General features: G+C 37.2%; 8 protein-coding genes and 2 pseudogenes across 16 annotated transcripts; 4 read left to right on the forward strand and 6 right to left on the reverse strand.

Moving 5' to 3' along the window:
• Window positions 1–3627: 3627 nt before the first annotated feature.
• On the reverse strand, window positions 3628–23304 carry LOC121959590 (annotated as a pseudogene).
• Window positions 23305–28045: 4741 nt separating this feature from the next.
• LOC121960141 (aryl hydrocarbon receptor-like) lies at window positions 28046–33215 on the forward strand. The gene is made up of 3 exons (XM_042509744.1): window positions 28046–28342; window positions 30959–31137; window positions 33082–33215. Exons 1-3 carry the CDS (start codon window positions 28284–28286, stop codon window positions 33213–33215), a joined length of 372 nt encoding a protein of 123 aa, XP_042365678.1. The 5' UTR covers window positions 28046–28283.
• Window positions 33216–34983: 1768 nt separating this feature from the next.
• si:ch73-234b20.5 (uncharacterized protein LOC449923 homolog) lies at window positions 34984–39006 on the forward strand. Of its 2 annotated transcripts, none has more exons than XM_042508908.1 (3): window positions 34984–35083; window positions 36722–36892; window positions 38422–39006. In XM_042508908.1, the coding sequence occupies exons 1-3, from the start codon at window positions 35081–35083 to the stop codon at window positions 38557–38559; spliced, it is 312 nt and encodes a 103-aa protein (XP_042364842.1). In that variant the 5' UTR covers window positions 34984–35080; the 3' UTR covers window positions 38560–39006. The 2 variants fall into 2 exon arrangements, with proteins under 2 accessions (XP_042364842.1, XP_042364841.1); XM_042508907.1 differs by lacking the exon at window positions 34984–35083 and adding an exon at window positions 35097–35478.
• Window positions 38859–48126, reverse strand: LOC121959540 (heterogeneous nuclear ribonucleoprotein D0-like). Of its 6 annotated transcripts, none has more exons than XR_006106925.1 (8): window positions 47675–48126; window positions 46355–46523; window positions 45965–46126; window positions 44911–45042; window positions 44687–44786; window positions 42633–42788; window positions 40095–40630; window positions 38859–39338 (listed from the first exon to the last, which is right to left on the reverse strand). XR_006106925.1 is itself a non-coding variant. In XM_042508903.1 (8 exons), exons 1-7 carry the CDS (start codon window positions 47839–47841, stop codon window positions 40566–40568), a joined length of 951 nt encoding a protein of 316 aa, XP_042364837.1. In that variant the 5' UTR covers window positions 47842–48126; the 3' UTR covers window positions 38859–39338; window positions 40542–40565. The 6 variants fall into 6 exon arrangements, 5 of the variants coding, with proteins under 5 accessions (XP_042364837.1, XP_042364838.1, XP_042364839.1 ...); XM_042508903.1 differs by having other exon boundaries at window positions 40542–40630; XM_042508904.1 differs by having other exon boundaries at window positions 38859–40196; window positions 40542–40630.
• Window positions 48127–48811: 685 nt separating this feature from the next.
• On the forward strand, window positions 48812–55659 carry enoph1 (enolase-phosphatase 1). Its single transcript, XM_042509888.1, is given in 9 exon segments — window positions 48812–49149; window positions 51024–51125; window positions 52342–52428; window positions 52431–52487; window positions 52489–52547; window positions 53484–53553; window positions 53555–53617; window positions 53803–53926; window positions 54822–55659. Coding segments are annotated over 9 exon segments (786 nt in total). The 5' UTR covers window positions 48812–49065; the 3' UTR covers window positions 54962–55659.
• Window positions 55660–56607: 948 nt separating this feature from the next.
• Window positions 56608–62077, reverse strand: tmem150c (transmembrane protein 150C). Its single transcript, XM_042509889.1, is given in 9 exon segments — window positions 56608–57131; window positions 57134–57186; window positions 58005–58182; window positions 58254–58381; window positions 59667–59734; window positions 59836–59868; window positions 59949–60002; window positions 61380–61463; window positions 61785–62077. Coding segments are annotated over 8 exon segments (744 nt in total). The 5' UTR covers window positions 61454–61463; window positions 61785–62077; the 3' UTR covers window positions 56608–56975.
• A 2406-nt stretch (window positions 62078–64483) lies between these two features.
• Window positions 64484–90235, reverse strand: sec31a (SEC31 homolog A, COPII coat complex component). Its single transcript, XM_042508967.1, is given in 31 exon segments — window positions 64484–66671; window positions 67262–67333; window positions 67644–67763; window positions 67876–68163; window positions 69283–69338; window positions 70635–70994; window positions 72065–72164; window positions 72836–72925; window positions 73864–73992; window positions 73994–74119; window positions 74954–75127; window positions 75956–76101; window positions 76670–76796; window positions 76873–77051; window positions 77556–77636; window positions 77639–77735; window positions 78570–79130; window positions 80969–81010; window positions 81126–81200; window positions 81290–81520; window positions 81608–81760; window positions 82745–82906; window positions 83612–83711; window positions 85196–85338; window positions 85441–85581; window positions 86240–86286; window positions 86289–86334; window positions 86426–86624; window positions 86713–86836; window positions 87271–87350; window positions 90176–90235. Coding segments are annotated over 30 exon segments (4428 nt in total). The 5' UTR covers window position 87350; window positions 90176–90235; the 3' UTR covers window positions 64484–66491.
• A 3302-nt stretch (window positions 90236–93537) lies between these two features.
• Window positions 93538–104613, reverse strand: LOC121960086 (annotated as a pseudogene).
• A 2117-nt stretch (window positions 104614–106730) lies between these two features.
• On the forward strand, window positions 106731–114494 carry cops4 (COP9 constitutive photomorphogenic homolog subunit 4 (Arabidopsis)). Its single transcript, XM_042509141.1, has 10 exons — window positions 106731–106838; window positions 109612–109691; window positions 109794–109945; window positions 110054–110157; window positions 110250–110403; window positions 111143–111293; window positions 111392–111562; window positions 112066–112181; window positions 112510–112594; window positions 113847–114494. Exons 1-10 carry the CDS (start codon window positions 106765–106767, stop codon window positions 113978–113980), a joined length of 1221 nt encoding a protein of 406 aa, XP_042365075.1. The 5' UTR covers window positions 106731–106764; the 3' UTR covers window positions 113981–114494.
• Window positions 114495–115580: 1086 nt separating this feature from the next.
• On the reverse strand, window positions 115581–119086 carry LOC121959690 (placenta-specific gene 8 protein-like). Of its 3 annotated transcripts, none has more exons than XM_042509145.1 (4): window positions 118828–119086; window positions 118543–118637; window positions 118314–118438; window positions 115581–116011 (listed from the first exon to the last, which is right to left on the reverse strand). In XM_042509145.1, exons 2-4 carry the CDS (start codon window positions 118625–118627, stop codon window positions 115907–115909), a joined length of 315 nt encoding a protein of 104 aa, XP_042365079.1. In that variant the 5' UTR covers window positions 118628–118637; window positions 118828–119086; the 3' UTR covers window positions 115581–115906. The 3 variants fall into 3 exon arrangements, with proteins under 3 accessions (XP_042365079.1, XP_042365077.1, XP_042365076.1); XM_042509143.1 differs by lacking the exon at window positions 118828–119086 and having other exon boundaries at window positions 115581–115794; window positions 115904–116011; window positions 118543–118780; XM_042509142.1 differs by lacking the exon at window positions 118828–119086 and having other exon boundaries at window positions 118543–118780.
• Between the last annotated feature and the right edge of the window lie 3317 nt (window positions 119087–122403).

Genomic DNA, 122403 nt, shown 5'->3' on the forward strand with positions numbered 1-122403 from the left:
TTAAAGCATCACTGTGACTACCTGAGCTGTTTGCATGGCTGCAGAGACTCTCGTTTGTCCTCTGCCAGCAGCACAGGAGACGCTGCAGAGACGGAGAATCTGCTGTGTAAGGGCAGACAGAGGACGGAGGCTGCTGCTGGCTGTTACATAATGATTTGTGGGAACACATATCTCTGAGGAGGGATGATGTGGGAGCAGGAAGACTGGAACAAAAACATAAGATGTGCCGTCACAGATACTCCGCAGACAACGCTGCAAGTTGGCACTGGAGCTGCAGACAGAGCACACGATCATAATGGGCCTGACATGATACCTGATCATATGTCAGAGGGTGACCCAGTTTGAATCCATTGCACAGTGTCCTCACATGAACTCTTCCACAGACCATGGAGAATAATACATGAGGGGTTAAAGTTCTTTAATGGCAAAATAAATTAGTCCCCAAAGGTAATATTGTGTACACACGGAATACAAAGCAGCTACGGAGTACATAATTATACATAAATATGGCAATCTCCTGCAGGCAACGAAGCATAAATGCGTACTTTATTGTGAATAAAAGTTCTTCTTTGATACAGCTGAGATGGATTTAAACTGGAAATATGCAGCGTGTTTACATAGTTCAGAGTCCTTAACATTAGAGCTGCCGTCTCTCCCACATCATGTGTATGAGTAAATAAACATGTAAAACACTTTACAAATAATGAATTTATTTAAACTTGTTGCAACATTTAAGTGCAAGGAATCTATTTTCCTCATGATGTCTGATAACTGAATATTTAGTTTAAATATAATTAGCATTTTTAAGCAGTAAATGTTTTATAACTCACTATAATGAAGTTGTAAGCAGAAATAAAGGTGTTTATTAATGTATTTGCACTCAAGAAAATTATTTGGTGTATTTTGTCAAGTTTCTGTTTTTCAGTTACATATAAAATTTGCATAATATTGAGTCAAGTAATTACAAAATAAACAATAACAAAAAAGTAAAATTAAATTAAATAAAACTGAGATGAATACTTGAATGTAATTCATGCTCATGGAATTCACCTAACTGAAATATTTTATTTACAGTAATTAGGTACATTAACTTTATTAAAGTTAATTTAACAAATTTCAAATACAGATATTTTATTAACAGTAACTACAGTGATTTAAAAAAAAACCAAATTCAGTAAATTTTATAAATATTTTGTTACATAATTCATCAATTCATCTTAGTTCTATTTTTTTAATTACATAAACTACACTTTTTCCGTTTACATTAGAACTACTTGACTCAATCAGGAAAATGTTATATGTAACAAAAATAAATAAACCTGACAAAAAAGACCAAATCATTTCTTTGGGTGTGTCAACAACGAAAACTATAACTGGAGGGTAAACAGTTAAAATATAACAACTGTCATCAAGTAAAATATGTCCACATATGTTTGTTTTTTTTAATATGAAATAATTTTTCGTTATATATTTAGAAATACTTCACTCTCCATGACAACTGAGCAAATCCACGTGCTGGTTAAGACCATGACATGCAGCTGAAAGCTCCAGAGAGAAATTTAGTAAGAGGACCTTGAGCTTCAAACTTTTTTAAGATCAAAAATGAACCTTGAAGTCGTAATTTTTGACAAATATTTTACATAAAAAAACACTTGAATACTAATACCTGCCATGTATTTAGTATTTATACAGGGCTAATATATGTTAAATATCGGGGTGAAAATGTAAACGTTGGGATTTAAGCATCTTGCTCACATCAACGGTGGACAGTGAGGAAGGGCAAAGGTTCATTTTAAATAGATTTTACAGTATCTTAATACTGTATTGTGTGCATTTCATGTCTAACATGCTTCTATCTGTGCAGATTTTCTTTAATAATTGCCAGATAATTGGCAAATCTAAATGTAAGTCTAACTCTGCAATGAGGAACATCAGTCAGAGTCACAATTCTTTCCAACGTAAGCTGCGTCAGTGTCGGGAACAGACTCGTTTCTACATTTCACTCTTTAGTTTCACAGTTAAAGGAAGTCCATTTTTGGAGACAAAAACAACCTAAATGAAAGGATGGGTTCACAATATTTAAAATATGCTTTTAAAGCTTTTATCAGGTGTTCTTACGTCGGCCCGGTCGTCAGGAGAAAATGTTGGCGCTGCGCGTTTCTGCAAACCATAGATACTTTTCAACTTATCAATGTTTCTAAAGTGAAACAGTATTCCAGCAGACTGTTTCCATCAGGAAGTGGATGAGAGATTATTACTTTTATTTGTTTTACTACTTTCATGTCTTAATTATTTATTTACTTGGTAAGTTATTTTTATCTATTTAAGTTTTTTTAAAAATCACATTTATTTATTTCGGTTAACCCACTGAGAGCTGGTTGAGACGCCTTTCACAAGTTATTTAACCCTTGAAACCCGAGCACATCGGTTTGATTTATCTCAAAAACAACGCAATGAGAAACTTGGCAACTCCAGCAAATTGCAAGATGTTAGGACTTAAAAATGACCAGAAAACTAGTTTAAAAAAAGAGGAAACTTTGGAAATTCTATAGAAAAATCTCCAGGAGACTATATTTATAATTATCACAACTATATAATTCACATAACATAACATAACAAACAACAAAACAGATTTTTTCTCAACTTTTTTAGGATTTTTTTGGGGGGGTGGTCATTTGCTTTTTTGCTTTTGTTATTTATTTCTCTTTTTTGCTTATTTTCAGGTCATTTTCTCATTAAAAAAAACTAATTTCCTGCAAATTTTTGGGCCATGTCTTGTTTAGTTGTTTATTGCTTTCTACCAATGTTTCTGAGAGAAGTCAAACCAATTTCCTTTTAAAGGGTTAATTTATAATATAAATACTATTGTTATTGTCATTGTTCTTTTTCGCGTCTGTGGGAACGTGCGACTGTATGAGGGCAGACACATCTGTGAAATGATGGACATGTTTTTACATACAGTTAATATTTCAATAAAAATATTAAATTAATCAACTGCACAATAACATGCAAATGTAACATTTTTGGGAATAGCAGAAATGCACAATGCCAAAATGTATTCTGGCAACTGGATTATGTTTGCGTATCTTTGTCCCTCATGGCAATCAGAGGATGAATGAAACTCCCGAATCTGGCCAAAAAACTCCAAATATGGCCACTTCTGGCTCCAACACTACGTCTATTATTTATAGCGTCTCTGGATGTGTCCATAAATGCAGCTGCAGACGAACTGGATCCCAACAGATTCACAGTGTGAAGAACAGAAGGAAACCTGCTGGGAAATGATCGTCCGTATGTAGAATCTTTTTTTTTCTCACATTTCATGTGATACAAAAGTCACGATTTCTTCCAAGTCCACTTGCAACAGCTCCGGTCGGGTCCAGCTTCTGTCCAGCTGACAGGACGCGTCACAACTTTGTTGGTTACTTGCAGCACGAATACGTGTAAAATCATCAGATAAGGTAGCTTGGTAAATGTTTGGAGCGTCCGTCTAAATGCCCGGAGTCTGCAGACACTCAGCGCTGCATCGTCGGCATAGAGACGGATGTAGCAGAGCTGTTCTGAAATGAGAGGGCTCACATTTCTTGGTGATCCACAGCAGACGCAACATTTAGAAAACACCGTGAGAATTTTAGAAACTCCTCATCATGCTCGTGTGTATCTCTGAGTCCGGTCAGAGTTTGCGTGTGCTGCGCAGAGACGGCTACGAGCCGGTGTTTTGGGAAAGGTTGATGCTCCCAGCGGAGAGGACGGGGAAGGCAAACGGGTCGACGGCTCCGTTCAGGGGGACTTTGGGGATCTGTGGAAGAAGAGAAGGAAACACTGATTATCCTGAGAATGGAAACCTTCAGATGGATCAGATATAGAAGGTCAGGGACACTTTATCACTCGTCATCTCTCCTGACAACTGAAGAGTTTGCAGATAAAACTAAATTGCTGGCTGACTTCTCAAAGTCTGCACATTTTCATGTTGCTCTAGTCGACCTCCTACATCTCCTATAAGGGTCGCCCTGGACAGCATATTTCCTCCTTGTTCACTGATGATCTAAATAAGTCGCTAAATGTTTCTCCTGTTGCGTTTTTTAAACATCGCCGCTGAGAGGGTCAATAAAGTCGGCACGTTAGTAGTCCTCTCCTCAGTCACCCTGTGACCTTAGATCGTCTTGTTTGTTTGTTTTTGGACGTGGAAATGTTGTTTTATTGCATAACATCCGTAACAGTGTCCCCTAAACTACAGTGAAAACACCGACAGACGGGAAATCTCGTCAATAGCAGGGAAAGAGTTAAAAAAAGAAAGACAATGGGTTAAACGCTGCTGCTGACTGATGACATGCTGTGGACAGATCCAGCAGTTTGACACGCAGCATGATGCAGTGTGTGTAGTACCGATGGAGCGAAACCATGGCAACACGGGCGAAACCAAAGCAATTTCTGCTTTTTATTATCGGCTCTATTTATCTGCCAAAAATTTTAACATCATATAATTCCAAGATTTAACAAAAATACATATTCTTGTCGAAATTTATGCCGTATGCATGAAAACGTAGAAAATGACGTCTGAAATAAATCTTCTCATTTCACAAGCGTGTGTGTGTTGGAGGAGGCTCATCAAAACAGAGCAAACACTGCCCGAAGGCCTGTATAATGTTTTCAAGACAAATTGCTACCACCTGGACAAAGACTCCACCTGAAATCTGAGCCACTTCTTCACAAATGAGTTGCTAATGTCGGCTTTTTTTACCTGAGCTTCAGTGCTCCAACAAAAGAACGACGACTGCAACGATCCGTTTTCAGGAGGATACTCGGACTGAACCGCTCCCAGTCCGGACCGCTCTCCGCTCAAATGAACCAAACTGATGTTGCCCAAATCTGTGCGGCCAGCTGCTGATGGCTGCGTCATCCCGTGGTTGATGAACGCCATGCCTGGACGCGGCGGGGCGAAGGAAGCGTTTGTGGTCGACCCTGCAGCAGCGTGCGCGGCTCCTCTGGAGCGTGAAGGTCCCAAAGGAGGCCCGTTCTGTCGGGCGGGAACGGCAGCAGCGCTCGGTATGCGACCTCTTTTTTCATACATGCAGCTGCCGGACAAGCGCTGCGTCTGCGGCTGGAACGGCTGAGCTGTGGAGTTCACGCCGCCTGGTGCGTGTGAGGAATGTGTCAGGGTGTGATGGTGAAAACTTGGTGGCAGCTGCTGTTGTCGCCACGCCGAAGGGCCCTGAAACTGTGAGCCTGTCGGCGGATACTGTGCACTTTTGTCCGTCACATTCGAGCCGAACTGCCGGCTGCTGTTGAGGATGTCGTTGGTGTTTTGAACTGATGGAAAATGTTGTGTCACTTGAGTTGAAATGATTTGTTCGCTACAGTGGTGATTGTTGTTGCTGCTGCTCGGCGGCCACAGCGAAGAGGCGTGTCCCTGCTGAGTGTTATGACAACGAGCGAGCGCCACATTGTGAGACACAACTTGAGAGTCGCCGTTTAGTCCGCTCGAACTCCCAACACCTCCAAGAGCAACTCCCAACTGAGTCTGCTCTGCGAAGCCAGGTTTCATGTCCGTCACTGGCTGCCACACGGTTGAAAACCTGTGATTCTGACCTTGGATGGACGGACCCGACCCCGCAACGTGATCGGAGCCGTGCACGCCCCCCCCAGTCTCCCTCCGCAGAGCCTCCTCCACATACGTGAACACGTCGTTGGCCAGGATGTGATTAAGTTCCCTCGATGCATCTTCCTTCTCTTCCGTCATCCTGGCGAGCGTGTTCTCCCAGTCCCGTAACTCCATCTCCTCCACTTCGAGCCCCTCTATCTCACCGATATCCCCCAAAATCTCCTCCAAAGAGTCAATTATGTCCGATGTGAGGTCGCCAGTGATCGACCTCTTCTGCGAGGCCTGGGTCTGTCCCGGCACGCTGAGCAGAGCGTGGCTGTCCATGAAGGCCTGCTCCAGAGACGCCTGGCGTTGTTCTTCGGGGTCGTCTGTTTGGGAGAAGATCTGGAGCGGGGGACTGGGTTTCAGAGGCTGCGTGTACACAGAGTGGTCCTGCCGACGGAGGGATCCCAGCAGGGAGGCGGGGTCCAGGGGTTTCTCCGTCGTGGGCGCCGTGGAGCTTGGTGCAGCGGAGTCAGGAGGACCTGGGATGGACTCCAGAGAAATGTCGTACAGGACGCCTTCACCGGTGGCGAGGTTGAAGGGGAGCTGCTGCCTCCTCTGCTGCAGGTGCTCCTCTCCTTCTTCGTTTCTGCAGAAAAACAGGAGCAACAAAAGGTTTATAATGACGCCAAAACTGTTTGTATTGTATTTAAATAAAGGTTTGGCGGCTAATGAATGAGTACATAAATGTACTCATAAAATCTCAAAAAAAACCTCAGTGCATATGAAAATTCAACACACTGTTTTGAAAAGTGGTAAGGAAGTTTATTTTATTTACCAGAGTAGGGGGCGGCTGAGGAAAAACGCATATAAACGGTGTTAGTTTGGAAATTTTTAAAGACAATATACCTTTAAAACGCAGTTGTGAGTTTTGAATACAAAATATAACCACTTCAAAACATTAACTGTCCCTCCAAAAATCCAAATTAAAAGACAAGACTAGCTGCCAAATCAAGTAACTGCCATGAAGTCGGGACGGTCCACCATCACAGGCGCTGCAGCCTGTCTTAACTGCCTCATGCCACTGGATCAGGGTTTTATGTGTATGCAAATTATTTTTATCTGGCATTTCTGCACCATTTAATAACAAAGATTTGTTTCCAAAAACCCTCCAATAATAAGATAAAATGTAACCTGGTGCAAAAAAAAGTTAGTGTTTTCCCTCCCTCAAAAGATCTGAACAAAAAGAGGGAATTTCGTACTAAAAAACATTGTGACTTTAGAGTAAATCAACTTGAGTTCTCCGAATCAGCTACTGAGGTCTCATAAAAATAAGATACATTTAAACAGAAGAAAGTCTGTGGATTTTCCTTCATAACTTACATCAGAAGCAAATCTGAGAGGGCTCTCTGAGACAGCGATCAGCTGTTTTTACGCTCATGTGGGTACCGGATTATTGTTCATGTAGATTTGGAAATAGCAAAGCTTTTAAGAGGACAACGTACAGAGAGGAAGTGGAAATGACACCCTTTAACAGTAAAAGCTGATGCTTACGTGAGAGCTTTCTGCCGAGCGATGATGAAGTCCGGTCTCCCTCCCTTGAAGACGACTCTGGCGTTGGCCTGAACCCACAGCCAGTGTCCTGTTTTGGTGAGCAGCCTGAAGAACGTGAAGCCGCTGTCTCCGGTCTTGATCACTGAGGACACAGATACGCAGTTTAAAGATGGCGGTTTAATTTATGTAATTGTACTGCAGTTTTTTTTTGTTTTTTTTAACAGTTATTCATTCATAAATCGCCTTTTGCATGTAAATTTGTGTTTAACTTCCTGTCCTTTTTTAAAAAAAATCATTTCATCAACGTTATTATTATTATTTCTATTATTTTTTGTCACTGCCATATATTTCTTTTGGAGAAAGTTCAGTTGTTTGTACATTGTATTGTATGTTTAAATATATAACTGCTCAAAACTAATAAATACATGTTTAAAAACGTTTTAAAAACAGCACAGAGGAGCAGAAAGTGTGATGCACGTGTGTCTTGCAGGAAAACTCACTGCGGAGGTGATTGTCGGCGCAGTACATCATGTCAGCGGCGTGGATGAACTGATAGCCGGAGCCTGTTGTGACCAACTCGATCTCCGAATATCCTAAAACCAGCTTCCCTCTAACAACAAACACACAAACATAAAGAGTTAAAGAGGCCGAGAATCCTCAGTCTTACGCTGAGAGAATAATCCGAGATGCCGACCTGGTGTCGATGCCCACAGGAGCGAAGTCCATCCTGTGTTTGGTCTGGAAGATGAGGGTCTTGGTGCGGATCTCCATGACTGAAGGAGGCTGAACAGGAGTGGCGATGGCGAACAGAGCCAGCTGAGGAGGAGCGGCGGTCCCGTCAGGCGCCGAGTTCCCCTGCAAGTGCAGATACTTCAGACGTCCGGTGAAGTTCAGAGCCTGAAAGCAGAAGAGAAACACTTTTAAATTTAAAATATCAATGAACTCTTTAAAACCTGGAGCAACATCACTTGTGCTGCTTTCAGACGCCTTTTATTTAAAGCTTTGAACCCTGAGCAAATTAATTTTAAATTTTAAAATTAAAAAATGAATTTTAAAAAAGGCAATGAGCAACTTGGCTGCAAGAAATTAGTAGATTTGTCAAATTATTCTTAAAAAGCTAAGGAAAAATATAAACGAGAAAACTATATTTATAGTCATAATTACATATTTATGTTAAAAATACATATTTTCAGGTAATTTCTGTGTGTTAAAAAAAAAAAAACATTTTTAGGAAATGAAGGTAATGGGCAACTTGACAAGAGATGTGCACAAATTTTAAGAAATTAGTAGATTTAGAAAAAAAAAGGAAAATATTTTGGGAAAAACAGAAAAAAGATGGAGAATTTATTAGAACTAAACCTATACTTATAATTAACATAATTACATATTTTAAATTAACAGGAAATATTATAATTTTAAAGATTTTTTTGGGGTCATTTTTTTACTATTATCTTTTTCTCCATGTTTCTGAAAGACATTGAGCCAGTCTGCCAGGTTTCAAAGGGTTAACAAAAGGCTTTTTCTATTTTGTTGATCATAAATGAGTGAAGTATCAGCTTTTCATTGTAGTTTTAGCAGCTTGTTTTCCAAACTATTTTACCAGGAATCCAGAGGTGTTGTCCAGCAGGCAGCGGAGGCGACAGCAGAAGCTTCTCTCGAGGAACAAAGAGTTTTCTGGAGGGACGTACTGAGGCAGCAAACTCACGGAGCTGCTTCCAGCTTTACCGCTCGCCGGCTCGTCTGCAGAGAAACGACATTCAGCTCAAACTGCTTCGTTTGTCGAATCTCTCAACTGACAAACAGACAGAGAGCAATATTTGGCTTTTTCTATTGATTTAATCCATCAAAGTAGTTGCCAGTTAATTTTCATTATGTCTTATCAGAGCACACTTTTTGTTTTTAATTTATAAAACTTTTATTTTTTTTATTTAGAGACTTTACAATGTACATGTAAAACAAATATTTATCCTCTGGCAACTGTAACAAGTGTCAAATCAAACCATTATTAATGATTATAAAAATAAATAATAATAATAATAACAATAATAATAATAATATAACAACAATAATAATAATAATAAATAATAAAAAATAATAATAAAATAATAATAATAAAAATAAGAGATTTTTGTTTTAATTTTCTTTCCATTATTTTAATTATTTCTTTGTTGTATTGTGTTCAATTTTATTTATTCAATTTTATTATCTTTTTTCTGCTGTTTTTTTCTGTAAAGTAACAAAAAATTGTAAAAAAAAAATGTTACAAAAATGTAACAGAAGAAATAACTGATGCCAACTGTAAAAAACAAAATAAGAATGTGTGAATATATATATATATATACACATATATACATGTATAAGTCAAAAGAAATATATATCTGGATAAGATAATAATACTTAAAATAGCATGACTTTATAGGATTAAAAAAAGAATTGTTAAAGGCTAAATAAGTTTTTTTTAAAAAAATATTAATAACAGCTAAAGAATGAACGAAAAAAGGAGGGCGATGCTTGAATGTCAGTTATCAGGTTAAACAGTTACAGGGTTAATGTAAAGAAGGGTACACTTCCTTTAGAGTACAACCTGAATGAAACAGCTTTCATATTTGTGACGGGTGGATTTCGATGAGTTAAATTCGTACCTTCTGCTCTCAGGTGTGAGCGCGAGTCGCCGGGGTTGAGGGCGAAGTGGAGCTGACATTTGAACATCTCTCTGTCGTCCATGTGAACGAGATCGAGCACGCTCTGCTGCACCACGTCAGACTGGTGACAGACGGGAGGAGGAGCTTACGTTTACTGCAAATACTCTACCCAAGTACTATTATGAAGTACTTTGCTTCTATTTTATGCTACTTTATACGTCTACTCGACCACATTTGATTAATTTCAAACGTGTAAAAAAAAGAAAATAGAGAAATGATTTTACAAAGAAGCCGACAAACAAAAAAAGTAATATATGCAGACACTGAAAAAAATTTATAAAAAATTTTTACTCCGTTACAGTTTTTTGAGAATTTATGATCAGAAACTGCTTTATTTAGGGTTTTAATTAGGGTTACACGTACAAGCCTCGTTTTTTTTTGGTGCATAACACAAAACAAGTGAAGCAAAAAAAAAAAAAAAAAAAAAAACAATATAAAAAACACATGAAAGATGTTTTTAAAATGAAAAAAGCTGCACAGTTTAAAAACTATATTTTTTTGTTAATACTTCTGTACTTTTACTGCCATATTTTGAATGATTTTAAATTCCTTTTAAATGATGTAAAAAAAAAAAACTTTAAAAAATGTGTGTTCATAAATACAGAAAGTTTCCACATTATTTAGAAGAAATTCTAAAGTGTAAATGTACTTAATTACCATATTTATGAACACACGTTTTAAGTTAATGACTCGTGAAAATAAAGTTGTTTGAATTTTTTTCACATTATTTAAAAGGAATTTGTTAAACTGTAGTATTGACACTTTTTCAACCCTTTAATTTTTCCTACATTTCAATTTATTTCTATTTTTTTTTACGTACCATGGTTTTTATTCACTGGTTTTATATTCGTTTTTTTTTTCTGAATTTTATTTTGCTTTTACTTTCTTTTTACTGACTCATGGTTTACTCTTATTTTTATTTTGCTTTTACTTGTCTTGTTTTAATTCCTTTTTTTTCGTGCTGAGCACCGTTGTCACTTTATCGTGATAATTCCCGTCCTGTGCTGTCGATTATAAGTGCAAAAAAAGGAGTCCGACTCATTCACTGTAAACTTAATCTACATACAGGTATAAATAAAGTTCCCTTACTTTAAAACTCTGTTAAAAAGAAAAAAATATTCACTCTGTTTTACCTGATGGAAGCCCAGGAAGTCCTGGATGGTCGGAGACGTGTAAAAAAGACGGTTCCATCAGTCGTCACCACCAACACAAAAAACCATTTAAAGCCTGCGGAAATAACAGAAACACAAAAATGACAAACATCCGAACGGAAAAAAACATATATATACATATAGAAATAAAAACACGTGTAATCCCGGTGTCGAGTTGTCGTACCTGCAGGAGGAGTTCCCCCTCCGAAAAACTGACTCCGTCCAGAGACGGCGTGTGTCCATTTCTGCCGTTTGCAGAAACGAGAGGAGCCGACCTCACGTGCCTCTGGAGCGCCGCTGCAACACGCAAAACAAAATCAGTCAAAAGAAAACTTCAGAAGTTCATTTTTGTTGTCCAGTAAAAAAACTATTGCTAAAAGGAAAAAAACTGAACTCATATCATGGTGTCTTTAAAGTGGTCTGAGCTTATGACGAGCTCTGAAATAATTTCAGTTCATCCAAAAAAAAACGTTTTCTCACTGTTACATATTTTATGTTTAAGAAATATAACATCCTGCATCTTATATAGGGTCGATTTTTATCCCTGTTTTTTAACCTTTGGCCTTTTTTTCTGTCTTATATTCTCATTTTTTAGATGCAAAACTTTCTTTTAAAACACACATTTGTTGTGTGTTGCATAAAGAAACCTGAAAACTAAAACTAATGAAAGGATGGATTTAAGGATGTCCTTCAGATTTTAAGACATTTCTAGGATTTTAGAAGGTTCACTGGATTTCAGAACATTTCTAGTATTTTAGGACATTTTGAGGATTTTAGGACGTTTTTAGGATTTTTGGGACATGGCTCTAATTTTAGGCCGTTACCAGAATTTAAGGTCATTTCAATGATTTTAGGACTTTTTTTTAAGAATTCAGGACATTTTAGGATTTCCAGACATTTTGTAGCATTTCTAAACATTTCTAGGATTTTAGGACATTTCTAGGATTTTAGGACACGAGGGCTTGAATTGCTGCATCCTTGCGAATGTGTCACTGGTTTATTTGTGGAACAAAAGATGAGCGAAGATGCCAAACGCAGACAGCTTTCACCTGCACGTGCAGAAATGATGAGTGTGCTTTCATGTGTAAAAATCTGCAGTTTTCGTGTGTTTGTGCAAGAAAAAAAGGCAGATTTTACACATAATTTGCAAATTAAATAAGCATGAATTACTGTCCAGAAATTCTTTCAACATGAGTCCGTTTTTATTTAGGTCAAACAGGACGGAGCAGCTTTTTTTTTTTCTGTTGTGTTAAAAAATAAGTGAATCTAAAGCAAAATGTTGTGTAATCTAATCTGCGATCGTTGGCTTCCAGTCAGCTCAGCAATACCTCCTTTCCTCTCCGTACAGTAATGACTGTGTGGCACGCTAAACAAAATCTTCCCCCTCGCCCTCCCACCACCCCTCCACCCCCTTTTTCAAACAAACCCGCTGGATCTGCAGGAATTCGCCCTGTCATCTCGGTCAAGAGCTGCTTTCTGCACAACTCCCAAAGAATCTGCAGTTTGTTATTACAGCGTGAAGCGAGAGCGACTCAGGGGGTCCGCTCAGACCGCTGCGGTGCATCAACACGTCGTCAAGTGTTAAACTCGGCGTGACGTCGAGGGGTTGGACACAACGTGCAACACAGAAAAGTGATGTTTAAACACTGAACAAATTCGACAGTTTTACCAAAAAGGTCTAATTTAACCTGAATGTGTAATCTGACCTCCCCTCCTCCCTTCACTTCCATCCTTTCCTTTCCTGCCTCCCTTCCTCTTCTCTCCCCCTCTCCTCTCCCCTCTCCCCGGCTCCTGCTCGGCGCTGTGCAGCTTTAAAGGAAGAGGGTTCACACGCAGAGTCAGTGCACCTCCACAAAGACGAGGAGGAAACCTGCATCGCCCACACCATCACACACACATCAAACTGTGTCTACAGAGTTCATACACACTTTTACCATCTTCTATGACTTTCTCATGATTTTGACACTAATGTTGTACCCTTGGTGTTGTTTTTTTTTTTAAAATTTTGGCCGTCTTTTATAAAAGATTTTGCAGATTTTTTCTTTTCTTTGAATGTTTCTTTTTCTTCTTTTAAATCTTAGGTTTTTTTGCCATGTTTAAGGAAAAAAAAAATGCAGATTTTGTTTTTCTTTAAAAAGTTTTTTAGGTGTATTTTTTTCTTTAAAAAATTGATCAATTTCTTAAAAGTGATTTTTAAAGAATAAAAAAAGTGTGTGTTTTTTTTGTAATTTTAAAGATTTTTCAAGGGTTTGGAAGGAATGTTTTGTTAAAAAAAAAAAAAAAAAAATAATAATTTAAAAAAAAAAAAAACAATTTTTGGCGATTTTAAAAACGAAAAAAAAACATTTGTAATTTTGTTTTTTTAAATGTTGGTGATTTTTTAGAAAAAACAAAAACTGAAACAATGTTAAGATAAAAGTCAGAATCACATAAAAAAAAACCAAATCCGACCAGTTAACTCGTTTTTTTTTGATTTTGAAGCGCTCATGTCTCACTAAATATAGACCATACCATGCCTAAACTGCTAATACTTTGTAAATTGCAGCTAATAAATCTGTGCAGATTTACTGCAGCGATATCAGCAGCTCTCAGTTTACAGCAGCCGACAGGCTCATTTCTGCGTATCTTGCACCCAGACTGCTCACATTCGTCACTTCCTTCCTGCGCTCGGAGGTGTCAGACTGCACTAACCGACTGTCTGCGGAGGAGACGAAATGCTCTGTCTGGTTTGGGGTTCGGTTAGGGTGAAGCTGTTGGTTAGGAGCAGGCAGCCTGGTCGGGTAAATAGAGGTTTATAGGTTAGAGGTTGCTGTGGTACGTTGTTTTTTTTTGTGGTTCTGGTATCAAAGATGTGACTGTGATCTCATTTGAGATATCGGAGACAGAAAAAGTTGAAAAGCAACAACATCAGCCTCCACGAACAAGCCAGCAAGCATGTGATGCAGAGGAATTTACAAGTGTCACGCAATAATCTGCTTTTTCACACAAAACTGCCCGCCAGCAGAGTGAGGAGAAGCAGTGCAATTCTGAGCTAGAAAACCAAAAACAATGACCTGAACTTGGCTATAAAAGGCTCAACGGAGCTTCAGAGTCAGGCAGTGGTGGGACATAATAATGGATATAGACCAGGGATGCTAAACTTGCCTTGTTTGGGGGGCCACTTTTCAAGCCAGGGGCCAGACGCAGCAGCCCCATACGTGTTTCTAAGATTTAAGACATTTCTATGAATTTAGGATTTTTTTTTCGGATTTTAGAACATTTTATTCAAGGATTTTAGGATGTTTTCCAGGATTTCAGGACATTTTCTCTGATTTTTGGACATTTCTAGGATTTTAGGATATTTCTATGATCTTAGGAAGTTTCTCACATCTTAGGGCATCTCTCAGATTTTTAGGGCATTTCTATGATTTTAGGATGTTTCTCGGATTTTAGAAAATTTCTAAGATTTTAGGACATTTCTTGAATTTCAGGACATTTCTGTGGTTTTAGGACATTTCCAGGAACTTCGGACATTCCTAGGATTTTAGGACATTTCTCAGATTTTAGGACATTACTAGGACTTAAGGACATTTCTATGATTTTACAAGACTTCTAATATCTTAGAAAGTTTCTCAGATTTCAGGACATTTTCTGTGATTTTAGGAGATTTCTGGAACTGCAGTAAATTTCTAGGACTCTAGGATTTCAGAACGTTTCGAGAATTTTAAGATGTTTCTGGGATTTTCGGACATTTCTCGGACATTAGGACATTAGGGGCTCAGCTAGGTCCTGATATGTACTACAAGTAAAAAAATAATTCCCAGTGTGAATCACTGTATTTTTGTTGTGAACTAAAAAAGGGTTATGGGGCCCACCAGGCACTCTATCAGCGATCCGTTTCGGCCCGAGTGCCGTACGTTGATTATCACCGACCTAAAATATCAAACAAAGAGAAATTGCGCTGCATTTCCTGTTTCTTGATGAATAATTTGAATTTCTGCATCTTGAATCTCTATCAGGTTACGATTATTTTCTGACATTGAATGCACAAAAGCATCAGCAGCGTCTCTGTCGCGTTCATGACTCAGCAGAGCAGATCCGACTCGCAGCAAAGTGCAGCTGGAGGCCGAGTTAATGACGGCGCTGACCTCGCTCTAACCTCGTTATCCACAAACACAGGAAGCAGACACGAACTGCCAGCTCTCCGACCCCTCCCCGTCGCTCCCTGTGGTGTTAGACTTCCTGAGTGGTTCAGACTCTGGACTCTGTTGCTACGGTGACATGGGTTCACCATGGTAACCCCCGGTGATGGCAGCAGCAGCAGCATCACCTGGGACTCATTCACCGGAGGAAACAACAGACGAGTCTCAACCTTCCTGCACTCACACACCTTAGTTTTCTTTTACTTTACACTCATTTTCTCCTCATTTCGTTTGCAGATCTGTTGACTTTATGCACATTCACCCGCAAACAGATAAATAACCATGCAATTTTTCAGTTTCATGCACTATACTCGTTGTTGATTTAGCATTTTTGGCAGGACTTTATTGGCCACGTCTTTAACTTTTGTAACAAATTATCTTGAGATGTGCTTTGTGTATCGGCCGTTTGTTTGCAAAAATTTGAAATCAAACTTAAATCAAACAATCAAAGGGCCACTGATGCACCATATTTTTGCTCTTGACGGTGCTTCAGTTGTGTTTTGCATCTTGATTTGGACAGAGATTTTATATTTTTTAGCTGTGTGGGTTAGGGGTTGCTTTGTGGACAGATTTTTTTTGAAAATGAAGGAGTAAAAACCTGGACTCAGCTTTTAAGAGCTTTAAGACAGCTCAGTCTTGTTTTATTTTTAACTTGCTTTTTCTTTTTTTTTTTTAAAACTAATTTTCAGGTAATTTTTCTTGTACTTTTTATTCATTTCTTGATGAATAAATTTCCTTCATCCCATGTTTTTGAAAGCCACTTTGCCCTCGTTTCAAATCCTTATTTAAATTTTATTTATTCTATTGACTATTATTTTTTACATTTAAGTCTGTTTCACAGTTTTACTACTTCCTGTCATTTTATTATTTTATTTTTTTTTTTTTTATTTTATTATATTATTATTATTATTATTATTATTATTAATTATTTATAATTTACTTTGTGCTAATAACCTTTCATTTACTTACTTTACTTTGCTTTAATTTACTTTTATTTACAGGTTGAGTATTTTATTTTATTTATATTTATTATTATTAGTATTAGCATTTTCCTCAGTTCCTGGTTTTAATGAGTACTAATGAGTGCACTTTTTTACCAATTTCTTGCTAATTTTTGGGTCATTTCTTCTTTTGTTGCTCTTTAAGTCTCAAAGGGGTTAAGCAGCCCAAGAAGAAAGTCTTGTTTGCGTGAATCCATATAAACTTAACCAAACAACGTATCACATAAACCGCACGTCCCTGTTTTTGTTTCCTAACAAAAGACCTCGGAGATCGCGTGAGGAGCGTATGAAAGTTTGGTGTTTATTTTTAAGGCTTTGTTCGGCATCGACCATAATGGGCCTAAAACATCAGGCCCTGAACAAACATCCTCCACAATCAGAGGAAGCTGCTGAGGAAGATTAGATGGAGAATTCAGAATCCAGGAGCCACGGAGAGGTCTTTTCTCGAAAAAACAATGAAAACTGAGACGCTTTCATTCTGGGGAATTTCGTGATCGACTGTGTTTTTAGCCACGTTTGGTCCGAGCTGAAATATCTCTGCAACTATTAGACGGACTGACATGAAATTTTGTGCAGAAATTCGTTTTACCAAGAGGATGAATCCCTCTGACTGCGACTATATCCTGACTTTTTTCCTCGGGCTCCACCGTGAGGTTGACATTTATACCAACTTTGTTAATCCTTAGACTTTTTATCTGGTGCCATCTGGTCAAAGTTTGACTTATTAAGCTTTGGGCAGTATCACAGTATCACAGTATCACAGTAATCCAGGGTATTTAAAAAACCTGAAGGTATATTTTTCAATACAGGGAGCTCTTTCAATTAAAACTCATTTTATGTAGTGCACAGCACGCACCGCCAGTTTAGTCTCCGGTCTCTAATAGTAGAACAGGCAACTGTGTTGAAAGACGCTGCAACACTACCTTGAAAAGCAAGCAATGCAAAAATGTCTAGGGAAAAAAAAAAAAAAAATCGGGAAAAATTGTATTTTTAATTATTAAGTACAAAATTAAAAAATAACGTTACAGAGTTATATAATTTTTTAAGCCTTTATTATTATCTTTTCAACATCTTGTTTACTTTGTTTTTAACATTTTCATGTAATTTATAAAAAATATATATCTAAGGACCAAAAAAGAAAAACGCTAGGAAAAACTATATTTATAATTATAATTATAAATTATAATAATTATGAAGTTTTTAAACTTATGTAACAAGTTATTTTTTTTTTGAGGCACTAAGGCAATAAGCAACTTGGTAATAAATGTTCCACAAATTAATAAATTTTAGAAATATTTTTAAGCAAGCTCAGGAAAATATTGAGGTAAAAAACCTTAATATAAATAATTAAGATTTTTTAAATGATTTTACGAAATTATACTATTTTTAAGGGACTATTTTTCTTGTTTTTTTACTAATTTCGCTTTGTTTTATTACCTTCTTTCAATATTTTTATTTTTTTTTTTTTTTTTTACAAAATTATCAGGTAAGTTTCTTGTAAAAACAGCGATTCTGCAAAAACCATCTTCCCTGTATTTTTTACGTAGTGTCATATGAGACGGATTTATTGTCAAAAACAGCGATTCAGCAAACAGCCTTTGTCTGTGATTTTGACGAATCAAAGTTTAGGAGGAGATAACGATGCGATGCACGGCGGGACGGGGACAGAGCGCGCCGATGCAGATATAAACCTCCATCTGATGGGCTTCGTCTCGTTATACTTCACCTCTCAGCTCTCTTTCTGTTTGGAGCTCACTCACTTTTCTGTAAACACTGTATTAAGTTTGATAAGTATAAATAAAAACATATCTAAAACCACATATCTATTATGGGTGGTTATATAATAAATAAAAAACAGCGTGAAGCTGCATTCACAAACACTCTGCATCTGCGTCGCCTTGTCAAGCAGCCCTCATGTCATGCCGGCGTGCCGCAGAGCCTCCAGCCCTCCTCTTCCTCCCTCTGCAACCCCCTCTGCTCCGTCAACAGCAGCGATCAGCCGGCCGATAGCAGCCAAGAGAGGCACAAACAGAGGAAAGACCAGCTGGACTCCTTTGGTGCAAAATTAGTTTCAGCGATGGCACCAGTAAGCGTGTAATTTCATGTAACTATAGGGACTCTTTTTACGTGCTTTTCATTCTTCATTCTTTGATCATTTTGGCTGTGTTCGTGCAGATGGCATACATTTTGGCAAGATTGTGTATTTTTGTTTAATTTTTGAAGTTTTAGCTCAGCTCCTACAATAAGTTTGAAAACACACTGGAAACTAAAAAAAAAGTTTAAAAAACCTTAAAAAAAAATGTAAAAAGTGCCATTCAAAGTGCAGTTTTTGATCCCACAGGATTGGGCATATTTTATTTGGCACATGAAGAAAATGCATTCATTTCCAATTGGTGCACTGTCACAATTAATGTTGCTGCTAATCACTGACATATCCCAGACTGTCATCATCAAAAAAAAAAACTTTTTGCATGTAGTATATCTAAAAAACAGTGGCATCATGACAAAAACCTGGCATTTACAGGGTTAAAATTCTGAATATTAATGAATATTTGATATTTATGATTAGGACTGATGATAGTTTAAAAAAAAACTCAAGAAAGGAGAAAATAATATTATTAATAAGCGCATTTTGAGTGCAGAGTGATGCAAGTGTGGGACCTTACGGTTAAAGGGATAGTTTGGATTATTTGAAATTGGTGTGTATGAGGTATTTAGTGTTTTACACGTCGGTTTTAAGCCACAAACTGCCATCTTTGAGTCTGTGTGTGTGTGTGTGTGTGTGTGTGTGTGTGTGTGTGTGATCAGCGTCAGAATAAGGGCCTACTGTTCTCTGTCCGCCTGTCTCGTGTTTCTTTACGTAGAGTCCGATCTGCGCCTGCAGCACACTCTCCTGTTTCCCTCCCAGCAGGGACACTATTCATTATTCACAGTGTCAGGTTCCCTCTCCGACACCACACACACTCACGGCGGGGCCGCCACAAAAATGTCCACAGCTGCATATTTGCACACCCACACACACACTCTGATCCCACATATGTTGTCTTCTCACTTTCAATATTTTCAGTCACCACCAGCAGTGCAGCAAGTATTTCGATCACTTTCTTAGGTAAAAGTACTAATACCACACGGTCCAAACTGAAAAAACCCTAATATTCTCGAGCGATTTCAACAATGTTTTTAAACCTTTAACACCTGGGTAAACATCTGTTTTTTGTGCAACATTCAGATGCTTTAACCAGCGTTTTAATCTCTGAAACCAGAGAAAAATTGTTTTTATTTCTTTCAAAAACCACAGAAAAAAAAAACCATAACCAGCTACTTGGCGATAAATATCCCGCAAACTGCTTAAAAAAAAAATTAAATTAAAATTTTTTTAAAAAGTAAAGAGGAGACAGTGATATAATCTGAAAAATTTGCTTGGGGGATTATTATTTATCCAAAAAAAAAAAAAAAAAGTGGGAAAAAATGTCCAGAAAAACCTTATTTGCAGTTCTCTCTTAATCATTTATTTAAAATTATGCTACAGAAAAAAATTAATTTTTTAAACATTTTCTTGAGGTCATTTTCTTGCATTTTGATTGTTTCTTTTTTTTTTTTCCTTTTGCTTATTTTCAGGTAATTTTCCTGTAAGTTTTTATGAATTACTGTCTAATTTTTGGGCATTTTTTTTGTAAGTTGTTACCTTATATTTTTAAAAATATTAAACAGGAAAAGCAGCAGATCTGCACATTTGTGAGGCCTGAACCATTAAATCTTTTTTGCATGAAAAAACAAAACGAATATAAAAAATATTTACCATTTAATTTCCTGTTTATAGACTCCAATTGTTTCACTTCAACATTTTCACTTTTGTACGGAAAAATCTTAATTTTTAAAATAACTGTCAGATAAATGTAGTGCGACAGAGGTATGAGATGGCATACGAGGAAAATACTCAAGTACAAGTACATCAAATTTGTACTGAAGTGCAGTACTTGAGTAAATGAGTTACTGTATAAACCCATGTGGCGGAGGTCACTGACCGTGGAAGTAACTCTTGACCTTGAGGTATCCCACACTGAGCCGGAGCACTGACAGTTTGTCCAGGCGACCTCTGACCTCCTGGGAGAACGGCAGCATGTCGGTGAGTCGGTCCAGTTCGCCGTTCAGACGGTCCCGGTGGCGTTTGGACGGATTGGTCTTCACAGGCGGAGGCTTCACGCTGAAACAACACAAAGAGTTGTTGAGTGATTTTTTTTTTCCTGCTAAAACACTTTTTCGCTTCTCGAAAATCGACGAGTGTGGGAGTTTTTTTGGTACCAGGTAGGTTTTCATATCCTGTACGTGGATGTAAGAGATACTGATGCTCTGACTGTTCCTGCTCATGAAAACAATATGCCTGTTTGAAAAAATTCCACTGTTTGAATTTCTGAGAGACGCTGCTGCGGGTTGCTGCCCAAATAAACTGAGAACCACATCAAACGAAGCGTCGAGAGGCCGAGAGCGTGGCTCATACTTCTGTTATTACACGACTGGAAAACACTCCGAGTTTCAGCATTTAGCACGCTCACTCACGTTTAGTCTGTGTGTACAAGAAACACCCGAAATATTAGATTTACTCATTATTGAAAACCACAAAGTTAAGTGGAAGAAGCGGAAAATTTTATGTACTTGCCGCCACTTTTTACTCCACTGCTAACAGAGACGGAGTTCATTAAATGTGATGTTTTTCGTGGAGATTGGATACATTTTGGCAAGATTGTGTATTTTTGTTAATATTTGAATTTCAGCTCCTACAATAAGTCTAAAATACACTGTGGAAACTAAATAGTTACATTCAGACTGTTCAGGTCAAAAAAATGCTCCATTGAAAAAAAACCCATTCAAACTGACATTTTTGATCCCACAGCCATCAGAGCAGAAAAACAGGACTTGTATTATTTCTGGGTGTCATTTTGTCATTTTGACTATTTTCCACCTGATGAGGTCATTTTGACCATATTTGGCATATGGAGGAAATACATGCTGTTTCCACGAGGAGACCTGTGACAATATCACAGTTCATCCGACAGCCGTTTAAAATATTTCAGTCTGGATTAAAAATGTTGGAGCGACGCCTGCTGAAGCTAACACGGCTAAAAACAGAACAAACATATTCGGAGCAGAGCAGCCAAAAACAGAGTTACGTCATGATTTTGAGATGACTGTTGATCTTCCACCTGGCCTGCACCGTTATTACTACAAATTACCACAATGTAATTCCTCTCCGACGTGTCGGGACACGCAGCGGCCCCGTGAGCCATTCCTGCCTGACTGAACGCAGATCTGAGGGCAGAGATGGAGGGAAGAGGAGAGGCAACGAGGCAGGCGAGAGAAAACACCAGAGACGAAAAACATCAGAGCGGAGAGAAAAATTTAGATCTGAGAAATGTTATGATTTTATATTTAAAAATACCCACACGTATATATTTTACTCTGTTGGAAACACTTTGTTGCAGCTCAAAGTTTGGACCTTGCAGAAACATGTTTTTAGAGACAGAAACAAGTCACAAGTCATAAGTAAGTCTCAAAATTTTGCACTCAAAAAGAAAAAAATCTGAGTTTTAAACTATGAATTTGGGTCCTAAACAAGTCACAATGCACCAAATGTTATGCCATTTTAAAACAAAGTATTTTTTCTAGACTACCACAGAGTTTTTGTGCCAAAACAAAATAATCTTTAAAAGTATTTTTTTCCAACTGGCGCTCAGTAATGTAATTTTAATTCTTCATGGTTCTCACCTGCGACTTGACTGGATGCTGTCATTTCGGGACAATTAGTGTTCAAGTCCGAGTCAAGCTTTTTGATTTCTTTTTTTAAAAATGTATAAAAATGCAATTAGCATGTTAGCAAGGGATGTCCCATAAATTAAGAGAAATGAGGACAAGGTGACAAGATTTTTTTTTTTTTTTTTTTTTTTTAAATCTTGAAAAAAATCTTGAAAAAAAATTAAATAAATATGCATATATATATAGTTTACCTTTTTTTGCTTAATTTCAGTAAATTTTCTCATATTTCATTACACATGTTACAAAAATGTCAAGAAAACTATATTTACATTTACATATTTATAATTTTAAATACTTACAAATATAATTTATATAATTATAAATATTACAATAATACAACAATATAAAATATATTATAGTAGTAATTATTAACTTTTTATAAACATTTTTTTGTTTGTTTACCTTTTTTTTGGCCAAAATTTCAGTTAATTTTCTCCTAATTTGTAAACCATGTTACTGTCACAAATCAAGCCAATTTGCTCAAGTTTCAAAGGGTTAAAAAACAGAACTTCCAGCACTGCCACAAAAGTACACAAAATATCTCAAATTGGCAACTCCTCAATGAGTAATGTTGCAGTATATTTTTGCATACTTGTATGGCCTGTAAGTGTGATTCTGAATACAGGACTTCACCTGTAAGAGTACTTATACACTATGGTATCGATGTGTTTTGAGTAAGTAAAAGTATTTCTCCCACCATCACCTGCTTGACCTTATCTGGCCTTGACGTCATCACCTTCGCGTGACACTTGCTGCAGGTAGACTACCTGTCCCCCCGTCCCGGAAATCATAAATCACCAAAATAAAACGACCTGAATGACTGCTGTCTCGGTGGATACACGAGGTGAGTGTAAAATTGGCATAATAATTATAATTACGCGGTAATTATGACAGTGGTGATGGCTTATTGATCAAACCGCAATGACCCGTAATAACCCCGCCAACGGTGCACAGTTCAGGCCTGTTTCATAGCCCGAGGAGACACAAAAACAACATTTTTAATGTCCAAAACTGACCTTTTCTGAACGGGTTTCTTCCTCCTCTTCACCGCGTACACCCCTCTGTCCCCCGGCATGGTGCTGCTCCGGTTTCCTCCTCAATTTTCTCCTGACATTCACTTCAAAATTTTAAAAAAAGGCATAAAAAGTTTGGTTTTCTTTAGCGTCCAGACACACCCTGTATGTTTACCTCCACCAAAGCTCCTTTAAAAAACAGGTGATTTCACTAAAACGCGGCTCAGTCGGACACGGGACTGAAATAATCCAGATTCATGGAGTCTGGCAGCATTTTTTGGAGACGCTGTGTCTGTCGGAGACTCGTTTGAAGAGTCACAAACTTTTCAAAGGAAGTTCAGAAACACACACACCAGACAGTCCTCCTGTGTGTCTGCCCCCGCTGCAGCCAATCAGAGCCTCCGTAACATCCGCGCAGCTTTGCGTCGACGCCTCTGATTGGTCAAAACTTCTCCTTTGTTTCTCAACTGTAAAAACACAAAAACTGTACATGAAAAAGTACTTTTTTTTAATTGTGGGTTGTTAAAAAAAAGTTGTTTCTTTCAAGTTCAGATTTAAAGTTATAGTGGCAGCAGCAGCAACACTTTCCATCGACATAGTCTTGTTTTTCAAGGTTAAGATTTTTTTTTTTTTTACCTGAAATCGTGACTCCATCCTGTGGAGGTTAAAGTCATCACAGGTTAACTGCTGGTAAATAAAATAAAATACAATTCTGGCATTTTTAGACCTTGTGTATCTATTAATTTGCACTGCTCCTTTTTTAAATAAACTGAACCTAAACCTAAACCTAATAAAATAAAATAAAACAAAACAAAATAAAAATATAATATAATGTTAAAAATAAAAAAATTCTGGCATTTTTATACCTTGTGTATTTTCTAATTTGTACTATCCCCTTTTAAATACACTTAATCTATTCCTTAAAAAAAAAAATTAGAAAGAATAACAATAATAAGATTAGGCAACAATAAAATAACATGATATTTAAACAAAAACATAACAAAGTAAAATAAAATCTAATAAAGCAAAATCAATTAAACACAAAAAATAAAGATTATATAATAAAATAAGACAAGATAACATAAAACAAAACAAACTGAGGCAAAATAAAATAAAAAAAAAAAACCGCAGGGAAAAAAAAAACAAAATAACAAACTAAAATCAAAGTAAAACAAAACAAAATAAAAAAAAACAGTAAAATAAATTAAAGCAAAATGAAAAAAAAAAAAAATTAAATACAATAAAGCAAAGAAAAGTCACATAAAGCAATACGAAGTAAAGTAAAATAATACAAATTACAAAACCCCCAAAGTGAAGTAAAATAAAAATAAAGTAGAAAAATATAACTAAATATCATAAAACAAATTTTAAAAAAGCAAGTCTTATGCAGATTTTTAATCACCAAATATTATTAAAAATGCCCGAAATACATAATTTTTTATAAATCTGAATCAGTAATCTAAAATAAAAAATAAAGAGACCAGATTTATTGCATAATACATTTTGTACTACAGAACTACAGATTCTCATACAGAAAGTACCTCAATCATGATTCAAAAAAAAAAAAAAAAAAAATCAACAAAGGTAATAACCACTGCTTTTACAGTTTAGGGTCAGAAAAAAGACATTTATGTTCACAGCTACACCGTTGTATTAAGATATGATTGATTGTTTTATGATTGATTATAAAAAACATAACTGGAATGTGATCAAAAATCAAAACAGCAGAGACTTTGGTTTCTCCCAGGGGAACTCCTCTCGGCCAAAGTGACCGTAGCAGGCGGTGGCTTGGTAAATCGGCCGCTTCAGACCCAGCTCTCTGCAAAATAAATCAACATTACACTGGTATTATTATTCTTTAATTATTTATTTAATGTTCATTTAAAAGGGACATAGCACATTAATGCTTATCTGTAAAAAATAGTAATGTAAATATGCTGAAGGTGGCAGGATTGGTAATTTACATCCCTATGGATGGCAGGTAACAGACAATAAAAAATGAATTAATTAAAAAATAAATTAATAAATAAAAAACAAAACAATTCATTCAATAGATGATTTATTTTATTCATACAAAAAATAATGCAACAATACATACATATATTTACATAAAAACACTAGAAATATGATGAGCTGATAAAAAAACTCCACATACTTGACGATGACTCCAGGTCTCAGGTCAAAGTTCTTCTGGACGATCTGCAGCAGCTCGTCTTCGTCCCTGTTCGACGAGCCGTAGTGAAACACTGAGACGGAGAGCGGGTGGCTCACTCCGATCGCGTAGGAGATCTGAGGACGTCAATACTTTCAGTCATTATTGATCAGCTATCAGGAATATTTCCAATCTCACAGACAGATTTCAAGATTATCAAGAAGCGTCAGTGTTTGATTTGACTTGTGTACTTATTTGGTCACAAGGGTCTTAAAAATGTTACCTAAAATTCTCAAACTTAAATTAGGTTTTGCATCAAGGCCTTTGTTTCTAATCCAAGACACTTGGCTTGATTTCTTTTAAAAAACTCAACATTAAATAGCCCAGAAATATGCAAGAAATTAGTTTAATAATGACAAGAAAAATACCTGAAAATAGGCAAAAGAAAAAAAGAAAGAATCATAATAAAAGGATAATAATAATAATAATAATAATAATAATAATAATAATAAATTTTTTGGGACTATATGAATCCAAGCTATTATTATTATTATTATTATTATTATTATTATTATTATTATTATTATTGTTATCCTTTTATTATGATTCTTTCTTTTTTTTCTTTTGCCTATTTTCAGGTATTTTTCTTGTCATTATTAAACTAATTTCTTGCATATTTCTGGGCTATTTAATGTTGAGTTTTTTAAAAGAAATCAAGCCAAGTGTCTTGAATTAGAAACAAAGGCCTTGATGCAAAACCTAATTTAAGTTTGAGAATTTTAGGTAACATTTTTAAGACCCTTGTGACCAAATAAGTACACAAGTCAAATCAAACACTGACACTTCTTGATAATCTTGAAATCTGTCTGTGAGATTGGAAATATTCTTGATAGCTGATCAATAATGACTGAAAGTATTGACGTCCTCAGATCTCTACTACGCGATCGGAGTGAGCCACCCGCTCTCCGTCTCAGTGTTTCACTACGGCTCGTCGAACAGGGACGAAGACGAGCTGCTGCAGATCGTCCAGAAGAACTTTGACCTGAGACCTGGAGTCATCGTCAAGTATGTGGAGTTTTTTTTATCAGCTCATCATATTTCTAGTGTTTTTATGTAAATATATGTATGTATTGTTGCATTATTTTTTGTATGAATAAAATAAATCATCTATTGAATGAATTGTTTTGTTTTTATTTATTAATTTATTTTTTAATTAATTCATTTTTTATTGTCTGTTACCTGCCATCCATAGGGATGTAAATTACCAATCCTGCCACCTTCAGCATATTTACATTACTATTTTTTACAGATAAGCATTAATGTGCTATGTCCCTTTTAAATGAACATTAAATAAATAATTAAAGAATAATAATACCAGTGTAATGTTGATTTATTTTGCAGAGAGCTGGGTCTGAAGCGGCCGATTTACCAAGCCACCGCCTGCTACGGTCACTTTGGCCGAGAGGAGTTCCCCTGGGAGAAACCAAAGTCTCTGCTGTTTTGATTTTTGATCACATTCCAGTTATGTTTTTATAATCAATCATAAAACAATCAATCATATCTTAATACAACGGTGTAGCTGTGAACATAAATGTCTTTTTTCTGACCCTAAACTGTAAAAGCAGTGGTTATTACCTTTGTTGAATTTTTTTTTTTTTTTTAATCATGATTGAGGTACTTTCTGTATGAGAATCTGTAGTTCTGTAGTACAAAATGTGTATTATGCAATAAATCTGGTCTCTTTATTTTTTATTTTAGATTACTGATTCAGATTTATAAAAAATTATGTATTTCGGGCATTTTTAATAATATTTGGTGATTAAAAATCTGCATAAGACTTGCTTTTTTAAAATTTGTTTTATGATATTTAGTTATATTTTTCTACTTTATTTTTATTTTACTTCACTTTGGGGGTTTTGTAATTTGTATTATTTTACTTTACTTCGTATTGCTTTATGTGACTTTTCTTTGCTTTATTGTATTTAATTTTTTTTTCATTTTGCTTTAATTTATTTTACTGTTTTTATTTTGTTTTGTTTTACTTTGATTTTAGTTTGTTATTTTGTTTTTTTTTCCCTGCGGTTTATTTTTATTTTATTTTGCCTCAGTTTGTTTTGTTTTATGTTATCTTGTCTTATTTTATTATATAATCTTTATTTTTTGTGTTTAATTGATTTTGCTTTATTAGATTTTTTTTACTTTGTTATGTTTTGTTTAAATATCATGTTATTTTATTGTTGCCTAATCTTATTATTGTTATTCTTTCTAATTTTTTTTTTAAGGAATAGATTAAGTGTATTTAAAAGGGGATAGTACAAATTAGAAAATACACAAGGTATAAAAATGCCAATTTTTTTTTATTTTTAACATTATATTATATTTTTATTTTGTTTTGTTTTATTTTATTTTATTAGGTTTAGGTTTAGGTTCAGTTTATTTAAAAAGGAGCAGTGCAAATTAATAGATACACAAGGTCTAAAAATGCCAGAATTGTATTTTATTTTATTTACCAGCAGTTAACCTGTGATGACTTTAACCTCCACTGGATGGAGTCACGATTTCAGGTAAAAAAAAAAAATCTTAACCTTGAAAAACAAGACTATGTCGATGGAAAGTGTTGCTGCTGCTGCCACTATAACTTTAAATCTGAACTTGAAAGAAACAACTTTTTTTTAACAACCCACAATTAAAAAAAAGTACTTTTTTCATGTACAGTTTGTGTTTTTACAGTTGAGAAACAAAGGAGAAGTTTTGACCAATCAGAGGCGTCGACGCAAAGCTGCGCGGATGTTACGGAGGCTCTGATTGGCTGCAGCGGGGGCAGACACACAGGAGGACTGTCTGGTGTGTGTGTTTTGAACTTCCTTTGAAAAGTTTGTGACTCTTCAAACGAGTCTCCGACAGACACAGCGTCTCCAAAAAATGCTGCCAGACTCCATGAATCTGGATTATTTCAGTCCCGTGTCCGACTGAGCCGCGTTTTAGTGAAATCACCTGTTTTTTAAAGGAGCTTTGGTGGAGGTAAACATACAGGGTGTGTCTGGACGCTAAAGAAAACCAAACTTTTTATGCCTTTTTTTAAAATTTTGAAGTGAATGTCAGGAGAAAATTGAGGAGGAAACTGGAGCAGCACCATGCCGGGGGACAGAGGGGTGTACGCGGTGAAGAGGAGGAAGAAACCCGTTCAGAAAAGGTCAGTTTTGGACATTAAAAATGTTGTTTTTTTTGTGTCTCTCCTCGGGCTATGAAACAGGCCTGAACTGTGCACCGTTGGCGGGGTTATTACGGGTCATTGCGGTTTGATCAATAAGCCATCACCACTGTCATAATTACCGCGTAATTATAATTATTATGCCAATTTTACACTCACCCTCGTGTATCCACCGAGACAGCAGTCATTCAGGTCGTTTTATTTTGGTGATTTATGATTTCCGGGACGGGGGGGCAGGTAGTCCACCTGCAGCAAGTGTCACGCGAAGGTGATGACGTCAAGGCCAGATAAGGTCAAGCAGGTGATGGTGGGAGAAATACTTTTACTTACTCAAAACACATCGATACCATAGTGTATAAGTACTCTTACAGGTGAAGTCCTGTATTCAGAATCACACTTACAGGCCATACAAGTATGCAAAAATATACTGCAACATTACTCATTGAGGAGTTGCCAATTTGAGATATTTTGTGTACTTTTGTGGCAGTGCTGGAAGTTCTGTTTTTTAACCCTTTGAAACTTGAGCAAATTGGCTTGATTTGTGACAGTAACATGGTTTACAAATTAGGAGAAAATTAACTGAAATTTTGGCCAAAAAAAAGGTAAACAAAAAAAAAAATGTTTATAAAAAGTTAATAATTACTACTATAATATATTTTATATTGTTGTATTATTGTAATATTTATAATTATATAAATTATATTTGTAAGTATTTAAAATTATAAATATGTAAATGTAAATATAGTTTTCTTGACATTTTTGTAACATGTGTAATGAAATATGAGAAAATTTACTGAAATTAAGCAAAAAAAGGTAAACTATATATATATGCATATTTATTTAATTTTTTTCAAGATTTTTTTCAAGATTTAAAAAAAAAAAAAAAAAAAAAAAAAATCTTGTCACCTTGTCCTCATTTCTCTTAATTTATGGGACATCCCTTGCTAACATGCTAATTGCATTTTTATACATTTTTAAAAAAAGAAATCAAAAAGCTTGACTCGGACTTGAACACTAATTGTCCCGAAATGACAGCATCCAGTCAAGTCGCAGGTGAGAACCATGAAGAATTAAAATTACATTACTGAGCGCCAGTTGGAAAAAAATACTTTAAAGATTATTTTGTTTTGGCACAAAAACTCTGTGGTAGTCTAGAAAAAATACTTTGTTTTAAAATGGCATAACATTTTTGGTGCATTGTGACTTGTTTAGGACCCAAATTCAAGTTTAAAACTCAGATTTTTTTCTTTTTGAGTGCAAAATTTTGAGACTTTACTTATGACTTGTGACTTGTTTCTGTCTCTAAAAACATGTTTCTGCAAGGTCCAAACTTTGAGCTGCAACAAAGTGTTTCCAACAGAGTAAAATATATACGTGTGGGTATTTTTAAATATAAAATCATAACATTTCTCAGATCTAAATTTTCTCTCCGCTCTGATGTTTTCGTCTCTGGTGTTTTCTCTCGCCTGCCTCGTTGCCTCTCCTCTTCCCTCCATCTCTGCCCTCAGATCTGCGTTCAGTCAGGCAGGAATGGCTCACGGGGCCGCTGCGTGTCCCGACACGTCGGAGAGGAATTACATTGTGGTAATTTGTAGTAATAACGGTGCAGGCCAGGTGGAAGATCAACAGTCATCTCAAAATCATGACGTAACTCTGTTTTTGGCTGCTCTGCTCCGAATATGTTCTGTTTTTAGCCGTGTTAGCTTCAGCAGGCGTCGCTCCAACATTTTTAATCCAGACTGAAATATTTAAACGGCTGTCGGATGAACTGTGATATTGTCACAGGTCTCCTCGTGGAAACAGCATGTATTTCCTCCATATGCCAAATATGGTCAAAATGACCTCATCAGGTGGAAAATAGTCAAAATGACAAAATGACACCCAGAAATAATACAAGTCCTGTTTTTCTGCTCTGATGGCTGTGGGATCAAAAATGTCAGTTTGAATGGGTTTCAATGGAGCATTTTTTGACCTGAACAGTCTGAATGTAACTATTTAGTTTCCACAGTGTATTTTAGACTTATTGTAGGAGCTGAAATTCAAATATTAACAAAAATACACAATCTCTTTCAAAATGTATCCAATCTCCACGAAAAACATCACATTTAATGAACTCCGTCTCTGTTAGCAGTGGAGTAAAAAGTGGCGGCAAGTACATAAAATTTTCCGCTTCTTCCACTTAACTTTGTGGTTTCAATAATGAGTAAATCTAATATTTCGGGTGTTTCTTGTACACACAGACTAACGTGAGTGAGCGTGCTAAATGCTGAAACTCGGAGTGTTTTCCAGTCGTGTAATAACAGAAGTATGAGCCACGCTCTCGGCCTCTCGACGCTTTGTTTGATGTGGTTCTCAGTTTATTTGGGCAGCAACCCGCAGCAGCGTCTCTCAGAAATTCAAACAGTGGAGTTTTTTCAAACAGGCGTATTGTTTTCATGAGCAGGAACAGTCAGAGCGTCAGTATCTCTTACATCCACGTACAGGATATGAAAACCTACCTGGTACCAAAAAAACTCCCACACTCGTCGATTTTCGAGAAGCGAAAACGTGTTTTAGCAGGGAAAAAAAATCACTCGACAACTCTTTGTGTTGTTTCAGCGTGAAGCCTCCGCCTGTGAAGACCAATCCGTCCAAACGCCACCGGGACCGTCTGAACGGCGAACTGGACCGACTCACCGACATGCTGCCGTTCTCCCAGGAGGTCAGAGGTCGCCTGGACAAACTGTCGGTGCTCCGGCTCAGTGTGGGATACCTCAAGGTCAAGAGTTACTTCCACGGTCAGTGACCTCCGCCACATGGTTTATACAGTAACTCATTTACTCAAGTACTGCACTTCAGTACAAATTTGATGTACTTGTACTTGAGTATTTTCCTCGTATGCCATCTCATACCTCTGTCGCACTACATTTATCTGACAGTTATTTTAAAAATTAAGATTTTTCCGTACAAAAGTGAAAATGTTGAAGTGAAACAATTGGAGTCTATAAACGGGAAATTAAATGGTGAATATTTTTATATTCGTTTGTTTTTTCATGCAAAAAGGATTTCATGGTTCAGGCCTCACAAATGTGCAGATCTGCTGCTTTTCCTGTTTAATATTTTAAAAATATAAGGTGACAACTTACAAAAAAAATGCCCAAAAATTAGACAGTAATTCATAAAAACTTACAGGAAAATTACCTGAAAATAAGCAAAAGGAAAAAAAAAAAAGAAACAATCAAAATGCAAGAAAATGACCTCAAGAAAATGTTAAAAAATTAATTTTTTTCTGTAGCATAATTTTAAATAAATGATTAAGAGAACTGCAAATAAGGTTTCCTGGACATTTTTCCCACTTTTTTTTTTTTTTGGATAAATAATAATCCCCCAAGCAAATTTTCAGATTATATCTCTGTCTCCTCTTACTTTTTTAAAAAAATTTAATTTAATTTTTTTAAGCAGTTTGCGGGATATTTATCGCCAAGTAGCTGGTTATGGTTTTTTTCTGTGGTTTTTGAAAGAAATAAAAACAATTTTCTCTGGTTTCAGAGATTTAAACGCTGGTTAAAGCATCTGAATGTTGCACCAGAAAACAGATGTTTACCCAGGTGTTAAAGGTTTAAAAACATTGTTGAAATCGCTCAAGAATATTAGGGTTTTCAGTTTGGACCGTGTGGTATTAGTACTTTTACCTAAGAAAGTGATCGAAATACTTGCTGCACTGCTGGTGGTGACTGAAATATTGAAAGTGAGAGACAACATATGTGGGATCAGAGTGTGTGTGTGGTGTGCAAATATGCAGCTGTGGACATTTTTGTGGCGGCGCCGTGAGTGTGTGTGGTGTCGGAGAGGGAACCTGACACTGTGAATAATGAATAGTGTCCCTGCTGGGAGGGAAACAGGAGAGTGTGCTGCAGGCGCAGATCGGACTCTACGTAAAGAAACACGAGACAGGCGGACAGAGAACAGTAGGCCCTTATTCTGACGCTGATCACACACACACACACACACACACACACACACACACACACACAGACTCAAAGATGGCAGTTTGTGGCTTAAAACCGACGTGTAAAACACTAAATACCTCATACACACCAATTTCAAATAATCCAAACTATCCCTTTAACCGTAAGGTCCCACACTTGTATCACTCTGCACTCAAAATGCGCTTATTAATAATATTATTTTCTCCTTTCTTGAGTTTTTTTTAAACTATCATCAGTCCTAATCATAAATATCAAATATTCATTAATATTCAGAATTTTAACCCTGTAAATGCCAGGTTTTTGTCATGATGCCACTGTGTTTTTAGATATACTACATGCAAAGTAGTTTTTTTTTTGATGATGACAGTCTGGGATATGTCAGTGATTAGCAGCAACATTAATTGTGACAGTGCACCAATTGGAAATGAATGCATTTTCTTCATGTGCCAAATAAAATATGCCCAATCCTGTGGGATCAAAAACTGCACTTTGAATGGCACTTTTTACATTTTTTTTAAGGTTTTTTAAACTTTTTTTTAGTTTCCAGTGTGTTTCAAACTTATTGTAGGAGCTGAGCTAAAACTTCAAAAATTAAACAAAAATACACAATCTTGCCAAAATGTATGCCATCTGCACGAACACAGCCAAAATGATCAAAGAATGAAGAATGAAAAGCACGTAAAAAGAGTCCCTATAGTTACATGAAATTACACGCTTACTGGTGCCATCGCTGAAACTAATTTTGCACCAAAGGAGTCCAGCTGGTCTTTCCTCTGTTTGTGCCTCTCTTGGCTGCTATCGGCCGGCTGATCGCTGCTGTTGACGGAGCAGAGGGGGTGCAGAGGGAGGAAGAGGAGGGCTGGAGGCTCTGCGGCACGCCGGCATGACATGAGGGCTGCTTGACAAGGCGACGCAGATGCAGAGTGTTTGTGAATGCAGCTTCACGCTGTTTTTATTTATTATATAACCACCCATAATAGATATGTGGTTTTAGATATGTTTTATTTATACTTATCAAACTTAATACAGTGTTTACAGAAAAGTGAGTGAGCTCCAAACAGAAAGAGAGCTGAGAGGTGAAGTATAACGAGACGAAGCCCATCAGATGGAGGTTATATCTGCATCGGCGCGCTCTGTCCCGTCCCGCCGTGCATCGCATCGTTATCTCCTCCTAAACTTTGATGTTCGTCCAGACACGAGCTGTTTGAGTTCAAAGGAAGTTAAAGGAAGTTTAAGTGTCAAAATCACAGACAAAGCTGTTTGCTGAATCGCTGTTTTTGACAATAAATCCGTCTCATATGACACTACGTAAAAATATGGGAAGATGGTAATGAGCAGCGAAATTAGTAAAAACTACAAGAAAATTACCTGATAATTTGTAATAATAATTTGTCTTAATTATTAACGTTAAGGTTTTTTCCCTCAATATTTTCCTGAGCTTGCTTAAAAATATTTCTAAAATTTATTAATTTGTGGAACATTTATTACCAAGTTGCTTATTGCCTTAGTGCCTCAAAAATAAAAATAACTTGTTACATAAGTTTAAAAACTTTATAATTATTATAATTTATAATTATAATTATAAATATAGTTTTTCCTAGCCTTTTTCTTTTTTGGTCCTTAGATATATATTTTTTATAAATTACATGAAAATAATCAACAACAAACGCCTCGACTGTACAAAGTCCAAAAATACTATAATTACTTATATAAGACACAGCCAGTGTGGTAAAGTTTGTAAACTGCACTTTTATGTTCACACACTTCAGTTTTTACTATTGCTCTTTGTTATTTAAGGTTATACAACATTCATTTCTATATTTAATTTCGTGTTATCACATGCCTACACTGTTTAGTAAATAAGAAACAAATGGGAAAATGACTTTCAAAAGTATTTAATTTTTAAAAAATGTATTTATTTTATGTATTTAATAGTATTTTTATCTTTACATTTTTTAAAAAAGAATAAATAAATATATATTTTAAATTAAAAAAAAATTAATAATAATTAATTATTATTATTATTATTATTATTATTATTATTATTATTATTATTATTATTATTATTATTATTATTATTATTATTATATAGTTTTCTGGACATTACTCTCTATTTTTGGATAATTTGAAGTAATATTCCCCTCTTTTTTAAGCAAAGTTTTGGGTAGTTCTTTTTGGTCACCTTTCACAAATTTCATTCATTTCCTTATTCAATATGAATATTTTTGGAAAAACTTTTACTTAAGTAACATTGTAAATCCAGGAGTTTTGATTATTAGAAATGTATCATAATGTATGTAAATGTAATGTATGCATGTAATGTAATGTAATGTAATGTATGTATGTAAATGTATAATAATATTTAAATAATTGAAGTAGTAATAGTAGTAATAGTGACAAAAAACTACCCAAACCTTAGTTTAAAAAGAGGTAGTTGGTAGTTATCAGCTGTGCTTCTTGTACACAACAAGTGAAATGATTAAAAGCTGAGGTTCTGTGTCTGTGTTTACTGGTGAAACTGGGAACTGAACTGAGCTCGGTTCAAAAACAAACAGCCTGGATGAAGCATATTTGCATACATGAAATGTCACAGGAGGCAGAAATAACAAGCCGCTCAGCACAGGATGAGGAAATGAAGCAACAGAGTGACTTCACCTCCGCTTTATTGCCTTGCAAATCTGCCTGTGGTGAAAGCAGAGCCCTTTGCCCCGACACATCTCTACACCGGCCTGCGCTCGCTGTAAGACGGCTGATGGTATGTAAACACTCAGAAAACGCCACAGAAAGTGAAATATGTTGCTTTTATTGTTAAATACTCAAACCGCAGGTCTAAATGTGTCAATGGACGTTTGGTGGCAGAGTTCATGGAAAGCAGGAAATGAAAGCAGTGTGTGTTCATGAGCTGACTTCTCTGTGGCGACGGCTCCTGTTGAGCCAATGAGACTTTGATTGAGGCAAGAAACGGTTAATGAGTAACGCAGGAGAAGGTGCAACCTTCAGCTCTGACTGTGTGACTTCATACAGTCACAAGAGGATCTCTGCGTTTGTTTATTACCACCAACAGGACTGGATAGGAGCTCTTTTTGGAGGATTTTGGGGGTTTTATATGAGGATATTTTTTGCTTGTGACTGAAAAACAGAGCTGCTATGGTGAGTGTTGTACTTTTTATACACTCAAGTTTAGTTAAATTATTATTTTTTATATATTTTTTGAATGTAATCAATTGTTTTTTAATCTTTATATCATCTAGAATAATTCTTTATCGGTTTGTTTGTGTGCACTTTGTGTTGACCAGGTTTATTTTCTGCATTAGGTTTTCATGTGACACACACACACACACACACACACACATAGACAGGCCTCTGTAAACTGACTCACAGCTGATAGCGCTCTTTTCCTGTTGACCTCTTAACATCCCTGTTGTTGCTGAAGTTTTGACCTATTTAACCCTTTGATACTGGACAAAGCTGCGTCAAATTCTGTCCGAAACACGGGGAGACGGAAACGAGCGACTCAACAAGACGAGGCCCAAAAATAAGCAAAACAAATTGTTAAAAAAAAAAAAATTTTGAACAAAATAACCTAAAAGTAAGTGAAAAAAGTAAAAATAAGAAACAAATGAGAAAAATTACTTTTAAAAGTATCTAATTTTGAAAAAAAAGTATTTATTTTATATATTAAACATATTTTTAAACAATAAATAAATAAATATATATTTTTAAATTATTATTATTATTATTATTATTATTATTATTATTATTATTATTATTATTATTATTATTATTATTATTATTATATAGTTTTCTGGATATTACTCTCTATTTTTTGGATAATTTGAAGTAATATTCCCCTCTTTTTTTATACAAATTTTTGGGTAGTTGTTTTGTAATATTTTTGGAAAAAATATTTTTTTGCCTCGTCAATCCACTAAAAGCGCCTAATTTGCATCTGACAGGCTCAGATTGTTATTATTATTGTCTGACATTTTAGATTCCTACAGATAAATAATTTAGTCAAACAGTAAGATTCTTTTTGTTTAACCAAAAAAAGCCCCAAAATCGCCGTCACCAAAGCCACCAGACTCCATTTAACCCTCAAATGTCCCTCAAACGGCAAAATAAAAAAATAAAATATAAAATAAAATAAAAAATAAGTCAAAGTTGACAAGGAAATGATCTGAAAAATTAGCTGGGGGTTATTATTAGATATGAAAAAAAAAACAGAAAAAATATCCAAAACTAATAGTTAAATAAATCTCTGTGAAGAGTGAATTATAAGAAATGAAGTTAAAAGACTGCAGCGGTTTCTACTCCCACGTTTCACTTTCAGCTGGTTTTTGTGGTGGGAGGTTTATAGCTAAAAATAAAACAATTTCCCCGTTTTTTTTTCCAGGCTGACACAAGCTCGCAGTCACCGGCCTCTGCCTCGTCGGCCAAACTGGACGCGGTGCAGGGTCAGGTGAACGAGGTCAAAGTTATTCTCAAAGACAACATCAGCAAAGTGCTGGAGAGGGGCGACCGACTAGATGACCTCATCGGCAAAACTGACGACCTGCAGGCGTCCGTGAGTATCTGATCAAGACTGTAGCTGCAGCGTGAACTCATCACTCTGACGTTTATGGATAATTTTTCACATGGCTCATATATGAAACTATTAAACTATATATGACTATTGCAGTACAATTGTTAGAATCTGCAGTTTTATGGTATTTTATATCTACTTTACTGCATTTCGGATGGAAATATCATACTTTTTTTCTTGCTATAGTTACTAGATGCTTTATTTAATTAGAATTTACTATAAAAAACATGATATTCTTATAAATTAGGTGGTTTCAAACATTTTTTTCTTGTGATACAAAAAAAAACCTTGTCAAGTTGCTGCATTTCCCCTTTAAACTTCCCTAACAAGCTCATTTAAATAACTGTTTGAAGCCCAAAGAGTTTAAATAAAACAATATTGAAAAATAAGACAAATAGTAGAGAAATGTTCAAAAATACGACAATGGGACTGTGTATTAGATTTATTTTTTTTCTTTGCTGCTTCATTTATCGTCTCACAAACTCGACCCATTTATCCTCATTATGTGCAGTTTTACTCATTTATATAGAAGCCCATTTACGCCAATGTGTCGAGAAAAAAAAGACAATGCATGTCATTACATAATTTCTTTAAATGATGACCTACTTTTCACAAAAAAGTGATTTTTTTGCAGCATAATCAGAAACTTAAAAAAACACATTTCAAGGTAATAAGAAAATCTGTCAAATAAATGAAAATTTAAAAAAATATATATATATATAAAAAATCCCAAAGTAACTTATTTTAAAATACTGTTTTGGGATAGGCTGTTGCCATTAAGAAAGTAAATAAATATTTTGAGATACTACGTGATTATTTTGGGTTTTTTTTTTTTGTTTTTTGGGGGTTTTTTGCCATACAGAATTATTTTCGTGATTTTAAATCATTATTTTGAGTTATTCAATCATTATTACGAGATATTAAATCATTATTTCGAGAAACTAAGTAATTATTTTTGAGATAAAACGTAAACATTTTGAAGTCATTATTTTGACCTAACATTATTACGAGGAGGCAATTAATTTGTGAGACTAATATTAAATTATTATTTCAAGATACCAAATCCTAATTTTGAGATATTTAGCCATTATGAGATATTAAATCATTATTTCCAGATACTAGATCGTTATTTGGAGATACCTAGAAATATTATTATTTTTTGAGTTACAAAGTCAATATTACGAGATAAGTCATTTGAGATATTTAGTCATGAGATATTAAATCATTATTTAGAGATATTAAGATATTCTTTTGAGTTGCAAAGTCAATATTACGAGATAAGTCGTTATTTGAGATATGAGATAAGAGTAAGACTTATTATTAAGTTTATTATTTCAAGACACTAACTAAATGTCAGGAAAATTTGTCAATATAATGACTTAAAGGACTTTTTTTGTTTTAACAGTCGAATAGTTTTTATTTATTTTATTTTTTTTACTGGCTGAAATGGGCTTCCATACATCCGATCTATTAAAAGACTACAGTTTAAAATAATATTTTTTTCTCTTCAGGCTGACTCGTTCCAGAGGACGTCTACACGCGTTGCCAGGAAATACTGGTGGAAAAACATTAAAATGATGATAATAATCGGTGTGATTGTGGTGATCATCATCGTCCTCATCATCCTCTTCGCCACGGGTGTTATATAAAATCTATCCGCGCTCTTTTCACCAGCTCAGGACTGAACGCAACGGCGACGGCGGACAAAGCTCACCCACATTTTATCGGGCTTTTTAATTGTTCTCATGAGGGTCTCTTATCATTTCAGCTCAAACATTTCAAGAAATATTTATGTAAATTTAAAAGGTACATTACTTTGTAAAATAAATTAATCTTATCGATTAGTTTTCAAAGCTGCAAATTGTTAGAAACTTGGCTGAAAAACTTCCTTGAACACTCCAACAGTCTTTACATGTAATAATATTTCACAAAGGATCACAAATCCAAATTAACTTTTCATTATTTTTATTTTTTGTCCAATTACCTGTATATACTGTATGTTCATGACTGTCAGACTCTGTAATAACATATGTATTATATGACTGATGACTAAGATAAAGAGGATAACATTGTATGCATTCTTCGCTACCACAAAACTGGATATAAGTGTGATTTTTTTGCAACCAAGCTAACATTTAAGTTATGTAATAAATGAAGCAAAAACCCACAAACAGCATTTGAGAACATTAAATACAAAAACAAAAGCAAAGGATGAGGAAACTTTGCCGCAATCTAAATAAATGCAAAACACCCAAACTTTTTTTTTTTAAGGTACAACAAATACTCTGGTAAATATAGAGGAAATATAAAGTAGGTCATAGAGCTCTTCTTTTAGTTTTAACGATCATCTTAGTGATCTTTGCTGGAAACCATCATCTCTCTGGCCAATTCTCGGCGAGCCCGCTGCTGCTTTTCATCACTCTGAAACCTATGGGAAACAAACAAAAACAAATCAGCCTTAAGACGAATAAAAACGCTCACATCACAAAAACAAAAAAGGAATCCCCCGTGTTTATTATGTCCAATGTTTAAAGAAAAAAAACAATAAGAAAAAACAAATTATTTTAACATTTTACACTTTAAAAAAAAAAAGTTAGTCCATAAGCTAGAAATCCTGAAGTCAAAATACTAAATGGAAGAAACCTTCGATTGGTCAAAAAAAATAAAGTACACATTAAAGAAAGCATTACATGCCGGAAACTTCTTGTTTTACAGTAAGAGGAAAATTTGTTACAGGAAAATTAACAAAAGAGGAGTCTTTTCCATCGCTGTGAGTAACACAAAACAGAGCAATACATGTACACAAAGTAAAAGCACTTTATCCCCCCAACACAGTCTCGTCCAAAACCAGGTTTTAGCTCATGGACTACTGGCTAAATAAAGAAACAAGCATTTTAGATAAGATTAGCAATGCATGTGTGTTAACAATAGGAACTGGAAAGTCCAGAGCAAGCTGTACGTATCCTTTGAAAAGCAAATAGTTATTTTTTCATAATTATAATCATTACTTGTGGGGGAGTAAGGGCCTGTAAAAAATGACAATTACATGTGTATATTTAATTTTTTTTTTTTTACATTACAAACATTCGCAAAGAAATTAAAATGGAAAGAAAGATGACAAAGCTGGACGTGTCCCATATTGTTTAGTTTAGAAATGCTGATACAGGATGTTGTAAGACCATACCAAATGGCAGCATTCGAGAGCGTATGCTTCTCGTACCCGGTCCGCATTGAGCGGGCCCTGAGAGTATCTGGGAGTCAGCTCATGGCCTGCAAGGAAGCTCCGCTGGCAGGTACAAACAAGGTATGTCAGAGTTAGGAGACAACATACTTCCTTTTCTGTTTCCTTTGCACATCCTTAACTTTGGCATCCATTTACTGTAGTAGTAGTACTTTACCTGTTAACTTTACAGTTAAAAAGAAAAAGAAAAAAGAAGGTGCAAAAGAGGCAGCAGAAGGCCGGCTGTTAACATAATCGTGTAGCCTCTATGTTACCACTACTGTAAAGCACTTGAGGGTGCTGAGAAAAAGAAATTTACAAGAAGAAATTATACATAATGTTACCAAACAGCAAATTAAATATAACTACTTTAACTTTAAAGTAAGAGGTGTATTTTTTGTCTTTACATACCTACTTAAGGATGAGTTTCCTCCGTTAATACGGCTTGTAACTGTTGGCGTGGCCACGCCGTGGCGACTTGCCGTATCCACCAGATTGATCTACAGGTGTGGCACAAAATATGAATACAGGCGTTTTTATCATTAAAGGTGAAGTGTGTAAAATTTGGGGGGGATTTGGTGGCGTCTAGTGAATTCCTTTAATTTCTATTAGGTGCTCTGTCACAATAAATGTTGCTGCAAATCATTAACACATCTCAGGCTGTGATATTTATTAATAAATACATAAATAAAATCTGCTTAGCATGTAGTATATTTAAAACATGCATTTTTTTCATCTATAAACATTTTACCATCAACACAAAAATCTGGCATTTAAAGGGTTAAAATTCTTAAAATCAATTAATATTTGATATTTTAGATTAGGACTGATGTTAGTAAAAAAAACAAACAATTAAAGTAGAAAATAATATTAATGTTTTTTTTTTTAATACCCTGATTTTGAAAAGTGCATTTTGTATGCAGAGCAGTATGAGTGACACTGCACAAAAAATAATAATGTAAAAAAATCAATGCTGCTGCTAATCACTGACATATCCAAGTCTGGGATAAACAAAAAAATCTACTTAACATGTAGTTTATTCTTTTTTTTCCATCTAAAAACACAGAGGCATCATTACAAAAACCTGGAAAATTAATGAATATTTGATATTTATGATTAGGACTGATGTTGGTTAAAAATAGCTCAATGAAAATAGAAAATAATAATAATGTGTACATTTTTTAATGCTTGATTTTTAGAAGCACATTTTGATTCGAGTGTGTGTAACATTAAAGCGAGCCCTCAGGGTTAAAACAGCTATAAATACTGAATAAAGCAGTTTCACGTTACAAATCAGCGTTTCTCCGACATAAGTTAATGTGTGCTCACTTTTTTCTGATTCAAGAGGTTTTTACTGTGAGTCAAATTATTGGTGGAGGCCATTTAAAACGGATCAAAAACCAAAATAAGCAGGTTGAAAATCCACATATTCCGACAAACTTTCACAACTTCTTTTGCACGTCTGTCCGTCCTGGAAGAGGGATCCCTCCTCAGTCGCTCTTCCTGAGGTTTCTGCCGCTGTTTTCCCCGTTAAAGGGGTTTGTTTTGGGGAGTTTTTCCTGAGTGGATGTGAGGGTCTAAGGAAAGAGGGATGTCGAATACTGTAAAGCCCTCTGAGGTAAATTATAATTGTGATTAAGGGCTTTATAAATAAATCTGAATTGAATTCAACGTTGGCACGTCGCTGCGAGCGCATGTGAAATCACCTTTTTTCTCCAAATGTTCACGTTTTCACCAGAAGCCGGATTATCCAAAAAGTTTGTTTTCTCTTTATAACAAACCAATCTCATTATTTGAACTGCTAGAAACACTGAATAAATCAGTTTCACATTACGAACAGTTCAACTTCGGCTCTGCTCATCTGCTTCTTACTGCTGTGGCCGATTCAAAAACGCCAATGAACGAATCTGGAGCCAAACTGACCAGGTGATTAAAACCAGAAAAAACACCAAATAAACGCAGTTTCATGGTACAAATCAGTGTTTTTTGTTTGTTTTTTTTCCAACACTGCTCGTTGCAGAGCTGCTGCTTATTGCAGAAGCCTATGCAAAACATACATCCTGGATCATGCTATTACACTGGATGGGTGGACCTTGTTCAGAGCCGATAGGACACAAGACTCGAGTGCAAATAAAAAATGCACTGCAGTAACTGTATTATGCCATCAGCAGCAACATGCCAAAACAACCGGATGGAATATCATAGTAGCAGGTAATTTATCTCATCCTTCGACGCCAAAGACGTAGCAGGATCAAGGACAAATTGGAATTTCATTTTTTGAAGTATATTTGTTAAAAAATAGATAATAAATGTACCTTATATATAAATGTCTCATTCTAAGGTAACAAAAAATGATTGTTTTTTTCAAGTTATTATACACTAAAGAAAACAAAATTATCACATTATATTTCATTTCTGCCAATAAATCCCCCCAAACCCTACAAACTGGACCTTTAAAAAAAGAATATAAATGAACAAAATAATAATACAGGGAGTACTCACTGTTGTAGTCACCATATCCATAATAGTTGTTGTATCCGGGGTAATCATAGCCACCATATCCTCCATATCCTTGGTTACTGTAACCATAATTGCCATAATTCCCATAGCCTTGATTCCAGTAGTTGCCATAACCCTGGTTCCAATTTTGATTGGGACCTGCAATTAAACAAGATTTTAATTAAATGTACACGTCACATCTGTTGCACTCATCTCAACATTCAACAGCCATAATGTCTATTGGGGAATATGCCCTTTAAATCAAATTCATAGCATATTAAATAACATCATCACTTTTCATGTGCTGCTTTCAGACTCCTTTCACAAGTATTTAAATATTTGAACTCTTAAAAAATTGGTGCATTTTTTTTTAAAGGGAAAATGGCAATGATCAACTTGGTAAGAAATGTTCCAGATATTGCAAAAAATTAGTAGATTTAGAAAACTATTTTTTAAAAGCTAGGGGAAAAACTGTATTTCTAATGATCATAATTACATATTTAAAATCATGTAGCAGAATTATTAAAATGAATTTTAAGGACTTTTACTTCATCATTTTCTTCTTCCTTTTTAAAATACTAATTTTCGGGTAATTTTCCTGTACTTTTTTTTTTTACTAATTTCTTTCTAATTTTTGTGTCATTTCTTCTTTCGTTTCTCACGGCCTTCTTTCTGTGTTTTTTGATAGAAATTAAGCCATTTTGCACCAGTTTCATAGCGGTTAACATTGTGTGACCTAAAAGATATATTGTCAAGAAAACTTTAAGACAAACTAAAATTATTGCAGATAAGATTTTAAGATTTCTATGTATCTATTTATCCACTGAAGCGTACGGCGTGTGTCCCTGCCTCTTCAGAGCAAACACCACATCCATGGCGTGTTGGCGTGTTGGCGTGTTAGCGTGTTGGCGTGTTGGCATGCAGGCGGCAGAATCACGGATCACGTTCTCCAAGATGACCTTTAGCACACCACGGGTCTCCTCGTAGATCAGATCAGAGACGTGATCTGCCATGGTGAGCATGGCGCGGAATAGCAGGCGTGTTGATTTCCTTGATGATGTCACGGAGGACTTTACGGTGACGACTGGCGCCTCCTTTGCCTCTGACGCTCATCTCCTCTGATATTTATCGGGTTTACCAACAGCGGTGGGAAATATCTGGCATTCCTGGCTAGTTTTCTGAGCAAATTTGTGTTTCTCACTCTGCATGTGAAATTCCACTGCTTTGATTCCCATCATGTTGGCTGTTTTTTTGGTGTGTCCGTGTGAGGTCACAGAGACAGTTAAACAGGAAACAGCAGTAGGAGCAGAGGTCTTTGAAAACTATTCAGCGATTTCTTCTTTTTAGACATCTCTTATTTATTCAGTCTCTCTCTTTCAAACTCTGTGCAGGCTAACTTGGAATAATATTTTAGCGCTGCTTAGGAGGAGATGGACAGTAATTACTGACAAGGCATCGCTGCAATTTGCTTACGGGGCTTAAATTAGTGGGTTCACTCGGGTGTTGTGCTCCAATCAATGCCAATCGGAGCTGAATGTGCTAAAACTCAAGCCTACTGTAGAGTCATTTGACCCGGGTGTGAATGTTGACTGTATGCATTTTCACGGCAAAAAAAAAAAAAAAAAAAAAAAACATGTTAGTGGATGTTTGTGGGTTTTTTGTGCAGTGGGAATGACGCTTTCTTGGAGGCAACAGGACACCAGGATGTCTCATTGAGGGCATAAATTTTTAGATTTTTTTTATAATATAAAACTAACAATATAACCTTATAAGCAGTCGGCAAATCATATAAATAAAAATAAAAGAAACTTTAACAGGCTGTTTTAAGACCCCTTATATCCCCCTCTTTAATAACTTGGCAAGAAAGTGAGTTAGTGTATTTTCCAAAATGATAAACTGCTCCTTTTGAGAAATACTACTACAGTTTCTTCAAATAGATTATCACTATTTTGTTGACCAAAAGTTTAATTTATTTAAATTTATTGTTTAGTAGGAATCCTAAAGGTGAATCATTTCTATTTTTCTTAAAATTTAACACAAACGTTTTATTCACTCACCACCGCCTCGTCCTCGAGACCTGGAGGAGTATCCGCCTCGGCCTCCCCAGTACTGCTGCTGCTGGTACTGCTCCTTGGACATCGCCACTTTGATTTCACACTAAAGGAACAACAATTTAGTTGATTTATTTCCATCATGCATCTGCAATAAAAGTCACTGGGATTTGGGCGAACCAAATACAAGATCCTAAAGTTCTATTCAACAGAAAAAAAGCAGCCCGCACCTTGCTTAGTCCGATATTGTGGTACTTTTTCTCCATGATGGCCTTAACCGGCTCCTCCTCTTTGAACGTGATGAAGCAGAAGCCTCTCCTTTTGTTTGTTTTGTTCTCCATGGGAAGTTCAATTGACTCCACCTGCTCACATCATCAACGAAAGAAGAAAAACAATAAAACATATGCTGTATTTTATAACTTGTTTTTAATTTGACTTGTGATGTGCTATTGCATGTAGCTTTTTATTCTGTGTTTTATGTTCTTTTTTGTGTAGTTTTATGTTGTATTTTCTGTCTCGTCTTTTTCTTGGTATCACTTTATATCATGTCACGTCTTGTGTGTTTTTTCTCTTTTCTTCTTGTACAACTTTATATTTTCATGTCATTTCGCTGTGTGTTTGTTCTGACCTGTCGAGGGGCTGCTGATGCAAATAAACTCTCAATTATAATCTGGTACGATGCGTCAAATGGTAACATTTATGTTTTAAACTGTATATGATCCCTTTTAAATAAAGTAGTAGTAGCATGCAGAACCACTGGAAAGAAATATATAAAACTGATTTTAAAAAAAATTACCTCAATGTTCAGCAGTTTAAGTTTTAAAATTACATTTTTACTATTTTTATGTTGCTTTTATATTATTATTTTCTTTTAACACGGAAATGCTTTTATTTTGAAGACAGTATTCAGGCAAGAAAAGATGGAAATTAAGGAAAACACTGAAGTAACGCTAAGATAAATACAAAAAAGGAGAAATACCGTTCATCTTATATGAACGGTAAGAGTTCAGCTGCAGTCGAGTGGGCAACAAGGTATGAAGTGAAAGTTATTTGTGTCTAACTGTCTCATTATTTAGAGTTTTTGTGTATTTTACTACTTTAATGTGTCATTTGAGCAAAGTTTGCTTTCAGTTTATTTAATTTCCATTCAGCTCTTATGCTGATCAAAGAAGTTCTTCAAGGAAAAGTAAAACTACATTAGACCATCAGTCCAGGCTTTGTTTTTAATTCGGCTGATTATAATGATCCCAATGAGCCACAGCACCGACTAAAAGCCGCTCTTACCTCTCCGAAGGCACCGAAGTACTCTCTGACTTTCTCCTCGGGAGTGTCTGGAGAGAGACCGCCGACAAAGATCTTCTTCACAGGCTCTTTGCTCTTCATGGCTTTGGCTTTTTTGGGGTCAATGACCTTCCCGTTGAGTTTGTGCTCCTTCTGTGTGGCAACCTTCACAGCAAAATCATCAATTGGCAAAAAAGGTTGTGCAAAAAAAAACAATGTTCAAGTGTAAATTCAATTCTTCTGGTAATTGATTGTTTATGTGGAGAAATGTATAAATGTGTGTTTGACATATTTATCTTAAATTATATGTCAGCACTCTGAATGTGATATTATATGTACTCTGTTTTACAGACTGAATATAATGTAAGTGTTGCTTATGAAGCAGTACAACACCTTGTCAACACTTTCAGGTTCTTTGAAGAGCACAAAGCCAAAGCCCCTTGAGCGGCCGGTCATGGGGTCCAGTTTTAATGTGCAATCTACGACCTCCCCGTACTTGGAAAAGTAATCTTTCAGGTCCTTCTTGGTCGTGTCCCAGCTGAGCCCTCCGACAAACATCTTCCTAATATCAAACAGCACATTAAAGGAAACAATAACTCAGAGTGCAGATTGAGAAAACTGCAGCGGTGAAGGAATTATGAGTAAAAATACTACAACAGTGATACTCAACTTACAGCCCTCAGGCCAAATGTGGCCCCTAAAATCCTACAAAATGTCTTAAAATGTTAGAAATGTCCAAAAGTCCTACAAAGGTCCAAAAATCCTAAAAATGTCCTAAAGTCCAATAAATGTTTTAAAATCCTAAAAACGTCCTAAAATGCTAGAAATGTCCCCAAAATCCTAGAAACATCCTAAAATCCTAAAAATGTGCTAAATTCTAGAAACATCGAAAAATCCTACAAACATCATAAAATCCTAGAAATGTCCTAAATCCTCGAACTGTCCTAAAATCCTAGAAATGTCCTAAATCCTCGAACTGTCCCAAAATCCTAGAAATATTGTGAAATCCTAAAAATGTCCTAAAATGCTAGAAATGTCCCCAGAACTTAAAAATGTAATACAATCCTAGAAACGCCCAAAAAATCCTAAAAACATGCTAAAATCCAAGAATCATCCAAAAATCCTACAAACACCCTAAAATCCTAAAAATCCTGCAATCCTTAAAATGCCCCAAACTCCTAAAAATGTCCCAATGTCCCAAAAATGTCCAAAATCCTAGTCATGTCCTACAATCCCAGAAATGTCCAAAAATCCTAGAAAGGTAAAATATCATTGAAATGTTCTAAAATCCCTGAAATGTTCTAAAATCGTAGAGATGTCCTAAATCCTAAAAACATCCTGAAGTCCTAGAAAAGCCTAAAAATCCTAAAAACGTGCTTAAATCATAGAAACGGTATAAAATCCAAGAAATTTCCTGCAATCTGAAAAACGTCCTAAAATGCTAGAAATGTCCTGCAATCTGAAAAACGTCCTAAAATCTAATAACGATCCTAAAACACTAAAAAAAAGACTATCTAGAAATGTCCTAAAATTCGAGAAATGTTTTAAAATCCTCCCTAAATCCAACATGTCCTAAATTTTAGAAACATGTATGGGTCTGCTGTGACTAAAAGCTGTCCTCCTGTCATTTTGCATAAGAGGCTGCCGGTGAAAACGGTTCGGTTTAGCTGGTCTGACCTGTCTGTGGGTTACTGAGGTATAATGTCACCGTACCCTTCATCCTCCTCGTTCTTGCTGGCGTCGATTCTCGATCCCTCGGCCTCGCCTCCCATCGCGCCCCCGTCCCCGGCCGCGGACATCGGGTCATCGCTGTTCGCCTCTCCGTCCTCCTCCATTCTCATCGTGGTTGGATCGTCGCTGAATTCATAATCTTCCGACATTTTTTTGGCTTTTTTTGAGTTGTCGCTAAACTCGAGCTACGTCAGAATTAGCTGCAGAAGCTAAACTGTCAGCTAACACTAGCGGCTAACTAATATTTTTGGTGTCGTTAGCTGTAATTATAAGCGTTTTATAGAGCTAACTAGTGACTCTAAGTGAGCTAAAATGTAAAGTTAGTCCCAATTTAGGCAAATATTGTTCCAGAGAGGCACAATTTTCTCTAAATTGCTACAATTTGAACGGAGATTTGTGCGCGTCGCTTTGTTTTCATCGCAGCCTTCCGCTACCGCTTCTTCTTCTCTGATTTTATTGGCGGGTGGCAAACGGCTACCGAGCGCAGTACCGCCGCCCGCCGGCTGACTGCGGCCCAATGATGTACTGTCTGAACATGAGAAAATACAAATAACACGAATAAAAGAGAAATAAATATAAAGTAAATAAACAAATAATATGTAAATAATAAATAATAGAAATAAAAAATACATCTTAAATGCTTGCTTTTTTATTTGTACAAATGCCAGCAAAAGAGAGTAAAAAAAAAAGAGTAACTAAATCCCTGAATTTTAGTCATATTGTGTTATTATTAACCCTTGTAACACTGAGCAAATTGCAAGTTTTTGAAAAAATCAAGACAGTGGGAAGCTTCAGAAGAAATTACTTTGAAAACTATTTATTAAAATAAATACATTTAAAAAAACAAAAAAAAATTTTAAAAATTCAGATTCTTCTTCGTATTATTTATTATTATTTATTGTTTATTTATTGATGTAATGGCCACGTGTGTTTCTGTGAAAAAGTTTATTAAAATAAATAAATTTAAAAAAATTTGAAAAATTAAAAAAAAAATCAGCTTCTTCTTCGTGTATTTCTGTGGAAAAGTTTATTAAAATAAAGACATTTAAAATAATAAATTCAGCATCTTCTTCTTCGTGTGTTTCCGTCAGACGCGCTCAGCAGCGCCCCCTCCGCCGCTGAGGTCGCGCTGCAGCTGAGACCATGTGAGCTGCTCTCGGCTCCTTCAGTCTCTGTTAGCTGCTGGGAGGTGATGGCACAGCTGAGCTAGCGGACAACATCCATCCAGGTGGTCCATCACTGCGCGCGCGGATAACCTTCAGTCTGCTTCACCTGTCCTCGAGTCAGTTATTCACCGAAAACCAGCGCGCGGCGTTTCCCTGTAACACTGTGGCGGAGCTGCTAATTACAAGCTAACGTCAGCTAACTGAAAAATGGCCACTGTTTCAATTCCTGCTGGTACCAGTGCACTCTTACTGGATATCGAAGGGACAACAACACCGATCACATTTGTAAAGGTGAGTTATTTTACACAAATGCGATATTTTCGGCATATTAGTTTCATTTTCGTCCAGTTACTAAGCGTTTATAACGGCAATGCTAACAGATGTCACCAGTAGCAGCCCAGCTAAACCAGTTTAGCTTGACGGTGTTTGACCATTGTGCAATTTAACGATACTTTTCTTTTGCTTTTTATATATTTTCTATGCCGTCTACTTTCTTTTTGCTTTATGTAACTATCTCGCTTAAAATTCAATTAGTTAGTATAGGTAATTGTCGTAATATTTAGCCATTACCCGATAAAAACAGACCATATGCTACCTGTATGGAGTCAGATTTGTGTCAAAATTTCATTTAATATATTTAAGTAATTCCCAAAATAATGAAAAGCAGTTATGTATGTATTTTTAACATTTACATCTTTAGAATAAATATTTGTGCTAATTGATAGGAAAAAAAGGCCATGTGTATGGAGTAAAATTTGTGTCAATATTCCATCGAATATTTTTAATTAATTTGCAAAATAGTGAAAAGCATTTATGTATATATTTTTAACATTGACAACTTTCAAAGAAATATTTGTGCTAGCTGATAAATATAGACCATGTCCTATGCGTATGGAGATAGATTTGTGTCAACATATCTTTGAATATATGTATTTAATTAATTTACAAATAATAAAATCATTTTTTGATATTTTGCTAACATTTACAACTTTTGAACAAATACTTGTGCTCTCTACTTGTCAAAATACACGGTCACTATCTGATTCAAACCATATGATACCTTATAGAGATAGATTGGTGTCATTAAATCTATGAATATATTAAATGAAATTACAAATAAATTAAAAGCATATATGTAAATATGTTTTTAACATTTTATACATTTGGACTAGTTACTTGTTGAAGTATTTAGTCACTACTTGGTAAAAGCAGATCATGTTCTACTTTTATGGAAATAAATTTGAGTCAATATATAATTGGAATGCATTTAATTAATTTACAAATTAATAAAAGGTATTTTTTGAATATATTTCTAACATTTACAACTATGGAACAAATATTTCGGATAGCTTATTGTCAGAATATTTAGAAAAAACAGAGCATATACCACGTATCTAGAGATTAGGTTTTGTCAATATACCCGGGAATACATTTAAATAATTTACAAATAAATGAAAAACGTTTATGAATATAATTTTAACATTTACATTTAACTTTTGATCAAAATATTAGAGAATACAGTTTTACTTGTGAGTCTTAATTCTCGGCTTGCTGACTTGCATTTTTTATGCACTCTGAGTCTTTTTGTTTATTTTTTTAAATTTTGTTTATGTATTTGCAGAATACCTTTGTGAGTTTACAATTTGTTTTATATTTACAGATGACACATTAACGCACAGACTGTCGATCTGTTCACGCAAATAATTTCGAGACAAATCTATCTCCATACATGGAGTTGTCTTTTTTTCTGTTTTTTAGTTTTTATTTATTTTTTATTATTTATTTATTTATTTATTTATTTGACAAATTTCCAACCTATAATTCAAGTTCACATCAACATCTAAGTCATTAAAAATGGGAATTTCTGACTTTTAAATAATCTAACATATTTGACTTTGAGCTTTTATAATATGGAAGGGCCTGAAAAAAGTGTAATAATAAAACCAAAATTCAGTAATATAATGTTACATTTTTTAGTATTTTTTTTTTAAAAACTCAGGAGACCAACATACAGCTGTTACGAGTCAGCAGATGATTGTAATCATCCAGATGTTACTTCGTCCCATATGGCCTGAGTGCAGCGTAACAGCGATGCATTACATTATTTATTGTTCTCTGTCAGGAGAAAACGCCCAGTGATCCACTTTGTGGTTTTTTTTTTGCAGGATATCTTATTTCCGTACATCAGGGAGCATCTGGAGGAGTATTTGTCCAATCACTGGGAGGAGGACGAGTGCAAACAAGATGTTCACCTCCTGAAGAAACAGGTAACGGGTCACAAGCTTTCAAGATTTAATCAAATTTAAGAGACAATCTCTTTCTGTCGACAGCTCAGTGAGTTCGGAGGGTGAACTTTGACCTTTGCTGTGCATGTCACTGTATTAGTGCTGCAACCATTGATCTGTTTAAGTCCATTATTTTCTTTTTAAGTCCAGTAATCACTGTAAATCACTGAATCCTTAAAAAGTCTGAAAATATAACTAATTAATAAAAAAAGCCCTTAATTGGTATTAAAATGTCTTAAGTTAGTCTTGCAGAAGTTTTAAAAATGACACGGTAAGAAGGATTTTGTTTAAAAAAAAAAAAGGAAAATAAAAATTTTCTAAATCTCAAGATGATTGGTAACATTTTTTTTCTTTTTTAAAAAATAATAAATATATATAACTGAATGACTTTTTCAATAAATGGCACAAAATGTGTTATAAAAATGTTTTATGTTAGGAAAATATTTGGGCAAAATTGTCCCCATCCCTAAATGACTGATTCATTTTTTCCTTCAGTTTTGGTCAAATCCAATCCAAATTTAAAATAAACGGTAAAATCCTTAAATCTGACAAGCTTTAAGATGTAGTAACCCTGTTAATAATGTGATTCATAAAATGTCAAAATAGTAAAAATAACATAATATCATAATTTTCCAAAATTCATGATGGCATATTCATATTTCTTATTTTGTGTGACCAACAGTCCGAACTTAAAAGAGATTTAGTTTATTATCATATAATATTAAGAAAATCAGCAAATATTCACATTTGAGAAAGGAGAGTTTTGGCATTTTTGCGCAATAAAAAGATTATATATATGTGTATATATGTATATATATATATAGTATTGCAAACAATTTAAACATTTTTTTTTTTTTTTTTTACATATAATGGATTTAAACTGATGGTAATTTCTCTATTTACATTTGATTTCCCTTAAAATTGGGGAAACATATGTGTAAAAGGGATCAGTTGATTTAGGTCTTAAATTGTTTTAATTTTGCTAAAAAAAAAAATTTAAACTTGAAGCACATTTGTGCGAAAAATAAAAATCTTATTTTCTTATATATATTTATAATAAATAATAAATTAATATATAAATATAATAATATATATAAATAAATAAATGTGATACAAAACATCGTAAAAAAAGCATGCAGTGTTCGAGTTTTCACTCGATGTTCCCGTAATAAAAGACAAAGCTTGCCTGTCGCCGCAGATCGAAGAGGACGTGAGACAGAACCGGTCGGGCCCCCGTGCACGCGTGGACCAGACGGTCCACACGGACGAGGAGAAGGCCATTAGGGAAGTGTGGTGGATAATGTGCTGTGGCAGATGGCGGCAGACAGGAAGTCCACGGCGCTCAAAACAGCTGCAGGGTCACATGTGGAGGGCGGCGTACGCTTCTGGGAGAATCAAAGGCGAGTAAGTACGCCGATCAGTTTCCTCATTTCAAAATTCAGTCGACGCTCTGATCCAACAGGGAGCGAATGTATTAGGATTTCAGGACATTTTCAAGATTTGAGCTCATTTCTTGGATTTTATGACGTTTCTTGGATTTTGGAGGTTTTTCAGATTTGCTGACATTTCTCAGATTTAAGGGCATTTTTTCAGATTTTAGCACATTTCTCAGATTTAAGGGCATTTTTTCTGATTTTAGCACATTTCTCAGATTTAAGGGCATTTTTTCAGATTTTAGCACATTTCTCAGATTTAAGGGCATTTATCTGATTTCAGGACATTTTTAAGATTTGAGCACTTTTCTTGGATTTTATGATGTTTCTTGGATTTTTTGAGGTTTTTCAGATTTGCTCACATTTCTCAGATTTAAGGGCATTTTTTCTGATTTTAGCACATTTCTAGATTTAAGGGCATGTTTCTAGGATTTTACAGCGTTTCTTGGATTTTAGGACATATCTCAGATTTTTGGATCTTTTCGGATTTCAGGACATTTCTCAGTTTTTGGACACTTCTGTAGGACTTTTCTAGGATTTTTGGACATTTTCAAGATTTGAGGACATCTGGCATTTTTTAGGATGTTTTTAGATTTTTAGGACGTTGCCAGGGTTTTAGGACATTTTTAACATTAGTGGACATTTCCAGGATTTTAAAGACATTTATGGATTTTAGGACATTGGACCTCTGTGGGGGATCTCCACTGGCACTTTTTTAAAATTATTTTTATGCAGTTTTACGCACTCTGGCACCTTATATATACACTAAAAGTACAAAAACAATGTCCAGAATCTCTTTATTTTTATTGTGAATTAGGAACTGTTCTGGGGCCACTGGATTTTTGCCCGTGGCTCGTGAGTTGAGTATCACTGATTTATCTTTTGCTTTTGTGCTCGTTGTAAACAGGGTCTATCAGGACGTAATTCCAGCCATCAAAAGATGGAGAGGACAGGGACTAAAAGTGTACATTTACTCTCTCTGGAAGTGTGGAGGCACAGAAACTTCTGTTTGGATACTCTGTGGAGGGAGACGTTTTAGATGTAAGTACAGCCGCCTCTCTCATTATATATTTAATAATCATCACTACATTAAAATTAGTTTCACATAATTATCTTCACCAGTTTTCTGTTTTTTATGTCTTAATTGATTAAAGGCGACAGTAAAGTCGTGCTGTTAATGTTATTAATATTATGGCTAATGAGACGTTCTTTTTTAATCGTTTCAGTTATTAGACGGTCACTTCGACACTAATATAGGAGCGAAAGTGGAGAGCAAAAGCTACGAGAGGATTGCAGAGAGGATCGGCTGTCAACCAGAGGAGATCACATTCTTGACCGACGTCACTCGAGGTGAGCATGTTAACAGTTAATTAGCAAATATTAGATGGCAAACTTTGGATCTGCGATGAATCAGCACGTCATCATACAGCCTGCAGCCCGGAGCAAACGTCACAAAACCGCCAGTCTTTGTTAAAGCTGCCCTGTGGGATTTTCTCTGTTTACGTGGACACATTTGATGTGACTCAACAAAACACCTCGTGTTTACTCTGCAGATCTGATAAACAATGCACTTCAGCCTCCGAAAACCGCCTGCTTTTCTTCAAGTTTGAAACTTTGGTTGTTGGCTGATTCACACTGGACGTGAAAACCAAACATTGACTTTTTCTCCTCATCTTTATGCATTTATGACGTCAAGTCGGTAACTCCTGTTATAAAATAACATTATCAGTGTTAATATACTCGCCCGGCATGTTTCATAGTTCAAAGTTTGCTTGCTGCAGCAGCTAATAGATGCATAAACTAAAATATACAGCTGCTAAAAGTATATGAAAGCTACTAGGAACAAAAAAACGAAATATATATATTTACTACCAACACGCTTTCCACGCTTTCCACCACTCCTGCTGCCCTGAAACGTCACGCAAATGTCACAACTCGAGTATCACTGAAATTTCCCACTCGTAATTACACCTTTAGGTTCGCTCATGTGCTCGTAAGAAGTACGTGAAGGCAGCACACGCTGCAATGCTTTCATTTCAAAATGACGTTTTAAAACGAAAATGTCTTCTTCTTTCCTGCCCGTGTTGGCGCATCAGTGATTTTCTCAAAACATCACCGCCAGTGTTTGATATGTGTGTTAAATCACGTGCAGTACGCGTAATGAATGTAAGCTCATGTAGCTTTGCTTTCAGGCTCTGTAAACGTGGAGTTAAATTTAAAATTTCATCCGTATTTGTCGTTGCAGAGGCTAAAGCTGCGGAGGAAGCGGGCGTGAACGTGGTGGTGGTGGTGCGGCCCGGAAACATGGAGCTGACGGACGACGAGAGGGCCCACTATAACCTCGTCAAGTCCTTTAGTCAACTTGAACTGACGGGACGCGCTTAACGCAGAGCGCGGAGGACGACGGGGAGAACTTCTGATTTCATAACGACCTCTTCTCCTCTTTGCCCCCCCTCCTTCTCCTCCCTCCTTTTTGCAACTCTTAATGTTTTTTTTGTTCCACGTTGACAGCTGAAGAGTTGTAGGAGAAGCGGTAAGAAGTCAGTGTATCAGGACGCCTTTCTCACGTTTGGAAACAGATCTTCGGAGCGTCGCTCTCACTGGACCGTTCGATCGAGCGGGAACAGAAAAGCGGCAGATAAGAAAGGAAACTGCACACCTGTGAAGTTACTTTTCACCTTTTAGATGAACCGCATCCGGTCGCCGAAAACTCCAAAAACTTTCAAACTGTATGTGTCGTATTTGTAAACACGTTCCATCCATTTTCTCCCGCCACACACACACACACACACACACACACACACACACACACACACACACACACGTTTTCGAAGTTTTATCCAACGATCGAACCGTTTAACGTCGTAATGTTTTAGAAAGTAGAGCTGCAGTTTAGTGGTGCTGCTGACAGGAAGTCCTCATTTCAAACTTTGTCTTAAATTAGTCCCCCTCAGCAGGCGAATGGTGTCTATTTAAATGTGCCATCCTCGTAACGTTGGTGTCGGAAAGTTACCCTAGGAATCGCCAAAAAATGATGATTTCTGTGTGTGAAATATAATCGGTTGTTCAGGAAATGATATATTGGAAAACTTGCTTCCAATAAATGCCTTGTCTCACACTGAAGTCTCCCTCAGTCCAAATCTTTACGTTCAATTATCTTTAAAATATAAAATAAAAAAGACTGTTAATCTAAAAGAGTCAGTGAGTCCCAAAAAAGCTCAATTGTCCGAACTGGTTTTGAACCACAAAGATATTAGTTTTGTTTTGTCAGTTAAGATAATTTAAACATGATGGACTCAACACTAAAAAACCTGAATTCAGCCTTTAAAATACATTTTTTAAACTGCAGAATTTCATTTCCCCCCAAATTAAAGCTGTTTCCAGTTTTTTATGCTCAGCTGGCTTCATCTTCCCAAAAACAATGTCCCAGTAAGTCTGAATAATCCACGATAATAATTCATCAAGACAGTTTTCACCCCTCTGAAGAAACGATGTAATAGATGCAGTTTTTTTACACTGAAGGCTATAAAAGAAAATTTTGCATTTTTTTTCTGATACTGATGCATTTAAAATCATAACATCTGTATATTCATGCAAGGCTCCTATAAAACTCTAAAATATTTGACAAGTTACAAAAATAATCTGTTATTTAGGATATTTTAAACAAGTAATTAATTAAAACAAAAAATGCTGCTGTATGTATTAAAATGAAGAAAATTTCATTTCCCCCCAAAATAAAGCATGTTCTCTGTTTTTAAAATAATCTGTTATTTAGGAATATTTTAAAGACAGTTTTCACCCCTCTGAAGAAACGATGTAATAGATGCAATACACTGAAGGCTATAAAACAAAATTGCTTGCATTTTTTTTCTGATACTGATGCATTTAAATCATAACATACTGTATATTCATGCAAGGCTCCTAAAACTCTAAAATATTTGACAAGTTACAAAAATAATCTGTTATTTAGGATATTTTAAAACAAGTAATTAATTAAAACAAAAAATGCTGCTGTATGTTTTAAACTGATAGTGTACTGTGCATACTTATACTGTACATTTACATGATAACATCTATAAATTCATACAAGGCCCCTAAAAAAACATTTAAAAAGTTACAAAAATAACTCATAACTTTGATGTGTTTTAAAAACGAGTGTTCAAACTGTTAAGAATAAATTCACTAACTGAAAACTGATTAATAAACTGAGCGGATTTGTTCTTTTCAAATTGTTGCAGATAAAAAAACATAAAATGAAAACATGCATACGTGTAGAGTGATAACGTGTAACTAACGGTAACAGTGGAGCAAACGATGGTGAAGGAACAAAAGCATTTAAACTCTGCTGATACCTGCGGTTGGACCTGAGGATGTTTAAACTGAGGACAGAGGGACGTCCCTAAAGCTGGTCCGGCTGGTACCGGGACGGTTCAGAGGCGGTCTCCAGCTGGCTCACCGGACGCCCGGAGGCGTCCGTGCACACGATGTTAAAGCGGCTGTGACGAAACTCGATGCCAAAAGTGGCGAGGAAGATGAGGAAGAGCATGACGAGAGCGCCCACTGGCTCTGAGCCGCCTGCATGTGGCGACGCTGACCCAACATGGAGAAGTCTGCAGCGGCTGAGCTCAGGATGAAAATGAGGGATTATAGAGCATAAAACAAAACGTGGCAACCTGCGAGTTTCTATCCCGAATCACAACCTGCACGAAGTTTAACGTGAGATTCACTTAAAATCACTCCGACCTGAGAGCAGAGCATCCAAGTTCAAATTACAAAATGAGTCGATCAAGAGTTAAATCTGCGGTAAAACCGAGTTACATTAGATTTAAGAATTTCTTAGTTCCACTAGGAATTAAATTTAAGACCAGTTTTACAACAACCAAAATGAACTTAATTAATCAATATATATCTATATTATATATATCTATACATATTTATATTATTTAAATATTTATTGTAACAGAAAAAACACTTTTTTTGGTGATGTTCATGCAAGGAGAATTTGGCTCATTTTTATATATTTAAAATAATAATAAAAAATGTATTTTGAATAAAAAAATAACTATAAATATTAATAATAATAGATTAATGTTACAATGCAATGTCAGAAGAAAATCCCTATTTTCAATATTTGAGCATTTTTAAGACTAATAAAATATTTATTTAAGACATTTTAATACCAGTTAAGGCTGTATTTTTAGATAAATAAATTTAATCCTTTTTAAGGATCTGTGGGAAACCTGGACCTTGCCTTTATACAACCTAACAGCATTAACAAATATATAGTATTAGTCTCTATTAGTATAGTATAAAGTAAGTAGTCCTCGCAGTCTCTCACAGGTTTTGTGGCAGGATATTACAAACGTTTAACCAGTCCTACTCTTTTTAATAAAATGCTCTGACTCTCTGCAGCTGAGTGAAAGGATACAGACTATCATGCAGACAGTGATGGATCCAGACAACAGGAAGCGGATGAAGCCGACCTTCCTGCCCTCGCTCTGCAGATTAACCGTCAGGGTGACGTAGGACTGCACCCAGCAGAACGACGCTCCCAGTCCAAACGTCACAAAGGTGCCCAAATTGTGGATCATCTCCTCAGTTAGTACCTGAAACCAAAATCTATTAATCAACTCAGATAAACTGATGAGTGCAGGTGTCTGTCAGCGGGGAAAGTTACCTGAAAGTTTCCTATGAGCGTCATCCCAAAGCAGCCGACAGAAAACGCGATCAGGCTGCCGACGTTGATCCACTGTTTGTCCATTCTGTGTTTCACCTGAAGGTACCTGAGGACGGCAATAATCAGCCCTGTAACGGAGAATGAATGAATGACGGACGTGAGGCCACAGTGACCTTTGACCACCAAAATCTAATCAGTTCATCATGAAGTCAAAATGGATGTTTGTGCCAAATTTGAAAAAAATCCCTCAAGTCGTTCTTGAGATATCGTGTTCACAAGGATTATACAACACAAGGTCACAGTGACTTTTGACCACCAAAATCTCGAATCAGTTCATCATAAAGTCAAAATGGACGTTTGTGCCAAATTTGAAAAAAATCCCTCAAGTAGTTCTTGAGATATCGTGTTCACAAGGATGATACAACGCAAGGTCACAGTGACCTTTGATCACCAAAATCTAATCAGTTAAATTGTTGAGTCCAAGCAAATGTTTGTGCCAAATTTGAATAAAATTCTCAAGGTGTTTGTGAGATATTGTGTTCATGAGAATGAGATGGATCCAAAGTCACCATAATTGATGATGACCACCAAAATCTGATCAATTCATTTTTGAGTCTCAATAAGTCTAAAATCTAATCAGTTCATCATCAATCATCAGTACAAGTTGATGTTTGTGCCAAATATAAAAAAACCTCAAGATGTTCTTGAGATATCATATTTACACGAATGAGACAAATGCAAGGTCACAATGACCTTGACCTTGACCTATGACCGCCAAACTCTAATCAGTTCATCATTAAGTCAAAGTGGACATTTGTGCCAAATTTGAAAAAAATCCCTCAAGGTGTTTGTGACATATTGTGTTCATAAGAATGAGATGAATGCAAAGTCACTGTAACCTTGACCTAACATCGATGAACGCCAAAATCTAATCAATTAATTTTTTAGTCTAAATAAACATTTTTGCCAAATTTCACAGTGACCTTGACCAAAATCAAAAATCTAATCAGTTCTTGATCAATCATCAGTTAGTACAAGTGAACATTTGTGCCAAATAATAAAAAAAACCTCAAGATGTTCTTGAGATATCATATTTACAAGAATGAGACAAATGCAAGGTGACAATGACCTTGACCTTCGACCTATGACCACCAAAATGTAAAGACTTCATCCTTGAGTCAAAATGAATGTTTGTGCCACATTGGAAGAAATTCCCTCAAGGCATTCTTGAGATATGTTTACGCAAATGGGATGAAAGGACGGACACCCGAAAACATGATGCCTCCGGTCTCGCCTATCTGCAGCACAGAGGCATAAAAGTTTTTAAAAATGGACCGTTGGCTTTATTCAACTTATGGCACAAACATGTATGCACATAATCATAAAAAATATCAATATATTGCTCTGTCTCACCCACAAACGCAGCAATGTTCATGACCTCGCTGAAGATGCAGCTGGCTGGTGGAAAGTTGCCTGCAAGACTGAAAAGACGAAACATTTCATGTTTGTTGCTCTAAAATAAATTCTGTTATTATTTACAACAACACCTACGCTTTTATTATGAAAGGACATGAGTGTGTACCTGATGAAGGGATAATAGGATCCATTTCTTCTCCTGAAAATAAATAAAAATAACATTAATCCACCAGTAAAAGAGTTCAAAAGTCAATATTATCTGTATTGTTGAATTCTTACTTGTATTTTGAGCCCAGAGGTATTATCTTCTCTTCAGCGACAGCGATAAAATATCTGTGATAATGCATAAAAACACAGGAATAAAGAGTTTAATATAAACTTAAACGAGTTACGTTTGAACGCAGCATGTGTGACAGACATGGAGGGAATATCAAACTGGATCTGTGGACAAAGACATATAAAAGGCCTCAAACTGTCCCACATAGACACGAGATATCTTTACTTCTTTGTAGTGTTTTTGTATTTTTTGTATTTTTTGTATTTTCTCGTCTCTTTATAGCCGTGATACTCAACCTACAGCCCGTAGGCCAAATCTGGTCCCCTAAACCATTTTCTAATTCACAATAATAATAAATTATTTTCACACTGGGAATTGTTTTTGTACTTTCAGTATACACAAGGTGCCAGAGTGCGTAAAAAACATCATAGTAAGAGCTTATTTATCAAAAAATGTGCCAGTAGAGGATCCCCGGATAGAGGTCCTAGCTAAGACCCTAATGTCCTAAAATTCTAGAAACATCCTAATATATCCTCGAAATGTCCTAAAATCTTTAAAATGTCCTAAAGTTCCTAAATCCCAGAAAGATTTTTAAGTCCTACAAATGATCTGAAATGCTAGAAATGCCCTTAAAGCCTAGAAACCTCCTAAAATCCTACAAAAAATGTGAAATCTATAAATGTCTAAAAGCCTAGAGACATCCTAAAGTCCTAAAATATCCTAAAATCTTACAAACACCGTAAGATCTTAGAAACGTGCTAAAATACTACAAATGATCTGAAATCCTTGAAATGTCCTTAAATTCTAAAAATGTCCTGATGTCCTAGAAACATCCGAAAGTCATAGAAATGCCCTAAAAGCCTAAAAATGTCCTAAAAGCTTAGAAACCTCCCAAAATCCTACAGATGTCTAAGCCTGGGGTGCTTGGTGGCTCAGTGGGCACCCCATGTACAGACACCGTGTCCTCGCTGCAGCAGCCGCGGGTTCGATTCCAGCCTCGGCCCTTTGCTTGCATGTCACCCCCTCAAAAAATCTTTAAAAAAAAATGTCCTTAAAGAAATAGACATCCTAAAGTCAGAAATGTCCTTGAATACTGGAAACATCCTAAAGTCCTAAAATATCCTAAGATCTTAAGATGTGTTGAAATAATCTGAAATCCTAAATATGTCCTAAAATCCTAAAAACGTCCTGAAGTCCTAGAAACATCCTAAAGTCCTAGAAATGTCCTAAAATCCTAAAAACGTCCTAAATTGTAGGAATATCTTCCGTCCCAAAGTCATATTAATGTACTAAACTTTAAAAATGCCCTAAAACCTTAGAAACATCCTGAAACCCTGGAAACGTGTACTGGGCTACTGCGACTGGCCCCGGGCCTCCTGACATTTTGCAAAAGTGTCCCGAAAATCAAATCAAGCGCAGTGTCCCTGACTCACACCAGCCAGAGTCCAGCAGCGATGATCAGAGAGTAGACTGGAGGAAGAAGAGCCCACAGACTGCAGCTCCACATGTTGATTTCCCTGAAAAAAAAAATTTTTTCTGTTTTAATTTAGTATGGCAGACAGCAGGAACATTATATAACACATTTAAAAAAGATAAACGCGCTACAGTAACATTACAGCCAGGTTTCACCCTAACTTTATCATACAGTATGCTACTTTTTATTTTTTTATATGTGTACTCTTATAAATAATAAATAAAAATGAAACTCAATGACAGAACAGGAAGTGAGCATCAAAACACTTTCACATTTTAACATTCAGGGTAAAAACTGGTTATTCTGGCTCCTCTGTAAACACAATTTAACTGTTTTTAAACTGTGGATCAAACTGCCGCCATACCTGTCCTGTCCTGTCCGCCCCGGGGCTGATGTGGCTCCGGTCCCGCCGCCGCTCCGGGCTCCGGGGCTCCGGTACCGAGGGCGTAGTCGGTAAATACTGTAGTTTACATTAACGTGCACATTATCTGTATCTGTGGCCGGTGATTAATGTCGGTAACAGCTCCCTCACACACCGGTGAGTGTGTGTTAGTGTCGTCGTGGTCTCGTGCTGCAGTAATCAGTCACATCAAATTTGGCAGCACACGTTTTCCGGTTTGGGAGTGCGTCGTTTCAAAATAAAAGCGTGGAATTGTTTATAAATAATGGGATGCAGTATTCTTTTAAAGATGGTAGAAAATAAAATGAAATAAGATAAATACAGTTAAATAAATATAAAAGCAATTAAAGAAATAAAATAAATTAAAATAAAATGTCATGAAATTAAATAAAATATAAAATTCTAATCTGATACACATAGGGTTAAAGTAGTAATTAGATCTTTTATTTAACTAAAAGTGGCAGTTATAGTTATTTTACATATATATTGTATTGAATGAAATGAAATGAAAAATAAAGTAAAAATAAAAAATGAAAAGAAATAAGAACAGACAATAAGTAAAAAATAAAATGAAATAAATAAAACAAAAAAATGCAATAAAAATTAAATGACTTAAAAATAAAAACAAAAATGTAATAAAATCAAGTAATATATCATTTAAAATTCTAATGGGATGCACGTAGGGGTGGATGAAGTAATCAGATCTTTTATTGATGAAAATACTCCAAGTAAAAGACGCTTGTCCTGGAAAGAGTCACGGGACGGCTTGAGCCTGTCCCAGCTTTCAGTGGACCTACAGTAAAATGTAATTTTGCACGTTCCACTTCCTGCCATCATCCAGTGATTTTGCACAGCCACTGAAGAGGAGTGAGCCAATAATCCACAGCAACCTGATCAACTCTGTGTGAGGAGATGTGTCACACTGCGTGAGGCAACGGACCTTCACAACAGACACTGACTGATTCTTTGGGGTATCTATTCGTGACCAAAATGTATTACTTTAGCACTAGTCATGTGAAATAATACATGTCTTTTTTCAGGGTAAAACTGCACATTTCAGGTCTTTGTTGTGACCATAACACAGCAAACCTGTGCAGAAATCATGCTGCTTAATCAGCATTTTAATAAGTCACACATTAAAGGGAGATGTGCTCACTAACACTGATTTTAACACAAAATTTGACAGAAATATGTCTATTGAGTGCAAAAAACATCTTATCTTGAACATAAACCTGTGAAAAATGGAAGCAAAATAAAAAATGTTGCTTTATCTCTTGTTCAGTGTGATCTCTGTCTGCATTGGTGGAAAGTAACTAAGTAAATATTGGGCAGCAACACTTTAACAGCAAATCCGCCCGAGGGTTTCCAGACAGGTTCATCCGGCCACGTTACACACAGATGACTTTTATACACACAAGAATTATTAGTTCACTTTGAAGCTGCGTTTTGTCAGTTACACAAAAGCTGTTTGTATTTATTTATTCTTCTTTGTACTGTTTCTTTGAATAAAGAGGGACATGCTGCACTATTTATGGTTTACAGACTATAAAAAAGCAGGAAGCAAACATTTTTTAAAGACCAAACTGAAATATTTTAACTACTTTTGAATAGATTGCCATAAAACTACATAATTTAATAAATAAAGTCGTCTGGCCGTCTGGAAAAGGCTTTGAAACAGCATTTAAACGCACTTTTGGAGGGAAAATGACATTAGCCTTTTGATAATATAATGAAACATTTGCGTCAGCGTACATCCTTTGCTCAACCTAACGCTTCTTCATGGAGATATTTTGACATGTCACAGTACAAGAAGCACAGGTATAAACCATGAAATTAACGATGGCTGCAGGCTCGCGGTCACACTGAGACATCGTTAGTGTCATTAGTAACATCTGTGCTTCTTACTGTGAGAGCCGGAGTGTTTGCTGTGAAAAAGGTCTGTGTAACCTGAAAAGCCACAGTTTTACATCAGAAAATCTGACCCTCCACTCTGCTGCAGAGATAAACTGCAGGTGTAGGCCAGTGTTTCTCAATTTACGGCCTGTGGACCAAATCTGGCCCCCGATAGGGTGCCGAGTGCCCCCCCTTCATTTTTTAATTCACAACAACAAATAAAAGTATTCAGCTTGGGAATTGTTTTTGTAATTTTAGTATACATAAGGTGCCAGAGTGCATAAGACAACATGAAAATAGAGCTTGTTTATCAAGAAAAGTGCCAGTAGAAGCTCACCTGCAGACCCTGACAGGATGTCCTAAAATCCTTGAAATGTCCTAAAACACGTGAAACGTCCTAAATTATGAGAAATGTCCTAAAATCCAAGAAATGTCCTAAAATACAAAAAAAGTCCTCAAATACAAGAAATGGACTAAAATACGAGAAATGTCCTAAAATCTGAGAAACACCCTAAGATCCAAGAAATGTCCTAAAATCCTAGAAATGCCCGAAAATCCCCCAAATGTTTTAAAATCCAAGAAATGTCCTTATATACGAGAAACATCCTAAAATCTGAGAAATGTCCTAAAGTCCTAGAAACATGTATGTGGCTGCTGCGACTGGCCCCTGGCCTCCTGTCATTTTGCAAAAGTGGCCCCCAGGCAAAGTGAGTTGAGTATCTCTGCTGCAGGCTTTGCAGACAGCAACTAAAATCAAAACAACATCAAACTGTAAATAAATACTATTTATTGAAAATATTGCATGTAGTCAATCTTAAACAAAGACTTGTTTTGCTTTATTAACAACATAAACTGAGGTTGACCGCTCAGACTCAGCCCTCATCAAAGTTGGAATGAAAATCAAGTACAAGTCTCCTTCCAGTTTCCCTCCGAGGTCTGATTAATTAGCCGATAATTACCTCCAATGCCATTAACTGTTAGCGTTTGTTTAAGCATGCATACTTTAAAATTCCATAAAAGCAGTCTCTTTTTTTAAAGTCCATTGCACTCTGCTGAGCCTCATGATTACACTGAAGAAAAAAAAAGAATTAAAAAAAAAAGACATAAACATTAAAACAAATGGGATTGCATTGCTTTGCATTGACGTATCCCACACACTGACAATGTCTTGGTCCAATGTGTTTGTATGTAGTGACACCAGTGGTGAAAGTAAGCCAGAAAAAGCACAAAAAGGGGATTAGAGTAATAACAAACACATACTGGGTACATTAAAAAATGCATCAATTTTGCTTTAAAGGAAGAGTGTGTAAGATTTGGGGGGAATTAGTGGCATCTACTGGCGAGGACTGCAAACTGCAACCAGCTAAAACTTTTCCCGGTAAGAATTCCTTCCGTGGCCAATTCGGCTTCTCCTGATTAGCCGCAAAGTTTTCTTTTTCTCCAAAACATACAGATCAAGTGATTTAGACCAGTAAAAACAATTAATAAAGCAGTTTCGTGTTAAAAATCAGCGTTTTTTTCTTCCTGATTTTGTATAACTTCAGTTCCAGTTTTTACCGGGAGCCAAATCATCTGCAAAACAAATGGACCAAGAGATTTCAACTAGTAAAAAAAAAAAAGAATAAAAGCAGTTTCAAGTTAAAAATGACATTGCACATCTACTATATGAGGGTTTTACTGTAGGTTTTTACCAAAAGCTGAATTATCCAAAGAGGTCACCACATGGTGATCCGTATGTAGATATAACGGCTCAGTCTAAGATAACAAAAAAACAACTAAAGAAAACATACTTATTATATCATAATCCATTTATGCCAACATATCCCCCTAAATCCTACACACTGGACCTTTAAACACTAACAAAAGTCTAATTAGATCATTAAAGAAGCAGCAGTTTCTCTTTCACTGCTTGTGAGTGATTACTGGTGTGAAGTCAGTCTAATGCCCTGTTTTTAAATGAATCCATCCTCTCTAACTGCATCATTTGCAGGTTAGAGAGAGTCTTTTGCAAAAATGCATGCAGGCGATGATGCGTCTATGTGTAAAACATAAAGCATGATTTTGCACTTTTAAGAGAAAACTCCGTATTTATGGACTATAAAAGGTATCTGAGCATTATTGTAGTGCACAAATATCGAAAGACTATAAAGATGAACAAGCCAATATTTCTGAAATGATTGCTGTGAGCTGAAAGCATGCCGCTCTGCTGTATCAACAGTCAGCCGAATTCACTGAGATTTAAATATACGACATTTATTTTTGATCGTCTCAACACACAAATAAAAATGCCCTCAAGATTCACAAATTTCCTTTTGCTTTTCCTATTTTCTTGGTCTAAAAATTCCATATTTATTTAGATTTATTTCCAGGTTCAACCTGCTGAAACGCTGCCTTCCTTATGTTTTTGTTGCTAATTTTGAGATTTTACTTTTATTATGATTTAACACGATTACTGCATATTGATTCAATGATCCTATGTTGATCCATATGACTACAACATTGAGTTAAAAACATGTTTGGGTGTAGCGTGTTGGCAGATTATGATTGCACGAGTCTCTAGCCCTTCGTTTGCACGGGGCGCAGAATTTACTTTCACCACTGAGTGCGACTGATGGCTTGTGTTTGTGTCAGAAAAAACATGAATGGCACAAAAGAATTCAGCAGGATTTCTCTGAATTTTTCGTCGTTTGCGCTGCGAGTCCAAATGGAGTTCCCTGTGAAAAGATATCGACCACCGAGCGCTCGCTCCCCGCCGTCCGCCGGTCACGAAGACTCGCTTCAGACCCCGAGTTTGTTGGCTTGTGTCAGCACCACCTTGAGGACGGGCATGAACGCCGACGTCTCGCTGAAGTTGCTGTTACTGACTATGTGGGTGTGGATGTTGAGGCCCTCCGTGTAGGACCGCGACTCTACACTCCTGGCGATGTTGTGAAGTCCTCCGACGATGGCGGGAGAGAGCTGCAGAGAAGAAGAGCGGGAAAGTGTCAGTAGGCGGGTTTCCATCACAGATTTGCACAAAACATCGGCTCAACTTTTGAAGAGTGATGGGACGTAATAACATCTCTTGTAGCTCCTGCTGCATCACGAGGAAGCAGACTGCAGAGAATTACACGCACTCGCTAATTTTCTCGCATTTCGATTTTTCTCTTTGGTAGAAAATAAATTCTCAGGTGCAGTCTAAATACTTTACAGACAACTTAAACAAAACCTCAAATTATTCTGTTCAACACTTCAGTGTGAAGGTGTGTCATGTTATGCACATTCATTAAGCGGTTAAACAATGGTTTGTTTTTTTGTTTTTCTGTGTAGACGGACAGCACGGGAAAAACAAACCAAAGCTAAGTAACATACGGTCGTAAACTGCCATCTTTGTCTGCCTGATTCCACGTGAACGCAGAAATAGGAAGAAATGCGTTTGTATTAGTGATTCTCACATGAGGCTAAAAAATGCAGCTGATATCTATCGTTAAATTTAGACTTAAGAATCATTTTTTAGCCAAACATTAAAAAAAAATGTCGCAGTGCAGGAAACGGAGCAGGAGACTCACCGTCTGCTCTCTGAGTTTGTCATAAAGTGCTTCCAGACGTTTGTTGGCGTCGTCAAGCTTCCTCTTCGTTTGCTGTAAAAAGAGAAAACAGAGAACAATATTACACATGTAATGAGTCACTGATGTTTTTAGCAAAAACATCAGAACAAAACTTTTTTAACACATATTAAAGACACATGTTCACTGTCCCATCTTTCCCAAACAGAAAGCACGACTTAAGTAAAGACAGAAATCACAACAACAACCAGAAAAACAAAAACTGAAGCTCCTTCACAGGACCAGTAACATCAAAATGTACCGGTTCATCAAAGCAGGTGCCATTAGCACATTAGTCAGGCATAATGATTCAGATACATTCAGCTCAGACGTCAGACGGACTCACGGGGTCGGTAGCTACAGCCAAACACTTCTGGATGAGCCCCTCGAACGTGGTCTTCAGGACCAGGTGCTCATCGGGGATGGGCTTCTTCATGATCTTCTCAGCCGGGATGGACTGCAGAGGCTGAACATTTTAACCATGGTAAGAAGATTAGAAGTCCAGTGTGCGAATGTGAGCCAAAAATTGAGTCAAACTCTGTAATCTTTAAATCCTGTGACACACGTGACCTGCGTACCTGTATAACGTCTCCAGTGGGAGCTCCTGGTGCGCCCTCCATACTGGTCTTGGGGATCGCAGGGTTCATGGGTGGAGGGGAGAGCTGCTGCTGCTGCTGCTGCTGCATCTGCTGCTGCTGCTGCTGCTGTTGGTGCATGCCTGAGTAGGGGACTTGGGCACCGTGCGGGCCCTGGACCATGGCCTGAGGGGCCCCAGAAGAGACTGGCTGGGCCTGAGGGTCAGCACCCAGCGGAGCCATGATGGGAGAAGTGATGGGGGCCGGAGGCATGTAGTTCATCTGAACCGTCTGACCGATGACAAACACATTTTATATTTTTAGATATAAATAATTTGGTATTTCAATTGCCATCATATTGAGAAATAAACTTGACATTTAAGGTTGAAATAATATTCCTTAATCATGTAGTTCCAGTACTGCGTTTCTGAATGTTGTGGTGTTATTGAGCCTAACAACGTTGTGTATCTTTTCAAAGACAGTAGTATTTGTTTTTATACTGCAGTTTTCGCTCCAGTTGTAGCATGCAAAGTTGCTGCAAGACACTTTATCTAAGTTCTTTGAAAGACACAAACGCCATCATCATGACAGCAGAGGTGATGCAGAAACATCAGACGCTGCATCTCTGTGGTCAAATCTGCTGCTGCTAAAGTTGCAGTGCACCCATATTCTGACCTTTACGGTAAATGCATCGAAATGACACAGGATACACGTGGCTATGTCTGCGTTTAAAGAAAATAACGAGGCTTTTTAGTCTGTGTCGCCCCCTGGTGTCTGGCTGCAGTATAGGTCATAAAGCCCGCCCCTTCATGTTAGTGAATAGGCCAAACTAAAAATGCCAAATAAATTTTTCCCAAAGATAGTTTCTGTCACTGCAGGTAGTTCTCATCACCCTGATGTTTGTTCAAGTGTTTGTTTTCATTATAAGTTTGGTTTTAATGAGTTATTAAATTACACAAAAAGGGGATTTTCCACTGTGATTGACAGCTGGCTTAGCCAATCTGTGCGCTCTCATTCAATGGGGCTGCTCACGATCGGACGGGTGTTTTTTGGTGGGAACTCTCCGACTGTCAATGACATCATTATCAGAAAATGGCAGCGGCCATATCTCGGATATTTTAACCTTACCGAAGCATAGCGGGGCAAGTGGGGGCATGTCGTCCATTTTTATATACAGTCTATGGTTGATAGATTACACAGCAAATACGTGTATAAAAAATAAAGAATATTTGGATTACATTCATTTGAAGAATAGAAAATGTTTCCTATGTCCCTTAAAATTTAACAATCCCTACTCAACAATGAGGAAAATTATTTTTATTATTGATTTTGAGTCACTGGAAGGACAACAGGACTACATTAAGACTAAAAATAAACGTACTGCGGTAACACTGAAGTCAGCTCACTCACCTTCTTCTTCGATAATCTGTTCAGAGCCGGCGGGTCGTTCCAGCCGTTCTGAGGCCCTACGGGAAAAAACAAAACAAAATCCAGATCATTCACTCACAGTGCCGGGACACAATCTGTTTTATGTTTCAAAATTAGCTTGAAAATGATTCCATTTGATCACAAACTAACATTTCACAGTAAAGTCTGACATTTTCGTTACACTAAAAAGATCAATATCGCTTTCACATCTGTGCAATAAATGTCAAGCTACAGCTTCACCTTAGCTTAGCATAAAGACTGAAGCAGAGGGGACAAGTTCGCTCTAATCTGTTAACCTAACACACCTACACACTAGACCGATAACCAAAATAAAAGAAGAAAGTGTATTTCCCAAAATGTCGATCTTTAACTTTAAAGCCCAACTTCAAATCTACATGTTGCATTGATTGTGCTGCATCTATGGCTAATAAAACAGTTTTATTTTGATTAAAATGTCTTTTAAAATCATTTAGCAAAAGCAATCTTCATTGTATCATCAAAACCAATTTCTCTCAGATTGTTAAATTCATTGATTTGGTTTAATCAACTCATGCATGGTGACAAATGAGAAAAACATGCAAATTTGTCACAGAAAATTTAATTTTAAAAATTAACAAATGTAATATAACGTAATAACCAAAATGATACCTATAAATGTTAAAACTTTTTTTAAACTATTTTTTAAAAATCATTTATCAATTAATAAATTAAATAATAAAAACTTTATCATTTTGTTATTTTTTAATACATAATCTAAGCTAAATGTTACTCTTTTTTAAAAATATCTATATATTTTCTTATTTGTATTTGTTTTTTATTTTGTATCTACGCTTTTGCAGTACTTGTTTTTTGTTACTATTTTGTTTTTTTGTACTATGTTTATTGTTTGGTACCAAAAAAAGAGACAAAGTCTTTGTATGTAAAAACCTACTTAACAATAAATAGGTTTGGGATTTAAATGCAAACTCATCATCTGGTTAATTTCCGACAGTTTTTAGTGCATAAATCTATTAATCAGTTTATTGTAAGAAAACACTTTAAAGGCCTATTTCACCTAAAAAAAATGACAATAAAAATAGCTTTTGCAACTACATTTTAAAAATCATTTATGAATTCATAAATTACAATATCTAAATATCTCTATTTCATTTTACAAATAAATTAAATAAAGCGTAAAAATGTAATTATCAAATGGCAAATTTTAAAACATTCTTTAATTTCACAATTTTTAAAGAGACATTTTACTCAACCACTAAAAACGTGTGAGGTACTTAAAAAGAGTCTCTGAACCAGGGTCTGAGTGAGTTTGTGAGGGTGATCGGAGTCATGCAGACCTGTTCTCTGAGAGGCCGGGATCAGCTGTGTACCTGAGACTCCGCTCGGTGGAGGAGGAACAGGCATGTACGACACAGAAGAGCCTGGACCGCCGTGCTGGAAAGACGCTCCGGAGGACGGAGGCGCGTTAAAGGAGGAAGAGGAGGCGTTTGGATAGAAAGGAGGATGAGAGGGAGGAGAGGAGGACAGGCACTGGCTGATGGGAGGCTGTCCGGGATAGACCGGAGGTGCCGGCTGTGTGTACTGAGAGAGAAAGCCGGGCGGCTCTGCAGGAGGAGGAGCAGCAGCAGAGTACTGAAGAGGCTGATAGAAAGGAGCCCCCCCAGCTCCAGGGGGGTACTGGTGGACCTGGGGGTAGGCTGGGGTTCACACAGGATACAACACATGCATGTTAGAGAAAAAACGAGCTCCATTGCATGTTTTAATATCATGCAACAGGACAAACTGAGCAGTAAACAGTTACAGTAAAGTGCATGCTAACGTGCTTCATGTTCAGCTTGTCGATTACAAAAGACTAAACGGGCAAAGAGATAAACGTCAGGGCTGCACAATATATCGCACATCGGGATGTCAACTTGCACAATAAATCAAACACGAAACACTGCCATGTTGCATTTTTAAAATATTAACTCACATGGATCACATCACTTTTCTCATGCTGCGTTATGATGCCTTTCAGAAATATTTCAACTTTTGGACCATGAGCAAAAAACATAATAAAAAAAGGCAATGAGCAGAGATCTCACATATTGCTAAAATTTAGTCGATTTCGAAAACTATTTAAAAAAAAACACTACTAATTTTCATAAATTTATTCTATATTTATTTAGTCTTTGGGAACAGGCTGAGGAAGAAATGCCCCACAAATAGAAAATAGTGGATTTAAAAAAAATAAAATAAAAAATAAAGCTCGGAAAAAAGGCCAGAAATGTCCACGAGTGCAGACGAAAGTGCGAACGCCAAAAAAGAAGTGGTGCCCGAAAAAAATGGCGTTTCCATGCAGAGGAGACCCTGAAGCACAAACACAGGTCCTGTGTAAAAAATTCTCTCTTTACTTATTCCAAATAATTTCATTATCACAATATTTAACGCTGTCATATATCTACCCCATATTGTGCAGCCCTAATAAACATGAATAAAGAAATATTCATTCTCATGTTCTGTTAGTGATCAAAAGATCAGATTTCCAGAAAAAAATGCTCATCAGTGTTTTAAAGAAGAGAAAAAGGTTAAATGTTGCTAATTTTGCCACCTTTGTCTTCTACATATGACAAAACTGCTTATTCACTTTGGAGTGAAGGTCATCCAAAGTCACTGCATGTTTGGCAACATTTTTAAAGTCAGAAACAGCTTTTCCTGCCACACTAGTGATTTCTTATCTCCGGCAACACAGAGTGAACTCTTTGGGTAGAATATGTGAGACACTTACGCTGGTGCTGCTGGGAAATGTATGCAGGACCGGAGGAGACCGGAGACTGAACAGCTGTGCAGGGAGGCGGCATCCCGTACATGGGGTTTGGAGGCTCCACCTGCAAAAACACAAATAATGAAAGCTGATGTGATCAGCAGCTTTTTATTTCAGTTGACATCTCACTTTGTTAAAAACAATAAAAACATCTTGGATCAACAGTGGTGCTGCAGCGTGGGTGCGTCTCTTTACACATGACTTTTTGCCTGAGTACAAACGATCAACGTCAATTAGCAACAACTGATGATTTCCTCTAATGAAGTTTGTCTACCAGAAAAAAAGAGAAGCTGCAGCCTGAATGTTTTCTGCACTGATCTTTGCTAAAAACAAAGGCAGATGCCTGCAGTGCACAGGAGTGGAAAAATTCAGTTTTATATTTGGATGATGAGGCCGTGCAAAGAGGGCAGAATAGTCCTGTGTCAAATTAACAAGTAAAATTCATGTTATGTCTGCGATTCAGAAGCATTATGTTTGATAACATGCATGTGTGAAGAGCGACGTCTGTGCAGTCAAATCACAAAAATCAGAGTGCAACCGAAGAAATAAATAAACGGAGCGAGTGGAGACGGAGCATGCATCACCAGAGACAAATTATCAGCAGGAAGTGGAAAAAGCACCGCAAACAAACCACAGCAGCCCAACGCAGGAGATCAACAACATCTGTAAACATCAGCAGAGATGTGTGTGTGTGTGTGTGTGTGTGTGTGCAGGCCGGGTGGGCGGTCAGTGTACCTGCTGCTCTTGAAGAGGAGGAGGAGGGACACTGGGGAGGGCTGTGGGGGTTTGGTTACTCCAGGAGGTGACAGTGGAGGTCGCCCTCACCTGAAGCACACAGAGACAGACGCCACACACCAATGACGGACACGGGGGGGCACCAACAACACCACAATGCACAGGAGTCGGACCAGAGCCAGGGTTCAAATTACACAAAATCAACACGAACTTAACATTCGTACACAGATCGTGAGTGTTTTGCTGGCATGGAGCCGCCTCCATAATAAGCACATTATTCATTAATATTTCATGTGTATATTTAGGAAACAGCATGTGATTCAAACCCTGGCTAGAATGGAAATCCAGTCGATGAAAATGACTATGACACAACAGCAATGAACTTAACCCTTTGAGATCTGAGGAAATTGGCATGGTTTATTTCAAAAACAGGAAAAAGGTAAGGAGCAACTTAACCTAATTACCCCCAAAAATGTGCAAAAAAAAAAAAAATTGTAAGAACAGAAAAAGAAAATGATGTAAATGAAACACAGCAAACAAACAAAAAGGAAATGACCTAAAAAAGTCCTTAAATAATACTAATACTAATACTAATAATAATAATAATAATAATAATAATAATAATAATAATAATGTAAAATAATTTAAACATATAATTATGATAATTATAAATACAGTTTTTGGACATTTTCCCCTAGATTTTTAAAATATAATACTTTTACAAATCTACAAATTTGTTACAATTTGCAGAACATTTCTTGTCAAGTTGCTCCGTTGCTTTTTTTTTTTTTAAAGAAAGCAACCAATTTGCTCAGATTTCAAAGGTATTAAATTCTGTGAATGCGTCTGAATTAAGCACAGGAAAAATGATCCAGGTTTCAAAGGGTTAACTTTAATAAGTCAAACCCGTCCTGAGTTTATGTGACTTGCAGATTTTAGTGTTTAGAGGAAGAAGAGGAGACCAGTCTGCCCTCAGATCTCTGTGAATCCTGTTAAAAGTTTGAAATAAAACAGGAAAAAAAACGTACCGGCTGGTAATACTGCGGCGGTGCTGGGGCGGAGGCAGCGGGTGTGGGCATGGGGACCGGAGCTGCAGCGGGCTGCTGAGGCACCATGGCGGGCTGCATCGGGGTGAACGGATGGCGAGGCAGAGCGGCGGTGGCGGGCGGGCCGAGTCTGAGTCGGTGCAGGCTGAACTCTCTGAGGTTGAACCGGAGCTGCAGGAGCCGCCGCCCGCTGCCCCAGAGCCCGACTGAGACGGTCACGAAGCTGCTGTACGGCAAGCTGTGAGGTGGAAACGAGAAAGATAAACTTATGTTATTTTCTGATTCCTTTTTTTCTAATTATTTCTTTTTTGGACAGCAGTTTATATAACAAATCATACATCATGACAGACACAGTTTAGCAGTCAATGTGGTTTGCTAGAATAAAAGAGTAATTCATCAAATACCTCCACAAATCTGGCCATTAGTGTGTTAAAGTATTTTACCCCCCTTATCCAGAACTCAATGAACACAGTTTCCACATTTTAACATGAAAATAATTTACCATATCAGTCCTCTCCGGTATTGCGGAGGGTTTAGGACATCTCTGGGATTCTTAATTAGTCAGGTCCAACAGGTAACTTTGTGATTTTGATTTCAAAATGTTGTATGAAAGAGAATTATAGGTCACATCCATAGTTTCTGCAGGGTTTGCAAAAGCTCCTTTCACACATGCACTGCAAACATTGTCTAGACATTATGTGGAGGAGCTGCAGGTGAGAATGCAAATCAGTTGGATCGGACATTAAACTGACTTAAAATAATAATAAACTGACATTAAAATAATAAACTGACTTTACTTCAGGACCACCCTGTCAGCTCGCCGCTACAAAATCAGCGTAATGTCTCATTAAGCACATGTGAAAAAGGGGGAATACAAACATAGGAGGCTGAATAAGAAGGGTAATTTACATGAAGACAGCAACAAAAATGTGTAAACTGTAGAGATTTTTGAGATTCAGGGTCTTCAGTCTGTACGGGCCAAAACCAAAATCATCAGGAAAATTCAAGGAACAGCAGGAGATTCTCCGGTGACGGATTATCTGGTGCAGCCCGGTCCTGCTGTGTTACTGACCTGGTTGGTGTTGTCCGGCAGGTAGGTGATGGCGGTGGACAGATTGCCCTGAGAGGCCAGCAGGTTGGCGTACTGACTCATCTTCTCAGCCAGCAGGATGCCGATAGCAGCGGGCCCGGAGCGCTGGGTCAGCTCCACCGCACGCCGCAGCACCACCACCTTCTCTACCAGGTCCTGAGACACAGAGACACACATCACATCAGTATGACTAAACATTATTATTATCAGTTTTTATTATTATATTATTATCCTCAATTTTATTACTTTTTATTGTTATTATTATCTATTTTATTGATGCATTATTATTATCATCAATTTTAATAATTTTATTATTGTTATTATCTATTTTATTAAATGTATTATTATTATTATTATTATTTATTATTATTATTATTATATTATTATTATTATTATTATCATTATTATCAATTTTAATTATTTTTTTTTCTTTGGTTTTAATCTGTGATGTCTTTGGAAATATGGAGAGCACTGTACTGTTAAAAAATTAATTAAAAAATTTTTTTTTTTTAAATTTAAAACCACTCCTGTTTCCATCTATTGCTGTGTTTCCACAATCTTGGCCTCTTGGGAAAAACACAAAATTAACACATCCAACAAACATGAAGCAACATTATAAATCATTTGGAGATGTGTTTCTCACCATCTGATGAATTAAAGCTAAATATTCACTTGTTTTTTATTCTTTTTTGGTCGCTGCCAACTCATGAGGGAAATCTACAGCGAGGCAGATATTTTTACCCTCTTTCGGCTCACTGTTTAGTCATCCGGTCCACAACTTTATTATTTTGGTTCACTCTTGCTGCTCAAATAGTGTTGTTTTTGGTTATAGGAGGCTCTAAAACCCACTGTACACGACCTTCTCCACACAAAACAGGAGTTGGTGGAGACCAAAAATAGAGCCAAAAGAGTGAACATTGGACAGAGATGCTGTCTCCAAGTGTCCAATAAATCACTTTCTGCAGGTTTAAGATAGAGGCACACCTGAAGGGACAGTGGACAGTGTCCGTCTTGTGCTCTGCTCCAGCATGACACAAGTTTCTCCACATTTCCAGCACAGATGTAACACAGACAGGCCTGGGCTTGAAGCTGGGCGTCCTCTGCTGCCTCCAGTCTGTCCCCGAGAAGGTCTAACAAATTAGAAAAGATCGGTAAGAAGAGCACAAAGTCACAGATGAGAGACGATAAAGTTTGATAAGACAAGAAACTTCTGTACTTAACCCTTTTAAACATGAGCAAATGGGCTTGATTTCTTTCAAAACATGGGAAAAAGGCATGAAGCAACTTGAGAAAAATAACCCAAAAATTAGAAAAGAATTAGCAAAAAATTGCCTGAAAAAATAGATAAATAAATAAATGATGAAAAATTGCTTTAAAGTATAATAATATTAATAATATTAAAAATAATAATATATGAATACAAATAATTATGAGAATTATATTTTTGGACCTTTTTCCCTATTTTTTAATTATCTCTAGTAATCACCAACAGCTGATTTTCAGGCCATTTTCTCCTCACCTTTTACAATTTTCTGCAATTTGTTTTGCAATGACCTCTCTTTCCAAGTTGCTTATTGCCCTTTTTCCTGTTTTTTCAAACCAATTTGCTCAAGTCCAAAGGTTAAAATACTTGTGAAAGGCGTCTGAACGCAGCACAAGAAGAGTGATGTCGACCCAGTTTCAGAGGGTTAAACTAACCACAGAGGGACGAGAACTCCTCGGGCTGAGCGTAGGTCATGACAGCAGCCAGCGCCTCCCTCCAGTTCTGCAGGTCGCACGTCTTCAGGATGTCGTGCCAATCTTTCATCACCACGGCGCTGATCAGCTGCAGCACAAAAACCAAAGGTTACATCATCGGTAATAAACTCTCAGTTCCTAAAACTCTCAGTAAACATTCTTACCTTGGTTATCTTGCTGTGCGTTTTCGTAAAATACTTCCTCTGGGTTTTCTCCAGCAGCTCGGCCCCTCCGGCGATGGCCAGGATGATGCTGTCTGCCATCCGGTTGTCATGGAGACAGAGCTCCACGGCGCCCTCGAAGTCTCCGGTCAGCAGGGCCTGCGTGATCAGCCCGTCCACATCTGGCAGGAAAACAAACAGTCAAACACCAAATGTTCATTTTTAATCTGTTAGTGCTTTCTCTCTGCTGCTGTGCGCTATAAAAAATCCTTTTAAATTACAATAAACTACTGACAGCTTTAGTTTTTTCAGTGTCAAAACCACAGAAAAAAACCCCCAAAACAAAAAACTTTGGCTCCAAAAAGCATCAATATACATTTTTGAAAAAAAAAAAAAAAAAAAAACTTACTTACTTACTATATTAACTTTAAATGTATTACAGTATTCTACAGTAGAGTTTGAGGTACACAGGGTAATATTGGGTCCAAAAAGCATCAAGATTTACACTGTTTTGCTGTATTTTAAAAAAGTACATAACTGTTAAATTTGGCTATATTTTTACGGCAGTAATTTTTGCTCAAAAACAGTCACCTCTGTGTTTTATTTATATTTTGAAAAAAAGTACAATGCTCTGTATTTTTACAGAAGTTTGTTACAGTGCAGGTTTACGTCATGACTGCTGTTACCTTGGCTGATGCTGAGATTGACTCCGTCTGTATTGGCCGGAGTCGGAGCAGGAGCAGGTGCTGGTGCCGGCTCCTCAATGACTCCTCAACCAGAGCTGGAACTGGAGCCTCGATGGGCTCCTCCACTGGAGCCAGGACCTCAGGAGGACTGAGCTCCTGCTCCGCTGGTGCTGCCGGCTCCTGAAACACCAGAGAAACATCCCATCACGTCTTAGCTTCACTCTTCTCCTCCCTTCATTTGTTGCAGGACTTATTTGAACATGCAATCTCCCCCCTCTGGCAGAGAGCTGCACTGCACAAAAGAGGTCAATGTGTGCTTACGATGTCAGTAGAGCTTTAAGCAAATTTTTATTTCTGGATCTTCATTAAGAGCGCTGCTGAAATATATCAATACTGTTCTGTTAGTCTTTGCACCACACTGTCAAAGTGCATGCTCTTAAATCGTGAAAGTTTTCATTCACTGGCAGCAGATGCTTCTCATCCATCAATCTGATCAACTGTGAGCAGATCGACAGATCAGTTATCCACTGCAAGAGTCACAAACTGCTGCTGAGGAAAAAAATAACTCATGGAGAGCTCTGTCTGCGCCGGCCCAGAATGACTTTTCCCCATTGACTTACATACAAGAGATGTTTGTAAATAATTTTTCTTCTGGTAACGTAATACTGGATCCAAGACTAGGCGACGCTGGCTATTGACAGTACGCATTTCCCGGTTGGGTCGGTGACCAGTGTACACTATGCAACAGCGTCCAGTCGGCTCTGAAAAATCAAACATGTTTTGATACGCTCCGAATCATGTTTGGGGGAGTCTGTTCTCCTCACGCACTTGCGGATTCGAGTCTGAACCCCTTATGCACTTACAGATTTCTGTTCCAACTTGCCACGCCAACTGGCTGCAACTCGTGCTGACTGTGGACTAGGAGTCGTCACGATTGTGAATCGTAGAGAAAATACAGTCTAAAGTCTCCAGCTGTAAATTGTGCTATGAAGCTGTGCAGTGATGAAGGCGTACCTGCTCATCATCCAAGGGGATCTCCTCCTCCTCTGCTTCCTCCTCTGGAAGAACCTGCTCCACCTTTTCTTCTGGTTCGCTGGCGGGAACTTCCTCTAGATCCTCTGCTGCAGCTGGCGCTTCGGTCTCAAGGTCAGGAGCAGAGTTGAGCTCCAGCGTGGCTGCCGGCTCGAGGTTTGATGAAGCGATCATGTCAAACGCCGCCTCGGGAGTGTCAGCAGGCAGCACGGGGGCTGAAGCAGCGATCATGTCAAACGCCGCCTCGGGAGTGTCAGCAGGCAGCACGGGGGCTGAAGCAGCGATCATGTCAAACGCGGCCTCAGGAGTATCAGCAACAGGTGGCGCGGCTGCAGCTATCATGTCAAACGCAGCCTCTGGAGTTTCTGCAGGTGGTAAAACGGCTGCAGCAGAGATCATGTCGAACGCCGCCTCTGGAGTTTCTGCAGGTGGTAAAACTGCTGCAGCAGCGATCATGTCAAACGCTGCCTCTGGGGTGTCAGCAGGCGGCACGAGGCTGAGGTCCGGTAAAGGCTGCAGGCTGACTGGAGCAGGAGCCTCCACCTGAAAAACCAGAGAAGATATGAGCTTTGAAGCACTGGTTGGCATAAAAGCAAGTTTAAAAAACAGTCCAAGAAAACTTCATACTAAAACTGAACTCAAGATCAGTGCAAAGTTTGGATTTTATACTGCAGGAAATGTGTCATTTTTGAATTCAGTTGTGCAAGCAGGTGCACGAATAAACATGCATGTATGCTCTGAAGAGAAAGATTCACCAATGCCATCCACATCCGCAGAAAAGTCTAAATTTGTATGCATGTATGTAAACATGCAGCAGATTTAAGAAAGAAAAAAGAAACATGAAGCAGATTAAACTGTTTTTACAGTTTCTATTGTGATTATAAAATCAAAAGTGTCCTAATCTTCCTCCGAGTGATTTGAAAAAAGGGGAAGTTGTATTTTTAGCACTGAGACGAGGCTTCATCGTTAAAAATACTTGCAACACTTTACTGTTGCCAAATGAAAGAGAGACTTCAGCCAAAAACCGTGGCTCTACTTACTGCCGGCAGTCGGTCGGCTCTGTTGTGAACAGCACGCAGGAACAAATGGAGCGTAACAACTACGTCTAAATTAACTCAGTAGAGACTCTTCCCTGTTGTAGATTTAAAATGTTGCAGTCTTTACATTAAAACTTCCTGTTGCACCACTGAAAAGTTAACAGATGCAGGGATGACGTTTTTCTGAAGTTAACTTCATCCTGGTTCCCTCATTAAAAGACTTATGGGATTTATTTGTTTTGATTATTGAAGAAAATAATCTTTGCCGCAAACATATTTTTCTGATTCTTACACATTTTGGTCAGCTGGATAATCTTCACAAATGAACACCACTTATATGATTTTTGAAGCCTAAATGCAGCCGCCAGAAGTGAAAAGCATTATGCAATAAATTTACAACACCATGGTTGCAAACTAAACGTCGCCACCACTGCGAGTCTGTAAAGTCGTGTTAGTTTCAGCTTTAATCAGTCTTTGGATGGAGTTATTTAGAAACACCAGGACGCATCGCTTCGTGTCTCATCCAGCCGCTCACGCTGAGCTCTCATTAATATTATTACCCGGGTCAGATGTAATGTTTTGGGGGCCTGGGGCCACAAGCACATGAGCTTATTTTCAGCCTTTCTCTAACTGGGAATGTTGGCAGGCTGTTGGCAGCTATTGGAGAAGTAGGCCGACTCAACAGTTTTTAATTCCCGAGTAAAATGAGAAACAGTGCAGAAGTTTCACAGAGTCCTGCAGTCCGGAGAGGTTGGCCTATTATCAGCACAATGTGCTTACATTTTCCTAAAGTTTATTTAAGATTGAGCTTTTAATGTTTATATAATGCTGGAAAGTTTAATAAATGAGAATAATTAGTTGAATACCCCTGCTGTACCAAAACTGAGGACCAAAACTTCGTCCTATCCGAACCTGCGGCCAAGTTGTAATAAAATGTCAGAATGAGAACAATATTTTTTAAGGAGGACTTGCTGGGAAATTAAACGAAAAATAATCAAAACTGACATTCAGAACATCTAACCGAAATAATCTTGCCCGTGTTGGGTATTCTGTGTTTTCCAAAGATAACAGCTTATCTAAAAATTCTGTTAACCATTTCCCCACCGAGGCTGCCAACTCCCATGCATCTGCCGTGCCACAGCATTTCATCATCGCGGATCAAACAGCTTTGAGACAGACAAACAGAGAAACCTGCTACGTTTCACTGTCTATTTTTGCTGTGAACCGTGCGTCAAGCAGAAAAAATGGCAAGACTTTCTAGGTGAGCTAAGACTGCGAATACGAACATTTCCTAAACTCTTGAACTATACCTTTACATATGAAACACTGCTTGAAAAAACTTACCTGTGGAGCTTCAGCAGGCTTTTCCTCCAGTGCTGCTGAAATCTGATGACAACAAAAATGACATATGTATCACAAGATGTACTGAAAGACAAAAGCATAGAACAAAAAAATATAAATACATTTATTTTCACACAGTAGCCGAGAAAATCCATCTCACCTTCAAGGCCAGCTCCTCCTTGTTGTAGCCCAGAAGTTCCAGGTACTTGCTGCGGACATCGGTCTCAAAATTAGCCTGAAAATACAAAACAGTCGCACAAACAATTTAGAGAATGACTGCATCATTTTACAAGAGAAAAACAAATATCTTTCTGCATTTCACACCTTGAGGAAAGACCAAAGCGTCTTTTCAAACTCATTTTCAGCTCCATCGATCTTTTCCTGGCAGAAATCCACGAAGCTGCCCGCGCTCAGCGTGGCCTGCAGCTGATCGGAGCGCTTCAGGAAGGCCGTTTCTGTGACAACCTGGCTGATGTGTACGACATGTGAGGTGGGCTGCTGCGGCTGCTGAGGGTTCAGCTTTGTGTTCTCCAAAGATAACAGCTTCCCACCAAACTGCGAGTGAACAGGAGCCAAAACAATGTGAGTGCTGGTAAAAAAAAAAGCAAAATGCATCATGAAGAGTAAAGACGCAGGACTCACAGCGAACGAGGCTCCGACAGGTCTGCGGATCCACTTGGGCGGTTTCTTCAGGGGGTTGACTGTAGCTGGCTGAACAGGAGTTTGCGGCAGCTGCAGCGGCGGCAAAGTTTGTCCCGTCCCAAAAGGATCCATGTTCCCAAACGAGTTGCTAATCTGTAACGGACACCCAAAGTCAAGCTGGACACATGAAGAACAATAAAGATGCCAGAAATCTAATTTAAAGCCAAATTAATGATGTGTCGCTCTGAAAAAAAGTAAATAAAGAAACAGGTTGGTGTAAATTAAACTGTTGTTTTGCTCAACAAACAGCACCAAGTAATCATATCGTGTCTGAAAAGATATCGAAAATAACAAAGACACTTGCAAAATTGTTGTTTTTTTTGCACCTGTCTTTTTTCACGTAGTGTTGTCTTTGCATCGTCCTTCACTTGTTTTGTTTTGTACCTGCATCACCTGACAAATGTTTGAAATCTTATTTCAAACATGTTTTTTCCCCAAGCCCATAAACATACAAACCAGCAAAAGAAGAGCGCATGAAAAGAGGAAAAAAAGAAAAAAGAGAGAAATCTGTCAAATCTGATGTTTGAAAAGAAGTAACTTATCTGATCCCTCTCCCTCTCTATTAATCATTAACTTATAAATCTACACATGCTTCCTTACTTAAAAACATTATCTATGTATCTATCTGACGTCCAGAAAAGCATCTATGTGACGCACAGAAAAGACATCTATACTATGTCCATGGATGTCTTTTCTGGACATTTGCAGGAAACTGCAACTGCTATTACATCTGTGGGAAATTGATTGTGTTTGTGGGATTATTCCATTAAAAGCTGCAGATTTGTATCACATTTCTGGTTTATTACGTTTGTGGGTTATGATGTTTGCGGATGTTACACACTTCCTTGTTGCTAAAAACACACGTGGTCAATACTGTAGCCTGCAATCTGTTTATCAACATATTTTACTTTTCATAATTTACCTAGAAAATAATCGCAGAGTGCCGTCATACAAAAGCTGCGTCTTTGAGCAGGTTTGCATTTGCAGAAATCTCATCAGCATCGAGACTGCCTCTTATTTTCACAACCGCGCCCTGTGTTTACTCTCATGTTTCTGTCTCCAGAGACTTAGTCTCACCTGGTCGGCGTGTCTCTGGCTCTGCGCCTGGTTGGTTCCTCCCATGATGGAGTAGATATCGATGTGTCCGTCGAAGCTCGCAGCCGACAGCACGGCGGGGTTCCTGGGGCACCACAGGATGTCGAAGCACCACTGACTGCTGGTCGGCAACTCGTACAGCACCTGAACATCCCGCAGGATGAATTACTTACGTAGTTTTTGGTGTGTTGTATTTTTAATGTGTTAACCCTTATGATGCCAGTTGGCAAAACACCCTGTTTTTGTTGTTTTTTTTGTCGTAAAATTGATAACATAAACATAATTTAAAGACAATTTTAAAAAATGTTTTTTTTGGTGTACACTTTTGGTTACATTACCTTAAAGCAACACTTTACCATGAAGGTAAGACACGAAAAATAAGGTGGTAATGTTAAAATCCTAATAAATTTATATACAATACTCTATGGAAAATATGCAAAATTATTAAACTTAATTTGCAGAAATAAACCTAAATACACAATACCAAAAACTGTCATGGTGTGATTCCATTATGGTACGATGTTTCAAGGCAACATTTGAATTTGAATAATTTTCTGTTATAAATTTTCAAATTAAGCACATTTAACAATAAAAAAATAATGTTTTACTCATCTATTGTTGTGAGTCTATTTGTCTATTTTTGTGGAGAGTTTATGGGGCTGAGAAGGGAATCAACTCGGCCTCCAGGAAGTCATTTTACAATATATACAGTTTCCTGAGGGCTTGGCTCTTTTTTTAAAGTATTGCAACATGTAAACAGCAAAAAATTGGTATATTACCTCGAGGCAACACGGTACCATAGAGGGTTAATAATGCACATTTAAATGACATTCATAACAAAGCTTTTACCTCGGCTGTGTTTGGATTCCAGCACAGGATCCTGTTGTCCTTCCCGCAGCTCAGGAGCAGCTCGGGATCGGCCAAGCTCCAGGCGATGGCCAAAATCCCTCTGCACATAAACAACAGCACAGTTACTTAAGAAGCCTTTTGATTTTTAAGTAATAAGGATGGTGATATTCTATATTTCTCTTTCTGTCAGCAAATCCAATGAAAAGAAGAACACAATTAATATATTAATCTGTCTCGTAATTCTTTCTCTTAGTGTCATGACCAGCTGTTCCAGCTATAAATCCTTAAAAACAGGTCACAAATTAACAGCTTTATTCTCAAAAAAGGCAATATAAAGTCCTGCAATGCAATTTTTTCGTATGCCTCTCAACTTTTTTTAATTTTATTTTCTAATTTTTTTATTTACTTAATACCCCCCCCCCCCTTTAAATTTTATTCATTCCAATTTATTTATTTATTAATCTTTTTCTTTTATTTCTTTATTTATTTTCTGTTTTTATATGATTGAAAGTCCTTCATGCTCATTTGGTTGTGTATTTTGTTTTTGCATGTTCACATAAACCAATAAAAGAAATCAAATTTTTAAAAAAAATCTTGACAAGAAGGGATAAGTCGCAAAACAGATGCAACAGTGCACCATCGTCTGATTTACATTTATCCCAAAATGTGATTTCTTTTTCCCAGGCTCCCTTGATACAGCTGACAGGTGCAGAATCCGTTGTAAAATAACAAATTTTGTGATTTGTGATGTGATTAGCCTCTAAGTCTCACGTTTGTTGGGGACTATTTTCAGCTGCGGATTAATCTACATTTGGTGCTCTAATGAGTATTTGTGTCAGCAGGATGGTGTGTGTGGGATTGAGTCAAAATAAACTACAGTGTGTGTGTGTGTGTGTGTGTGTGTGTGTGTGTGTGTGTTCATGTGCAACAGTGTGACTCATTGAGGTGTTTTTGGACAACAATGGAGCAGAAGAAGAAAATATCAGGCTGCAGAAACACAGATATTACTCATTTGTTGACAGTAAGAAAAACATAAAATTTCAACACAGAAAAGCTTTAGACCCTGATCAGACAGAGCGAATTTTGGGGGTTGCTATGTTTTTTAAAAAAAAGTTTCTGTCTTGAAGTAAACACAGATTTGCACTTTAAAATCTGCATTCGAATCCCACTACTTTAATTTTAAATAATAATTTTATCTTTGCACCTCTTGCTATTTTTAGTGGTGAGCTTTATTTATTTTTTAATAATTTAGAAATGAATTCTGCCTTTTATATCTTGTCTCTTTACTCTTTTTAATGTGAATCTGTATCCTTTATTATGTTTTATATATTTTTTGCTCTGTAAAACACTTTGAATGGCCCTGTTGTATGAAATGTGCGACACAAATGAAGCTGCATTACCCATGAATTGCAAAATTTCTCTGTGCTTATGTAAACACCATATCCTGAATATGATAATAATATAAGTCTCATTAACTGGTTATTAATGTCCATGTAACCACACCAGCCGCCCCAGGCTGCTAAAACGCACTCTGTCTGATCAGGACTTAAAGCTGTTCTTGCTCCAAATAAAACTCGTGTTTACCGTGTGTGGTTCTCTAAAATCTTGAGAGGAGAGGTAGCGAAACGTAAATCCCACATCTGGATGACCGGCATCCGGTCGTCCTCCGAGGCCAAGACCAGCTGAGTGGCCACTTCGGGATTCCACGCCAGCCCGGAGCAATGCATCTAAAAAAACAAAACGTGCACAGAAAAGTTGAGCAGGCTGCACCGAAAGAAGAAGACGCTGCACGTGTGCAACTTGATCTGAGTGCAGAAGGAAGCACGTACTCTGTTACTGTGGTCGCTAACTTTAATGATGAGGTCATTCTTGCGGAGGTCCCACACTGACGCTTTGCCGCTCGGGCTGGCGGAGGCCAGGATGTGTTGGACCTGTCTGTTCCACGCCACACAGCTGATGTCCTCCACAGGCTTCAAGACAAAAACGCACAACCTCTTTCTGTCATTTTACATCCATTAAAGTCATCCAGACTGTTATAAAAATATTATTTACATGTATGAGATGATAGCGATTAAAACAAAAAAACTGCCAATTACATTTTGACAGCAGACTCTTCAAAAGACAACATAACATCATGCAACACTGTTTTTGTCTCTGTCTCAATCAATTAAAACATGACAGCTACTTTTTGCACTATTTCCACCTTAGTTTTTCTGTATATACAAAATATATTTTTCCATAATCATCATAAATATTCACACAATAAATAAATAAATAATGTATATGGATTTTATTTTATTTTTTAAATTTTTTTAATTTGTATTTTTATAATATTTTTATCCTTTTTTAGCACTCATATAACTTTCTTTTGCTTTTTTTTTCTTGCTTTCTGACTCTTTTAGCTGCTGTATCGTGTGAATTTCCCCGATATGATTTTAACAATAACAATAACTTAACTTAACTTAACTTAACTTAACTTAACTTAACTTAACTTAACTTAACTTAACTTAACTTAACTTAACTTAACTAAAAGGACATGGTAAGTACATATAACTCAACCATTGATATTTACAATTTACAGTTGAAAATAAGTATAAACTGTAGAGTGAAAATATAGAAACCTGCTACCTGAGATTTCGGTCCTGGCGTCATTGGAGAGCCAAAGTTATTCATGTCCAGATGTAGATTTCGGACTCGTTGCCACCTGATGCCACCAGGTTCGTCTGCAGCAGAAAAAAAAAAAAAATACAAAATGAGTAACTGCGTTTGCACACGACGTTAAATTCATCGACACTTGAGTTAAACGGATCACACCTGGAACGGGTTGACGTCGAGCGCTCTCACAGGCCCCGTGTGTTTGTCGCTCTCAGCAATGATCACGTCGGTCTCTCCGGCCATGATCTTTGCAGGGTCGTACAGGATGACGTTGCCGTTCTCGCCTCCTGCGATAAGGACCCCAGCTGGGTGACCCTGGGAGTCCATGCCGTAGGGACCCCAGACCAGTTTGTGGTATCTGTCGGGAGAACAAAATGTGATGAACGGCTGCACTAAAAGGGGAAAAAAAAATGTTAAAATGTAGTGTAGTCAGCAGCTTTTGGTACCTGTGAGAGGAGGAGAAGCTGCCACATGACTTCATGTCCAGAGACGGATCGGTCAAGTCCAGCTCGAAAAACTCCAAGGAGGCATTGGTGCTGAAGGAGGCGTCCAGCTGCTGGGCTGATGTTCCTGCAGACAGAGAGACAAAAACATTTGGTGCATTTGGAAAATCACATAATACATGATGTTGCCTCCTCACCAGAGCTCTCAAACTTAAAAAAATGCTCTTTAAAGCCGACTACGGAGTAAAAAAGTTATTTCAGAGAACATACTCCTAACTGTACGTCTTCACATGATTAAAAACATGTATGTTGAGAGCAGAAACAGACAATGAGAGACCCGACAACCTGCTGAGCTGTTCGTTCTTTTAAAGAAATCCTTTCACTTTGTCAGTGATGAGCTATTTTGTAAAAACACTTGAAATTATACTGTACACAGTGCAGATTTTATTTGTGAAAAAAAATGTAATATCTACTAAAGTAATTAACGTTAAGCAAATGATATAACGTCCTGTAAAAAAAAGCGGCGGCGTGTCTGTGCCGGTGTTCGCTGCGTGCTCGTACCTGCTGCAAGGTAGATGGGGTGGTGCTGCGCAGGACTCCAGCTCTGGATGGCTGTGCGGTTGATCTCTTTAAGTTTCATGCTGGAAAAATAAGTGCAAATTTTTTAAGGAACATGCAGTAACTTCTTTATTGTCATTGCAAAACTGCAAAACGAAATTAGTCGTCTTTAGTAGTGCGTACAGAAGTTCACAGGCAAACACACACATTAAAAACTGTAAAAATAGGTATTAATCCTAGAGGCCTGCTTTCATATAACTCACACTGGTATCGCTCTCAAGCTTTAAAAAAATATTATTTTTTACTTTCATTTAGTTCATTTTTTAAACCAACATCAGTCTTAATGAAAAATATCAAATATTCATTCATTTTCAGGATTTTAAACTCTTTAAATGCCAGTTTTTAGTCATGATGCCCTATGTTTTTAGATGAAAAAAACACCAAAAACAATTATTTCTAATATACTATATGCAAGGTAGATTTTTTGTTGTTGTTGTCACAGTGTGGGATGTGTCCGTGATTGCAACACCCAGAAATAATACAATGCATGTTTTTATGCTTTGATGGCTGTGGGATTAAAAATGTCAGTTTGAATGGGTTTCAATGGAGCTTTTTTTGCACAGTGTATTTTAGAGTCATTGTAGGAGCTGAGCTGGAAATTCACAGATTAAACAAAAATACACAATCTTGTCAAAATTTATGCCATATGCATGAACGCAGCCAAAAATATTTAAAAAAATGAAGATTAAAAAGTACATAAAAAGTGCCAGTCAATAAGAGTTAAACCAAAATTACAATACACATGTTGCACAGTCATGATAATATTGCACATATGCACTAATACTACAGAGTTTCTCTCCATGTTGCCTCTGCAGGAATCAGCACAGTTAACGGAGCACACACTGGTCTTTACATTGTGTTTAAGTGTTAAAGGAGAGGTTCACATATTTTCAAGTTAGTCTTAAAAGGACACTCCCAGGCTCAAATGTGCATTTATTTGTAAGTCACTGTTATGTAATTATTCCTGCTGTACATGCAGGCTGTGAAAGGACACCTTCCCAATGTGATTTAGATGTATTTATTTAGTGTGACATGTGTGCAGTGTTTCCTCGCTGAGCCACGTTGGCAGGAGCATAAAAGGGAGTTTTACACTAAAAAAGACACTAATTTTTAAATAAATTCCCTGAATTTGTTGATGCGGAACAAAAATTATCTAAACTGAGCTTAAACTAATGCAGTCTAATATAACAGCCCTGCAAAAAAATCCTAAATAAATCTTAAAAAGATCATTTCAGAGAGGAGTTTTATGCTTTTTGGATGATGCTGTTGGTTTAGCTGTTTAATTGCATTGCACTATACAGAAAGGTGTCTCTGTTATTACATCTGTCCTCAGTGATATATGAAATTGGGTGAGCAAAATAATGGAACAACATCCTCTAAAGTGACAGCTGACTCTCTCTAAAATAAACATCTATTAAACTGTGGAGCCCAGGACTTCTTGCAGACCAGTATAATGGTGGAAAAGCAAATTATAATGGGAAACTGGAGGAAGCAGAGGGAGGAAATATGTTTCAGGAACGGTCCACAGAGTTGGTAAAAGTTGCATCATACTCACAAATCTCTTTCAGTTGTGAGGACAGAACCAAAAAATATGTGGAGAAGTTAGGATAATACTACATTTACATTACTAATCTATGCAATGTTGCAGTAAATCACATTCTACGCACATATTACTTGCATAAACTCTCTTAATGTGTCTGAAAACTAATAATTGACAAACTACAAACAAGTTTAAAACATGAAATTAAAATTTCTCCTTAAATCCTGCTACATCATAATCAGATGCTTGTTAATTAAATTGGATTATGGTCCACATGAATGTAGTAATATATATAAAATTACTTATTTTTGTTTATATGACTTCAAAAAAATTGTATGTACATATACTTCTATGCTTGTTTTTATATATATATATCTCAATAAAATAACTTCTCTAAAACTAATTATGAACTTTATGAATGGAGGAGGCTTTATTTTCTTTTTATTATTTATGTATATATTTTTTTTACATTTTTTTCCCCTATATTATCACAGTTGTTAATATTATTTCATTCTCTCTCCCTCTGTGGGAGTCATTTGCTTTGATGACCAGTAGTTACAGTGTTCATGTGAGAAAAAAAGGTTAATAAAAACAACAAAAATCTTTCTAAAACAGCTGAAAATGGAACATTATAAACTTTATAAATGGAGGATTTATTGCAGGACTGTTGTTTTAGTCTGCTTCAGTTTTAACCAGGTGTGCCTCATAAATTGTTAATTGACTGTAAGTGAACACAACCTTTAAAGCTAAGAGAGGAGGCAAAATAGCAGAGGTGCATGTGACAGGTTTATAAACAAGTAACTCAGGTTTTATTCCCACTTTATTTGAATGCATTTTCACCTTTCAGCCCTGCTGCTGTAATAAACACAGCAGTCCCAGAGTTACACACCAAGGCCTACTGTAAATGACACTAATTATCACTTGTGCATTGCATGTCAGAGCTGTGCTGCAGCAATGACATTATAAAAATCATTATTTACATTTTAATAAAGTAGGGGTGAATTCGGCGTGCTTCATTTAAAGGCTGAAATCAGGAAAACAAAAGCTAGCAGCGAGCTAACAGCTGATGGACAAATTAAAACAGAACTGACAGCAGGAAGGTTCAATATTTTGGATAAATTAAAGTCAAAAAGCACTAAACAGATTTTAATTATTGTCATTTTAAGTGCGTGCTCTTTGAGGACACGGTACGGCATGTCCCGCAGCTACAAAAGGGGTATTACGTTATGTAGCCTGCTAGCTGCCTGCAGAAAATAACAGAAGACAGTTACACACACATCTTATTCCTCAAACTAAAGCGCGGCTTACCTTCCCTTTTCTTCGCTGCTTCTCACATGAACGCAAACATAAAAAAAATTAGCTGACAAAAACAACAAACAGTCCAGAAACGCTCAGGTTCCCCTTTCGGTTCTGCTTCGGATTAACGGCTGTAAAAACACAAGAAAGACGAGGCTACCGGGTCCCGGCTGCGGACTCAAGACAGATTTCCACGTCCCCACTGGTCTCCATCAACGTGGCACTAGCAACAGCCTTCTCCTGCCACGAAGAAGAACAACAGCTTCCGGGGGACGTCGACGCCGCTATACCCGCTAGCATGCTAACGGTGCTAGCGTGGTTTCACATATTCCGCTGCTACACCTGTTAGCATGCTAACTGTGCTAGTTTTACGTCTACGCGGCACCGCTATCCGTGCTAACATGCTAACAATGCTAGCGTTACAGTTTTAATGATTAATATTTTCCAAAACTTGGTGAAGAAGAAAAAAACTTTGGGAATTTTTATATTCTCAGAGTATTCAATATGAAATTATTTTGGAAATCGACTGGATTTTAAACTACTATTTTTTTTTTTCTTAAACTATTTATTTTATTTTATCATTTTTTTCTTGTGCTCTATTCATTTTATTTTTCTCTTACAGGCTATCACATTTTTAATACTCTTTAATTTTTTAATACTGTTAATATAATATTTTTTCTTGTACTCTGTATTTTCTTAATCTTCATTACATTTTTTTATCTCTATTTTAATTTTTTATGCTCTTGGCTTTATTTTTTCTTAAAATCTATTTTTTTTATACTTTAATATTATTTTGCTTTAGTTTTATTTTTTGCTAGTCTGATCGACACTTTTGTATACTATTTTGTTGTTTGTTTTATATTTTCTGATACTCTACTAGTTTTAATTTTTGTCACATTTTCTTCTAACTACATTTTTATTTTTTCTGTTTTTTTCTTACACTCCATTATTTTTAATATCATTTCAGATATATTTCAAGTTCATTCAGTCTTTTGAATCACTTTCTAATGTTTTTGATATTTTTCCCTCAGCATTTTCTACAACATAAAAACCCTGCATTTACACAAAATACTAACTTTGATCATAATTATTTATCTGGATCGAAAGTACTCATACTTTACTTTAGTAGAAATACAAAGTATAAAGCAACATTAAATAGATATTCAGTAGTGTACCTCAATATTGTTAAATATTTGAGTAAATTTAATTATTTCCGCAACCCCAACTCAGATGTTAATGGAGTAAGAGAATGATTTTCCTCTGTAAATATGAGATGTTTTCATATTTGTTGATTAGTAAACCTGCGATAAACAGAAAAAGTCTGGTGCCAAATGAACAAAATGTCTAAAAGGCTGGTTCACCTCAGCTGCCCAGATACCCCAAACATATCCAAACATACTACACACACCAACTGTGCTCGAAAATGTGTATTTTATTTGGTTAAGAACCTAAAGGCAGTTTTATGTGTAAAGCACATTTCACACAACAGGGCGATTCAGAGTGATTTAAAAAGCATTAAAATATGAAACATAATAAATGATACAGATTTACAATAAAAGAGTAAAGAGATAAGGTAGAAAAGGTAACAATTACTAAATTATTGATAAAAATCTGAAATAAAAATCACCATTAAAAGATGGCTGAAGTGCAGACAAGAGATGCAAAGATAAAAATGTCTAAAACGATTTAAAATCAATAAAAAACAACAACAAAACAAACAAACAAACAAACAAAAAAACAGCCAAGTGCTTCGCTAGAAGTAGTTGTGTCAATAAATCACCTGAACTTGCTTTCACCTCAGCAGGTCGACCCTGAAAAAATAATAAAGATATTAAAACAAGCTGAAAAATAACAATCACATAACAGAAAGATGATGCAAAATGTATAATTAAAGCCAAAACCCTCATTTAGAGTTTCATGAATAATCTCCCCCAGACGTATGAATGGGTCAGATGGGTAGTGATTGATATAATCATTGGGATGGCAATATTCACTTCAATACATAATAATAGAAATACAACACATACTTGTACAAATGGTCCACACAGCTCAATGCACTGCAGCCACTTTCTTCAGTTGATCTGTAAAAACAAGATACATCCGGTATTAACCATAAAAAGTTAAGGCGATGAAATATATACACCAAATAATGGCATGAAAATAAGTAATCGGGTTGTAAAATGTATGCCGAATTTAAGAGCGTGTCCTTTTATTTCACATATGTTTTTGTTTTGTTCTTTTCACTAAAAAAACGTTGTAAAAAAAGCCAGTTCACACTAAACATCTCCATTTTTAATAGGAGTTTGGTGTGAGGCATATCACACGCTGTCTTTTCTTCACCACGTGCTCTTGCGGTGGTCGATTTACGACGTGAAGCGAGTCAAATGTTCTGTCTCCAACACTATCTAATCAAAAACAAAGTAATAATATATTTATTCTGCAGTTTACTTACCCGATTACCTAACAAGGACCCCAACACGTGCGCGAACAATTCAAGCTTACGCTACCGAACGAAACCGCGTTTAAAAATCATGTAAAAATTGAAATAGCGAGCGAGCAATCAACCCAAACCGACTAGATTTCTGCAAAATGCACAAAAGGTGCACTTTTAAATACTTGTAAGTAGAATATAAATTTTTCTAACACTATCCTAAAGACCTACCGCATGTTACTGCTGCAGCAGCATGTGTACCAACCTTCACCAAGCTTCTTCGGCTGTTCTTCGGCTCTTCTTCTTAAAGTTTGCGCTGCCGCCACCTGCTGCAGGGAAGTACCCACAGACTGTATATAACTTTATATACTAACTTTACACTTAACTTTATATACTATAACTTGTATGTACCTTACATACAGTCTGTGGATATACCACTTTTGCTTATTGCACATTAATGCACATCTCTCATAACTTTATATACTATATACTTTTTTGTGTGCAATACTATAATTTTAATGTGCAATACTTTAAAATGCAACACTGGCAAGTGTGCAGTTACTTTTTTTATGACATTAAATAATTATGTAAATAGGTTTATCTGATGTATGTGTGTCGGTGATATATGTGTAAGTATATTTATGTTTTTATGTTGTGTTTTAGCAGGAAGACAAAGCAAATTCCCCTACTGGGGCAATAAAAGTATATCTTATCTTATAAATTTAAGGGAGCATCCCAGATTTTGAATTTCTTACATTTTTGTACCATGTGCACTTTCATGTATAAATTACACTCCCAATCTCAATCAAAACTGCAGTTCCAATTAGACCAACAAACCAAACATGAGCGTTTTGGCTCCAGATTTCACTTCACTGACAAACGTATGAGTGTGAGCATATTTGCAGCTATTCTGCAGGTCAAAATAAGTCTCATTCTTAAAACCTTTTAAAGACATTTCAGTACAAGTTAAAGCCTTATTTTATTAACAAATTCAATGCCCTTTAAGAGTTTGGGGATCTGCAGGAACCCTGCTGGAACATGCAAAAATAAACGGTATTAATTATTATGTCGGTGCTTCTTCCTGCTGTGAAATGTGAAAATGTACATCAGTTCTTTTGTTTTCTCTTCATTTCAGGTAACTGTGATTGGCTGTTACTGAAACATTTAACAGGTCTCGCCGGTGGTTTTCAGTTCATGGTGTTTTTAATGTACAGTAAGCATGTGACTGATAAACAGAAAACAGCACCTGGAGAGACGTTGGCCCATCTGTCCGAGTTCCAGCTGTTCGGAGCTGTGCTGCTGTGTGCGTAATGCATTATGTGTTTGCATTCATCTTACAGGTAATAAAATCACCTTTAGGGTTAACCCTAAATTTGCCTCTACTCATTTCCTTGAAACAATTTAGCCTAGCGTTGGTTAATAATTAACAGTTTGCAGCACTATAAGCCACACCGATATTAGCGCTCACGATGATTACAAATACTTGTCAAAATAAATATAAAAAGATACACGTTCTGTTTGTCTACTGTAAGCACGAATGATTACATAAAAATTACAGCCATTGCTTTTTTTTCCAAAACCTCAAAAAAAGGGGAAGAATAAAAAGGAAACAGAATAAAATGGAAGAACAAATGTTTGGAGAGTAAAACAGGTTTGAAAGGGAGGGAAAATAAAGTGAGGAAACGCTCAGCTCAGAGTCATTTCTGTCCACCGCAGACAGGTGGACAAGTGATCTGAAGGTCCGTCAGAGGCGGTGAGCTCTGTCCATTTGTCCTTCAGTTTGAAAACGTCTGTTTCGTGTTTATTTTCCCAGCCGGCCGCAGTTTTCCCAAAGCAGGGGAGTCTACTTTCAGGCCATTGTTCTGCCTTCTGCAGAGGGAGACAACCTGTTTCCCTGCAGGAGACGAACCCCGGAGGTCCGAGACAGAGTGCAGAGCGATCCGTGTCTCTCGGCCCGGCAGCTGGGGTCAGGTTCAGAGGGCGGAGGGAGCCGGAGAGCTCGGCCTAGCAGTTGATGGAGGCGCAGTCTGCTTTGGCTTTCCCCGCCGAGCTGATTATCCTCATGAGGCAGTGTCCGAACTCCTCCAGGATCATCCGCTCCGCTTCCACCTGAGGCTGGTGAGTCTGTTCGGCCTTTTTCGCCTGTTCCAGCAGACACTCGCACGTCGCCTCCAGCACCTCCTTCGTTACGAACGTGTACGGCAGCCTGCAGGGGAGAAAGAAAAACAGACCCGAGTCAGAAAATACATCCTTCATGTTATCAGCCGTCATTAAACAGAGGTGGTGACAAGTCATTTAGCCCTTTAAATTTATATTTGTGCTTCGTTCAGGCGCCTTTTACGAGCTTTTTAACCCTTAGAAACCTGAGCAAAATGGTGTTTAAAAAAAAAAAAAAACAAAACATGGAGAGAAGGCCTGAAAATGGAGGGAAAATAAGAAAATTATGAAAAATAACAATTGTAATAAAACAAAAAAGCCCAAAAAATATAACATTTTTATAACTACATTTTTAAAATTATGTTACAGAATAAAAAAAAAAACAAAATACTTATAATTTTTTGATCACTTTTTGTTTTCTGCTTATTTTACAAAAAACATTCTTGTAACCTTTTACTCATTACTTGCTGATTTTGGGGCCATTTCTTGTTAAGTTGCTCATTGTCTTTTCTCCAATTTTTTTTCCCCCCTTTTTTAAAGAAATTAAATCATCAGGTTTCAAAGGGTTATTACTAATTTTGACAGCATTTGTTTTTAATATTTACCGTGATCATCAAAAAAAGAAAACTTCTTTACATATTGAAAATAATTTTTTTTTTTCCATTTTTTTTCCCCCCATCTATAAACATAGTGGCACCATGAAAAAAAAGGTATTCAAAGGGTTAAAATTCTGAAAATTAATTAATATTCAATAATTATGAATAGGACTGCTGGTGGTTTAAAAAAATTATCTCAATCAAAATAGAAAATCAAAATAAACTCTGTTGCAGTGAGACTTAACAAAACTTGGAATACATCAAATGACTCGCAGGTTATAATAATAATAATAATAATAATAATAATAATAATAATAATAATAACAATAATAATAATAATAACAGTAGTATAATAATAATAATAATAACAATAATAATAATAATAATAATAATAATAATAATAATAATAATAATAATAATAATAAACAATAAATAACAATAATGCAAATTCTTCTTCTTTATGTGCTCCTGGAACAGTAGCAGGTGTAAGTGTCACCGTACCTCCCGCCTCCACTTGAAATGACCGGCGTCGTCCGCATGAGCAGGTCTGAGATCTGAGACGACAGCTTGGTCTTGGCTGCAGTCTGCTGCTGTACTCTCACTTCTGCTGCGTCCGCCAGGTGCATCAGTGTCTTCCTCTCCGGACTCTCCTCAAAGTTCTTGCAGCCGATGCACTTACAAATGGACGAGCACATGATCTTCGCCTTTGAGGTGAAACGAAGGGAATGTCAGAAACAGTCACGAAACGACAAACTTAAAAACAACATCCTGCAGCGAAGGAAAACCCACCTCGTAACACTCGCAGTAGTTTTTCAGGCAGCCCGATCGCTTGCAGTTGCAGCCTTTGCTGTGTCGACGGTCCGACTCTCCCTCTTTGCCTTTACCAATTTTAGGTTTGAAGGCCTCTGGGTTTCGGTCCAAACACGTCTGTGGAAACACATTTTCACCTTGAGTCATCTGTGCGACAGGAAGGTAACCGAGTCCAATAACACAGCTCATAAAGGTCCGACCTCACTCACCTTTATAGCTTTGAGACGCTCCGTTTCATGTTCCAGGTTATTGAAGCAGTTATTGCAGTTACAATTATTGCAGAACTCTCCGTTTGCAAAGCAGTCACAGTATCTAGAGGAAGAAACACAGAAAAAAACAAAACGCTACTTTATAAAACTGCCCGAATAAAAATATACAGTGCTCCAAAAACAGAAACAGATGGACTGATAACTTTTAGGACATTTCTCTGTTAGTAGATTAGATTATAGAGGATGAAGAGTGACTTAAGTATAAAAAAATAAATATATGTCTTGATAAAGACAGGAAAAAATATATACATAAATACAGAACTGAATAAATAAATACAAAAAAATGTAAATAAATACAAAACTAACAAACTAAATTAAAAAATGTATAAAAAAACAAGACTAATAAACTATATAAATAAATGTTTAAAAAAACATGTATACATAATACGGGATTAAATATATAAATAAAAGAAAAAATATGGATAAATAATAAAGGAAAAAAAACAGTCATACTCACAGTTTGAGGACACTGTGACTTGGTGCAGTTGCACGGTTTCCTCGGCCTTGACGTCGTTTCTGCCGTCGACAAGCTGTGAAAAAATGAATAATGTTACTTCTATTATAATTTATTCAAATAACATTCAATTATAGTAGCTCACAATTCTGCAGTCTTTATTTGAAAATAATATAATTATCAAAATCTTAATGAAATAATCTTTGCTGTGCCACATCCCATGAGTCGCCTTCACGTCCCTCCTTACCCGTTGAGCGGCAGTTTGGCCTGAGTCTGGACTCCAGTGGACGCGGGGAACCCGGAGCTGCTGGCGAGCGTCACAAACGGCGTCTGCTGGAGCTACAGAAGAAGCAGAAAACATCAGAAGACGCTCAAAAAGTGAATTACAAAGATCTCGAACACACCCAAACCCACACTAACCTGCGTGACGTATTGTGCTGGCACGACTGCGTAACCCACGTTCCCGCCTCCTGGAGCCGGGGCCAGGACGGTGCCGGGGGGGGTTGGTGAAGTTGGGCTGGATTTGGGGTAGCGGAGTGGCGGGCATGATCAGGCGTTGCTGGGTCTGCGTGGTGGTTACGACCGCTGCTGATGTCATAGGCTTCGGTGCCATCTACAGGAAAACTATCCGTTAATGCAGCTCAAGAGACAAAAGCGCTCGCTTTGAATAAATCGAAAACCACAGTTACCTGTTTGATGGTCTGTGCTGGGACGATGGGGACAGACATCCTGACGGCTCCCGTGCTGACCACCATCGGTTTAGCTGTGGGAAGAAGCATACGTTTCCACAAAAGAGCTTCCACAAGTGCAGTTTGGGTTTGTAATAAAACTATCAAAAGGTCACATGTCTGAAAAATGGACTTCACTGATACTGAGCTTTTGTAATATTGATCCTCGCTTTTTAAACGATTTCTTTAAAATTCCTAGAATTATTTCTGAAATTATTGTAATTATTATTATATTTTATTTATGTATTTTTTTTTTGTCATCTCTTTTGTTGTCTAATTTTGTATATGTCACCTGTTTTGTAAGACAAGATAAAATTTTGCAGTGTTACAGCAGCTATGAGGAACAGGATAAAAAGAACAACATAATAGAAAAAAATAATAAAGAAATAATTACAAATATATAAAAAAAATACTGAATAATAAAAAACAAGGCACCAAGTAAATAAGAAAACAAGGGGCAAAATAGTAACACAAAGTTACAAGGTGCAAATAAAAAGTAAAAAATAAAATACAAACAACTGCACATGAAGAATGGAGGATTTTACCTTCTATCAGTGTCACATTGAATTTGTTTATATGTAATTTTCTGTGGTACAGTTTGGAGGGGCTCCAATGATACCTGTGATAAAATGTATTTGTTTGACTAAATGTTAACAAAAAGAACAGAAAAAGGTCACCTGGCTGTATGGAGCTGGTGCTGGGCCCGCTGGGCTGTACCGAGCTGCTCGCCGTGGTTGCTGTTACGAGGCGGACGTAGTGGAACCTGCTACCTGGAACCTGAATCTGCTGCACATTCGGCTGAGTGGCCAGCGGGATGATGGTCTTGAATTGGGAGCTGCCGACGCCGCCCACAGCCACAGACTGCACAGGTTTGATGCTCTGAAAATGTTCACAAAAAACTGAGTGAAAATCAGCGATACAATAAAGCTCAGTGTTTACAGATAAATAAAGACTAGCTTCACTTAAGCAGACCTGACTCCACAGTGTCAGTGCTAAATACAAAAAAAATTCTGGAAGATTTAAGCCTTCAAAACGTCCGACAAAGATCTAAATCAAAACGTTTACTGGGAGCTGTTGGTAAAGTGTGCAGATCTTCTGTTTGACATCCAGACTTCCAAACAATAAACCAGCTGTGTGCGCTGATCGTACCTGTGCTGTGGTTTGGCTGGTGGCCACCTTGACTGGAGAAGCAGACGTGGACTGCTGGACTGTGAGGATCTGCTGGCCGAGCGCTACGTTGACGGGAAGCGTCACGGACTTCTGTGAGGAGCTGGAGGTCGGGGACGCCACGGACACCACCGTCACCTGTCAGAGACAAACAGAGCACGATCAGTCCGACTGCTGACCTGATATATTAATATTTTCATGTTTGGCTCACACGTATTGAAGCTGGAGGCTGATATATCTCTTTAAGGTTTAACGCTGCGCGTGCTGCAGTGCAGAACCCAAATAAAATGAGCGTTTAAGGGTCACGCTTGGTCTTTTTCTGCCCTCTAAGTGAATTCAGACCGATGACTCAGCGTTTTTGCACACATGTGAACACTCCAAACGAACTCAGGCCTCTCTGACGCAAACTGAACTCAGACCACTTCGGGAGGGGGTCTGATTGCTTTATGTTAGCCCTCTAATCACTTGCTATTGCACTGTGATGCTTAAAAAACAAACAGATGGGACCATGTTGGCTGGTACAGCGAGCAAGGAGGACGAGGAGGAGTCTGATCTGTGGTAGATACTGTAGAAACAATTGAAAAACACATCACACGGCAGCAGTCTAAAACGTTTTCCTCCAATCTTTAGTTTGTATGAAAGTGAGAGGCTTCATGACGAGTCAAAAAAACTGTCAAAAACATGATTTTCCACCTCTCTCACTCAATGTAATTAGTCAGATATCCTCTGCCCTTGCACACTTTAGTCCACCGGCTCCCAAACACTGGGGTCCCAAACCTTATTAGGGTCACCAAAGCCAGGATGATTTTGATTTTAAGGGGTGGAAGACAACAAACAAACATTATTAACAGTAAAAATAAAAAAATACTGTAAAAATTATATAGACAGACACAAACAGAGAGACAGGCAGACAGACAGATGCAGATATATGTACACAAACAGAAATGAGTACCTTTTTCTGTGGGTTCACTTTTTGGTTCTGATCTTTTAAAGAGGACTAACGCCCTAAATGTAAATGTAAGTGACGTTTCTCACAGAGGATATTCTGACCTGGCAGACAAAGGTGAGTATAATAACATGAATGGTGGCTGAAGTCCATGTAGGTGTGTCAGCTGACTAACAGGCACGCTAACGAGGAACATCGTTAACGTCATTCATGACACCTGTGCTTCTCCTGCTGTCAAACTAAAACCATCTCGACCACTTGAAAACTGAAGCATTTCTTTTCACCTGCAGCTTGTTGATATCTCATTTAAATTAAAATAAGAGCGGAGGATTTAAAAAATGTATTGGGAAAAAATAAAAAGGAATCCTTTGTTTGGTAAAAAAAAAAAAATTACCTTGCTGGGAGTCTTAAGGGGTGAAATAGCGATCTTTTTGCCGGGCAAACTTTGTATACTGGTGCTGTGGGACTCGGTGAGAGTGATGGTCCGTGGGGGCATCACCGGGGAATTCTGGGTCAGGACCCGTCCTGTGAACACACAGCACAAGATTTGAAATGTGGCTCAATTACAGCTGAAACAGAATGAAAGATTTCAGCAGGTATGCAGTCTTTGAGTCCGAACAGGAAACATCAGCGAGGTACAACGATGATGCGAATAAACTTACCTGCAATAACAGGAGACACTGATGTCTGAGGACTGAGACCTTTGCTGTTAACAGTTTTTGTGATGATGAACTTGATTGGAGCAGCCGAGGACACTGGTGTTTTCTTAGCAATCTGTGGAGATACACAGAGATTTATCTGCAATTCTTTGGTTATTTCCTAGAGCTGTACTGCAGTTTTGCACATCTTTTTTTTTTTTTTGAAGAGTAAAATACAAAAGGGGGCTTGTGAAAAATGGTTGACAAGCCTCTTGCCCCACAACACAACAGCAACATTATTACAACATTGATGTTTACAATAAAAAGTTCCTGTATCTCATTTTAGAAAGTAAAAGTATGGTAAAACAATTAAATGTTCTGTCTTCAATTCATAGTGTTTGATTCATATTTGAGGGATCATCAAAAGTTATTGGTTTTTATTTTTTTGGAAATTTAAACATTTAATCTGACGACATTTCAATTGTCAAAATTTTTACTCCCTATCATATTGGCCCCCCCAAAAATTCATAGCAGTCAGACCCTAAAAAAACATAATATAAAAAACTTAATTAGTAATAATAATAAAATAAATGAATACAATAAAATATAATAATATTAATAATACGACACCTAGTTGAATATGAAATTCTAATTGATCTGTCTATCTGATAAAGGTGATCAGATCAATGGATGAGAGGAGCAGCTGCTGCAGCATTTTTAGACCTTTAGGGCAATGTACGGTTAAGTTTCACTTTCACTGCTCCTGACATTGTGCTGCTCTGTCTGTGCCCAGAGTATGCTGCGCTCCCGCTGCAATCAATGACTGAACGGTGTGTGTGTGTATTCCAATAGTACTCCAAATGACCAGTCCAGCACCAAAAATATGAAATCTATACCCTGAAAACAGACACCCTTAAACTGCTTTTACACATTTTAATGATGAAGAACTCGACTATCCAGCACTTGTTTACCATTGTACAGCTTTGTGTTGTGTGTGTGTGTGTGTGTGTGTGTGTGTGTGTATCAAACAATATATCATTTGTGTTTCATTCAAGCAAGCTCATCATCTTCAGAGAAACTCTTTGACTCTGCAGTTTATGCCATAATACCACAAATTAGAAATGTAAACAAAAAGGTAGTTGATTGTTTACCAAACTGACTGAATGGTCTCTTAGTACAAACATTAGACTAATAAACAGGCTCATAGATAGTTTAACAGTGCATGCAGGCTTATTAATAAAAGCTAAAATGTGCTGTAGTAATAACTGGGCTGCACAAGGTATCTTTTTTTCTTTTTAAAAAGGACAATGCAATGTCAGCTTACTCAATAAAAGCAGAAAGGTATAACTAAGTACCTTTAATATCTGTTTATTTATCGCAATAATACACATTTTCCTCCTATCGTGTTGCTCTAGTAAACATGATTAATTTAGCACAAACAAGAGGCAAATTATTGAACACCTGAAATGAAAATTTATCAAATAATATCAACATCAATGTGCTTGCACTATAACACAAAACAATGAATGTTACCTGTACAGTCTTCAGCTGCTGGGCCTGTAATGTCGTCAGCTGGTTTCCAGCGCTCCCCGCCACCGGCTTCAGCTCCGACCTCCCTCCAATAGTCACCACTTTAAACTGTGGCGCTTGCGATTTTGTGTCTCCAGAAGTCTGTGAAACGCCAGGCTTGCTGCCTGTGTGTGGTAACTGCAGCACTATGGGCTGCCCCGACTTTCCTATCGCCGTCACCAAAAGTTTTTGTCCCTCCTGCTTGATGACCTGGGGCTGAGTACCTGCAGCCTTTGCTGCCTCTGTGGCTTGAGACGAGGCCACCTTGTTGAGAATGATCTGGTGGTTCGCAGCGGAGATGGTGAACGGAGCTGTGAGCTTCTGTAACCCACTTGAAGAGATGCTACTAGTCCCAGTTAAACTGTCTGTAGTTTTGGTGGTGGCTATGGAAGTAGCCAGGGCGGGTTTGAGGGTGAGAAGGGGCGACGACGTGCTGGATATTGAGATGGGAAGCTGACTTCCGGAGCTGATGCTGAGCGTGGAGTCCGAGGCGGCGGAAGTGGTGAGAGTGTGTTCTGTTGAAGTGGCGTCTGCACAGAAGCTCAAATTTTCTGAAGCCACGGGTGTATCCGTTTCCATCGGGACCGGCGTGTCATCGCTTGGCTCTGACTGGACCGCCGTGCCGTCAGGTTGGGACTGAGGGACGTCCTCAATGGCCTCAGTGTCCATGATCTCATCGGGGAGGAGGCTGTTGAGCTCTGGAGACACCACGTCCATGCTTGCAAACTCTCAGCTCTCTGTTAATGCAAAAAGAACAATCCAATCAGTTTCTATTGTGGCTGTAAGACATGTCAAAGGCATGCACAGTTTTTAACTTATCACATATAAATAGCTGCAGCATAAAAAATAGAGGGTTAAAAAAAGTTCATTATTTTTAATTAGATAGATGCAATTAATTTAAAACGTTTAAAAAGAAATACACGGTAACTCACACACATTTTCATGGACAAAATTTTACAAACTTTTTCATGACTTTTCAAGGACTAAAAATAAAGGTTTTTTTTGTTTGCCTTGCTTGGCTTTTTTCAAACATACCCGATATAAACGATTCAATCATAATTCCAGCTAGCTGACATTCAGGAAAGGGGAGAAAATTATGAAACTAACATGACTGTAAACTAAACATTTTCACACATCCAAGCATATTAAAGCTACATTAACTTGACCGCTAAAGTTAATTAATTTGCCATGATATTTTTTAAGACTTTCAATGATTTCGACTAATTCCTGTTTGTTAAATTTTTGGAGGTACCTAACATTAGTTACATAAGGTTAATTCAATAAGAAGGTGCACGAGTTCCTGTAATTTTTGACACGGCCTGACAGCTGATGCTGGGTTAGTGAGGCTGCAGCTATCATCTCAAGTGGATCTTCTTCCTTACAGCTTAAAGTAAATGTATTTTTTTTTTAATAGCAAACTAATTCTACAAGAAAAATAAAGAAAGCTCACAAAAAAATCAAGTAGGCCACATAGGGTCACTAATATCAATTAAAGAGTATCAACATACCAATTTTTTATCTGGATTGTTTTGTGTTTTGTGAAGTCACATTTGATATGAAAACAAAAATATGTAGAAAAACACAAATAAAAAATAGTGTTGCTTAATAGATGTCCTTAACAGTGTTTATTAATGTTTTTTAATCATAATACAATTACATTAGTTTTTTTCCTTTCTAGCATCATAGGTTTGCCAAGATTTTTCTGTAATAAACTGGTTCAAACATATTATTACATATAAACATTGGACTACTACTACTACTACTACTACTACTACCACCATCACCACTACTACTACTAAAATAAATATATAGTGAGTATGCATGCATACTGCATCTGGCAGAATGTATTTTGTACATTTAAATACACAAAAGTGTTTCCAACACACATTTTGTTTAGACCTACTTTGGCTAGCTTTGATACTTATGATTTACTATTCAAAAAATATATAGTATTCATCTCTGGTAAACTGCTGGGCATTATCATCAAAAATGCATAAGTGAACATTAGTGCAGTCTGCATGCAAAATGCTCTGCAAGAAAATAAACAAACAAGCAAGGCAGTTAATGCTAGCGAGTTAGCCATATTCATAGCCAAAAAAGAGCCCGGTTTGATAACTTTATGCAGATACCTGTGCATTAGTTTTCGGTAATCACGTGAGGTTTAATCAATGTGGGGGTGTGCACGAGTTCCTGTGGTTTCTGACACGGCCTGACAGCTGATGCTGGGTGAGCTAGGCCGCAGCGATCATCTCAGGCGGATCTTTGTCCTGCAGCACTCTGCTCCCAACATTAATCCACCGAAACGCACATATGAACCTTCCCACCACACACCACACACACAGCTAACTGCTCCGACTGTCCCCACGTCCCCTCGGAAGAAAGCGACCAAGAAAAGCACTCCTGATCTGCACTCGTTTGTGTAAAAAAAACAGCCGTAGAAGTGATCTCAGCTGGGGCAAAGAGTGTGCAAAAAAGCGACAAGCTGCGTTACTATTTCAGGCCGGGGTTGGATTTCGAAAGATCCGCCATTTTTACCTCGTCATCAACTCTGTTAGCTCTCCGGCTAACACTGAGCTACTGACATCAAGGGAATGCATTTAACATTATTGACATTAATTTAAGACAATTAACCGCAGCAAAACAGAGCAGCTAACATACACATGATAAATAACAATAAATATAATAGTTGCTGGTATCTGTGTGCCACTAGCAACTCTTTTTTTTTGCAGAGTCTGACAACGTAAACAATGCTAGCTTTCAATAATTCCTGCTGTCACTTGAGACATCCAGCTGGATTAGGACATTTTTAGCTCCGACAATGCACTTAATACACCTAAATATTTACCTATAGGCATATGTGGGGTTTGTTTTGGTGCTAAGAGTCAAGTTAGCTTGGCCTAACCTGTTATAAATGTCACATTTTAACCTTAATTTTACTTAAATAATTTTAAAAAGATGCCAGGAAACGTCAGTCACAATATGTGCTTGAGAAACAGCTAACAGCAAATGTGAGCTCTAATATGAGCTCTTATGTTTTTTGACAGCACATATGAACAGTTAAACTGCATATATTGGTTTAACTTAAATTAAAACAACTTTCACTACTAAACGTTCAGCTAAGTTAGCGTTTACTTTCCATTTGAGGGCGCATTAACTTGACATGTTTGCACGTTTATGTAACAAAAGTGTCTGTTAGCATGTACTAAACTTTCTCTCAGCACATATAAGACTATAATGGATCATTTTTGGGGAATATCCAGGTATCTGTGGGTCTCCACCGGTGTCTAACCTTCGTTATCATCCTCATCATCAGCCTCATCAGGAGCCCAGCGGGCAGGACAACTGTACTAGCAAACTTGCTGAGGTTGCTAACCCAAGCTAGCTAGCACAACATTATATTTCAACATCAAAACACACCGTTTACAGAGTGCGGCTCTCTGCTGGATGGAGTGCAGAGAACCGTAAAGCGGGTCGACACACACAGACGCTTACCGGAGGTTTTTACGCCGGGCAACGTTTCCAGATAAAGCGAGGAAAGGAAAAGACGATTGTTCAAAATACCGCGCCGAGCGCCATTCCTCCCTGACATTTCACAAGTCGACCACGCCCTCCGCGCGCTACGTCACCGCTACGTCATTCTTAAAGGCACAGCACAATTTTTCCAACAATTTGTTGTTTTTTATTTGTTGTTGTTATAAAAGCATTTAAAAAAAATTTTTTTAGACAGTTATGGCAGCTTTCATGAAAGTTAATGTGTTTTTTTAATATCAAACTTTTTTTCTGCAAAAGCTTTATAAAGTACATGGGGCCACCAAATCCTTATTACTATTATAAATAAATATTACTATTTATTACAATACAACAACAGTGCTCCCTCATTCTCCCACATTCTTAACTGCATCTTGTTTAATCTGTATATCTTTGATTTTTTTTCTGGTATATCTTTGATTTTTGTATTTAAAACCTGTACATTTTTCTTCTTCTTTGATACATGCCTATTTTTGCACTTTTGTATATTTTATATTTTGTATATATTGATATTTTATATATTTTTTCTGTACACACGGCTGCTGTGACAAGTTAGTTTCCCACAAGTGGGATAAATAAACGTGTCTAAGTCTAAGTCTAATATAATTCTTTATTTATTGTCTCTGTTGCACATCTGCCCTCAATTCTCCACATTATATGTTTACATATCCATTTTCACCCCCCTTTTTATTGTTCTTTTTAACTGTTTTGTTTGTTTATTCTCTGTACATGCTGTACATATTTTATTATTATTGTTTTTTATTCTAGTCTATTTTATTCCATGTTAAGTGCCTTCCTTTGTATAGATATTTGCATTATTTTGCCTTTTAAACGAATGTTTAATTCAGTTGCTGCTGCAACGAAACACTTTGTAAAAATAAATAAATAAATACAATAATTGTTACTTTTATCATCATAATAACAGATTATATTTAAGGGTAAAATCATTGGTGTTTTTTAAAAAAAAAATCAAAATTAGCATTTTAGTCTTAAATCAGAAAAAAAGACAACAGAAAAAAAATCAGATAATATTACAAAGTACGAGGGAGAAATAAATACAGCTTATTTGTTTTAATTAGATAAATTTGCCAATTATTTTAGAGGTCTTTATAGCTTTTTTGTTTGTTTTAACCTTAGAAATAGAGTCAAACACATAATGACATGTAATGCAGGAGTTTTATTTCTCTTCTCTTCTTCGCTGTCTTGGAGGACCGGTGGAGCTCGCGCTCTGCGGGGCTCAGACCGGAAGGCTCGCGCTCCGCTCTTGGCGGAGGAAGCCGGTTGTTGTTGACACTTCAACAAGCGACAATGGCGACCGACGTGAGACAGGAGCTCGCACAGCTGATGAATTCAACTGGATCTCACAAAGACCTCGCTGCCAAGTGTGTATCGCATATATAAAAGACATATAACTTCTTAAAAGTCGTCCTAAAGCTTTTCTAATTTCAGAAAGTTGGCGCCATAGTGGCTGTAAGCTAGCAATCAGTGCTAGCTAAGCTAGCGTTAGATACCTAGCTACATTAGCTGTTAATTCACCAAACATTCAGCTAGGTAAACGTTAATGGTTTGTAATTGTCAGGCAAAGTACTTTATTAACAAAATATAATTCAAACTGTAACACACGCTGATAAGACAAAAAGCGGCGAGACTTACATTGACGTTACTGTTATATTTTAGCATCTATTAGCTACTGTTTACTAGCAACACAGAAAGGGACTGTTAGTACTTTATGACAGGAGGAGGTGGTGCAAAACAGGAGAGGCGCTTCAAATAGTTTTTAAACACTGGGGAGGGAGTTCTGTATTTAACTTGGCTTAAGGGAGGGAAATTTAACTGAATCTGGTCTGTATTTTAATTTCCATTAACAGGCATGGACGACTTCATTTACATCACTCCTTATCACCCATTTTTACCAAGTTAGTAAGTGTAGTAATTTCGGTAAGTTCCGAATATAAAAATATAAATATACGTGCAATGCTGCAATAAACACAACACATATTGTATATATCGTTATTGTTATTCTTACTTACATATATGTGTCACATGTTAAATATAGCCTACATTCAGACGTTGAAAGAATATTGCACATTTGAATAATTACACAGAGGAATGCTGAAATATTGCACCAACTACTGCAGTGAAGACAGTGATTGAAAGAGCTATTGCACCCTAAAAACCTGATTGCCTGTTTCAAGTATAATAAATAAGTTATGGATTTTTAGTAGATGTGTGTATTGTCTGTTGACCTGTGATTTGTCAGACACTGAGGGAGTAGTTGTAAAGTTTTATGACTTCCTGTGGTGCATAAGGGGATTGCTGCATCTACAGCAATGCATCATGTTCTATATCATAATATTTTTGTAATGTGCCTGTCCTGTGAGAACCAGGTATCTCTAAAAAAAATCCACTTTTCGTGGTGTCAGAAAAACAGCCCTGTTTTCAGCTTTGTGACAATTCATGTGCAACCTTATCTTAGAGGGCTTTTCAAGAGTATATTTAGCTTACAAAGGAGGAGAATTTTCTCAACACATAAAGGGATACTTAAGTTTGTCCCAAACATTCAGCATCAGCACATCTTGAGAAAAAACTCAGACAAATGCAGTGCAGAAAGAGCAACAATATTTGATTCTGAGATGTAATGGAGTTGAAGTATAAGGCTTTATAACAGGGAGATACTCAAGTAAAGCAGAGATGCACGATAAGGGACAGTATATTTCCTCCTTGTTCACTGATGAAGTCGCTAAATGTTTCTCCTGTTGCGAGAGACAGCAAGCTCAATTTGCGGCAGCGGCACCTAACAGTGGCACCTCGTGTGGCACCCCCAGATGCCGCGGGAAGTGGCGCCAGGCGCCAGTGCGTGTGCCGCGGTTTGGCGGAGGTGCCGGGAGGTGCCAGTGCTTGTGCCAGTGCTTGTGCCGCGGTTTGGCGGAGGTGCCGGGAGGCGCCAGTGCGTGTGCCGCGGTTTGGCGGAGGTGACGGGAGGTGCCAGTGCGTGTGCCGCGGTTTGGCGGAGGTGCTGCGAGGTGCCAGTGCTTGTGCCACTGCTTGCCAGGAGGTGCCGCGAGGTGCCAGTGCGTGTGTCGCGGTTTGGCGGAGGTGCCGGGAGGTGCCAGTGCTTGCCAGGAGGTGCCGCGAGGTGCCAGTGCGTGTGCCGCAGGTTTGGCGGAGGTGCCGGGAGGTGCCAGTGCGTGTGCCGCGGTTTGGCGGAGGTGCCGGGAGGTGCCAGTGCGTGTGCCGCGGTTTGGCGGAGGTGCCGGGAGGTGCCAGTACTTGTGCCACTGCTTGCCAGTCGCAGCAGATGCCACTGGTTGCCGAGACGTGCCAGGAGGTGCCAGTGCGTGTGCCGCAGGTTTGGCGGAGTTGCCGGGAGGTGCCAGTGCTTGTGCCACTGCTTGCCAGGAGGTGCCGCGAGGTGCCAGTGCGTGTGCCGCAGGTTTGGCGGAGGTGCCGGGAGGTGCCAGTGCGTGCACCGCGTATTATCTGAATTTTGTGAGTAGGCTATATTAAAAACCGCCAAACCGCGGTACACGCACTGGCACCTCCCGGCACATCTCGGCAACCAGTGGCATCTGCTGCGACTGCTAGCGGCACCTAGCTGCGGCATCTGGGGGTGCCACACGAGGTGCCACAGTTAGGTGCCGCTGCCGCAAACTGAGCCAGCCCCTGCTGTTTTTTTAAACAACGCCGCTGAGAGGGTCCGAAAAGCTGCTAAATAGCGATAAAGTCGGCACCTTAGTAGTCCTCTCCTCCCGTCATCCTGGGACCTTAGATCGTCTTGTTAGTTTGTTTTTGGACGTGGAAATGTTATTTTATTGCATAACATCCGTAATAGTTTCCCCTACTCTACAGTGAACTGATGTAGCAGCAGCTGTTTGACACGCAGCATAATGCAGTGTGTGTAGTACCGACGGAGCGAAACCATGGCAACACGGGCGAAACCAAAGCAATTTCTGCTTATTATTATCGGTTCTATTTATTGGCCAAAAACTTTATTATTGGAATTATCGGTATGACATCATAAATCCCATTATCGCTCTCGACGATTATCGTGCATCCCTAAAGTAAAGTACAAGCACTTTCAGTACACTCATTCAGTACTTTAGTAGATGTGCTTATTCACATTCCACCTTCGGTAATCTGTACACTCTTTTCTAGATATCGACAAATTTTGGAGAAGGCCATTCAGTTCACAGATGCAGAGCAGCTGGAATCCTTGAAGGCCTTTGTTGAAGCAAGTATGCTGTGCCTGTATTTTTTTATATCCTCATCAGTTTTCCACATGCTTAGTACGTTTAGATGTATTTGGTATATCTTACCTCACTATCTTTCTCTTACAGTGGTCAATGAAAATGTTAGTCTTGTCATCTCGAGACAGCTGCTCACCGATTTCTGCACACATCTGCCCAACCTGCCGGATGCCACAGCTAAAGCAGTGTATCATTTCACCTTAGAAAAGATTCAGCCGAGGGTCATCTCCTTTGAGGAACAGGTAAAAGCCCTCTCACTCTCTCATAGCTAAAATGTGTATTTGCTGTCGATCATTCAATCAGTATTTTTCTTGAAATGTATATTTTAGAAATGTTTTTCACGTCCTCAGGTAGCCTCAATCAGACAGCACTTAGCAACCATTTATGAAAAGGAGGGAGACTGGAGAAATGCTGCCCAGGTTTTAGTTGGTATTCCCCTGGAAACAGGACAGAAGTAAGTAAGCTACTGGCAGACTCATTTCCTGACCTTTCATAATGTTTGTGATACTTTCAGATCATTTAATGCCTTTTTATTTTGTCCTTTAGGCAATACAATGTGGACTATAAGTTGGATACGTACCTGAAAATTGCCCGTCTCTACTTGGAGGATGATGATCCGGTGCAGGCGGAGGCCTACATCAACAGAGCCTCGCTGCTTCAGAACGAGTCCTCTAATGAACAGCTGCAGATACACTATAAGGTACACACTCCCTCAGCGATTTCCCCAGCACAGGTTGTATCTGCATCACTGATTATTTTGCAAATTAATGCAAACAGAGTGCAGAATCAGAAATACTTCACTGATCCTCAGGGGGAAATTGTGATTCATTAAAGTTGCTCTGATGCAAAGCATAGAAGTTATAGAAATAAGTATCAGCACAAAGTATGCAAAAATAAAAATACAGTTATAATAAACTATTAGCACTAGTATGTAAATGTTTAAATGTATAAATATGTATCATGTGCTGAGTGTGTAAAGTGTGTAAAAATATCACACTGTATGCTTTATGCAGTGATACAATGTATAAAACCTGTATGTCATTTTAGAAATAAAATGTGTGTTATGCAACAATCTACAACACAATATATATATAAGTAGGAAGACTAACAAGAATACATACAATATTTGTAGCCTATGTTAAATAAAAGTTACATTCAAGAGTTGAAAGAATATTGCATATTTGAATAATTGAATTTTTGTAGTTGAATTATTGCACCAATGATTGCAGTTGAGGCAATGTTTCAGAATTATTGCACCTTTTAAATATAATAAATAAATTATAGAACTATAATTGAAAATGGGTCAATTAAGTTCCTGTCTGTTGTCTCAGCGTGTCATTCTGAGGGAAATGAAAACAAAAATGAATCATTATAGGGACTTTGCAGTTAACAATGTTTGCAGTTGCCTTATGAATGTTTCCTGCTGTGTTCCTTCATAGGTGTGTTATGCCAGAGTCTTAGACTTCAGGAGGAAATTCATCGAAGCTGCACAAAGATACAACGAGCTGTCCTATAAGTCAATTGTCCACGAGAGTGAACGTCTGGAGGCGCTGAAACACGCCCTGAACTGCACCATACTGGCCTCTGCAGGTACGAACAAAATAACTTTGTTTTAGTTAACATTTTCAAATACAATCTAAATGACAAACTTTGTGTCTCACACTAGAAATATTGTCTTTCTTTTTTAGGTCAGCAGCGCTCCCGAATGTTGGCCACTCTCTTTAAGGATGAGCGCTGCCAGCAGCTGGCTGCCTATGGTATTCTGGAGAAGATGTACCTGGACCGCATCATCAGAGGAAACCAGCTGCAGGAGTTTGCTGCCATGCTGATGCCTCACCAGAAAGCCACCACAGCGGATGGTGAGTGGAGATATACGGCAGTAGTTGCTGGTTTGGCTGTGGGGTATAATTTTCCCACCATTACTCCTTGAACTGATAACAGCTGATATAATTGCTGGCTCGTGTGTGAGCCCTGCAGTGTTTTGTGTCCTGGCTTTATTGCAGCTGTAGGTGTAGCTAGGAATGATGTTCATAGGCCTGGCCTGCTGATTAGCTGTCACAAAAAAGACAGCAATTATTTTCAAACATTTTCTCATGCTGGGTCCAGACAGCAAGGTGTGTAAACGTCCAGATGAGTCCAAATTTGTTTATATTATAAGTATATTTTCCTGCTTGTTTGTCCTTTGCCAATCACATCCCTGCTGATTAATCTCAGGTTCTGAAGCATCCTCTTGTGGATCTATGGACATTTATTTGTGATGGGCATCAATCAGTATCAATATATGCTTCAATCAGCCCCTCGGTCTGTGAGGTTTGTATAATAGGCGTAAACTGTGTGTTAGCTTTGTGTTTATCTCTCCCAGGCTCCAGCATCCTTGACAGAGCTGTGATTGAACACAACCTCCTGTCTGCTAGCAAACTCTACAACAACATCACATTTGAAGAACTAGGAGCTTTGTTGGAAATCCCCCCAGCAAAGGTGAGACACCAGTTAGAGAAACATTTTGTATGTTTTCCATTTTGTAGCCTTATCTGCAAAGAATCTCTATAAAATAACGTATTTGTATGACTGTGAGCTCCACAATTCACAGCATTGTATGCATTTCAAAAGCCACTGTTAAAAAAGAAGTCTCGAGGCATTTAATGTTACGAGTCCTCCTTCAGCATCAATGATGTATTTATAACAGCAATTAAGATACTTTTTCTTTGAGCTCTGTGGGGAAATTTGTTAGATTAAAATTTTATATTTTGCTGTTTATTTTTGATCATGTATATTGAAATGTTTTGTTACCTTTGTTTGTCTTCAGGCTGAGAAAATAGCTTCCCAGATGATCACTGAAGGACGCATGAACGGCTTCATCGACCAGATAGACGGCATTGTACACTTTGAGAGTGAGTTGACAGCCAATGTTTTTTAATTTAAAGCGACAGTTGTTATCCAGTCCGTTGGAGAATCAAATACAAAGAATGCTGTGATCTAAAACCTGAATTATTTGTTCATCTGCTGTATGCAAACAATAGATTGTGTATTGAAGAGTGTTTAGGAATGACATTTATGTTTATTCTGCCTTTTCACAGGTTGTATCTTGAACGCAAACGATCTTAGTTGACTGTTTATAAGCACAGACAAGAGATTATAGTCGTTATGTTTTATAGTTGCCTAAAAACGTTGGAACAGAAAGTCAGAGATTCTCATCTTCAGTCTGAGATTTCTAGGTCAATTAAGATTCCTTCCAGTAGAGCAATTTGGGGGAATTTGTCAGTCGATGTATTTTTTGGGACGTTTCGGTCCCCAGTTTTCGCTGCAGAATGAGCGTTCCTTTACTTTCACGCTGTTTTACGATACAGCTGCCTCCGTGTCTGCTGCTGTCCAGATGAAAACAGGCTTTGCTGGGAGATAACGTCATCTTGTGCCTCTTGCAAAGAAGTGGTGAATTTACAGCTCATTGCACATTTCTGATCTGTCATTAGTGTGGTTAGCTTGTTTACTCTATTACGTGAATGTCGCTGAACGTCCTTTTTCATTTTCCTCTGCTGTGCTGCTGCTGCTATCCTGCTGCTCATTTTTTAACTATGTTGCTCTCTCTCTCTCTCATATTTATAGGCCTTTTTAAAGCTCTTTAGATAAAAATCTCAGTTATTAAGTCATTTCTAGTTTTACATATTTATTTATTCATTAAGTTTTTTAGTAACACTGTCACTTTTATCGTAAGGTGCTTGACCTGAGTAACAAGTTTTATTCTTTTCATGTTTCAACATGTACAGAAGGGCAATAAAATGAACCTTGAACCTGTAACTTTCAACTCTGAAACTCCCAAAAAATGAATGAATTGTCAAATATTTAATTGAACAGCCAAATCCAATTCAACTGACATAATTCTGATTTGGGCACAGCTCCAGATCATGTTGTTGGGTAAATTTATTAATGTATTGAAGGAATTGTGAGGGTTTTTATTATTTGAGTCAATAAATGCACTATCTGCAGCCAGTAGGGGGCAGTCTTTTCAAACAGAAATGACAAGAAACCTGCGTAAAGCACCTTCCCTATTAATGGAATAAATGATAGAGCAGTCATTAAAGTAACACACAGAGTTTGAACATGTACATTTCTTGTTTTACAATTTTGATCTTTTGTCTCTGGCAGCCCGTGAAGCCCTTCCTACCTGGGACAAACAGATCCAGTCTCTGTGTTTCCAAGTCAACAACCTCTTAGAAAAGATCCGTTCGGCTGCTCCGGAGTGGGCCGCACAAGCTATGGAAACCCAGATGACCCAGTAAATATCCCCCACCCTGCTCCCTCCTCAGCCTGTCCGAAAGTGTTGTCTTCCTGGTCCAAAACAACGTCACCACTTCAGTCCCAGTAATGGAAGCGCCCAAGAAGAAGCCTCCGGTATCCCCATCACTCATCTGAATTCTCACAGAACACTGTTACCGTTACGTTTTGGGAAAATAGTTCAATGTTTCTCAATATTTCAGATCTGCGTCTGGCATCGATGTTTTCGCAGGAGGGTGACGATGTAGCGTTTAGGTGTGACTTTATGTTATTTACTCGGCATGTTAAAAATTTGGATGTGATTATTCAGATAGTTGACATGTAATCGGATCAAAAAGAACTGAAAGACGCGGAGCAGCTGGTCCGTTGAAGCTTTTGCGTTCCAACACATTCTCCTGGTTTTAACTTCACATAATTACACAGCAATATCTGTCAGGTGGCTCTTGATTCATGGCGTCATGTAAAACCTTCTCGGTCCACACGTATTACATTTTGAATTAAATTCAAAGCGGAGAGAAATTGTTCGGCATCACATTTTGTATCATTAAGTTTGTTTTGTGCTTCAGTTTCAATCAATTTTACCGCTGTGCAATTTAAACCAGCATTCATGTGTCAAAGTAACAAAATGAATTAACTGAATTTGTTTTCAGGCAGCTTTTTTTGTCAAGGTTGTCTTTTAAGAATGCATCTGTATGTTGTCCCAGTCCATCCCGAAATATTTCATTGTGGACCAACAGACTGACAGTGTCGTGCCGCTAGCTTGGCTCATAACCAAAAACATCTAAAAGCATGAAACAGAAAACATGAACTAACACCAGGTTTACTCAACCAGTCATAGACAACGCCAGTGTTGTGGAATAACCCAAAAAATGAAAAAAAAAAAACAGATAAATAATTAAAAAGAGAAAAATAAAACAGAGGACTTTCCCCACTATTTAATTTTTTATTTTAATATTAAAAGAGCACCTTTAAAAAGCTCCCATTTTTGAAATTTAAAATTGGTGCACATTACACAGCACAGTATACTTCTATCATTGTCGTTTTCTGTTTTCAATATTAAAGTGAACATTAGAGCACTAGAACATTAGAGTAAATAGATCAAATACAATTAAAAATAAATTAGAAGTATATTTTGTAAAATTATTCATACAGGCAACAGTGATACTGATGGTATTTTCTTCTGAAGAGAAAAAAAATCAAACCAAAGAAAGAAAGAAAAAAAAAACCAGCAAAAGTAAATACAATAAAAAACTAAATTGTACAAAAAATGAAGTATTGAAAAAAAATGCATGTACTCTTAAAGAAAAGAAAGAATAGAATCACAAATTAAGTATGAACAGTTAACACATAATATTAACTTAGGTGAAGTGATCTTATAAATATGTCTTCTTAGATCAAGTGAAGTCTGATCTAAATTATGTTCAGCAACTCGTCACATAGATACAATTCCTATTTTTATAACTTAGCATGAAATGTACCTGTAATTTAGATCAAACTACCAGTGGAAAAAAACAGTAATCTTCTCTACATCCTATAAATGGCTCAGGACAGTGCAGATAAACTTTATTTTATAACAGTAGCAGTAAATCATGACGCTGTCCCGGGCGTGTCCCCACTGACTAATGTTTAACCGACGGGAAGAAGTTAATGCAGTGTCATTCTAAGATATTACAAGGATAGCAATTTACAACACCATAAACGGCAAAATTAAACCGAAAAATACTTGATGAGTATCTTTATCAGAGAGAGGATGGGCCGTATCTACAGATGCTTCAACGAGCACAGAAATCCAGCAGACCGTTGGGTGTCGTGACGCCATCTAGAAGGCATAAAGCAGACATGTGATTTTCCATTGTCTCAGCAGCTCCATAAAGATAACATGACAAATCGTGACGTGGTGTAGGTGAAGTAAAATGAGACGCTTTTACCGCTCAGAAAATGCCTTGCTCCTTCCTGCGGTCGATATCTCTCTTAAGTTGGCAGATGGCACAGCACGGACAGCACATATGCGCCAAATAGTCGTTACACAATGACCCCTGGGAACACAAGTAGGAATTTTTAATTGGGCAGGGTGGTTTTATTGACACTGATTTTATCACAGTATTTGTGCACAAAGATGACTGTAACCATGTTTTTTTTTCCAGGAGGAAGTTGAATCAGTGTGAGAACTTCTTAAAGTCTAAACAAAAGCTTTAAATATATGAAATCTCACGATGAGAGTGTGAGTAACTTGAAAGACAACCTGAAGCACCGTAAACTGTCTCTTTCTGTCCTTTTTTTCATGTTACAGCTGTGGTTCTCAACCTGGGGGTCAGGGCTCCCATAAGGAAACGTGAAATGAATCTTAGGTCTTGAGAAGTAAGCAAAGTGCTTCTAAAAGAGGTGGCTATAGCGTCTGCAAACCACAGATACATTAGATTTGCACATTTAAGTAACATATCAATGTTTGTAAAGTGATGTAGGATATGAGCTGACTATGATCTCGAGAGGTGGAGGGGATGGTGGGTGGGTCACCTGAGCATGATGGATGCCAAGCTGCAACAAAACTAGTTGTTCTTAGTGAGTCATTGCTGTTTACAATAGCTTTATGGCCTCCAAACGAGGATGTTTTGTAGCGACGTGTCTGTTTTTATATATCAGATTTTTAGATATCAAACGTGGATGTTTTGTAGCGACGTGTCTGTTTTTTTATATCAGATTTTTAGATACCAAACGTGGCTGTTTTGTAGCAACCCGTCTGCATTTTTCCATCGACTCTATGCTCCAAATGTGGCAGTTTTGTAGCAACACGTCTGTGTTTTTATATCTGATTTTTAGCCACCAAATGTTGGTGTTTTTTAGTGAACAGTATTTTTACATTAGCTTTTAGGCTCCAAATATTGCTGTTTTGTGGCAATCCATCTGTGTTTTTACATCTGCGTCTTAAGCTCTAAACGTGGGTGTTTTGTAGCGACTAGTGTGTGTTTTTACATTGGCTTTTTAGGCTTCAAATGTGGGTGATTTGTGAAAACCTGTCCACATTTTTACATCAGCTTTTTAGGTTCCAAATGTGGTTTTGTAGCAACCAGTTTGTGTTTTTATATAAGCTTTTAGGCTCCAAATGTGGGTGTTTTGTAGTGACCAGTCAGTGTTTTATTTGTCTTTTAAGGCTCCAAATTTTTGCGGTGACATGTCGCTGTTTTTACAGTGAGGATAGTAGCATAAAAAGCGTTTGTTTTCCTTACAGACATCGCTGAATTTCATGGCGGGAAAGTGCTCTTAAACTAGCTTATTTTAGGCCAAAATATGACCTTTCTATCAAAACACAAGCCACAGCGTTGTTGAAATGTGGTTTTAACCGATCCACCACATAATAACATGCAAATACTACCTGTCAGTGGTTTGCAGAAATGTGCAACATTTTTTCGGCAATTGGGTTGAAAAAGACTTTGGATTGTATCGAAATTTCTGGAAAAATAACTTCTTACTTGATTTATTACTTCTGTAAAAAAATTTTAACTGCTTCTTTAGTACAACATGATGTTCATTGTGTGAACTATGATCCCATTTAGAGGGTAGTACTAGTAAACTTTGGGGCAGTGGTATCTTGTGATTGACAAGTTGTTACCGTGGCAACCCGGCAGTCACCTGGTAGAAAAAGCAGAGTCCTTGGCAGCGGCCCTTGTGGCCCTTTGCTTCATGTCAGTCCCACTGGAGGGGTTCGACCCTTAGGTTGAGAACCACTGGATTAAACTGGTAAAGAAGTTAAAAGTAGCTACAGTAGTAAAACGCTGCACTGAAAGAGGCCATTTTTCACGATGCTGATAATACTTTCACTGAGGTAGGATTTTGAATGAACATTTACTTGTAATAGAATATTTGTATGTTGTCACACTAGTACTTTTACAAAAGTTAAGGGATCTGAGTACTTCCTCCATCACTGCCTGGACTTCCTCCACACACTGGTTTGAGGTTTTAACAGGGTTCCCGCAGATCTAGTCTTAAATCCATCATATATATCCATATATATCAAAATGCCTCTTGCATGAACATTACCAAAAGGTCATATTTGATGTTACCATAAATATTTGAAAAATAAAATAAAATTCCCCTTAACCTTATTAATATCAGGGCATGTTTTCTTCTCTTCAGGTTTGGCTTCTATAAAATTGGTCTTAAATATCATTCCAGGTGGCATTAAAAAAGCCTTAAAAAGTCTTAAATCCCACTTGCCTTAAGCTGTAGGAACCCTGGTTAAAACCACAATTAATAGATGTACTATCATACTCATTGTTCCTTGACAGTTATGTTTCTGTGTTACTCCAGTCAGCCAGCTCTGAGTATCCGCTGAAAACTTACGTTGATGTTGTATTTGGTCCTGTAGACGCTGCGCATTAACACGGTGGCGCCACACAGGCAGCACTCGTCCATGTCGCTGGCGATGCTGCAGCCGAGGCACCAGAAGCAAAACATACCGTAGCAGCCTGCATTAAGAAAAATACCAAATCTAAACCTTGCATGCAAATGTCGCTTTAACTGTGTGCATATTTTATTATCAGATTTTCTCCAGAAAGGAAGAAGTTCTCACAAGTTCCAGCGTCATCGCAGAAATCACACAGGCCGGTCTGGAAGTCGGTGGGCGGGTAGCCACCCGGTTGGTTGGTCACAGCCATGATCAGGATGCTGTTGGATGGAAAGAGTTTGTTTGTTCTTGAGTCTAAATCTAAACAGTGAGGGCCGTATTTTGTGATCTTTACTTGTGTATCTTCCCCGAACAGAGATGAATGTAAATTACACCTCTTTTGAACATCAAACATCATCGTCATAACTTATCTGATTCCCAGTGAAGCAGTCGTTAGGAGGTAAATCTTACCAGATGGACGGAGAGCTGGAGGACGGTGAAACGGACAAAAGAGGCTCCTGGATGACTGACTGCAGGCGGAGGCAGAGTGAGTCTTTATAACCGATCAAAGCAGGTGACTGATGCGATCACAGACTTTATTGCAGTTTTATTGCAGAGTTATATTCCCGGCAAACAGGCCACTAAACACACCTGCACCAAGCCCACAAAACTGCAATAAACCTTAATACTACTCTACACATCATGTACTTTTAGGGAACAGACACACAGCATATATTGCTACATAATTTTAGATGCAAATTGAAGGCAAATATATGATTTAAGTTAGATATAAAAGTAGTTTTGGTTCAGAAAAATGGACGTTAAACTCCAACCTCCAATTCTATTTTCATCAGCTGCATCTGAAATTATATTAATATTGTGTTTTGAATTATTTGTGCAATAAATTAATAATCCAGTGAGTATTTTTATTATGTCTGAATTACCCTATTGTGCTAACACTAACATCTGTACAGCGGCCAGTACAGATAAAACTCATTACTGACCAACTCAGAGCAATGAAACATTTTCATTTATTTCATAGTACTGCTATTTTTAACCTCATTTTGTTAAAATATGCTGAGCTTTTGTGAGTGAAATCTTATTAAAATATTATGTTGCCTATTTTGCAGCTCATTAACAGCAAAGCTTTTCAAGTAATTTCCCCCTTTTATGAAACTAATAAAAACAAAGCCAAAACTTAAAAAATGTACACAATAGAAACTAAACTCAAACTTAAAAAAATAAAATCAAACTATAAAAGACCTATAAAAAAAGAAAAAACTAAACTAAAATAAAAAAATAAACAAAAACTGAACTGAAATAAACAAAAAACAGTAAAAACATAAAGATGAAAACTAAACTAAAACTAACAAAATAAACAAAAACTAAAATCAATAAATAAATAAACAATAAAAACTTAACTGAAATGAATAAACCCACTTTGGAAACCAACTGAACTGATTATAAAACAAAACATTAAAAAATTATATAAGATTAAGTCTGTAATCCACCATTTCCAGATTGTTCATTTTGCACTTACTCACCTGTGGAATGAGTCAATATATTCACCAACTTTAGCAATTTTTGCCGTATTAAATAGTTTTCTTACAACCATCCATATCATGAAGTAAACGTCAAGTTATGAAAAAACAGTCAAAAGCTAAATTATATATAAAAAAACAAACTAAAAAGCTAAAGCTCTTTTTCCACCTGTGCTTCCAGCTCTGACCAAAGGTGGTAAGTCACATTTTTTTATTGTGTTTACAGTTTAATGCTTATTTTATATGGAGTTATAAACGTCAAGGCTTTACGGCGGACACACCTTGGCCCAATTCAAAGAGCATTGCCAATAAACTGAACTGATATCACCTCTGGAAAAACGTAGAGCCCGTCTCGAGAAGTTGAACTGAGACTTTGTGATTATGTGAGCGTGCTTTCATTGTAAAAACTAATTTAAAAACATTTATCAGTCATGCTTTGAAACTTCCTTGCCGTGCTCCGCTCAGACACACGGCGGCGCTGCTTCCCACAAACTCTCTGACACCTTCTCGTGCCGTGTAGGAGAGCATGTAATGACAACCTGACTTTAATGACATAGGCTCCGACATAATGAGCAGCTGTAACTGAAGCTCGGGAATAGGCATGATTTTCAATTTCCTACAGACTAAAGATAGACGAGGGCTAAATTACACCAAAACACACGGGGCGGCCATTAGCCCGCACTCCACAGCAGACCCCCAAAATACCTCCACCACACACAAAACATCCAAAAATGTCATACCTTTAAGCAATTACTGGCATTAAAAGCTGTATTCTAAAGATGTTATCAGTCTTTTTCAGGACACTACAGGGTTAAAGTTAAATATAGACTTTATCCTGACAGCAGTTTTCATCAGTTAAATTTAAAGTTGGTGCCAAACAAATGTCAGATTATGTTCTCCTTTTTCTGATATTGTTCCTTGTTGATGTTTGTGGTTGCTGGGTGATCATCTACTGAATGATATCACCATCTGTACTAAGCTGCAGACTCATACTGCAGAGTACTGCGAATATAGAGTATATTGCAGTTTACTCAAGTATAATTGCAACATAAATACTTTAGTTTCATGCAAATTTATACATCCACTGCGCTACATTTCAGAGGCAAATATTGTACAGTTTACCTGAATACATCTTTAGTTCTTTTTTAAAATTATATTTGACATACAAAACCTATGAGTAGTTGTATAGGTGTGGATTTTTTGGGGACAAAGGACACCATGTGCATTTGTCCCCTCCAATAAAAAACATAAACTTAGCATAGGACTTCTATTTTGACAAAGTTAAAGACATTTAGACCAGAAATTGATGCAGAAAAAAGCTAATTTGTGCCTTAAAAAATCCCTGAAGTGCATGAAATAAAGTGTTCAACAGTAAGTTTACTCTGCAGAGGACTTGCAAACCTCCCCAAAATTCAAATGAAACCTATGCACATGACCAGTTGCACAAAATATGATACATTATTATTATAGATAAACTAACCAGAAGTTATTAAAATTAGCTCGTTAAAATGCTGTGGACAAAAATTTAATTATGTAACACTGACAGGGGCCATTCGGCATGATGAGTACTTTTACTTTTCATATGTGTATTTTGATCTCTGGTGGAACTGAGATCCTTTAGTTAAGAAAAACACAGCAAAGCAGAAGTCTTGCTTTCAAAATCCTACTCAAGCAAAAGTACATGTATTAAAAGCACAAGTACTATGTACTTAAAGTATCATAATTACTCGTTCTGTGGCTGTGACTGATCTCTGATTCTATGTTAGATCTTTGTTTACAGTCTGTGTTGCCAAACTAGAGGTCGGGGCCCTCCAAAGGGTCACCAGGTAAACCAGAGGGGTCATCAGATTATTAAAGTTTCACAAATATTTTGTACTTTTCTCTTATCTTTCCCCTTTTAGACACAGACAGTGAAAATATGACAAGAAGCCCCAGACAGACACTACTTTTCATCTAAAGGGTTAACAGTTGTGGAAAGTAAGTGAGTTTCTTTCTTGCTATACTTAATGTGAAGGTACTTGAACTTTACTCAAGTATTTCTTTTCTATGCTACTTTATACTACAGCTCAGGGGGGAAATATTGTACTATTGTAAATATTGTAGTTAACTACAAATTAAGATTTTACATTGAAAACACATGATGATCTTTTAGAACTGTAATAGATCAAATTACCAAACGGTAACCACCTTAAAACAGAAAAATAAAACTTACACATGAACCAGGAACAATAATATAAACGTGGAACACACACAAGGTGCAGGACTATTTTGAGTACTTTTACTGTTGAAACTTTTGTCATTAATATGTTTTATTTAAGAAGGGACAGTGCACATTAATTCACATTTAAATTTGCCTCCTACAATAATAAAAATATAATGCATTATCAAAAATACAGTATGTACTATAGTTAAAAACATAAGCCATAGAGGTAGAAAGACATAAAATATGGTTAAATGTGTACTTTTTTAAGATTTTAAAATGAGATAAAAGTAGCCGAGTATCACA

Source organism: Plectropomus leopardus, chromosome 20 (assembly GCF_008729295.1).
Source record: "Plectropomus leopardus isolate mb chromosome 20, YSFRI_Pleo_2.0, whole genome shotgun sequence".
Taxonomy (NCBI): domain Eukaryota; kingdom Metazoa; phylum Chordata; class Actinopteri; order Perciformes; family Serranidae; genus Plectropomus; species Plectropomus leopardus.

Bases quoted from the DNA above. Each gene is read 5' to 3' on its own strand.
- si:ch73-234b20.5 (XM_042508908.1), top strand. The intron at 36,893-38,421 runs GTGAGTATCTGA...TTTTCTCTTCAG, and splicing joins CTGACGACCTGCAGGCGTCC to GCTGACTCGTTCCAGAGGAC.
- LOC121960141 (XM_042509744.1), top strand. From the start codon at position 28,284: ATGCCGGGGGACAGAGGGGTGTACGCGGTGAAGAGGAGGAAGAAACCC. The intron at 28,343-30,958 runs GTCAGTTTTGGA...GTGTTGTTTCAG, and splicing joins AAGAAACCCGTTCAGAAAAG to CGTGAAGCCTCCGCCTGTGA. The intron at 31,138-33,081 runs GTCAGTGACCTC...TTTGCACCAAAG, and splicing joins GGTCAAGAGTTACTTCCACG to GAGTCCAGCTGGTCTTTCCT.
- LOC121959690 (XM_042509143.1), bottom strand. From the start codon at position 118,780: ATGACGATGATGTTTGATGTTCAAAAGAGGTGTAATTTACATTCATCT. The intron at 118,439-118,542 runs GTGAGAACTTCT...TTCTTAATGCAG, and splicing joins CTGCGATGACGCTGGAACTT to GCTGCTACGGTATGTTTTGC. The intron at 116,012-118,313 runs GTAAGTTTTCAG...TTGTGTTCCCAG, and splicing joins GGACCAAATACAACATCAAC to GGGTCATTGTGTAACGACTA.
- LOC121959540 (XM_042508903.1), bottom strand. From the start codon at position 47,841: ATGTCGGAAGATTATGAATTCAGCGACGATCCAACCACGATGAGAATG. The intron at 45,043-45,964 runs GTAAGAGCGGCT...TGATGTGAGCAG, and splicing joins ACTTCGGTGCCTTCGGAGAG to GTGGAGTCAATTGAACTTCC. The intron at 40,631-42,632 runs GTGAGTACTCCC...CCACACCTGTAG, and splicing joins TGGATATGGTGACTACAACA to ATCAATCTGGTGGATACGGC.
- cops4 (XM_042509141.1), top strand. From the start codon at position 106,765: ATGGCGACCGACGTGAGACAGGAGCTCGCACAGCTGATGAATTCAACT. The intron at 110,158-110,249 runs GTAAGTAAGCTA...TTTGTCCTTTAG, and splicing joins CCCCTGGAAACAGGACAGAA to GCAATACAATGTGGACTATA. The intron at 111,563-112,065 runs GTGAGTGGAGAT...TATCTCTCCCAG, and splicing joins GAAAGCCACCACAGCGGATG to GCTCCAGCATCCTTGACAGA.